The sequence below is a fragment of the Lipophrys pholis genome, assembly GCF_963383615.2.
Source record: "Lipophrys pholis genome assembly, chromosome: 4".
Classification (NCBI taxonomy): Eukaryota; Metazoa; Chordata; class Actinopteri; order Blenniiformes; family Blenniidae; genus Lipophrys; species Lipophrys pholis.
This window is the reverse complement of record NC_137637.1, coordinates 19,594,898-19,722,525: the sequence shown is the minus strand read 5'-3', so window position 1 is coordinate 19,722,525 and position 127,628 is coordinate 19,594,898. Positions and strand designations below refer to the sequence as shown.

Genomic DNA, 127,628 nt, shown 5'->3' with positions numbered 1-127,628 from the left:
CAGCAAGTGTGTCTTTGTGTGTCTGCATGTGTGCTTGTGGGTCTGTAATAGGCTTAGGATGGGGTCTCTCCAAAAACCAAATGTCACAGGGATTTAAGCGTCAAGAGTGAGTTTCCTCCCAGCTGACTAATGGAGAAGTTCACTAAAAGCACAAGATTAAACAGAAAGTTTCAACTTTCCAAAAAACATCCAGCCAGTTTCCATTTTTTCTCCCTGTGGCAACATACCCATGATGCCGAGCTGAGGTTTAAAGATAAGCTGTAGGGCATGCGGCAAAACCTGCCTGGGAGACAGACTCAGGTAAAGAGGCAGAAGGGAAAAATGAGCAAGATGAGTAACCTGAAAGTACTGGTAGATCACTACCTATCTATCTATCTATCTATCTATCTATCTATCTATCTATCTATCTATCTATCTATCTATCTATCTATCTATCTATCTATCTATCTATCTATCTATCTATCTATCTATCTATCTATCTATCTATCTATCTATCTATCTATCTATCTATCTATCTGTCTGTCTGTCTGTCTGTCTGTCCATCCTTGCTTTCTACTACAGCCACCTGTGGCTCGGCTCATTCAGTTTGTGTTCATGTTTGTTTTGCACTCTCTGGCCCACCCTGTTGGTCACAGTGTGTCAGTGGACCTCACTGATGTTTGTTGCTGGGTTTGTGTTTATGAGTTGATGCTTGTATTGTCTGGTTTGTTTACCCCTCCTGGTGGCCAGTCTCTGTATCACAACACTCCTCGACCTCCGAAGGCCTGCAGGACGTCTGCAGCATCAACTTCCAATAACTAAAGGGAGCTTGTATTGGAATAGCTATCTGATATCCAGCCGGCTCGAAGAGCTGTGGTACTGCGCAGACTCGTTGTGTATATTTTTTTAATGATTGCCTGATATGCAGCATTTTCGTTCTCATGAAAATGCTCCGGGCTGCAAATGATCAGACAGCTATCCCCTCCAATGTTTATTTCAAATGAAAAGTTTAAAAGTTTTGAATATATTTCTGAGGAACGTCATGTTTACATGGACCTTTAGTACCACTAACCTTATTGTTTTTATAAACACAAGTGGTTTAAATTAGGATTCTAATGCAGTTAGACTCAACTGGCCAATCATTTGCTCAGTTTTGCTCCAATAGTCCTTCCCACACTAACAGTGGCTGCCTTTATTGTTTTCTCCTAATTACAGCAGTCAGGACTGAAGCATTTAAGTGGCGAGCAGTTTGCCATCAGAGGTCACAGTGAAAGTTGGTGTAGCTTCATTGGACACTGTAAATATTTCTCTTCATCTGGGTACACAAAACATCCAAAGACAAGGGACATTGCAGTTAACTGAATTAGTCTGAATAGGTCCCCTCAAAACAAAGGTGTTGACTTTTGACTTTTCTCAGCTATTGTATTGAAGTGCATTATATCGTGCTGATCACACTGCTGTTGTATTCAGTAGCTACTCTACGGAGTTGGATGTTGTTGAAGACGGGTCTCAGTTTAGTGGAGAACCTTGGTTTGATTCTGGGCTACTGGTCTATCTGTGTAAAGTGAGCATGTTCTCCCTGTATATACATGGGTTTTCTCCAGGTGTTATGTCTTAATCCCACTGTCTAAAGACGCGCTTGTTTGCTTAACTGGTGCTTGCCTGTAGGTGTGAGTGTGACCTGTTCAGGGTGGTCACTGGATTCTGCATGTGGTTGGGATCAGCTGATTCCACCTACAACCCTGATTTGGATAAATCAGGAGTAGATTAATGGATTAAGTGGCCGGTTGTTTCTAGAGTAGATATTTGAACTCTATCTTTGTGTATGGACATGCATTGGTATAATGGTTAGCGCTGCTTGTGAAAATGTCACAGGTTGGAGTCCGGGCCCAGCAGCCCTTCAGTGCAGTTTGCATGTTCTCTCTGTGTAAGCATGGGTTCTCTCCTTTACTCCGGTTTTCTTCCAACATCTAAAATTATGCATTTGAGGTTTATTGGTGACTTGATATCAATTATAGATGTAAATGTGCGTGTGATTGCCTCTGTGTTTAGCTTGCTTTAATGAGATATCATTGGCTCCAGCCCCCAATAAAGTGGTATAGAAAATATACGGATGGCTGTTGATGTATATGAAAGAGAGTAAACAATTTGGCGTAGGACAGTGTAATAAGTATTTTATTGCATTTTATAATGCCATTGTCAATAATTAGTACAGATTACATGCAACTAGACCTACTGTACAGTTTTTTTATTGTCTGCATGGACAGACACAAGAAGATTCAGGTTACAAATACACAGATATATGTGTGTGTTTTTATACAGCATGAAGGAAAGGGCAGTGACTGGCATTACATGGCTACCCGGGGTGGAGGGTCAGAGGGCTGGGCTCCACTGTCTGTCGAAAGCCACCACCCAGTCCCTGTTCCCGCCTCTTCCTCAGGTCACACTTTCAAATAACAAGAAACATAACAAAAACCAAAGGATAAAGAGAGGTAAACAGGTAAACTGAACTAAAAAAACAATACAGAGAGTCACTGCTGAAAATGTACACACATTCCTAAGGTTTAACCAGAGGAGAGTTGAAGTGGTAGTTCCATCGGATTCTGGCTGTCTATTTGATAATACCGTTCGGCAATGCTCCACTTTGAGAGTCCCTTCCCCCTCACGTGACACCTCAGAACTGTCCAATCACACGTCAGGATTTTTGCTCCCTGTGTCCTTTGAGTCAGTCACCAGCCAATGGGATGCAGGCTGCTCCTACAACACCGTTGCGTAGATGTATGACAGAGATATCAGCTACCAGCAAAGGTGATCAGTGAAGTCGATGGAGAATTTTGGAAGTAGCTTGGCTTTTGTTTGGTTGCGGCATTGGTTTGGTTACAGTTTGGTTACAGTTGAGGAGATTTTGGACTCAGCAATGTTTGCTTGCAATGCCTTTGGTAGTCAGAGGATGAGCTGCATCTCTGAGAGCCATTCCACATTTTGGTATTGAGACTACGCAAGAGGGAGGAGTATCAAAAATGCAACAGTATCAGTGTTTGATCTGCCTCTGTGGGACGGGGAGATGAGGTTTGTGGCTGGTCACCACCTGCCAGGTGTTTGACTCAGTGACACCCCTCATGGCACCTGCAGATGATTGACAGCTCTGCGGTTGGGAGTTCAGCACAGGAATGACAGGGGTCAGGGGTCACAGGAAGGGGTCACAAGGAGCAGGGACACATATTGGCACCTGAAAGGACCAACAGCAATACCTTTCTAGAGCTCCACATTTTTTAAAGCAAGAGAGGGGCTACATATTCTTACATTTTTTTTTTCCTCTTTCTCGTTTTCTTTTCAGAGGTTTTGGTCCTGTCTTTGAGAAAAAAAGTCCTTCTGAGGTATCAATACATAATGAAGAAACTTTTTTACTTTGTTTTCCGTTTGTTGTTTTTTTTTTCTTTCCTTAAAAATGCATAAATGCAGTACAGAGACAAAAAAGTATCAAAATAGACCTAGCTAAGATAAATATACAAACAGGTGTTACCTAAACCACTGATCTAACTTTAATTCTTTTCATTTTTTAGAGATAATACACTTAAAAAATCAGCGTCCCAGACGTTTCAAGAACCAAAAAAAAAAAAAAAAAAAAATGGAAACAAATAAAAACAAAACTATTAAACCAAGATACCTGCAGCACTTAATATGATAAATACATATACTTCAGCATTAGCGGTACAGTATAGGAATCAGAGCTGAAAGCTTTACAATAGCTAAACAGATGCGGAAACAGAACAGAAACCCCAAAAGAGAAGCGAAAAATCAAAGGACAAAATGGGAAAGAATGCCCTGGAGAGATAAGCCAAGCATTAATATACAAGAATACATCATGTTATGCCAAGCTGGAGAAAGAACAGAAGTGTTACATGGTGACCTGTGAACAATCTACATCTTTATAAAACAGCTTTGTTTACAGGTGTACCTTAAAGCACAAGTCAGAGATCATCTATGTACTGTATGCAGCAGTTCCTCTTGGTTTGGATATTACTAGTAGTAGTGATGAGTTTCATTATGTGTGTCTGTCCTCTCAACGTCTCTGCAAGTGTTTTGGTGAAGGGGGTGCTGCTGTGTTGTGGGTCTTTGGATATCTGGATGGTCAGAGCTCTGTTTTGCACTAACCCATAGCCCTGCTTCTGCGCTCCTGTTGTACCCCTGCGTGTGTGTACGTGCGTGTTGATGTGTGTTAGTGTGCGATGTTGGCACCGGTATTCCCATCACGACCATCTGACAGCATCCCTGCAGCAAAAAAAAACCAACAACCTTTTGCTGTTGATGACCAGCTCCTCATTGGCTGAGAGCCTGATCATGAATATGCAGACGTTCAGTCGAAGCACACAGTGGAGAGGCTGTTCACGGAGCTCGGTGCTAATCAGGTGCAGGAATAGAGTTAGTTTTGAACACGGCTGCTAGAAAACTGCTCATATATCGCGAGCACTTCACAACACATTTCGAGACGTAGAGAGTGCTTTCGATGCGTTTTAAGGAGAGGTAGTCATTTTTAATTCTATGGAAAATGAAACGTCTCTTATGTTTTTGGGCTCGAGCAGATGTGTCAGGGAGTCCAGATCACCAAATAGCTTTCTTTTTTTTTTTCCTTTATTCCTGTGTTATGTGTGTTGTTTTGTGTGCGTGTGTGGGTGTGTGTGTGTGTGTGTGTGTGTGTGTGTGTGTGTGTGTGTGTGTGTGTGTGTGTGTGTGTGTGTGTGTGTGTGTGTGTGTCTGTGTGTGTGTGTCAGTCATACAGTCAGTGTAACAACAATTTTGGCATTCATTATTATCATTGAGGAAGAATGGAGAACAAAAATATTTAAGAGAGTTCAGTCTCCCATTGGCTATGTGTTGAACTGTTTTTGAAAAGGAGGTAGTGTTATTTTTGGTTTTTATCTCGTTTCAAGATGTCTGTCTGCCACTTTGTACTTTGTAAGAAATCAGTCTCTAATGTGACAGGAAACAGTCCTGTTTGAACACAAAGTCATCGGAAAGGTTCTTTCATTAAATAAGAAAAACCATCTGAAGTGCAAGAGAGAGTTTGACAAAAACTATGAAAATATGAACCCAACTTTAAATTACATGACGTCCCTTGGTTGTTTTCTTCTTCTATTGGTATTTTTTTGTTCTTTTTAGTCGTTCCCTCTTCATTGTTTTTGTAATAGATATTTGGAATAACTCCTCCCTGTCGACCGATGTGGCTTTTTGAAGCACGTTACAGTACACTTCCACTTTTTGTGACTACTACATGCAGACAAACAGGGAATTACTTTCTTTACAGAGCATTTTTTTTTTTTTTTCAAGAATCAAAAACTCCAAATGTTTAGAACATATTACAACAGCATCAGAAAAACGTACCTAGTGTTTTGAAATTAGCCATAAGCCTTCATTTCACCTCTGATTTTGTTGCCATCTCAGATCGTAGAGATGCATAAATGTCGTGTTCAAGTGCCTTGTGAGTGCTTCATTTTTTTTTTAGACCTGCTCATACTGCAGTGGGGTCAGGTTGTGTTTGGAACACAGTGGGCCCGAGTATGGGACAGACAGGGTTTCATCTCTAAATACTTTTTCCTTTTATCTTTAGTTAGTATTTCTGGAGGAACTTAGCGAGTTTTGTTAATACTGAAGTTTTTTGGCCTCATACTGTACTTGATATGAGTCGTTTGTAAATGTCCCCAAATTCTAGTTTACTTTACACACTTTGGTTTTTGGAATGATCAGCACTGTAAGTCATGGAGAATTGTAAAACAATAGTTATATGGGTACAGTAATAAGAATTCAAACTCCTGGTTTGTTGTCTTTTGGCCAGTTCTTTAAGAAAATAAGGGAACATAAAGAGCAAAATAAACTACAGGGTTTTTGGTTTTCTACATATTCTTTGGTTACCTGTAACGAAAATAAAACGGGAATAAGCAGATAATAGATTAAAATAAACGTCAAATTTGGTATGGCACTGGAGAGAAAAGTAATGCTTTGATGCTCACGGAAAACAAAGAAACAAATCTCACGTGCTGTTCCTTTAACACAAACTCACACAGTGAATTGCAGATAGCTTCTACACAGTAACGATTACAACCATAGAGCTTTGACTCGAAGCTGAGCAGAGTTGCCACATTTGGTGTCCCACAGAAAGAATTCCCCCTTATTTCTTTATCAATTTGGACACAGTTCCAGGCAGAACCTTCGTGGGATGAGGTATTCTCTGACTGCAGTAATAATATATATCTATATTTTTAAAGCATTACAGATAGTTCTCAACTAAATACACAACCGAAAACAAGTGAATGAGAGAGAATGAAAAGATAAAGTTTCAGCTGTTAAATAATCTGTCTGGATAATGGCAACTTTAAGTGCTATTTCCAAATTACTTGCCTGCTACACTTAGGACAGAAAGGGAGTGGGTCTGGAGTGGGGTGGGTGGGGGGTGGGGGGGGGTTTGGACAGTCGGGACAATACTGCGCTTTTTCTTTTCTTTTTTTCTTTTTTGCCAATACTCACTTGGAATGGTGTGAACAACCAGAGTAAATCAAACAACTTACAATACAAAACCAAAAAAAAACAAACAAAAAAACAACAGCATCCTTACAGAAGGTATGTCAAAACCGAACACGACCTCAGTAATATTGATCCTCAAAAATAAAACAATGATAATAACATCAAATAAAAAAAAGGAGAGAGAAAAGGAAATGACAAAAGCTACCACACATTTCTTTTCTTGCTATAATCCATAATCGTCAACAGTTTTCTTTTTAGTCACAATATTTTTGTAGATGCTTCCGCCATCATTTCTCCCTACTTCCCCTCTTTTCTTCTTTTTCTCAAGTGTTCCACCCTCATCACTCCGTCTGCCGACGGAGGAGAGGAGGAGGACAGCACCACATGGTCCTATTCCTGCAGTCTTCTGGGGAGGATGGGAAAGGGGTGAAGTTTGGGTAGTAAAATGTCTTCTTTTTATCACTCAGAAGCAAAAAGTCTAAAAGATGTCCCTCGCTAAGTGTCTTGCTGCTGGCTGAGGTGTGGGCGGGGAACGGGGGGGGGCCTCGCCGCCTCCACTGGGTCAGCCTCGCTCGCCATATGCACCGCAAGCAGATGTGAAGACGGGCGTCTGCTCGGGAGAGGTGTCGGGTAATCTTTGAAAGCGCTCATCGTTCCTTTCTCCTCATCTTGGACAGTTTCATTTCAATCGGAACCAAAGAACATGAAAGAGCAAGTGATTGACTCAACGAGGGGGAAGAAGGAGAGGTAAACCGCACGGCTCCAGGTGACTGCTCCGAATCTATGTACACATGATCCTGTGTGTGTCTGCGTGTCAGAAGGGCACCTGGTTCTTTTCAATGCGCACACGTCGGTGTCTTCTCACCTGACGTAGAGATAAAATGGCCGGCCAGGCAGCCCGAGTGGACAGAGGGGGCGCTGTGTGCTGGGTGGCGGGGTGAGGAGGAGAGAGTGCGTGTCCACGCCTCTGAGGAATCTCTACATAGAGGGTGATCTTTCCAGGGAGCGTGATGAGACATGGTTTGATAAGTGGATGAATGTGTGTGCGTGTGTGTGTGTGCGTGTGTGTGTGTGCGCGCGCGTTCGTGTGTGTGTATGCATTAAGTGGTGTTACACCTCTGAGCCAAGTGTTGAGAAAGCAACACGTGGAGGTAAAGCAGTGCTCCACAGTCTGGTTTTTGCCTCTGAAAGTAGCGAAGGTCATCTAACCCTGTTTGGAGTTTCTCAATAACATCCATAGTTGCTTGAATTTTCTCGAAAACAAACAAACAAACAAACAAACAAAAGAAATCTCTTTTTTTCTCTCTCTCTTTTCTCTTAAGTGTACTGTTGCTATTTTTTCCTCGTCACACTGGTGAGAGGGATCGGGGTTTGATCTCATGAAGTCCCGGCCTCTCTGCTCTGTAGTGGATCTGTCTTACTCCAGCTCCTCTGTGGGAAGATCCTCCTCCAGGTCGCGCTCATCGCTCGGCAATGGCAGGCTGTGTGTGACACCGGCCAAGAGGGATACTGGCCGACTGTCCTCCTCCAGCTCAGTGGGCTCCTCCTTCACATGCACCGGGTGGCTGCTGAGCAGAGAACTGGCAATTAGGGTGGAGCTTTTACTTGCAAAATTGTCAATAAAATACTGAAATGAAATCTGAAGATTCGTCTCAATTGAAGTATGTAGTCAAGGTTGCATATATTTTATTTAATCAAGATGAAATATGAAACTACATAATAATTCATGTGAAACTGAAATGTAATAAATGTGTAATTACTTTTTTTTTTTTTTTTTTTTTTTAGATCCAAGAGTGATAAGGTAAGTCATTTGTAGATCGTCAGGTGACAAATTATATTTAAAAAAAAAAAACCTCAGAAATAGTAGTCGATCATGTCAGACAAACGTATTTCATTATCCTGGCCTGATTAAAACTCTTTGATGAAACTTTGGATTTTCTGTTTGTAGAGCAACACAAGTAATTTATAAAAAAAAAATCATAAAGTTACAGCTTTGCAGTGTGTGTGTGTGTGTGTGTGTGTGTGTGTGTGTGTGTGTGTGTGTGTGTGTGTGTGTGTGTGTGTGTGTGTGTGTGTGTGTGTGCGTGCGTGTGTCTTACCTGTACTGTTGAGGGCTGAGGGTGGGGCTGCAGCTGCCGTTGCTGTTGACCTGCTCCACAGTGGAGCTGACATCATCGTGTCCCACATGCAGCATGTTGAGGCTGGCCGCAGATGTAGGGGTCACCAGGGATGAGCTGTTCAGCAGGGCCAGACTGCTTTCTGCCAGTGCAGCCTACACACACACACACACACACACACACACACACACACACACAAACAAGGATTTTGTGAATTTCAAATGCACACTATTACGCTGAAGTAAATAACATGGTTTGAAAACGTAAGAAATAAAGAGTGCACATTGTTAAAATGTAGAGAGTAAAAGTACAAAGTTACGTATTAATACCTGAAACAGTAACAATATATTTGTACTTCATTACTTCTGACTTCAACCCATAACCAGAGGTTTTTAGAAAGTATAATTCTTGTTAATGTGGACATATTTAATGTATGGGAAATTATTTGAAAGCTGATTGAGCCACAAGGCATGATCAATGTTTTTTCTTCATACACTGATGATTTATACCCTCGAAAGTGCCAGTGAACAGGACAAGCCACTAGGGGGCACTTATATACAGTACTTTCCCCATCATGAGCTGCACTTGTACATTTAAGTCCCTGCCTTAAGTGTCTGTGCGTGATGACAGGAGACTCTCAACACGAATGCTGAGAGAGAGCAAGCCGCAACCTGAACTTCAACACTGCAGCATCGGGGGCTCACAGGGAAGAGAACAGCAGGACGGGACACAAGAGCATCTTTTGACACTGTCCTAGATGCTCACATCCACACGTGCGCTAACACAGGTTTGACAGTGACTGAGAATCACCCCACCTCCCCTCTCACAGGTCGAGAAAAGAAAAAAAAAAGACAAAAGGAACTCTCACAGGCTCAGAGGTGGAATTTCTGGGACAGGCAATAATTTTATGCAGTAACCTTAATTGACAACCACTTGACGCAATAAATCATTTTGTGTGCATGTGTGTGTGTGTGTGTGTGTGTGTGTGGCGGTGAGATGGAGCTAGTGCGTGTGTGTCTATAGCAATGGAGGTGGCACATGTGTGAAAAAGTGAGGTGGGAGGTGAGAGTGTGTTGCGTGATGTGTGGGAGGAGGTGGAGGTGAGCGGAGGTAGCTTAAACGTCGTTTGGGAATTGGCTAATTATAAGAGGGAATTGATATTAGTGCCCTTGATTACAACTGGCTATCGTGTGCGCGTGTGTGTGTGTGTGTGTGTGTGTGTGTGTGTGTGTGTGTGTGTGTGTGTGTGTGTGTGTGTGTGTGTGTGTGTGTGTGTGGGTGTGTGTGTATGTCATACAAAACACACCAACACATACACACAAATAAATTCCAAGTAGAGCTCTTACCTGGTAGCTGGCGTTTAGGGATCCAAAGCCCAGGCCTGAAATCATGTTTTTCACCAGGGTGGGACTTCTACACACACACACACACACACACATGCGGGGAGAAAGAGAGAGAGCGAAAGAGAGATACAGAGAGTGAACAAGATTGAAAAATCACAGATTGTCCACACATGTGAAAGGATGTGAACTCACTTGAAGCATTGTGACAAATCTCATAAATATGTTTGTTTCAGATACAAACATTTACAGACTGTAAACAGATGCTAAAATACATATATGACAGTGTGTGATATCTGGCATGCATGTGTGTGTGTGTGTGTGTGTGTGTGTGTGTGTGTGTGTGTGTGTGTGTGTGCGTGTGTGTGTGTAATCATCCCCGGCTGCTCTGGTGGTTGGACAGAACATCTGTTTACCTACACTAACAAGGTTTTTTTTCCTGTCTTGCGTCTCTCACAGCTGCTCACTAATGGTGTTGACAAACAGGAAACACACACACACACACACACACACACACACACACACACACACACACACACACACACACACACACACACACACTACATAAATCATGAGTCAGCACCCCCACCGCACCCCTCTTTTTTTGTGTTTTACTTGACTCCCGAGTTGGCCCCTCGGTAATAATAGAGGGTCCATTTAAGCAATCATAGTGCCAGCACCCATAAGCTCACACTCATATCAGCTCCAACTACACACCAAGAACAACAAATGTGTACGTGAACGTGTGAATCTGTGTGTGTGTGTGTGTAAGTGCGCTCACTTACCCGGTCATCTTTGGTGGTCTCCTCTTTTGGTATTCAACTTCATCCACAGTCCACACGGCCCCCTTAACGTTCTCCACGCGTACAAAACACTTGTGCAGACTCAGGTTGTGGCGCACAGCATTCTGAGAGAGAGAAGAGTGAAAAAGAAAAGAGAGTTTATATTCCATATGATAGCACTATTTCCATTAATTTTATCGCTCACAATCTGACTTTTTGTTTCAAGCCGGCTGAAAACGCTGCAATGTATTTCAAACCCAGACATTTTTTTTTCTTCCTATGTTTAAGATCGTTTTTCTGCTTTTGAAAATTTCTTCCAGCTCATAAATGTTAAAAAGAATCGAACAGTCTCGTTACGAGAGGAAGCAATCAGCTGCAAGCCACAATCACATGCAGAAGCTGGAAGGAATAAAAGAGGAACATCTAAATCTTCTTGTAAATTCACACATTTAGCAAGCTGGCGGCTTTAGAAAATTCCTGAATCCAACGAAAAATGTGCAGCGCGGAGAGGAACACATGGACACTTTTATCCAGCTTAAATACACTCAAGACGCTTACCATAAAATGCTTTCTATCACACGTTTATCGATCCCATGACTAGAGGATAGAAGTTATTTCATTTATATAATATAACTAACTTTGCCCTTTTTTTTTTTCACCCTCCACTTCACACTTGACTGTGGCTCTCTGTGCTGTGCTAATTCAAGGCAGCCGTTCTCTAGTAGCGTTATTTTATCTCAGAATGTTTCTAATCAGTCATCATCAGCACACACACACAAAAAAACACACACATCCACAGGCACTCAGACAGCCAAGCAGGCAGGCACACCGCTATCTTCGTCTCAACCCCCCAGGGACAGGCCTCCCTTTTCATCTGCTATTTGTAGTTTGTTCATGCCCAATTTCATTACCAATTTTAATTCGTCTATAATTAAATCCTGCATATTCTCTCTGACACGCTGTTCTAAGCCGAGAGGGAGGGACAGGCCAGGCATGCATCACTCCTTGCCGTAATTACACACTCAGATACGCACACGCACACACATACAAACACACACACATAATTACACAAGCCATAATCAGCGGAGGAACCCTTTCTCCCCCGCATCCCCTCAACCCCCGAGCCGCGATGCTAAGTTTTGTAAATGAGTCTGACCCCAATCTTTGCCTGCCACCCTGACAGTGCAAACACACGCGCGCGCACGCACACACACGCCGCGCACGCCAGACGCCGGTGCTATTGCAGTGCCATTTGCATTCGTCTCCGTGATGAAAGCCTAATTCTTCCAGTTAAAACATTAGCAGTCATTTACAGTGGGTCACAGCACATGTGCCACTCATCTCCGCTCCCTCCAGCTGAAAGAGCGGGGGAGACCGCAGGAGGTAGAATTTTTGGGGAAGAAAGACTAAATTGTGTGCAGCAAACAAGAGATTATTTTTCCATTAAAAACTGAAACAACAGATTCAATTTCTTTCATTTTCACAGGTATTACTGAACACCTCGTTGTCTCTGACAATGTGTGAGCAGCTCAGCTGTTTTTCTGATGCTCCCAGGATAAGTGTTGTCTGACTGTAGTCTTGCATAGGCAGAAAAAAAATAGAAGTAAAATAGGTAGGTGATGTGAATATATATATATATATATATATATATAAAAAAGGATTCCTACGTAATAGCATAATTTTGGAAACACTTCAAAAGTCTTACATTTTAATTATTGGAGCTGTAATTTGGACCCAGAGGAGGAAAACTCTTGAATATCCAAAATTAATTTATCACTACAAGTAAGTGAGGGAGTGTACACTTGTACCTAAACTACATCAAATTTGTACTTGTGCACTTATATTTTCCACCTCTGGTAGTCAAAGTAAAGCTTCTTCTGTATTACAAATGACATTTTGAAGAATATAGATTTATTATTATTTATGAGTGTTGGCACTCAAAAGTACCAAAAAAGCAAATTATTGTGGTTGAATCTGGTTGAAAAAGCAAACTCTAGATCATTATATAGCACATTAATCCTTAACACCCATCTTCTCTTCTCCTTCAATCATCCTTTTCTTTTTCCTGCTCCCTCCTCACTCCTTCATTCTTTGCCCCTCTGCTCCTCTGATCAATGACTTCCACTCCCTGACACCAGTGCTCTCCTCATGAAATATAACGGTTTATTAAAGGACGTACATCTCTACGGCCCTATTTGACTCGCTGAGCTGCTATATAAATACATAAGGCCATGGCAAGCTATATTTAAAGGTCTGCGAGGCCAACGGCACAGGAAGCAGACACCAGACATTAATAGTTAAAATTCATAAAAGTCAGATGAGGGGGTAAAGATAGTCCTGGCTGCCCTGTCTCTCAACCCCCTCCACACCACTCCCTCCATCCTCCCATCCCTGCCTCATTGCTGAGGTCTGTTGGAGGGCCCCTTTCTCTCTCCTCTGCTCATCGCCTCACTTTTCCTCCATTCGAGATCCAAATTAGAGCAAGGTTTCTGTGAAAATGGGTCAGCACCTACAATAGGGAGATCAGGCCAGGTATGGGTGTGTGAGAGATTTATAAAGCAAGAGGATGACGTGTGATCATGAACAGTGTGCCATAGCTCTCTCTGAGCTTCTCTGTAAAGATGCAGTATGACGACTGGATGTGTTCCTGACACTGAGTGTTCCTCGTCAGCGGTGAGAGGATTGTTTAGGCCTGAAAGTGAGAGTAAAGGACCCAGAGCACAGCGATGGCAGCAGGACAGTTCCTCTAAAATCATAGAAAGTATTAAAAAACTGTTCAATCGGTTGCGTCTTTAAAATCTCAGCAAAGTCGGCTTCATCATGTGTGTTTCAGTGTTATTGTACATGTGTCATTATGTAAGAAGTAAGTTTAGGTCTTCAGTAAGACCATGTTTTCTGTTAAGTGAGGTCATTTGGCCAATGAGCAGCATTTCGAAAAGCACAGTGGAAACTGCCTCCAAACGTTGTTTCATTAGTTGTAGTCCAACAAGTCTCAGCTGGAAAACACGGCTTCATCAGTGGGTGCCCAGGAAATCACTTAGCAATAATTACTTTTAAAATAGTCAGCTATGTCTTGGAAATAATATAATCTCCCAGCAACAGACAGAACTATCATCCAGGGTTTTACTTCTTAAAGATACATCTACTTTTTTCTCTCATTAAAACAAACAAATCCTATCTAGTTTGTTTGTTTGTAAATTCTTTTAAATGATGCTTTGCACCAATAAATTTAGCTTAAGATATTTAGATAACGCAGATTTTCAAAGAGCAGTACAAGTTTGAAAGATAAACATGTGGAGTGTGTGTGAGTGGGTTTGTATGGCGAGTCGTTACCTTCCATGTGGCTGTGTTTCTCCTGAAATAGGCAAACTTTCTTGTAAACCAGTTATAGATCTCATTAAGAGTCAGCTGTCTGTCTGGGGACTCCAAAATGGCCTGAGAACGAGCAGAAAGGGGATAAAAGTTAGAAAAGACAGAGAAAGGGAGAGCTGCTGGGGGAATCGCTGGAGGGACTTACATGACGTATAAGAGAGGCGTAAGTAAAGGGAGGCCTGACATCAGCGTTCTTGTAGAACTCACAGTTCTGCGCGAGCTCTGAGAAACACAATAAGTCAGATTAATTGATGTTCAATTCATTATTGAGTTAAAGAGAAGTATGGGACAAAGATGGTTAAGAAAATCTCAACAGTAACCATCTGGAATATTACAATTTTTAATTTTGGTTTGTATTTGAGGAGCATCTCAGCCTTATGTCATTTACAGACTCTTGTGAGAACTAAACACTTTAACACACATTTAATTGTAGACGGGGGGGAACTGCAGATTGAACGAGAGAAATCTTTGATTGCAGGAAAACCACAAGATGGCAACAACTACCTGAATGTGATGAATGAATTGAGGCAGAATTCATGGCTTTTACAATAAAGGGTAAATATATATAACAGTAATCAACACCTGATTTTTATGGACCCCGGGTGGAGTCAGGGATCAAACATTAGCAACAGCTAATAGGGATGTAAATAAATAAAGGTAATTAACTTGTTAATTACAACTCAATGCGTAGACGATGATCACAACATAAATGAGACGGCAATGCTGGTATCAGGGAAGATGTATGTTACGGTGTACCTGAGGCGATGGGGGTGCAGTACTTGTCTGAGTTGCGCCGACGTATGGGCCCGACGGCATGCGAGTGGGAGTGGGAGTGTGTGTGCAGGCTGGAGGAGCTGATGACTGAGGGTCCCTGGCGCAGTGGGGTGATGGGGGTGGCAGCGGAGGTGGGGGGGTGGGGAAGACCCTCTGGGTAGGCCTCGCTGTCCCGCTTTAACAGAGAGCCACTGGAAGCCAGGTTCAACTAGAAGGAGAGACACAGGACTAATTATTAGTTAAACTGGTGTGGAAGTTTCAATGGAATCTGTAGCTAGAGTTCCTAAGACACACACACACAAAAAAAGATTAAAAAGTAGTAATGCATTGTATCTGCAAGTTCTGTCTCGTAGCAAGGAGGAAGCATCTGGAGGAACATCGGCGTCCCGCTGCTTTCAAGGAGTTGTCTACCTAGTTTAAGCAATTTATGTGTTGAGTGTGGAGAATTTTAAAACCTGCAACATCAGATGGATTTGAATGAAAACTACTGCTGTCTGCCTTTTGACTTTATCACTTCACTATCTGCTGAGCGTCGCAGCTGTTTACAAAGGAGGATCGTCAAGATAAGAGCAGGGTCAGATCTTATCAATGGATCACACAAAGTAGAAAAAAAGCCCATACAGTAAAGTCTCTACATACATCTCTTGGAATATTCATCCTTAGGGTGCGAGTTACGAGAGACTTGTCTATTAGGCTCCTCTGCTCTGTCGTAAACGTGTCGCAGGAATGATGCAAACGCAATGATGGAGAGGCCGACTTTTTTCCTGTCGAGGGAAAATTGTTCCACCCATTAAACTGACATGGTTTAACCAAACGCTATACAGGATGCTTTATTCAGGAAGCATGGCAAATGTTAAATCAAATTAATAAAAGGCCTTCAGCACTCTCAGTGAATATGAGGCCCTATCATTTGTGCAGAACCACACACACACACTTGTACACGCTGCACATACATTTATACACACAGCACAGGCTGCAATTAACCCTGAGCTTACAAAAACAAAACCACACGACAGCATGTTTGTAAAAAAGGAGGCACACACATGCGCTCTGCGGTGGCAAAGTCTTCACGGACCAATTCGGCCCAATTAGGCAGAGCCTTACACGTGCAGGCTAACATGCGTGCGTGCTCACAAACACACGTACAGACGGAACCAGAACTCCCAGTCTCTCTGGGAGAGACGTTTTAGGGCTGCTAGTGTAGGACTAATTAAAACCACTGAGTGTGTGTGTGTGTGTGTGAGTGCCTGTCTGTGTGTGTTGTTTAGATGTATGTAAAATGTGTGAATCGCCTCCTATTTACTCTGCCCCCTCTCTGCACCATTTAAACTCTGGAGGGGGGCGGGGCTGTTTAACAGGTACTTCATTAAAGCGGCAACCCTGCCCCATCACCACGGCAACAGTCGAACACTGTTAATTGAGGCCAAGCTTTGTTTCCATTCCTGATGCTCCTCCTCCGCCCCTCCTCCTCCAATCCCTGACCCTGAGGCTCGTCTCCAGTGGTGACAGAACACGCCTCTTCCTGATTTCCCATTAGATGATAATGGCAGCTGATCCCCCTGCGATCAACACATCATTCAGACACACACACAAAAGTAGACACAAACACACACACATACACACACTGGAACATGCACACATTGCCACTCGGCTGCACCCATTTATATTCTCAAATTAAGACACTCTACCTCTAATTGACAATTAATTTCAACATCTTCATATTTTAATAAGACTCCTCGTCAATCTGAATAATGAAATATTCATTAGATACCTAATAACAACCTCACCAAGCAGCGTGGACACACACACAAGCATGTAGAGACACACTGACACTACATCAAATTTAGGTCCCATTTGTTGGCACACTCGTATGACTGTGAGTGACTGTTTTGGCTCTTCTCTTTCATTGATGAGCAGACGGACCGTAAGCACAAATGGAGGGAATTCATATCGGATAGTCTGGATATGTGAAAAACAGCAACCCATTACATTGTAGAATTAGGACAGCGTAGTTTTCTTGGATATAAACCAGCATCATGGGAAGTTCCAAGAAAGTAAAAAAGGAGTAAAAGTAATAGAAAAAATAGGCCTTCCGATTTATGAATAACCCTCGTTGGTCAATAGAGGGCGTGAATACCAAGCGAGAGAGAATCAGAGGCACGTGAAGTCCCGAGAAGGACAGCGGTGGAAAAAAGTTAATGGTGTTTAGAGGGAAGAGTAAAGGTTTGGGGTCAGAAGGTGAACACAATGTGACTCTGGGCTGCAAACGTCTACTTACAGGTTGGTTAAAAGGCTTTGGCTCTGAGGGGCGCATGTGCAGGTGGGTCATCATGGCCTGGAGTCGCTCGCTCTCTTTTGCCAGCTATAAAACAGACACGCACACACACACACACACACACACACACACAAAAAAACACACATTAGAGTGGATACCACTATGAAATACATGCTATCCTATATTCCAGCCATTAGATTGATATTGTGTGGTATTGACACAGAATTACAATGGCAATTACACCTCATGCACAGAGACAAATACAAGAGGACGCCTCTCTAGCACCCGGAGCTCTCGTACTCACTTACACTAGCCTGCAGACACACTCGTCCCCATTTGACTTTGTTAACAGCTGTTTAATAGGCGATGCTCCAGCCCGTGGGAACACTGAACCCTGTATGTGTGTGTGTGTGTGTGTGTGAGTGTGTGCGAACATGAGTACACAAACATCCACGTGTAGCCTCCAGGTATAATGGAACTACATCGAGCCCGCGCACATCATTTCCATACTCACACACAGCAGCAAAGTGTGTCAGTGTGCAGCCATGAGATTTTGAGCACAGCTCCTGTCCTGCATCTGTGTGTATAAAAGGGCAGAGCAGTGGGCTGCCTGTGGAGTGCGGAGGGATGAAGTGACATGTCATGGGGAGAGAGACGGCTGTCCTGATGTGATGTGACACCAGCTGCCTCTCTGTCACTTTGCGTTCCCTGGTGGTGGCTTCAGGGGCTCAGCTAAACGCTGTTTACTACCACGGCCAAACACAAAAGCTCACCCTAATGCTGGCCACCCCCCGCCCCCGCACCATCGTGGACAAATACACAGTGATGCAGTGGGTGTGAGGACTGTGTGAGGAGACAGCCTTTGTGTTTTCCCTTGTATCACTTTGTTTGGAACTTTTTTCTTTACATACAGTACTGTTTGAGAGCAGCAATTCACTTTTTCCCCACTGTTGTTTTACTTTTGCCGAAGCATTCAGATGTTTCAAGAGCATTGCGTGCATGAACCACTTTGAGAACAAGAGACTCCTTGCAGCCTGGTCTTCCGCTCTCTAGCTTGTGTCTCTCTTTTCTTTTCTCTCCCTCCTCCCCTCTCAGCCTCACTTTCTCTTACTGGTGACCAGAGAAGCTTTATAATTGGAGCAGCGATGGCAGCTTCCCTGCTGACTGCTCCTTTTAAATTACAAGCTCCACTGCTCTCCATAAACCCTGCCCTGCCTGAGACAAGTTACTGCCATTGACAGGCAGAAACAGTCTTCATTACTTTGTTTGTGAGCAAATGAAAATTAAGTGTGTGTACTCGTAACATAAGTGTGCATTTGTGTGTGACTCACCTGTATCTCCAGCTGCTGAACCACCTGCATCTGGACTCGGCACTGAGCAGTGCTGCGGTCATCTAGGGCGTGCTCATTGTTCAAGTGCCTGGAGGAGATGGGAAATGCAAAGGGATCAGTATTCCCTCGTTTCTGGGAACTAAATTGAGATCTACAAACACAAGGTATCAAGATCAAAGCACTGTTAGTCCCAATTTAATAAAGATTCCTAAGTCAGTAGGATTAATCCTAAATCAATTCACAGGTCCTCGGTGATGAAGTAACCAAACTCAGCTCTTATGTTTAAACTGAGCTGTTTTAGTGCTAAAAAAATAAATCATAGTCTTGGAAGTTTATTTTGTCTAGAGAAGAACGCAGCAGCTGTGTTTTGTGTGTGTATACTTCATTGGGACTCAGTGAGCCATAATCCAAGACAACCACCTGGATATGAGCTCATGTGTTATCGCACAAAGCCTTATCTTAAGACTTTTTGTTAGCTCCACTCCACTTATTAACATGGCTATGTATGTGTGTGCGCAAGCCTGGCTGCGTGTGTGTATGTGGGAATGGTGGCGCTGTTTGTTTCCTCAAATGTGGGAGGACCTGGGACCTTCTGATCTTTCCCAGTGTGCCCCTCCCTCTATCTCTTCCACCAGCCCTTTCGCTCCTCTCCGTCATCACCAAGGTTATTCACAGGTTGCTGCAGTGTGTGTGTGTGTGTGTGTGTGTGTGTGTGTGTGTGTGTGTGTGTGTGTGTGTGTGTGTGTGTGTGTGTGCGCACGCCTTCTTCTACAGGCCATGGTTAGAGTGTGATATCTCATATCCTTATAAGCTCATACATAAGCCACTTCTATGATTTGTTTATTGTGAAAATGTTTGAATGTATGTTATGTGATCACAATTGTGTGTGTGTGTGTGTGTGTGTGTGTGTGTGTGTGTGTGTGTGTGTGTGTGTGTGTGTGTGTGTTTTCAACAGTCAAAAGTTGGGCAATCTCAAGCAAAGACCAGAAATGAAACAAAAACAATGATGTCATGGCATGGCTAATCTAGGCAGATAGATGGCTCAACACAAGTGCACGATAATAATAACAAAAACATGATCTCACCCATCTCCCTCTCTTTCTCGCACTCATTCTCTGTGAAGCCCCCTCTCTCTTCGTCACTTACACTTCTGTCCACTCTCCCCTTCCCACTCTTCTTCCCCCGCAACTCCCCAAATGCCTATGATTCACACTCATTTCAACTGAATCTGCCCCCAAAACCCTCCCTCCCTGCATAGTCGGGCCATAAACAGTAGCAGGTTTTTTTTTCTTCTATGTGTCCCGACAATGAGGCTCTGTTTACTCCTCTGAGTGCTGGCAGACAAGGCTTTAACCCACATTACAGCTTCACCGACCACAGCCAGAGTATTATACCAGAATACAGGGAGAAGGAGGGAGGGGAGGTGGGAAGAGAGACAAGAGAGGAGAAGAAAGACCTGAAATAGTGGAGTGCCCCCCTTCTTAGTTCTTCTTGCTCTACCCTTTTCCCTCCTGGGGCGATGACTAAGGCTTGCTGGAAGGGAGCGCACTGCTGGACTGACAACACTATCTGTCGCTGCCTTTATATATTTTTTTTCATCTTGCTCTTTTAAACGCACACACACACGCGCGCGCACACGCGCACGCGCACGCGCACACGCACACGCACACGCACACGCACACACACACACACACACACACACACACACACACACACACACACACACACACACACACACACACACACACACAATCTCTTGCTCTCCTTCCATCTGCCCTGGGGCTATGTGAAATGAGACACCAAACAACAGCTTTCCTCTCCAAACTTTCCCAGCCTGCCTGCGAGCTTTGATCTGACTGTCCGATGCCATCACAATCACTGCGCACACGTCTGTGATTGTGTCTGTGTGTTTGTGTGAATACGTATTTCATCACTCTGGCTTATTAATATCTCTACTGTTCAAATAGCTAAGAGTTCCACATCGATAATGACTGTGAGTTTATTTAGGGCTTCATTAGAGGCTTGTGAAGCCTTCGTTAGTCACCACAGCGCCACGGGGAAGTCCACTGTGCTTGTGCTTGTGTGTTTGACACAGGAAAAAGAGGCAGAAAAATGTCAAGGCCAGACACTACATCAGCATCACACTGTGACTCCAAACCGGCAAATCAAAAGTGTATGGTGGGAGGAGTGAAAGTAAATAGAAATAAGGAGAGGGAGACTGAGAGGGCTGAGAAAGAAGCTGCTCGAATACAAAATGTGTAACGAGAAAAAGTAAAATCGCCTACTAAATGAAGAAGAAAGGACTTTGTGTGAAATCCAAACAATAAACATCTTTGTGGACTACTTTGGTCTCTGTGTTTAAAAAAAAAAAAAAAAAAAAAAAAAAAGGATAAAAAATATACAGCTAATAAAAGATAAAATAGTTGAAAAAAATCACAGACCTGGAGGGATCTGTTGGAAAATTAGCCCAGCCAATCTTTCGAAAACAAAGAATTCACCCACAGGACAAGTGAATGTTTATACCGGTGTGTTTTCATGCATGTATGAGCCTCAGTGCTAATGTGATGTAACAGACTGCAAGAGATGAATTAGTCAGGAAAAGCAGAACTCCGGTGATGTACGTGAATGACATGTACATTACTCGATAAGCTTCACGTTTTGCTGCTGCTTATACTGTTGGCACAAGCAGTTGAGACCAGAAAACATGTCCGTATCAAACATTGCATATTTACAAATTATCACCCAAAACTTGCAACAGTCATGTAGTCAAAATCTGACTCTTGAGATGGTGAGCCTCTTCTTCATTGTTGTATTTACAACTATTTCACAACATTTGTAGGCGGCTGTTGACTTACTTGATGAACTGTCCCATGTCCTCACACAGTGCTTCACAGCCCGGCCACTTGCACTCTCCATGGCCGTAGAGGGGATGAGAGCCAGCATGCTCCTCATGACTGTGGAGAGAGTGACACACAACAAGACTGGGTCAAAACCTGGCACTCTGTATGAAACACCGGAGAGCTTTTAATTTTCAAACAAGGACTTTTAATTTGAAACATATACAGAAAATCATTGCATCCGGCCAACCAATAGTGTTCCCTGAGTCACTCAATCAGGAACAGGCATTTGTGCATTTATAGAGATGTCACCGCAGTTGTGGTCGAAGCAAAACGAACAGAACAGCAAGACATTTTTAAAAAGAATCAAAGTCGAAAAGCTTTATTGGAATAATGGCAAATAAATGATATGCCACACTTTAGCACAAAGACACATGAAACAACAAAAAATAAATAACTAAAACACCAAGCACAGTAGCAGCATCAATCCAGCCATCTGAATCTGGTTAGCAGTCATTAGTTTGCCTAGTTCATGATGCCAAGTGGAGAGAGAGGAGGATAGAGCAGAGTGGGGTCAGTTACAGAAGCCAGGCAAACAAGGGAATTGGTCCAGCAACCTCAAAGTCACATTTTGAAGTCTATGACCTGTATTTCTGTCAATGGTGTGTGTGTGTGTGTGTGTGTGTGTGTGTGTGTGTGTGTGTGTGTGTGTGTGTGTGTGTGTGTGTGTGTGCGCACGTCCTAGTGTCGATGTGAGTTCTAATGTTTCAGAAGTTGACACAGAGCCGGCACAGGACCAACCAGCCATGACTGATTGGCGGCGGTTGCCGTCATGTGCTGGTTGTTCTTTTGTGGTGAGCTTTTCTGTGTGTTTTTGTGTGTGTATCAGTTCATATTTATGAGTGTGCATGTATTTGTATGTGTGTTTGACGATGAAAGACTAGGCCAGGTTTGGTTTGGACTTGGGGCAAAATAACTGTATCTGTGCATGTGTGTGTGGCAGGTCCAGTAGCAGATGTGGTTCAGACCTGGACCTTCGCCGGCGACTGCTGTCTCCACATATATTTACACGACTGTGTACGTGTGTATTTCTATGTGTCTTTGTGCATGCACGCTTGTGTGTGTGTGTGTGTGTGAGCGCGCGTGTGTGTGTGGGTGTGCACGGACTGGAATGGGGATTCTCCCAAATCAACATCAGAAGGTTGTCTAACAAAAACCATTTGTCTTGCAGATGGAAACATGTCTCTCTCTCTCTTTCGCTCTCTTTTTCTCTTTGCCTCTTCCCGATCATATGTGCAGGCTGAGGTTGGGGTGTATGTTGTGTGCATGTGTGTATGCTGGCTGTGGTTAAGTCAACTCAGAAGCAGCTCAGACAGCAGACATGACAAACTGTTGGCAACCACATTCTCCTCCACATCAGCCATGCATTAGCTTAGCAGGCTAACACACTCTGCTACTACCCCCTTGGTGAACTTCTCAGCCAACCTGCACACATTGTAGTAGTTTTAGAATAACAGCACATGACATATTCAGTGAACTAATAGGACCTTTTTTTAATGAACACTTCCAGCAGTTTTTCACTCCCTTCAATATCGGGTTAGAGAACAGAGTTTGAGGTGCCCGGAGTGCAAGCACTGAATCAGAGCTACAGGACATTTAAAACCACTTCGCAATACTTTCTTTCTTGTCCACACGAGTGTGTGTGTGTGTGTGTGTGTGTGTGTGTGTGTGTGTGTGTGTGTGTGTGTGTGTGTGTGTGTGTGTGTGTGTACGTGATTATGCTACTTACTGGCTGCTGGGGGGTTGACTGCCTTTGGAGTAAAGTGGTACATGGTCATCTCCGCTGTCTGCCTTGGTGAAGGAGGATATCCACTCAAACAGTCTGGCTCTTAAAGATGGAGAGAAGCTCATGAGCCAACACAGCCATGGGGCAACACAGTCCTTGTATGATGACGTGTGGAACAAATACACCCGGCAAATGCATCCTTGCTAATGCCCACTCTGTAATACCGAATTGATCTCTGAAGTACATTCAGACGTCCACCGTGTTTTTTCCACCTCTCTTCCCCTCATTCCTCCATCCTCTCCTTCTCCTCACATCTCCTCTATACCATGCTGACATGTGGTTGACAGTCTACTGGCAGAACATACTGAACCCAACACAAGTCCTATCAAATGAGCTGAGAGACATTTACACTCTGGTGATGTGTGAAATGCTGCACGTGTTATAACTGTGTTTGTGTCTGCTTCACTGAAAAGCGAAACACTTTGAGTCAAGAAAATTACAAACACAATATAGTGAGAATGTTTGAAAGAGAGAGAACATAAGTGACACAGAGGACAGACGTAACGTCACAATATGGGAAGGAAATGTTGGCAGGTCTGGATTACTGTCTCACTGTACCTGTCTCTCTTTGGGGTGTGGCTCTGTCCATTGGGCAGGCTGTGCAGTGGAATGTGAGCACTGGGAGCTTTGGGGAAGGCTGAGGTAGAATTAGAGCTATTGGTGCTCAAGTCCAGGCCCTCGGCCTGTTTCAGGGCCTCCTCACTGCTCGGCACGCCTGATACCTCCTTCCAGAGCTGTTGGAGGTCTGACGGGCACATCGCTGCAGAGAACATCACATGATTACCTCACATTACTTACACATCAATTTCCCATTTTCTGGGCAGTTTTAACACATTTACATGACACCGAAGGAAACGTGGTCAACTATAAATCAGACGTCACCCACATGCAGACACACTTAGAAACTGGAGTCACAGATAGCTGCAACTAATTAGTCTGATCCACATAAAACACACATGCTCCTGTTACAGCCCCTGCGGTTTGGAGGGGTGGTTAAGAGAGGAAAACAAGCCAGAAGTTGATTTTCGCATGTATATGTTATCCTTTCAGATAGCCACTCTTCCTCATCACTTTTCTAAACTTTATTGTCAACTGCTACTGTCCACCAGCACCACTGCTCTCGTCACAAACACTATTTGTGTGAACAGGGTGGGTGCACACTTGGAGCTCATTTCTAGTCACAGCTTTGTTATTTCTTCTCCAATTTCACACTGAGAGAGACGCCTAAAATGCCACAGCCAACTCCAATGGATGTTAACATGTGCGTGCACACACACACACACACACACACACACACACACACACACACACACACACACACACACACACACACACACACACACACACACACACACACACACACACACACACACACACACACACACACACACACACACACACACACACACACACACATCTGCACATACGCATAGAGGGACCTCGCAGCAATCCAAATATTATGTCTGCTTTGTCTGCATTCTTTTGCGGTCCCGCCAAAACAAAAGTTCTCACTCTGGAAAAATGAGGTGGTCTGTGTATAGATTTATGTGTATGTGAGAGTATGAGCATGTATTATCCGAAAAGCCTGACCAAATCTGCAAACAAGGGGAGTGAAAGTGTAAAGTCGGTAAAGAGTCTTTCATAAAGCTGCTCATACTGTACAAATCTAGTGAATTAAAAAACAATTAATATGTAACTCCAGAGAGAAAGGGATTTCCAGTCAAAGACGGCAGTATGCCAAGAGTTTCAAGGTAGATATTAGGTTGAAAGCAAATGAAAGCTGAACGATTTTTAAACAAAAGAAATTGACAATTTTGTGCGCATTCATTAGGAAATTTTGGGGGGGGAAAAGCATTTCAGATGAGAGCCCTCGTGCCAACAGTATTAGCTTTAAACGTTTTATATTTACTGATTGTGATTTTGTGATTATTGGGGTTATATTTAACACAAGTGGACGAATGCAGACATGTTCGAATGCAACCTGAAATGATAAACTCTAGATATAAATTAAACAAACTCATCTGTATAAAAGTTATAGGAAGTCCTAAAACTGCTCATAAAAAAACTTTTGGATTAAAAATATATAGATGCACTCGGTGGGTTTCATCATAAGAGAGGTCTCCAAAATGCCTCCATCTTACTGCAGACACACAAAAAAACAGAGGCCATTAAAGGACCCCTCATGCCACCCCCACCCACCACAGCACCAAACAACAGCTCTTTGAGGCGGGGCAACAGTGCGTGCATTTGTGTGTGTAGGTGTGAGTGTTTATGCATGTGTGTTTGTGTGTTTGTGTGGCCTGGCTGGTCAGAGGAATGCTCGAGCTCACGCCTGGCTGAGCCGTCACAATGGAGCAGCTCTTTCACACTGCAGGGAAATTCCAGTCTGATACGGAGGGAAGGAAAGACACAGAGATGCCGAAGTTCAACTGTCTGAAAACTTACACTTTCCTAAGAAAAGTGTAGCCTCTGTCTTTTCATTTGAATCAAGTTGTTTTTGTTTTTCTGTTCAACCTCTTCGAAAACTTGTAAATTCGTCGGTAAACTTTTTGGAATCAAACTTTCTCAAAATGTGATTATTATGATTGAGTTTATTTCAACTGCGTATGAGTGTGTGTGTGTGTGTGTGTGTGTGTGTGTGTGTGTGTGTGTGTGTGTGTGTGTGTGTGTGTGTGTGTGTGTGTGTGTGTGTGTGTGTGTGTGTGTGTGTGTGTTTCTGTGTGAGTACATGTGACTTTGCCTAAGAGAGAGAAAAAAAAGAGGGCGAGGGATCTGGGATCAGACAGCGGGAAGGAAACCGGTCTGTTTGGTCAACTCAGTCAGCGCTTTAGCAATGTTACGGCCACTTTAGAGCCCCTAAAGCATTCCCTTTGAGATACTGTTTGTGCGTGTGCCTGTGTGTATGTGCTATGCGTTGCTCGGCAAGTGTTCAGACAGAAGTGTAAAGAGAGGCACACACATACGCATGTTAACTTGGGGCGGGCCAGTCAAAATTTATCCTCCTAAAACTCTGCTGACAAAATTAAGGGGGAGAAGTTACTGCAGGAGAAGTTACACATAGAAACAGAAACCAAATCCAGTGGGCACAGCAATAGCAAAACGATGATGTACTTGTGTCTGGTTAATCTCAAGTACACACACATGCATGAGCACATTCGCCCAGGCATATGCACACATCTCTAAGCAGGAGGCTTAGTGGCATATTTTACCTATTATCCAAATGAGTACTTTCCACAAACCCACCAATCACGTTTTCTTTTATCTTTTATAGGCTGATTAACTTAACAGGCTTCACAGACAGCACTGGATTCAGGCCTGTGTGTGTGTGTGTGTGTGTGTGTGTGTGTGTGTGTGTGTGTGTGTGTGTGTGTGTGTGTGTGTGTGTGTGTGTGTGTGTGTGTGTGTGTGTGCGTGCGCGCGCACTTGTAGGTTTGTAAGGATGCCTGTGCTGTACAGCGTGTGCACATACCTTGCTGCAGAGACTGCATGGCAGCGGTGGGCTGCAGTGGGACCAGGCCTTGTCTCTGGAGGTTGAGGATGTGCTGCTGCTGAAGCTGCTGCATCTGAATCAGCTGCTGCTGGAAGGCCAGCTGCTTACTGCCCAACTGCTGTTTGCAAGATAATACCAAGAACACGAAGACAGAGAGACGTTAGATCATGTTTTTATGCTATATGTGACGTGGCGCTACATGGATATGACTCAGGGGAAAAGTTAAAACCATTTAATTTCGTCAAGTCACAATTTGTGAAGTCAATGACATCCTTGTGGATTTCTAAACCATGACCGCCAAAGACTCACAATCAGAACACTTAGTTTGTTTGGCGGTCTGTTATCCAAACTCAAGACCACAATTTTAATCAAAAATACATGATCAGGTAAATCTGAACCATTTCAATTTGTATGAACAGACCTTCAGCTAAAAGACCTTTTGCTTTGCGCAGAAAAGTCCAATCATTTAGTGGTGTACACCAAACCACAATATTTTCACATTGGCTTTTATTTAAAACCCCTAAAGAAAATGTGTGACTTCCTACAGTAGTATATTTAAATTGAATACCCGATATAAAACAAATATTATCGCAGCTTTATTTTTTACAGCAGAAAAGAAACTCTTTTTGCAAACAAGTTTGTCAGTGTGTCTGCTTAACCTATCGCATCATTCTGTCTCAATTTATTCAAGAATAAAGCACCAGATAAATATAAGGTTGACGTAAAGGTCAACTGAGGCTAAAGACTTAAGCGAGAACTAAAGAGATATGAAATTTGGCATGTACCAAAAGAAAGAGGGCCTGATGCCAAGCTGTGAGGACTCAAAGGAGGTGCAGAAGGGGCAAAGGGACAGAGGGAGGTTAAAAGAGGAGTGAAGGAGAACATGGCGTGTTACGATAATGTTGGTGTGTATTACAGTGATAAATGTCCCCTTTCCTGCTCTCCCAGTCTGAGGCAGACCTGGTCCGTGCTGAGCTATTTGAAGTTCAACCCCCCAACTAACCCCTGGGAGAGAAGGTCTTTATCTCTCGCAGATAACTAGTGGAAGGGAAAAATAAATAAATACGACTGCTCATTTTCTGTGCGTGTGTGTGTGTGTGTGTGTGTGTGTGTGTGTGTGTGTGTGTGTGTGTGTGTGTGTGTGTGTGTGTGTGTGTGTGTGTGAGAAAGTGGCAGCCTGAAACTCTTTGAACAAAGAAGAACTCACAGGAAGGGCAAATAGGTCATTTCCTTTCAGACGTGGAGCTTGGGGAAAAGTAGTGTGTGGGTTCTGTGTGTGTGTCTTTACATGGGTTTATAAAAGGAGAAGGAAAAAAAAACACCTTTTGCCATGTAATTGGTTGTTTGATCATTCCAAGGAATTCCTGTGTTTTCCTTTCATTTACTGTCACATCTTAATTGATCAACTGATTGTTGCTCTCGCATGTTCAAATGTGTGGACGTAACATTTCGCTTGCAGAGTAAACATGCTCCGGATTCCTGCGTATTAATGTTATAGATGGGACCGTAGGAACTGGGAATAAATCTGCCAGCCAGTTACAGAAACAATCAGATTTATGTGACAATTCAAAAACTACAGTAAAATCCTCATGAGTTTTCCTGAACATGTTTGGTCATTACAAACAGAGCAACAGCGATCACAAGTCCGCTTGTGCGGTTTCCAATCATTAGATGTCTCCAGCATTTTACTTTAGTTGCTTTAGGAAGACATGCATTTGTTGTATTGTAACTCTGTGTAATTGGACGCCGTCCATCTTTTTGGCTTTGTCAAACGCAAGACGTAAAATCTGTGTCATGCTTGCATAGTTCAGTTCTTTGAAGTGAGTTGCCAAATTCTCATTAGTTGCAATAAATGGTTTATCAAGATCAGAATGTCCTGACTGAACTGTTCCCTCCTGCTCATTTTCCTTTTTTCCCCCGGCCCTCCTGCCCCTTCTTTTCTACTTGTCTGTCCATTTTATTTCTTCCACTCCCTCCTCTGTCTCCTATTCCCTCCTGAGATATGGCTATGGTTCTTTAAAACACACATTGTGTGTGTGTGGATGTGTGCCTGTGTTCTGTTTACATTAGCTGTGGCTGAGTGGCCAAAGCTAGCGCAGTAACAGGCTGTCAATGTGATTTATGAGCACATCACACACTGTCTGAGCCTGCCAGTCACAAGGACGCACACACACGCGCACACACACACAAAAAGACACTCAGAAGATGGACACACACACACTGTAGATGGACGCCCACAGATACACACACACCAGCATGCATCTCTTGTGATGGTCAGAATCACTTCATTAAGCTGACTCCTGACCAGTCTCAAATGCTCCGGCGACACACAAAACACAAATTTAACACACACGCTCACTCACTCAGTCTTTCTTTCAACGCATCACTTCCATGCAGACAAGAAAGTGAAGGGGGGATAGAAGAAGAGAGTGAAAAGGGCAAAAAGTCAAAGGGACTAGTGCACGAATACCCCAGCAAGAAAATCTGAGATTTTATTCTTCCTCCTTCTTCAACTCTTTTCTTTGTCTCCTGTTTCTTTCTTACATTTGCTCAAGGTAGGGCAATTCAAATCCGCAATCCAGCAAACTAATAGTATTGCAAAAAATCACACAGCCAAAAGAAAAATGCAAAAGCCCTGTCAGTTGCCGGGAAATGAAGGACATGACTAAAAAGCTGTTGTCGCTGTGAGTGATGCCTCACAACAGCTGAATAACTGTGACTGTTGGAAACGTCCTTAGTCATATTAGTTGCATGCAGCTCTGTGGGGAGGCATATTCCCCCAGGTGTTTGTGTTTGTGCAGTGAACCGGCACACATCAAGCATCTCTCTCTGCGTGTATGTGTGGCTGTATGACCAGTGTTTGCACTTGTCTAGTTGTTACAGGACAACAAACCTGAAAACTGGGACAGTGGCAGAGCGGAGGGAGAAAGGGAGAGCGATTCAGACACCCTCTCAACATGCGAGTCAACCACAACTGGTTTGCTTTGGTCACGGTCGAGTTGGTTGACCGCTGTCGGCGAGGAGTTTGCGGGGCGGGGGGCTCTGCCCACTGGGAGAGGGGGATGAGGAAAGAAAACTAGGATGTGTCTCCTCATGCATTGATCAGAAAAAAAAAAATCTCATGCGGTCTTCCTCCTTAAGTCTGTCTTCTGCAGGTTCCATTTTGACTATCATAATTCACACATCACATACGGTATGTAAAGAAGCACACAAGCTCTCATGACTACAGTGATGACAGTAAACCTATTTAATCAGTTCTGATCCATGTGTTGTGTCCTGATGTGGTCCTCTGCTATCATACTGTACCACAGCTGTGGTAAACTTGGCACATAATTGTGTGGTTGGAGAGAGAAAGAAAGCAGAGGAGGGCTTCGAGTGTTGGCGGGGTTAATTGCCAATTAAAGGAATGGCAAACCCCTCCCACAGAGAGATTTCCCTTCAGTCTTGGAGCTCAAGGCATGCAAATGAATAGTTTGGCTGCATAACCCGTGGCTCAGCGCAGCACTCCTCCACTCCCTCCACATGGCATGCTGCTGGAGTCACTAATCCTTTTTTTGAGACCAGATTGTGCACACTACAGTTAACTTGACACAGGAGGACAGGATCAGGGATAGAGGAAGAAAGCTACTGTACTATATGTAGCTACAGTCTATACATTACATCCTTTATGTGATTTTTTTTTTCTTCTGCTTACTCCCATGTCAACCACTTTTACTGCATTTAAGGGCACTTGTGTACTTCAGAGCCTACTTGAGCTGAGTGAGTGTGTACTCCGTTATGTTCACCTCTTTCGCAGCTTGCTTCCCGGCCTGCTGTTGCTGCTGCTGCTGCTGCTGCTGCTGCTGCTGCTGCTGCTGCTGCTGCTGTTGCTGCTGCTGCTGCTGCTGCTGAGTCAGAAGCTGAAGATGTAACTGCTCCTGCTGCTTCTTGTAGTACTCCTGTAACTAGAGACAGACACAGAACAGGGGGAGGAAGGGTGATGAGAAGGAGGAGGGGGAAGGGGGGGGGGGGGGGTGTTAAGAAATATGAGGCGACCAAGTCACAACACACTTTGTATCAGCCTCAACAATGCTAGTTTTCCCAACAGTGTGCTCACTATAGTCAGATACCTTAAGCTGAACAGGAATCTCAAGGAAAGCCGTTTCTTTGGATTCCTTTCAGTGAATTCCTTGGTTCATTGTTGTGGTGGTGTGGGCTTTATTGACAAACTGCACACAAAGTGCAAACACAGAGATGACAAAGACTGCTGAAGTATTTCAGCTGGCTGCAATAGTGTTGTATGGCGAGATGATTGCGTATGTTTACGGTGACTATAATCTGCTGTGTGTATCACTGAGCTTTAACTGGGTAAAGTATGAGTTAGGTGTGGCTCAATGCAGAGAGATACACGAGCAACAGAGCAGAAATATACCTCCATGCAAGCCCACCCTAATATCGTGAAGAAGAAGCTGAAAAGAACTGAAAAAATACACGAGTAGACCTAAAGAGCAGTGCTGGTTGCAGGCACATGCTTTTTCCAGGCACATGCTTTTTCCACACAAGAGTGTGCAAGACTGAACAGGACGATTCCAGTCCTACAGACAAAAATGCATAAGGATATATTGCTGTGGGCAGCTTCTGCTGTATTTGCTGTACACCTGCTCTATATGTATGAGTATGCATGCACCTACAACTTTACAGCGAAAGCTTTTGACTCAGTAAATCTTAAGTGAGCAGTTTTTAAACTATGTGTAGATAAGAGAAAGCGCCCGAGGGCGACATGTGCTTCTTATAGGTGGCCCCTCCTTTGGCAATGTAACAGAATGATGGACTTGGGTTTGAAAGTGATACTTCAGAGAAGTTTCTTCATTTTTCTTGTAATTACCTCTTATGTAACGTCACAACTAATTCCAGAAATGAACAAAAGTACCACAAACTGGAAATTGTGGAAACTCACTCAAATAGAGTCCATGTTCATAAATTGCATTTTTTTTTTTTTTTGCAGGAATACACACACTTCCCTCTGACTGGCCACAGTTTGTCTGTTTGTTTGAGTTAGTAATTATTAATTTGCCAGAGGAACTCCATTAAGATTACAATCTAGCTGTGAGGAGAGCAAGGCAGACAGGAAAACTTACACTGACCACAGTCCGTGTGTGTGTGTGTGTGTGTGTGTGTGTGTGTGTGTGTGTGTGTGTGTGTGTGTATGTGTGTGTGTGTGTGTGTGTGTGTGTGCGCGCAAGCACGCATGGAGGGTTACTCTCTTGAGAACAGCTTGTACGTGTGTCCGTCTGCAGTTTGTCTTTGTTTCATGGTGCATCAAATGTTCAAAGAGGCTTTTCAGCAGAGAATGACTTCACAGCACAGCAGTTGCTTCAGTCTCTCATCCATCTGACCCTACACTGAACACACCACACACCACACACCAATGCCCACCCTACACACACACACACACACACACACACACACACACACACACACACACACACACACACACACACACACACACACACACACACACACACACACACACACACACACACACACACACACACACACACCACGCAATGTAATGGTCCTTTGTGCAAAGCTGTTTTACATTTTCCAGTGTTAATCTAATACTTGCCATAGTTTCATTTTTGCATAATTTTCTTCATGCATTCCTCCTATGACGTTCCTCCTTGTCCTTAATTTATTTTAAATGCAGAACTCATTCCTTCTTGCTGCTCTTTCTTTCTTTTCCATCTGTCTTTCCTCTATTTTATCGCTCCTTAGGCGGAGTTAATCTCTCTGTTCCGCGTCACTAGCCCTGATCACCTCCTAATCACACAGACAAATGCATATGCAAGCACACACACACACACACACACACACACACACACACACACACACACACACACACACACACACACACACACACACACACACACACACACACACACACACACACACACACACACACACACACACACACACACACACACACACACACACACACACACTTGGCTGGAGAGTGGTGAGTTGAGGGAATAATTAAGTGATAATTAAGGTCTTTTTAATGATTTGATTCAGTGGCTCTGTGCATTAAGAGTATGTGTAAGTGAGGCACTCACCTCTCTAGCCTATTACCATGACCTTGACTTTAGTGAACACACCAAGAAAGAAAGGCAGTTGTAGCATAAGTAAAGTAAAGGTTAGAAGAAACTTAAAGGTTAGAACAGGCATACATGTGCACACACCCACACACACACACACACGCAGGCACGCAGTGCCTGTGCAAACACAATATTGCTTTGTAGCAGCGAGCTGTTAAACTTACTCACACACTCTTACACAATGCACCACTGCCATGCGGATATGAAATTTAATGCTCCAATGAGTGATATGTTGGTTGGTTGTTCTGTGTGTGTGTGTGTGTGTGTGTGTGTGTGTGTGTGTGTGTGTGTGTGTGTGTGTGTGTGTGTGTGTGTGTGTGTGTGTGTGTGTGTGTGTGTGTGTGTGCGTGTGCGTGTGCGTGTGTGTGTGCATGTGCGCTCGCCCGTCTTTCTGTGTGCAAAAGTGCCTGATTTGCAGATATACCCTAAGTGCGTAGTCCATACTGTGGTTAATTAAGTGGGAGAGCAATGTTAAACTCGGTGGTTTTATTAGCGGTGCAGTGAGTGAGTATGCATTATCAACCCCCTTTCCCCCCCGTTTTCTTTTTTCTTGTTGTAGAAAAAAAGAGCTGGTGAAGAGGTTCTTAGCCATCTGCATGTCTGTTTCCAGAAAGCCAGCACATTTCACATTTCCATTATGATACGTGTTGTCAGATCTTCGCTCTGCAATTTATACTTGCCTAAAGCAAGTGCTCCTTATTAAATCTACTGTATGCCCTGGCCTTGCCTGAGTGTGTATGTTCATGTTTTGGAGACATTCCCTACTATGCAATTACTTCTCTATCCCCTCACTGCAAACAGTCGTCTTCACAGCCTTTACAAGGTGGTATGTGCTTTTTACCTGTGTTAGTAGGAGGTCATGGGTTGGCGTGACTGAGTGTTTGACAAATCTGTTCGGGGTGAAGAGTGTTTACCGGTTTTTGTTGACATGGCAACTCCTTTATCAGCTGCTGGGCACAACACACATACTCTTGAATCACTATGATTCACTGGCTGTTGCTAAAAAAGCACAATCGTCTGTGTGTAGGTGTGCATATGAGTCCCAGCAGGTAGGAGCATGTAGAGCAACAATGCTGAAGATGAGGCAGTCGAAATGACAATATGTGTATGAGTTGAGATGCGTTTATCATCAAAGGTCTAGGAGCATTGAATAAGATACAATCACGCCCAGCGTGTGTCAGCGCCTACTAAAACAGACACATCTAAACTTGCCATTCTGGGACAGGGTCCAAACAAAGTGCAAGTGCACATGTGTGTTAATTTGTCTGTGGGTGTGTGTGTGTGTGTGTGTGTGTGTGTGTGTGTGTGTGTGTGTGTGTGTGTGTGTGTGTGTGTGTGTGTGTGTGTGTGTGTGTGTGTTACCTGCTGTAGCATGAGAGCTTGCTGTTGCTGCAGCAGGGCTTGGAGCTGAGGAGGAGACAGGATCTGTTGCATCTGTTGAGGAGTGATCATCTGAGGACTCATCATTGCCATGGACACAGGCACCTAAAGACGGGGACACAGATCTGTTAAATGTTGCACACATTTGGGTATTAGCACACAAAAGTAGGACAACTCAGTCAGTGGGTTAAGCGTTGTGTGAAAAAGCTCAGCCAGCAAAGCAAGCTTCAAGCATGACTCTGCCTGCAACTGAATACTTAACTCACAACAAACAATCTGAATAGAGATTGTGCACTTTGCTGGTATAGACAGGTAAAGGCCCCTTCATGCTTTGCGCAATGTACGTCTGCAGACCTTCCACAGGTCGCATGTGCGCACATGATTGTATTCATACTCCACTCTTGAGTTCACCTCTGTTAAAGTTCCATAACGTAACGCAACGATCCCAAAAAAAAATCTCCACTTCTGCTGCCCGGCGTTCTCCACCTTTCCTAAAGTAGTTTAGGTTTCATTTCAGGAGTTCTGAGCCGTCTGGCTCTTTATTTGCTTTTAATTTGTGGTTGTTCAGACGGGGAGACATAGGATCTCCTCACACAAGCACCCAGTAGGCCCTGACGCATGCGCAGTCGGCAGCGCACAGGTCGCGCGGTCACAAAATTTGGGCTGAGCGCGCTCGACCGCAGTGGAGCCGCAGCGCACCCTGCGCAAAGGGGCGGATGACGATTTTGTCATCACTGCGCACGCGCGCCTTGTGGAGAGTATGAAGGGGCCTTAAGAAATGAGAGAGGTGTGTTTTGCCTTATTCTGTCAATCAACAACCCCCCCCCCCAAAAAAAACCTGACAACATCATACAAAGATGAACAGGCGAACACACTAAAATTGTTGACACTTCTCTACACAAAGCAAGTGATTTCTTTTGCAGTGATAATGGCAGATAAAAGAGTGGATATGAAATCCCCCTACAAAATATAAAATCTTATCTGGCTTTATAAACATGCGATTACGACGGCCTCCGATTCTGCTTCCACACAGTCAAGCCTGGCTAAGAAAAGGGAACAACAAAGTGTATATCTGATGAGATAAGCATCTCATCAGATAGGGCTGCAGGCAGCGACAGACAGGGAAAGTGTGGGGACTGAGAGAGTAACATGGTGAATTTCGCAGCACTGTGGACACACGTGCATTGTACACAAGGATGTGCAAAAGATCCTAATCTGAATACAAACACAGTAAAACTGAAGACAAACATAAATCAGAACAGAGCGTGCGTGCACACGTATATATGCAGACACAAAATAGGACAAACCACGATCGTAATACTGCTGACAAAATGCTTTTGTACTCATTAACAGTTGGAGCAACAATAGTTCATAGATAAACTAAGTACAGGGATAAAGAGACTGAGAAGTTCAGACAATGAGAGGAGGAGAGAGACAGGGTTTGAGATTTTTTTTCCTGTTTAAAGAATGAGTAACGACTACCTCTTCCTTCACTACCTTCTCATCAATAAACTATACAGGTTTCTGGATACAAATAGGCATTGTGTCTCAACATGTCCGTTATGTCTACTTCAGAGAGATACCACTGTGGGCTGCCTCTGAATTTGCCCATCAATCTATACTTGCTCCTCGAAATGTTCAAACTCTGTGTTTGTGTGCATCTGTGTGTGGCTGCGTGTGAAGCTCATTTAAGAGCAGTCTATCTCCTCCGCACCTGAGGGGATGGTGAGAAGGGCAGACGAGAGGTGCTGAGCTCTCACTGGTAAATCAAGTCTGTAAGGAGCTGATTTTGTAAATAAGGTTGATCATAAACACTAACACCTTCTTCAACACACATCCTCTCCCTCCTTCCTTCTACCATTTTCCGTCTTCTCCCTCTGCTCGTGTGCCTGTCAGTAACCCCTATATTCAGTCTGTGGTTTCATCAAACAGGGCTTCCCTAATTAACACGCCTTAGACCTAACATACCCACAAAATGATAGAACAAAAGGTAAGGAAAGGAAAGCACAGGTGGTTATGGGCCATAGACCATGAACAAGTTGGGATGTGGAGATAAAGGTGCAACAGTTTGTTTAAGCTGGGGGACAGGAAAAAAAAAAAAAAAGATGAAGTCAGAGCGGAGGAAGTAAAGGGAAGGGTGGTGTTGTGGCAGTTGGTAAAAGAACAGGCAAGAGGGATCGGGGGGAGGTGGAGTCGCGAGCAAGATGGGGGCGGTGATGGGTGCAGCTTGGCGTCATGCCAGCTTGCCCCCGCCGCTGGGCCTTGTCATTCTAAGCTGCCAAATGAAAAGCTGTAATTAATTGCTCTTGTGCATCCCATTCTTCCTCCCTGACAAATCATACATTCTATTTTATACACACCGCCATCGACATTTTCAAGTCACAGGCGTAATAATTACTGGAGTTATAGCACCTTTCTGTGTGTTGGCTGACGCTCTGTTGCCAGAACCAAATGTGTGTGTGTGTGTGCAAGTGTAAATATACTGTAATGTGTGTGTGTGTGTGTGTGTGTGTGTGTGCGTGTGTGTGTGTGTGTGTGTGTGTGTGTGTGTGTGTGTGTGTGTGTGTGCGTGTCAGGCTGAATGCTGAGTAGTTAAGGTTTGACGCCATTAATTGCCCCTATAATCTAATATCACAAAGCGTGGTGATTATGGGGCATGCGTTGCCACCGCCATACGACACCGCCAGCCTGAGAGCGCCGCCACAAAACAAAAGCCTCACCATTAGCGATTTGACGGGCCAGGACAAAAGCGTCTCACAATGCAGAATTATATTTTCATTCGGCTTTGTCTCTCCTGGTGAATGATTTCTCCCCTTTCATTGGACTGTGAATAGGGAGAGTCTGAAAAGCCGGGCGATTTGAAGTCAGCCATTTATTAAATGCATTTAATTTTTTTCCGCTGTCGTCGTTTTCTTTTTTTCTTTTTTTTTTCCTTCCTCATGTTGCATGTTAATTTAAAAGAGAGAGATGCGTGGTAGATTAGTGAGAGAGAGGTGAAGCAAGGGGGAAGCAAGTGGATTGGCGAGATGAGAAACGGGGAGAAGGAAGGGCTCCTTCCACATTGAGGAAGAAAAGGAGGGAGATTGCAAATAATGCTTCGGAAATAGAGACGTGTGCGTGAAGAGTCACGCAGAGAAAGAAAGGAACCAGCAAGCAGGTTTTTGGAGGGAGAACACGTAGCCTTGAGCTCCAGCAAAGGTTGCCAGCCTGGACACACGTGGGTAAATGTGTGTGAACACAGACGATGCTGCACGGTAGGTGTTCGATAAACGTGAACTTCTGGCCACTAATAAAACCCAAGATTTGAAAAAGCTATGATGTTGCCAATATCATTAACATGCAAGAATCACTCATTAGAGGACACACATACAAGCACACGCAGGCAGAGACACACTGCGGAGGGGTCAGCCGGCTGACAGAGGTCAGCCCCTGCCATGGAGAGAGGGAGCTGGGGGAGGGAGGGATGGAGGGAGGAGAGGAGAGGCAGGAGACAGCCCTGTCGTTTACAGAGAGTTGAGGAGTAATTAGAGGGGTTGTTTGAAGAGGGGGTTTAACTGATTAACAAAGAAAGAGGGGGAGCGAAGAAGCGCCCGAAAGATGGGAAGGAGAAGGAGGAGAAAGGCATGAAGTCCCAGAGGAGTGAAGAGAGAGAAATGGGGGAATGTAACTTGCATTTCAATGAAGCTCCATCCCTCTCTCCTCTCCTCCCTTGATGACTTTTCATTCTAACAAGGAGGAAAGCCTTTCACCACTTTCCATCTCAGATGAAACCTCGGCAGCGAAGAGGGATGGCTATCTGATATTAAAACCAGCACGGCGCTACTGGGAAATAGGCCCAGCTCAGCTCATCACTGTGTTTACACAGATACAAGCTGGTTAAATGACTGCATCATCTCCGGCTTAACTGTCTCATGCGATTTAATGCATGCCCGTGCACCAAAATGATTGCATTTAAAGCAAACAAAAGCACGTTTCAGAAAATTTTCTTTCACACATAAACACACTTTTTGAGGGCATGACAAGCAATTTGCAAACACACACTTTTTAAGAGCGCAACAGCTAGTGGCCAGAGTGACCATAAACACTCCCCTGAGCTTCACACGCAGGTACATTTACTTCGTTGATTATTCACCTCAAAAGCGGGCAGCCGGTGCACGTGTGTATAAATGTGTGTGTGTGTGCGTGCGTGCGTGCGTGCGTGCGTGCGTGCGTGTGTATGATGGCAGCAAGTGGTGAGAAGAAAAGAGGCTATAATCAGAATCTAAACAGGCTCTCAGTCTAAATGATGCAGGCCCTGCCTCTGGGTCTATGGGGACACACAGGAGAGAGGGATAATTGAAAAAATGACAAGGGGAGAGCAGGAGGAAGAGAGGGGCTGACACAGACCTCCTCCTCCTCCTCCTCCTCCACGTCCTCCTCCTCCTCCTCACCCCCTTGCTCTGCAGGAGCAAACCCCAGCGCTGTTTATCCTTGTCACTGAGCATTACCACCTCACCATGGAAGTGACGGCTGCCTCTCTGTCACACACACACACACACACACACACACACACACACACACACACACACACACACACACACACACACACACACACACACACACACACACACACACACACACACACACACACACACACACACACACACACACACACACACACACACACACACACACACACACACACACACACACACCTTGTGGTGTATGAAGACCAGCATCTTCCTAATATGCTCTCTTATACACATTAAAAGGTGTTTAAAAAGTTGTCTCCCGTCTCTGTAGCTTGAAAAGGACAGAAATATGTTCCCTCTTTGACGCGGCATGTGTTTAAAATCGTGTGTGTCAGCACTGCCTTGCCTGTTGACGGGTAAAGGACTTAATGGCGGGAGGTGAACTACCCCCCCACATGCTTGCTGGTTCAGGATTTGTTTATTCACTAGCTATCATCACTATCACTCCTTCCATCTTTCAGCCCCTCAGGTAAACAGCCTGTCTGTGCTCATCACACCAAGAAATGAGAGGAGAAAATTAGGTGGGGTGTATTGGGGGGGGGGGGTGCAGTGGAGTAGGGGACAAGGGAGAAAAGAGAGAAGCAGAAGAAAAACCATTTGAGTGAAAACGAGGAATAGAAGGAGTGCCTACTGTGCTGAGAGTGTTGTTTGGAACTCAGGGCCAGGCCTCCAGTGGAAATAAAAGGGCCCCATTGTGTGTGGTGAGTACCCCTCCTCCAGCTAATCTGCTGCAGGGCCAGGGGCCACATTGCTCTGGGGGAAACTGATGAGCGAAGCCAGGTGGGGTTGGGAATGATACGGGCATCTTGCAGCTTCAAACTTCAAACATTTTTGCTGAGTAATGTTTCGGTCTACGTCTGTGACCAGTGTATGTGTGTGAGCTGCTGCTGCTACAAAGAAATACCAACATGCAAGAGGAGGGTTGAGTTCTATTAAAGCCTTTGGTTATTTTTTTTCCATTTAAAAATACGTTAATACGTCAACTGTCCAGTCAAACGGAAGTTGAAATCCTGTGAGAGATTGAACATTTGCGATGTACAAACCGAAGAAGCAGTGTTATAAAAACAACCAGTCTTAGTTTTCTTGGCTCATGGAAAGCAAGCAAGAAAGGAAATGATTCACTTGTTCAGTTGGTTGCGCTTCTTAAGAATTGTCCATTTAATTATCCTTTTGTGAATCATTGCAAAAGGCTCTGGGGTCTTGGCTAATGTTCACATGAATAGCTCGCTTGCTTAAAGTGTGATTTGAACCCAGGTAGAGCACACCCGAGGTGAACTTTATGGAAGTGCACAGCGAAAGACAGCAGTCATATATAAAAGTGAGTGAGCTGGGGTCTTGTACGATTTGACTCACATATACAAACAGTATGTGTGTGGAAGTGTATAAAACAAAGCTCTCTCTGACAGGACGCAGACAAATGAAAAAAAGAAAAGAAAAGAAAAAAAAACTTCAGAGAGGACAGAGAAAGACCAGTAAGTTCAAGTGGATAATCCCCCTCCCCCACCCTTCTCCTTCTCCTCCACTGCCTCCCTCCATCTAACGCCCCACTGCTTCAGAATAAAAATGACAACACATTTCCAGAAACACACGCACAGACATACACACACTCAGGGCACTTCATTGGGAAGTGTGAGAGGCCTTTATCGACCATATTTCATTACTGATTTCACTCATGTTTCAAATCACAAAATAAGAGTTTCACACTTCAGTGGCCAGACCCAAACCTTTCCTCTCCATCCTTCTCGTCTGTCTGTCCACCCCTCCGCCCAGAGCCAAACCCAATCCACTAGCTGCCCAGCCTCCTCCCCTGCACCCTTCACAAACTGTCAGGATCCCATACTACCCTCCAAGACACACACAAACACACACCAACGTGTGCACACACAGCCACAATTCCCTCCACATCAAATCAGAGAAACTGCCAACTAAGCACTTTCATTGAGTGGACAAAAGGAGTGCTTTGGGAAAAACACTTTGAAAGGAAATAAAAGAGGACGAAAGAAGGAACTGCTTCAGTTGCGCAGGCTCTAGGGGGCTCAACACTCATCTCTCCACATACTTTTGTTGATTAGTTAAAAGACTTTGAACTCAGCCTCAATCTTCACATTTAGTGCTTTCACAAAAATCTATAGGAGTTGAAATGAAGCAGCAGTAGAGAAGAAAAAAAAAAACAACATACAGAAAAATACAGTAAAATATGGTAGCAAACTTGATTTGAAAGTAGTTGCAGTGAAATGAACCTCTGAGAGTAGAACCAGACTGCTGTGACTCAGTGTCCTCCTCCCGTCTTTCCTGCATGCCTCCGTCTTTCCCTCCGTCCCAGCGCGCTGGTGTCAGCTCTCTCCAGAGAGCAGCGAGCCAAGCTAATTAACATATCTCTAATGAGTCTTTTCATTTTTTTCCTAATTAAACGAGCTCCTCAATAATACATGAAAACAGGACACCGCGCTATTCAATTACATACGTATGGGCCACAGCCAAGCACGTGCATTAATCTGTATGTGTGCATGCCAAGTGCCAGTGAGTTAAGTGTGCCAGGCGTGCGTCTGCCAAGTGGTGCATATGTGTCTGCTCGTGCCCACCCAGTGTACGAGGGCGTGCCAAAGTGTGTCCATTGTGGAAAACGTGCGGCAGGTCAAAGAGGCATGCTACGTATCATGCTGGGTAATCCGCCAATTGCTACTCCGTCTGCCAACTGCGTGCGTGCCCACCAATTCTCTCAGTAGCACTTGTGCCACAACCAATTAAGGTAACTGTGGCCAATTATATCCAACACTCATGACAAACACACGTCTAAAGTGTAATATTATCCAAATTCCACAGACGTGAAGATGTCTTTGAAGTGTCGCCTCTTACAGTGGAAAGGAGACGGATCATCTTGGTATGCTGCCTTCATTTGTCACTAGAAAACGATATCACTGGTAACGTAAAAAAAAAAATCAAGTATATTTCGGTTGACGCGATTCTAAACATAACTTGTGCAACACAGTTCTCCAATGTCATACTGTCATTTGAAGCAATATCATTTTCAGCCGGCGTTATTAGGTATTATTTCTTGCTGTCTTTTGTTTCAAGTGCCAGTCATTATAAAACTACTGACTCCTAAATAATCACTTGTAAAAATATTTTGTACTTTTCAGCAACTGTAGCTGCAATTTTGATGCACACAATCAATTTTTTCTGCAATTGCCTGTCTAGAGACTTGAGCTATTGTCGAGTTTCTCCTCAACGTGACGCATGACAGCGTGACGCACACGCACACGCACACGCACACGCACACACACACACACACACACACACACACACACACACACACACACACACACACACACACACACACACACACACACACACACACACACACACACACAGTGGATTGATACCATCTCACACTGCCAGCCAAACACAGAGACCATCTCTGAACAACCAATCAAAGAACAGATACAATCTCAGAGTTTCTTTTTCTCTCCGCTCAGATCCTCCCCTCTATTATAAATAAAGAAAAGAAAAGAAATATGATGGGGAAGGCGGAGGGGTGTGGGAGGGTAAGAATGAGGGGGGGCATGGGGTATAGTGGGTGGGTGGAAGGAGGGGGCTTGTCAGCGCAGACCAAGGCTTTTCCAGAGAAGTCAAGACACGAAAAGAAGTCTTCCCGCTCACCCTGTCTGCCTCTGCCGTTCTCCCTCAGAGAGAAGGGAAAAATCTAATTATCGAGCTCCTAAAGATCTCATTATTGGCTGAGGCTCATTTGCATGTGAGAGAGGAGCCCAGCAGGAACCAACCTGAGAACGGCCATTTTGTGCCTGATGTGAGCCACTGTGCCAGCGTGCAGGTCGCTTATTGCCACCTTTAGAAATAACCAGATGAAATATCTAGCTTTGCGCACTCACTCATTTTTCTCTGTTACCGGTGGATGATTGCTTCTATTACAGCAACTACCTGTGGTGATTCAAAGGTGACTGTGAACCTGGAAATGACAGTAATTAAGCAATGTTGACCTGTCACCGAAGTATTGTGATGTCCAGTAAACAGACTTAAGCTCAGGTATACAAAGAACAACCAGCGTATACTTGTCCTTGTGACTGTGTAGATGCAAGCACGAACACACACAGAAATGTAAATCCAAGTGTGTGTGTGTGTGTGTGTGTGTGTGTGTGTGTGTGTGTGTGTGTGTGTGTGTGTGTGTGTGTGTGTGTGTGTGTGTGTGTGTGTGTGTGTGTGTGTGTGTGTGTGTGTTGGCAGGGTGTATGGGGCCAAGTGAGCTGACAGCTCAGACAACAGAGATGTAACATGGTTGCCCCGGAGAGTATAAAGAGGATCGCAGGGCCAGGCCGCAACAAACAAGACAAACAAGACAGAGATGGAGAGTAGAGGAGGAGCAGAGCTGTGTGTGTGTGTGTGTGTGTGTGTGTGTGTGTATATGTGTGTGTTTTTGTGTTTATCTGTATGTGTGTGTATATGTGTGTGTTTTTGTGTTTATCTGTATGTGTGTGTTCACTACAGGGAAATAGAGCATCAGTATAGGAGATGTGTGTTTGAAGCAGGTCAACTGAATGTGCATTCGACCTACGTTTGACCCCATTCATGTGAAAATGCTTGTCAACATTTACAGTCGACTCCACTGCGGATCCTTACACGGCACTGCTTAACAGGAGATGACTATTACACGTTACCGCTGAGTTTCACTTCCCCCACAACATGTTTTCTTTTACTTACCCAACATCACGGTCCTTTAAACTGATTTTGAGTTGAGTCAGTAAGTGCTAAGTCATAATGTAACAATTGAAATCCCTATCCTTTCTGTAAATTGCTGTTCTCCAGAGCAAACTAGAGTCCAGCAGGAATCGACTGCAGATGTGGACTCAAAACAGTCCACAATCTTAAATGGCTAAGGACTTCCAGCAATGAGAGAAACTGGACTGTAATCAAGAATCTGATATAAAGGGCAAATGCATGACTATCACACTATTTGACATCAGCAGCATTTTACAACCAGTCCAGTCTCAATGTGACTTTAATCTTAAAAAGATTTCCCCCAAAACAGATACGTCATATAAGCTGTATTTACTTGGTCCTCTTTCCTTTTAAAATGTAATTTCTACAGCTGCCAGTTTTTATCCAAAGTAAATAAAGTGATTTTGATTCCAATTCAGGTTTTTATTAAAGAGTAATCTGTAGGATCACACTTTTTTAAATCTCATTTCAGCTTTGACATCTTGAGTAATAAGCAGTCATTAATTCGGTGGCATTTTTCTACATCCCAGAGGTCACTTGGCAATTAAACTGTGTGGCCGGCAGTTCAAAATCTTTACTTTTGGACTTTCTGTTGGTTGATTTCTAAGTTTTATGTGATTTTGATGTTTCTTTTTGTGGTCTAACATGAAGGACTGTAAGTAACGCTATATTAAATATTCCTTTTTATTCCCCTAAAACAAAAATGCAGCCAAAGATTACGATGCATCAGAAGCCAACATTTGCACAACTGCATCGATTAACTTTTTATTCTATAGATGCTACAGCCAAGTAGGAAAATCAGGGAGTTTCAAAGAAAAAACCTGAGCGCACGTAGCTTCACTCACATTGTACCTCCCATTGTGTTTGACTGAGGACTGGACGTCTTGATGTTTTTCACATATTATTATTGCTAACGATTGTTGCGATATATAGGCAATAAAAAGCACCACTCATCATAGTTAGATGCTTTTCATTGGGAAATCTGATTGAACTTATTTAATCATATTAATTTGTCTCATTGTCTAATTTGTCATTTAATCTGCATGGTTTTCATGATTTCTCCTAAAAAAACCCTGAGATGTTCCCTTTTTCCTATGAGCTACTTAGGAATTGCAGACTTGGCACATTAAATCTTACCTTATCCTTCTGACTCACATCTGTCTTCCTCCTTCTCCTCCATCTCTTCTCGCTATTTCTCAAACTATGATGGACCAGCTGTCTGTTTATCGTGTGCTAATGAGAAGAGCAGTGAAATACTCAGACAGCTTACTCCTCTAATAGACCCGAGGCCCAACTTTATTGATACGAGATCGACCTATAAATCACACTTCTCCATGTAGCCGGCATGTTATGTAAAGAAGAGCCAAATGTGATGTCTTGTGTGATATTTATTGACACACACTGAAAGTTATAATGCATGTGTTGCATCTCTGTGTGTCTTCTTCAAGAACCTTTCGGTAGCTTTCACTACAGCCGACCCCGCTCGCGCTGCTCACTCTGGAATTCAAGTCTGAAAACGTCTCGCGAGCCAATCTCTACAAAGACCTCATTCACTCACATATTAACAATCACACACACATGCAGTCACAGACAAGAGGGGGAGAGAGAGAAAGAGAGACAGACAGACAGACAGACAGACAGACAGACAGACAGACAGAGAAAAAAGATATGGAGAGAGGGAAGCAGAGAGAAAAGCATGCAGCTATATCATACAGTACAGTTGACGTGGCAGGTTGGTGAAAACAAAGCTGCAGTAGCCAGCGGCTTAATAATATACAGATTCTGACAAAGCAACGCTGGATTTTGTCCATCTGTGTGTGTGTGTGTGTGTGTGTGTGCGTGTGTGTGTGTGTGTGTGAGTGCGTGCGCTCTGACCTGCACAGGGCTCTGTTTGACCTCGTTGCTGCCAGGGGAGTTCAGACCAGAGGCCTGCTGGAGGAGGAACTGTCTGGCTGCCTGGAGCGCCTGCGAAGAAAGAAACGGATGATCAAATGTTCCATCAAGTACATGTGGTCACTTAGTGAAATATTATGACGGTTAAAAAACAAGTCAAAACACACTTTTTGAAGAATGAGAATACACGTGCGCAGTTACACATGCAAGTGCCCATCCAATTCAGGATGTTCCCTCTTGAGTCAAATGCCATTTCATAACCCACTACCTTTGCCAAGCTTGATTTCATCAACCTGAGACATCCACCTGGCTCGCGGCCCGTTTGTGGGTGTGTTTGTGTGCGTCTGAGTTCATCCTGACTCATTCAGAACCATCACTGACTCCAAGTTTTAACCATCATTCTATTACTTTTCCTCCTTCTGGGTTTTACTCTCTTCCACAATCCTTCCCTCCTCGTCTCTTTCAAAAGAAGGTGAAAAGTGGGTTTTCCACATCCTCTGAGGCAGAAGTGTGTCAGCACATTTTTGTTTGTCCAATGAACGGTCTTTGTGAGCGTCAGAGTGATGTAAGGAATCATTTACCCTGACGTGCCCTGAAGAGCTTTGACTAACCATCGCCCACCTCTTCAGTCCTCTTCTTCTTCCCATTTCGCTCCTGCTTGCCCTCCGGTCCTGTCCATTCAGACCAGTGACACCATTGCTCACTAGCTCAGTTTCCATTCTTTCACTCCGCCTGACTGTTGAGCGCTGCTTAGTCATCCTTCCGACTGTTTAACCTCTCAAAGATCCCCGCTGCTCCTTAACCACCACCTACTTTTTCCAGCCACCTTTCCTACCATCATTACTCCTGTTAATCCTCTTTATCAAATGTTTCTTCTTTGGGGTGTGGCTTAATAAAACAAGAAGCGCTCTGTCATCAAGACAAATAATTCTCTTGGGAAAACAGGTATTTTCTTTGGAGTGGTTCAACTGTTCTGAAAACACAACTAGAAAACACCCGCCACAAAACTGTAAGCGCGCACACACACACACACACACACACACACACACACACACACACACACACACACACACACACACACACACACACACACACACACACACACACACACACACACACACACACACACACACACACACACACACACACACACACAGCACAAACTCATGACAGAGGGTTAGAGAGGGGAGACAGCAGGATGCACATTTGCTTCCTCTGACTCAAAGGGGAAAGGTTCCTTAGTAAATATTGATTTATGAAAATCTGTGTGTGTGTGTGTGTGTGTGTGTGTGTGTGTGTGTGTGTGTGTGTGTGTGTGTGTGTGTGTGTGTGTGTGTGTGTTCCAACCACAAATTAACGGCCAAATGAAAGATGTACCTTACCAATGGAAGCTCTTACTCAACCATGCAGCGCTACAAATCTGTTGTACTGCATCATTTAAAAACTACACAAAACTGTGAAACCGTTTTACAGTACCCACTTACTGCTCACTGTCAATTATCTAATGAATTTGAAGCAGGGGTGCATTAAGTTATCTTTAATTACAAAAACAGTAAGGAGAGATTAGACTGAGAGAGAGAGAGAGAGAGAGAGAGAGAGAGAAAGAGAGAGAGAGAGTTCTCTGTGCAGTCAGAGTAATGAAAACCATCTGTATAGAGCACACTTGCTACTTTTGCTGAGACCGCAATTAAAACACACACGGACGTGGCTGTGGATGTGACTACACACACACACACACACACACACACACACACACACACACACACACACACACACACACACACACACACACACACACACACACACACACACACACACACACACACACACACACACACACACACACACACACACAATAACTTGGGAACCCCCTCCCATTTACTGGTTTGACCTCAGTATTAAAGCAACACACACACACACACACACACACACACACACACACACACACACACACACACACACACACACACACACACACACACACACACACACACACACACACACACACACACACACACACACACAGAAAAAACACAACCGCCCAGTTTGTTGGCATGTGGTGTGAATTACTCCTTGAACACCCTGTCTGCCCAAGAGTGAGTGTGTGTGTTTGTCTGTGTGTGTGCATATGAGTGTATGTTGGCAGGAGTTGGGGAGGCATGTCTGGCAACAATAAGGGACAATTCCACCCAAATTACCACCCTGATTACCACTATATTAAAGAGCCATTTATGGCTTTCATAAATGCTACAACCAAGCAGAGGTGATGCCTGTCTCCTCTCCTATGCCTATACTCAAGGATATGTGTGTGTGCGTCTTTGAAAGATAAACATAGAAAGCACTACAACAGTTTAATAACTGAATTATAAAAGTGTCCTTCAAACCTGAGAGGCAAAGTAACAAAGTAATGAGGTTTTTCATATAGATATAGATAGACATAGATATAGATAAATGTAGAGAGAGGATGTAGAATTAATATATACATGTAAAATGTATCTACTTTTAATCTAGTATATTCAATGTGATGTCATATCAGTGCGGTCACAGAAACAATCTGACCTGTAGGTAATTCATAATTTACATAAATGTCTTGGGGTTGATTTTTGTTCAGGACAGGAGCGCAGTAATTTCCATTATTATAGGGACAATCAACCTTGTACTTTTAACTCTGAACAAAACAAGAGAACAAAATACACACAGACGTGGCTGTGGATGTGCCTACACTATACTGTTGACAAACAGGAAACACACACACACACACACACACACACACACACACACACACACACACACACACACACACACACACACACACACACACACACACACACACACACACACACACACACACACACACACACACACACACACACACACACACACACATACACACGCGTGCGCAGTCAAACTCTTTCATGTCTACTTTGTCAAGAAGCACTTCTCTTCTTTGACCCTTCTCTTTTATTTCTGCTCCTCATACTCAGTCCTTGCCTTTTTCTTTATATGACCTGGGTGAGCTGCAGCAGTGCAAAGTGTGCGCCCCCCACTTCCAAACACCCACCAAACTACACACCCACGCACATACACACTCACACACACCAGTTTCTCCAAACCTCCCCCTTACTGCCCCGCTCCCCCTGTGGCATTCTTGGGGGCGCACTGCACCTTTAAAGAAAATATGAGGGAGGCCTAAGAGGGAGGCCCAACAACAGAGTCTTTGTGCTGCCGCGGAGCACACACACATATACAAACATGCACGCGCGCACACACATAGACACATCAGTGGTGTCAGACAGGTTTTATTAGAGTGAGAGAGGGAGGGGAGGAGGAGGAAGGGGAAGGAGGGGTGAGGAGGTCACTGCTCAGCTTGGAGGCCTGAGAGCACGGTGTGAGTGTGCAAGTGTGTGTGTGTCAGTTTAGTGTGCAAGTTCTTCTGACTTGTCATCGCTTCCCTCTGTAAATCATCGCCTCTGACACAGCCTTTAATAACAGTGCATTTTTTAATTCAGCAGGGTCACACACACATAAGCAGGCACCCACTTTAACGTCTACATTCTGCCCTTAACGAGACACAGATCAATTACAAACTGTATCCTACTGACAGGAGAGAAGTTTGATTGAGTCAGAAATTGAACATTTATTTTTATGATATGTAGCGTGTGCTCTCACAAACACATATACATTTTACGGATAAAGTCAACTCTACCGTGGCTGTTGAGACTGGATGTTGGACATCAGGTTGATACTAAAGTATGAACAAAAGGTAAGAACCAACATGTAACCAGGCCTTCTTTGTGTGTGTGTGTGTGTGTGTGTGTGTGTGTGTGTGTGTGTGTGTGTGTGTGTGTGTGTGTGTGTGTGTGTGTGTGTGTGTGTGTGTGTGTGTGTGTGTGTGTGTGTGTGTGTGTGTGTGTGTGTGTGCTCCTGGCTCAGGTTGCTAACGCAAACAGGTCTGTGTGTGTGATGAATCTGGCCTCTAATCCGCCCAGTGTGTTTGGGTGACACAGGGAGAGAGAACGCAGGAATAAGCAAAGAAATCTAAACAGAGACATAGCGAAGGAAAGGAGAGGAGAGGGGAGACAGAGGGAGAGAGAGAGAGAGAGAGAGAGAGAGAGAGAGAGAGAGAGAGAGAGAGAGAGAGAAAGAGACAGGTGGGTACCATATGTTGGAGTAATCCGTCAGCACTGACTGAGGTCCATTGTTGACGGCCGAAACGAAACAAACCCGTCCCCCCTTCTACCCTCTCCTCCTCATCTCCCCCCCAAAGATAAACAGCCCCCGGGGCAGACAGTGGGCTGTCCTTGGGGGGGGGAGAAGGAGCGAGAGGGGGGAGTTTAGAAGGGCAAGGGGGAGGCAGGTGGTATCAGATTTCTTCGCTCTTAGACCAAGAATAAGGGTGCACAAAAAAAGGAGCCTAAGTGAGGGTGAGAGAGCAGCTCATTGTTTCATCTGTCCACGACGGAGCTAAACTAGGCTTGACTAAGCGAGCGGTTCAGATGTTTCAGCAGTGTCTGAGGCAACAGATCTCTTCAACACCAGACAACTATCCTCTGTCTGCCCTACCAGCTCAGCAGCCTAGGAAGGGAAGTTTGTAATGCACCTCTCCTTCAATACTCCAGATACACTCTTTTCCCCCCCCCCGGAGATATGGGCAGATAGATTCAGGGTGAGAGATGCAGGAAAGAGCTTGTCACACCCAGCTGCCTCTCTACAGGTCTGCATGCTTCCTGATTTCGGATCAGTGGGAAAAACTGGGTTCAGAGAGAAGCAGTGGATCTTTCAACACTTCCCTCGTACTCCTGTCTGTAGTGCTGTCATTGAAGCTGAAAGCCAAGCTCAAGCTGCCCCGATGCTGCCATCCTCCTGGGTCATTCCTGTGATCCCCAGTATCCTTGTGCACAGCTCCTCCTCTCTCTGGCACCAGAAACACACTCACACTCCAACAAAATCCCTTCCTACTTTAATTTACTCTCTGCTTTTGGCTTGTTCTTTGCTACTCTACTAGCTTTTCTGGCTCTAAATCTCCCTTATCTTTGATTCTTTCTTTTTCTCTGGATACTCGGAGGGAATCATGATCAGAGGGAAGATGAAACAAGACTGAACAGATGTAAGACAATCTACAAAGCATGTAAATTTGCTAAAAAGATGATGATACACAGTCCTAGTACCTGTTCACCTGCTTTCAGAGGATGGCTCGGTATTTACACCCACGCACACTGTACACAGAGAGATCACTGAAGAGGTGACAGTGGGATTGCTATATGACTCTGGGGCACATGTGAGTGAAGGCTTGGTTACAGCCACAGAGGAATCTCACGTATCAAATGCATCACTGTCAGTCACCACAAAAACCAGATTGCTTTCCCAGATCACTCCTACTTTATTTCTCTCTCTGGCCATATCACCCGATCTGTCTCATTCCTTCACTATGAGTCTCCATATAATGTATAACTTACAAAGTTTATCTGGCATCTCTCCAAGTGTTCTGTCTTTCTTGTGCCCTGGCCCCTCCCGTCTCGTCTTCAGAAATCTGTTACCCATACCCTTATTCACCATAGTAAATTTTCAGAGCAGATATGGGTGAGACAGAAGCCTAAAATAGATTGTCCAGGCCTATCAATGGAAGCCATGTCTCGGGAATGCAGCTGTTGGCCTTATGAAGGGAAACCTCACCTTCAACTGACAAAGACCACTAAAGAGATGACTGGAAGCTCATTAAAGGTAAAACTGCATTTGCATGTTAAAATTTAAAGGGATAGTGAAAGAGGGGTGGAGGGTATAACTTTTTGAGTACTCCTGTGTATACACACACACACACACACACACACACACACACACACACACACACACACACACACACACACACACACACACACACACACACACACACACACACACACACACACACACACACACACACACACACACACACACACACGTATATATCCCCTGGAAACAACAGGGGTTTCTAGGAGGTAAACATATATGGAAGGGGCAGCTCGGACCAAAGCCGTCTAAAGCCTGTCAATTTCACGGTGGGTTACAAATAAACCAAACTCTGCCAAGACTTCACCCCCTTTCCTCTCACCCTTGCTCACGTATGCCTCCTCTTTTTCTGGAATTAATCGGGTTTTTCCGCCCTCCTTTCACCAGCTTTCCTGTCATTTGTTTTCCCTCATAAGAAACTTGAACTTCAAGCCAGTTGTCCACTAGTATAACTGAGCCTAAGCTGTGCCGAATGCCTCAATCTGCTTAAGACTCGGCGGAGCTGGAAGTAACTGGGACACCTTCAGAACCACCAACCAGCCGCAATCCTGTTCAGCTATTTAATGTAATGTTTCCGCAATATAAAGGCACCGTTTGAGAGTTGAGGTTTTAAAACGGCTGAAGCAAGATTCTCTGGGCCCAGACTGACCATTAAAGAAAGGAAAGACCGCGTTCAAGAGCCAACGCAATAAAAACTCACAAACTCCAAAAGAACTTCAAAATATGCTGTAATGTTTGAAAACCCTGGCTGATTTTAGTTTTTTTTTTTTTTCAAGTACTATTTTTCACAAAAGGGACCTGTTCTAAACTCCAGGGACCCTGCCGTTTTCCAGATGGTTCTCTTCAGCTCAAAACTGTTTTGCGAAAACGAGAAAACCTCTCCCCTTAAACTATGTCCCTACACTCATCTAATGTTTCTATTGATTCACAGGGGTATACGCATGGTCATAAAATAGAGCTGACTGAATACCCAGGACTGCTTTATATCATGACACAATTCATCATCATATACACATCTTCAATTGAGGGGGAAAAAAATAACCTACAGCTTCCTTAAGAGATGTTTTCAGCTTTTTGTCTAAGTGAAAGGAGAGGGCATCAAAAACGACACAATTCAAGATAATGATGAGGTGAGCAGGAGTAGAAAGAAATAGGAACTCCCTTCCTGAGAGTATAAAAGCAGCTCCTTCTTAACTGTAGGCCTCATCTCAGTCCAGGCGGCTAATTGATGGCAAATAGCTCTACAGCAGTTTCCTCACACACACACACACACACACACACACACACACACACACACACACACACACACACACACACACACACACACACACACACACACACACACGTCATACATTATATACACATGTGCAGTTTCCCTGCGGTTTTCAACACAGCTCGTTTGGCAGGAGAGGAAGGTCTCACTCCAGACAGACCCAGCCCAGAGAGGAAAACACACACACACACACACACACACACACACACACACACACACACACACACACACACACACACACACACACACACACACACACACACACACACACACACACACACACACAGTACTATTTAGCTCTCCTCTGGTATAAGATAGGACAGTCAAGTATTTTAGTCATCGTCCTGGGAAGACAAGGCCACTTAGGTGTTAGGTCGTAGTTGGGCACACTCGAGAGTTTAAGCTGTTTCTTCTGCACAATAACACTAAATTGCGAGAAGGAGAAACTGAGAGAGACTGGCCAATGATGAGGATAGCACTAGCCTGGCAACCAGGCCTCACATATGGAAACCGTTTAACTCTTATTAATAATAACAAAAAAAAAAAAAGAAAGAAGCAAACTAATAACACATGCAATAAGCTGCCAAAACCCAGCTCAGGAGACAGAGAGAAAACACATACATACACAGAGACTGTCTGCCATGTACACACACACACACACACACACACACACACACACACACACACACACACACACACACACACACACACACACACACACACACACACACACACACACACACACACACACACACACACACACACACACACACTAAAATGTACACTCAGACGCCCATTGGTTAAACAGAAAAACACGCTCCTAGTCAGTGGTGTGTAAAAGCATTAGCCTGCCTGCCCACTTCGATGGAAATAAAACTCTTTCATGTGTTTGCTTCAGAGGGTTTTTACACCTGGTTGTGGCTGAGGGGCTGAGGGGATGGCGATAGACACACCCTCACACCCACCCCATACCACACACACACACGCATGCACGCACACCGGAAGTGGGCAAGGGGCAACTAAGACCTGCCCTACAAAAAGTCCAATTTCTAAATAAGCACAAAATCTTCAACTGCCCCAAATGAGAAACAGAGATGGAGTGTAGTCGATGAAGAGGAAACAGGGAAATGTGTGTGCGCGCGTGTGTGCGTGCGTGTCATAGTGAGGTTTAGTGAGAGTCACAATCAATCTTTCCTTTCCCTTTTTCAGTTTTTAGAAGAGGCCTAATATTTGTTGATGATAATTCTTTACATAAACATCAAATGTATATGAGAAATGTTGGAGTATTGGTGTAATCACAGAAAGTCCCCTTTATATCTTTATAAGTGACAGTGGGAAGTGTAAATACTTAATTACCATCAATAAAAAGACACTTGTTAAGGATCTGTACTTTAGTTAAGCATTAATTTCCTGAAAACAAATTAACCATATTTTACCATCAATGTAAGCAGCTATTACTTACTAATACTTACATAACATTTGTGACTTTACATTCAGTTTGCACATGAATCTTTGTTGCTTCGTTGCATACCTTTCTGTTACGAAGACTAATTTCAATCATATACGACACAGATATATCATGGCACTTCAGACATAACTCAAACTTGTATAAAATCCACACTGAAAGAGAAACTTGCATTTACTTTTACTTTTACTCTCAGAACATGAACTTTGAGACTGATATTCCAAAGAAGAACCTGCTTCACAAATTCATATGCCAGATTTTTAACACAATAATTATGGCATTGGTAAGAGTGTCTGTTTGTACTTTGATTACTTCAAAATACCCAAACACACACTTTGACATTTTGAAAGAAGTGCCTGGCTCAACTGTTCCTTCATAGTAAATGTTTATATGCATTTGAGATATTGCATATAAGATGTAATAAAATGTGTTTAAGTCTTTATCATAAAAAAACATTCCCGGCTTAATTCCACATTAAGTTTTAGTCTATCAACAGCACTATACTTACTTTTCACATGTTCTTACTTTTGGAGAACTTAACAAGGCAGCCAATGCATTCTGTCTGTCAGGTGAAAAAAAGGCCGCCATGCACTGTTCCAGGGCTCAAGAAGAAGGCAAACAAGAGAGAGAGAGAAGAGCTACATTCCTCTCCTCCTCCCTGTTGACTCTAATCTCTCCTTTAAAATGGCTCACACAAAGAACCAGTGCAGACTAGCTAATTAGCAACACTTTAGGCCTCTGCAGCTTTTGTGTGTGCGCTGTGTATATGTGTGTGTTCATTGTGTGCATCCCAGGCTCTCAACTGTTTCCAGGGTAACTGCTTGCCTAGCAGCCTTGCAAGCGTTGCACATTTTGTCTTCACTCTTTACTTTGCTTGGTCCAACTTTCTCTGTGTCCATCTACTTCTGTTGGTCCAGAGTGGTGGATTGAAGGGATGAGGGCTATAAGACGTCAGAGCAGCAGGATAGCAGCGTTTTGTGTGACATGTGCGTTGGTGCAATGCAGGCTTGTAAACGACTATTATTTTTGTTTTTGTGCCTTGCTCCTAATGAACCCTAAAACTGGGCATCTGAGCGCACGTCACTTAAAACCCATTATGGCCACTATGTTTTGATAGAAAAAGCAGCAGACAATGACCAACGCGAACAGGCACCAATAAACACAGACTGAGTCACACCCCGCCGTCAACGACTGAGGTCACTCGGCTTTGCTTGGTGATCTGTGACCTCTTAAAATGGCCTCATTCACCATTGAAATACCTTCTGAGGAGTGAAAGTCAACAACCAACTTTTTCACCATCAGACAGAAAAATTCTGCATGACGAGCATTCGCGTGGGCTCAAACGTGTGTGCGTGTGTGTGTGTGTGTGTGTGTGTGTGTGTGTGTGTGTGTGTGTGTGTGTGTGTGTGTGTGTGTGTGTGTGTTATTTACCCAACACCACAGCTAGGCCTACTTGGTGTAAGTGCTTTCAAACACTCCCATGGCAACCGAACCCAACCTAAACCCTCCAGGTGCCCAGGTGTGTGTGTGTGTGTGTGTGTGTGTGTGTGTGTGCGTGTGTGTGTGTGTGTGTGTGTGTGTGCGTCTCCTAGAGAGAGACAGAACAAATACACACAGACACACACATTTCTTCTTTTCTTGGTGTTTGTCTATTCTTGTCGCTGAGCCTCTCTGCTGGCTGGCCCAACCAACCGTGACTGTGTCCATGCTGGCTGATCTGGCCTGGTGGACCATGTCTGCAGGCCGTCTAGTCTTTATCCACAAGACTTGGAGCTCTGTAACATATTTCAGGGGGCTACTTCAGACAGTAAACCTCATTGATAAGGACATTTTAGAGATTTAGTAAAGTCCAGATAAAAGTTGTGGCATAAAGTCTAGCTGTAATTCCAGGGACGTGTCAAAGGACGGCTGGTCATATGTCTGCAGCTGATAATAAAGGCGTATATGGCGCTCACAAGACGGGGAAAAAAACAAAAGCAACAGAATTGAAAGGACATCAGTGGTGAGAACAAAAATGTGTTCTCAAACTCTCACTGTGTGGATTCGATAACATTCATTGTCCTGGCTGGAAAAAAAAAAGCAGTAAAAAAGTTTTATGATGCTCATAAACGCAACATCTCAGCATCTCAGAATTAAGTCTCAATGCGTGAAAAAAAACATAGAATGAGACATATGAGAAGGGGAAGGCAAGTGAAAGTTGAGGGATTTACCATGTGCCATACACTTAAGAGTACATGTGACTTTATGTGTGCAACAAATCTAAAGTCAATAAGATAGAAATGGTTAAATAAAAATCCCACTGAGCTGATCTTCATAATTAAATCAAAGACTGAGCAGCTACATCCTTTTTAAAAATAGAGCTTTAAGTACCATTTACTAGTCTTTATTGATTAATTCAAACAGATTCATATACAGGATAAGGAGAGGGGGGTAAAAAAAAGTTGAAGAGGACAGATAAAGGGACCTCTCCTTGTGCTTTTAAGACTTTTAGAGGAAGTTGGCGTTCTATAGGTTTCTTTGTATCACAGCGGTAACAGCAGTGGGTGTTCTGTGATGCTAGGCAACCCTTATTCCCCCTACTCTGTGTCGGCGTGACCTCTGGTGACCTGTGAACTATACTGACCTCACACATAAAGAGGAAGGCCTGGCCTAGACCGAGGGAAAGCTTTTAGGAGGTGACAGCACTCAGAGAGAGGCCCGGGACTGATTTACTGGCCGGCGTATATGACAGGACGGACGCATGCAGACACTCACGCACATGTGTTACGGCATACAGACAGAAAAATGCACACATGGGATATGACCTGTCACACAGATGCACAAAGCATGGCGGTAATTAAATTAAATGAATCTTAATGTCGCGGCAACTCCTGAAAATATATTGCAGCGTCTCCATTCTCTTCACCTCCTCCTCCTCTGTGGTTGCCCATTCACCTCCATCTACTCTGCACTTCTGACCTGAATGTGAACTCAGCACTGAGCTGGAGGTCAAACAAGACATAACTGTTCCAGTGACCAATGTTCACCTCCCATAATTTAGCAAAGCTCAGCCACCAAAGCAAGTGGATCACACGTGACAAACGTGAAAGAAACCTTTGCACCTCCATCTATACAGGCCATAATTAGTCTAGCAAGCTAACAGGAAGCCATACATTTTCTGAATCATCCGGCATCTCTGATAACATACACAGACGCACGCGCCAGCCTCGCACGTCTGTCCACGAAGCGCTCGCAGCGTCAAACCTAAAAGCACATTTTTTGCACATGCACATACACACAAAGCAGCTATCTTTCATCAGTGTTTGTGTATATCTGAGATCTGTATCGGTTCCCCCTGATCTCCAGTCATCACTGTGGCTCCTTAATTACACCCTTCATTAACTCACATCAGTGCTGTGCATGTGTGTAACTGCCTGTGTGTGTGTGTGTGTGTGTGTGTGTGTGTGTGTGTGTGCAGACAAGAAAGAAACAAAGATTGTGTACGTGAGTGCATGTGTGTGTGTGTGTGCGTAACAGAGCGAAATGAGGGAAGCACTGAGAAAAACTACAACATGACAAATGGGAGTGGGGATCGAAGCTCCAAACCAATTTCTAAAACTGCCTTTTTCTCAACCAATGTTCCTTATAAACCCTTGGGGAAGGTAGACCACTGCTTCACTCTGCCTCTCACTTTCTCTTTACCCGTGAGAGTGAGTTGAGGGCAAGTGAGAGAGGGGAACAGACAGATAGACGGGGGAATGAGCCCCTTCCTGGCTGGTTTAGCCAACCGATGAGTGGCACTCCCGTGAGGAAACAGCATCTTTTTCTGCCACCAATTCACTCCCTTTCCTCTCACTGCTTTCTTTCTTATCATCGCTAATTCCTACTACTGTAGTTGCCTGGATCAACAGAAGCAATTTATTGATGGAGAGAGAAGACAGAAAGGGGGGAGGAGTGGCAGAGCCTATAGTTTAGACATGCATCAAAAAAAAGAAGAAAAAAAGGAGAGACTTAAGGAAAAGGAGCGAATTGAAGACACCTGGTTCTCATCAGAGCACCCTCCACCCTAACACACACACACACACACACACACACACACACACACACACACACACACACACACACACACACACACACACACACACACACACACACACACACACACACTTTGAGGTTTGTTAAGATTTATCCTGCTTACATTTCTCCTCTGCTATGCATCATTTCATGTCCACACCCGGCACCTCAACAAAGTGCCATACACTCTCCACTGCACTCTCACTTTTCCACCTCTCCTTTCTCTGTAACTCTGTAACGCCGCTCATTGTTTTACCCCTCCCTCTCCCCCCGCTCCCTTCCCGTCTCTCGCCCTCGATGATGGGACAAAACTGGTCTTCGCCCCTCTTCACTTTCTTCCCTCTCTCTTCCCTCTTTCCTGCTCTGTTCTTTCTGGGGAGGCAGACAGGCCACATTCCACAGGGAGGCCCAGGCGCCCTTTTCTGACACGTCTCAGCATTACACCCCTCCCTCATCCCTCTATTTCTTCTTTCCAGCCCACAAATGCCCCCCTCCCAACCCCACCCCTCTTTGCCCGTCCTTCTACCTCCATTCAATCTGACTGGTTGTCCAGTCTCCCCAAAACACCCATATTTGCCACTGATCATAGTCCGTCTGTCTATCTATCTATCTATCTATCTATCTATCTATCTATCTATCTATCTATCTATCTATCTATCTATCTATCTATCTATCTATCTATCTATCTATCTATCTATCTATCTATCTATCTATCTATCTATCTCAAAGACAGAAAAAATAGGACAATTGAAAGATGGAGGGAGATTCACAAGAGACAGAGAGAGGGCAGTTTAGGGGTTTTGATGGTTGGAGATGGCTGTGATTTCTCCGAGGTTCCCGAGGGGCCCAAGGAAAAGACGGCTTTGTGTCCTGACAACACCGTGCTGTCAGGAGTACTGTGTGTCTGCGTGCACGAGTGTGCCGGTGTGTCTTTTCTGCTCCAGTGCGCACTGGCATGGTGTTTAAGCACAAACACTGGTCTGCACTGCACCTTCAGGTGAGGGACTCAAGCGTGGAGGAGAAGAAGGAGGTATAGACAAGACATTCAGGAGGAAACACACGCTAAAAATATAGCCTCTCTGACCACCCTGCGCCAACATACTATCAAGTCTTGAAGTGTGATGGAGTAAAGGATGAAAAGTAAAAGGCCTATGCTCACAGAAAATTCCAAAGGTTTTTGCTTTTCTTTTGCTGTAACATTTTTCGACTATCTTTAAAACGATAAAAGCAAAACATAAAAATTGAGTGAAACCTTCATCAAATAGTAATTGTGAAGCAGAAATTATAGCTTAAGAAATGACTCTGCATGTGCTTGGATAAAATAAAACTATCTTCAACTGTATCTGCATATTCTCATTTGTCCAGGCAGAAGGTATTTCAAAGTAAATTCAACCAGGTCGACTGGACTTGGTTTTTATATGTGAAAGACGTTTCTGCTCTCATCCGAGTGGTTTCATCAGTTCATGTTGCTCCTTTGACTCGGCTGGAATGAAGCAGATGAGGCCACTTGGATAAGAGGTGAAACATCTCCCAACACCTAAGTCCAGCTGGCATGATGCAATTTTCTTTAAGATATCCTCAACTGTATTTGACACATGTTAAAACTTTTTTCAGGACTTAGATTAAAAAACTAGTCACATTTGTAATATAATAAAAACAAAAAACCTGGAACCAAGAACAAGGGCTGTGGTGATAATAAAATGAACAGGTGATTTTGCGAGGGCTTGGCAATAGTTAGAAACTACACAGGATTCTTATAGTTGAAGCTAAATTGAACCATATATTAAAACCTATATGTATCTATGATGGAAACACAGCACACAAAAACAAATTACCAAAATATAAAGACACTATGCATTTTTAAACAAAGAAAAGTCGACAGTAAAGGCACGAATAGCTAAGAAGCAAAAGAGCACAATGGTTGAAAAAGGCATCAACAACACACAATACACACTTAGGGACAACTGCAATCCCCAATCTGTGCATAAAGCTCTGAATAAAAATGTTGATATAAAACATTAGTGTGAATGCAACATTTCTATTCTTTTTTTTGTCCGATGAGTTGAAATCTGGAGGAAAGGTTGTGCTTGTCTTTCACAGTCCACATTGGACAGAAGGAAAAAAGAAGTACAGTGAGAGAGGAAGAGAAAAAGATGGAAAGAGAGAGGGAGCTGTGTTTGTGGTTGGTAACCCGCTCAAGAGAGGAAATACCAGATTGCGCACACACTTGCACACACACATACCTATATACACACACACACAGGTGCAAAAACATAGAGAGCGTAGACACGTCCGAGAGAATAAAGGCCTGCTTTGTATGAGGTGCAGGTTTAGTGTTTAAGTGTGTGCATTTGTGCGTGGCAGTGTGTGTGTGTCCTCGGCTGAAGGTTGCTGAGGAAGCAGGGTGAGGATGCAGTCAGGGGAAGGAGGGAGGGCAAGACAGGAGTGAAGGGCTTCGAGTGTTCTTCATCCACCTAAGGCTTCATCATGATAATTAGAGGGAATAATTTTAGCAGCAGGGAGGAAACCCTGATTTTTTTTTTTCTCCCTCTGGGTTTCCTAGAAGCTCAGCTGGTGATGGAGAGGCCAGAACTCACACTGACCCTCTGTGATGGGCAGACGAAGGGCATCCCAAATATTCTCTATATGCTTGAACTATCTATCTATCTATCTATCTATCTATCTATCTATCTATCTATCTATCTATCTATCTATCTATCTATCTATCTATCTATCTATCAATCTATCTATCTATCTATCTATCTATCTATCTTTCTATCTATTCATGGCTACAGAACATAAAATCATAATTTGATGACGCCTCAACATTTTCGGGGGTTATGAACAAATGGCAAATATGACCTTTGCAGGAAAAAAGTGCTCCGAGTGTGCATTTGTGTGAAGGCCCAGGTTCTTTGGAAGGCAATCAGTGGAGAGTTATGTGGATTTTCGGGGAGAATGAGGAATAAAATGTAGAATTTCATCCAAGAAGTTCCGGGAAGAGTTTGGAAATTCCATTTGACACAGTGGCCTAGGAGTGAGTGTGTGTGTGTGTGTGTGTGTGTGTGTGTGTGTGTGTGTGTGTGTGTGTGTGTGTGTGTGTGTGTGTGTGTGTGTGTGTGTGTGTGTGTGTGTGTGTGTGTGTGTGTGTGTGTGTGTGTGTGGGTGGACTGACGCACAAGAGATAAACGGCGCGACTGCACTGCAAGCTGACGTGTCAAACAAACACAACTTCATGGTTCAGAGAAACAATAAAACAGTAGAACTTCACTCCCACAACTGCGACACACACACTTCTTCAGCATCTGTGTTGTATGGTAAGCGTGTGCACACCATTTCAAGAATGTGAAACTGGTTCCTTTCACCTGGACAAAGCGTACGTACTGTATGGCAGGTAGTTCTGTCTATTTTTATTTTTCAGCCAGAAACATGTAATAATACACCAGTGGGAACCTCATGGTTATGAATTATTATGGTGAGCTGAGTCTCAGTGGAATTAGCTGGCACATTATGAACGGCGGATAATTAAAGCATTGACGAGCCAACCTGTCAGAGCATTTCACTGCTCGCACATGCAGGGCTGACAATTACCAGAGTCTGGCCAACTAACTGTTGTCACATCTGTACATTATGTAATGGCACGGTGTGTACATGCTGTTCCCGACAATGTACGGTACACATGCTCATGAGTTGCACAAGTGGGAGTCGTTGCAGAACAAGTCCCTGGAGCACATATGTACAGGTAGAAATGTAAACACAATGTCAAATGCATGCATGACAAGCGAGCAGAAGTACACAAAGGCCCAGAAAACGCGCACATGTGTGCTGCAGGCACACACCTGTTGCTGTTGCAGGTGCAGTAAGTCAACTGGGCTGATCTCTCCATTGGCGTCTCCATTGGACCCACCCTCTCTACCTCCTCCTCCATCTGATTGGCTGCTGAGGCTGCTGACTCCGTTCTGATTGGACGGTGTCGTTCGAATGGTCTCAGAAGCTGATTCCACCATCATCACTGGCACCTGAGAACAGAGGGGGCGAAAGCACAGATTGAATAAAAGTGCCCTGGGTAGTTGGAGCAGAAAGCCTGCTCCCACGTGACTGTAGTTGAAAAAAAGTGGCATACGAAAGTAAACAGGTGGAGAGATAAAGAATGGCATTGTGTGCATGTGTGTGTTCTTGTACAGTGTACTTTGTAACAAAAAAAAAAAAAATGAAAAGAATAAAGGAGGTTTGGTTATAAGCCACCCACACAAACAGGCCTAAGAGGCCACAAAGCAACGCACCTAAAGCCGTCTCTTTTTGTCTCCATGTAAATGTGCGTCGAGCAGAGCACACATGGATTAGGATCAGTTGTGCAGCAAATATAAACTGACAAGGCTGTTAATACTGAGCTATATAGTTAAATAACACACACATTTTTCCAATAATCAGAGGTGGCATGTGCGCGCTGTGTGTGAGCCATGAGCAAGTTGGTCTTTGAGAAGAAATCTGTTTGATGCACCTTCAGAGGGCCTCTCTAATTAGAGCGTGTTCCTTCCACAAAACCCGACAAAACGAGCCGTTCCTGGATGTGTTGTTGTTTTTGCGAAACAACGCCTCACAAACACACGGGCGCATTTGCCATCGTTAGGAGCTCAAGCGTGGGAGAGAGGAGACACGGAGATACACACACAGACGTGCACAGAACACACACAAGGTAGCTGATACAAAACAAAACAAACCTTCATACAAGCACGCAGGCTGTGAACCTCCTAATGACAAGCTCAATCTCGTCTTTCTGCCTCATCCAGTTTTAGAAATTAACACACACAGGCGCGTAGTTTTAAAGGGGAAAGTTCTACTGATTTTATTTCAGCAACCCAGAGTGGGTACACAAAAAAACGCCATCGAGGCATTCTACCCGCCGTCTGTCTGCGACTGTGTGTGTGTGTGTACCTTTCAGAAGCATACAACCCATGCCTTCTGGGGAAACAATAAAAGCCATTTCATGAGAGAATCTAACTTTTCTTTTCCTCTGAGACGAGAGCAGGTGAACGTGTGTGTGTATGTGTTTTTCAGAGACACTCACAGCAGGTGATAGTGTGAGAGATTGCTGGTGGCTTTGTTAATGGTATCATGCCAGATTCTTGCAGAGGGACAAGCACCTGAGCATCTGTACGTGTGTGTTTGTTTGGGAGAGTGTGTGCAGGTAGATCGGCTGGTAGGTGTGCTTGTTAAAGGGTCAACTCGTCCAAATCACACAATCTTTTTTTTTTTCTTTTTTTTTCCCGGCAAAGTGGCGCCCAGCCGTGTGAATCATACCATTTAGGTTTTTGTCATACCTGTCACTACAATTTTTAGGATGGTATGTCGACTCGATGCAGATGAAAAGAAGACTGGTTGTGTTGTCTGATGTACTCAATCATCAGACTGAATTAAATATTTGACCACAATTTTGTGGTCATGTAACTGATCACGGCTGATCTATGAGACATACAAATCATGGCCACAATTGCCTCTCTGTGAAATGCAGAATAATTGCAGGGATGCCGTAAAATACAGCTTCACTTGACTATTTTTAAAGAAATACAAACAAAAACCAGAACAGCAGACAGTGATTGGTACGGCGACTGAGGATGCAAAACGGTTTGACTGCCCTGCCTATCGTCCCTTGACCACATGATGCTGTACATCTAAGTCAAGGGAAAACTGTTAGCCAGAACTTTGTTTTGAGTTTCTGTTCTTTTAAACTCACTGTTTTTAAATCAGTGGCTTGAAGCAAAAAATATTTTCACCAGACAGATTTTCAGCCAGAAATATGACTCAATCATTGAAGCATCCTCCCCACAATGCATTTGTTACCATTGTTTTCCCCCAAATTTCCACATGAATCCTACACCACGATACTTTTAGACAAACATGAATTTGGTTATGAACAGATACTTCTGCAGATTATTTCAAGTAAACACAAATATAATTCTATTCAATATCAATATTCTAGGATATTTGTTTTGTGGAAAGTTTTTTCTTTTGCCCTTTTTTTTTACAAAAGTGTGCCACTCTGTAGTTCAAGGTTAAGAGAATCAAACCGACTCTTGTGAGGACAGTTTTTATTGGTTTCATTTTATACTTTCGGAAGGCTCCACCGAGTGTCTGTAGACGGATTTCAGCCATTCAAGATTTCACTATGCAGCAGCACTGTTTGAAAACCACAAATCACACTTCAGTGTTTTTCCTCCCCATTGACTCTCCCCTTGTCTCCCTCCTGGCACCCATCCTCCTGTGAAGTTAAGAGTGAGAAGCAGAGCGTTATTGTGACATTTAAAGCTACTCACTTAATCTCCAACCTCACTCCTCTTCTCAACGCTCTCTCTTTCTCGCTCTCCCTTCTCCCACCTCCCCATCTCCTCCCGCTTTCGTCCAGAGCCCTGCGAGGTCAAACTACTCCCTGAGGTAATATTATGAAGCTAGGCATAGTGCTGAGTGATCAACAGATCTCGCCGCACAGTCCACTGACTTTGCACTGCAGTAGAAACTCCTCACATCATCACACATTTCACTAAGCATGAATCACTGGCCTGCTATCTAGCCCACACTATGCTGCACAGTGCTGTAATGTACTGTACACCCATCTGCTTCTTACTCTTTCTCATTGACCTTATTAGCAATAAGGGGGAGAGAGATAAAGACGGCGAGAGAGGTAGTGCTCGCAGGTGGACAAGGACCTAATGGGAAAGTGGGAAGTGTGTAAAGCTATGAGTGTATGCCCTCGCTTTCACACACACAGGCAATGTGGTGGTATGCTCGTCTAAAGGGTGTGTACTCTGTCATATCCTGTAATGGGTGTATATAAGCTGGTGTAATGGAGGTCGGGAAAAAGGCAGGGGCATAAATCAACCCTGAAGTCTCTGATTAGGGTTATGATATACACACACACATTGCCTTAAGTTTAAGTGTTTCTGGCAGCAAAGAGGAGCTGCCCGTGCAGAGGCCTGCCTCAACCCGCTCCTCACTCTTTTCTTGTGTCTTTTTCTCGCTCTCTCAATCTCTCTACAAGCTCAGACCCTCTCGAGCTGAACCCCTGACCTGAGAGTGTGTGGGGAGAGACATTCCCACTACCCCGAGGGGACCGAGCAAGGGAGGGAGGAGCGCAGATCAGAGAGATAAAGAATGTGTTTGGAAGAAGGGGGAAATAAAAGGCCTCCTTTGCCTTTTAATTGGGATGCAGAAGAGACGAAGAGAAATGGGACTCAACATGTTTCTGATGACTCCGGTGTGTGTGTGTGTGTGTGTGTGTGTATGTGTGTTTGTCTAAGAGGCTGACAACTACCTTTGTACTGTAATGAATTAGCTCACTGGAAATGCTGGGTGCTTGTGTTTGTGTGTGTTTCAGGTGTGATTGATGAGCAGAGAGGAACTGGGATGAGTCCTGTTCCGACAAGTAGCTGGTTCAGATGTTCCCGAAAATTTTGCGCTAATAATAATACAGAGCTCAACCCCCCCCCACCCCGTTTCTTCCCACTGCACTGACTGTGAGGAGTTCAAAAGAGCCAAGCTGAAAATGCCCAGTGAGCTCGCTCACCACGGCCGGCTCTCAGAGGCTTTGTCCGAGGGATTGGCTCTGTCAGATTCCTCCTGGTCACTGCTCATCAGAAACTTCGAGCCAAGCCAGTTACACTTTCTGTGAGTGTATGTGTGATTGTGTGTGAGAAGGAGAGGGTTGTGTACAGCATGTATTTATGTGTGCATCTGTGTTTACAGCAGCTTAGTGAGATAATAAGTCTTTATCATGTTATGTCTCATGTGGGAATATTTCCAGCAGTCCCAGAACGCCTGTTCTGTTTCCTCCGCCTTGCATCAGCTCACAGGAACGCTGCTTATTAGGCAAAGAACTGAGGGAATAAGGGTGGGAGGGAGACTGAGTGGAGGAGGGAGGGGGTGAGGGAAAAAATTGTCTGTACCAGTATCTACACTCCATCATCTATCTACTTTCATCTGACTCTTGAATTATCTCTCCTGCTCTCAGCGTGCTGTCTTTCCCCCTCTGGTTATACTTGGTAACTAGTGGCAGGTTCAACCCTGGAAAACATTAAAGTTTTCACCCTGAAATAGAACCCACATAGGTTATTTCTATGATCTTTGATAGTTCAATCAATATTTGTGAGCAAGAGAAACAGTCTTCCGGAGACAGAACATTTGAGGAAGAGGAGCTGTAACCTGTTTTGTAATCAGGAAACAGAATTCGGAGGAGCCTCTGTTGACAACAAGTGACTCTGTGGGGATTCATAAAATATTTGGTTAACTATTACACCCCGAGGGGCTTTATTTCATTATAAATGACAGTCCCAAAAGGAGTCATTGTGGTTGCTGTCAGTGTGTCCACCAAATGTGGTATTTACTGTCAGTGGAGCAACCCCAGGATTTGTCTCCTAAATGCATCACAAAGAGTCTTAGCTGTTTTGCATCTAAGCTTAGACAAGTACATGAATGCTGACATATCATGACTTAATAAACACTTACACACCCATGTTCTTACACTCTCTCACTGCAAGCTGGCAAAGGATCCATGGCTAAATAAACTGTGAGACTGGCCCTGGGGGAGTCTGACTTAAGCCCAAACCATCAGGTCTACCAGATCTGCACATGTATGCTTCCATAAATACTGTCTTTGTTTCATGTAAGACACACAACCAAATCACAGCACAAAATATAATATAATAAAAACACATCTTGTACAGTAATGAGCTGTGTGGCATTGAGTATACAAAAGAAAATGAACTATCAGGAATTGAGGGTCACATTACTCATTTTCCAGTTTTAAAAAACAGCAGTGACTATTGGCTTTTTTTACTGGAAGTTACTGGCAAGCTGTTTATGTATAATCACGTTATAGTGGAAACGTTTCCACCCCATACCTGAAGCTATCTTACATTTTCTGTGAATAACAAAACCTAGCTTTTTAACTTTCTATGCAAACAGATCATTAACTATCAAACTAATGAGGTTATCTTTGTGTGCACCAAGATATGATGAGAAGCGTTAAGAACAGTGTCACTCTAAATGCAATTAAAGAAATTACTGCCAAACAGGTCTGTGCACTTTGTGAAGCATATTCACAGTACTGTAATTCAGCTGTTACTCTCTTTTTTTTTTTTTTTAAATGGGTGTCTTTATGAAGCTTGAGAAAGCTTGAAGTTGTCAACAAATTACTATAAAGAAACCTTATTTTAAGACATTTGACAGTTTGGATTTTTTTCTGAAGAAGAAAATGCGTTGAAAACAACAGAAAAACTGTCAGAACAAACATTGTAGTGGCAAAATGGCTCCACTGAATCCATGTTTCGGATATCTTTAGTACTCTTCTACTCTCCTGCCTTTAGTGGAAATACAGAGGGAGGAAGTGAGAAAGCGGGATAGGAGGGATATCTGCGTGGCATTTTCTTCTGAGCCGACGTGTATTAGTTTCAATAAAAGAGAATGAGGTCAGGGGAAAGCTGAAAAAATAAAACATTCTCACATAAGTCCACACGCACAGAACACACTCCACAATTGTTTCCCTGTCCAAGTTTGGTAGTTTCCTCAGCAGCTGGTGGTTCCTAAGTCAGATGTGCAGCGGGACGCCCGGCCGGCGCAGCCAGGTAGACCTCCTCAGAGCTGAAGCTAACAGCTAACAGCACCGCTCCAGGCTACTCTGGCGGCCAGCCAGCGCTAACAGGTTGGCTACCAGCAGAGGGCTAATACTAGATGTCTGCGGCTGCCCTGGCCCTGCTCCAGTGCTAACAGGTGAACTCCATTATCCCACAGACAGATAGCCAGTCAGATGTGGGCCAATATCTACTACTGGCTGGCTGACTGGCTTCAAAGAGTATCATCAGCCCAGAGAGAGAAGTTAGCAGCACCGGCCTACAGTCTGACCCCCAGTGTGCTTTGCAGCTGGCTAATGAAGAAGCCAGTGCTTTTGTAGGGGAGTGCAGAGAAGAAGAGAGGGGCTCAGTGTGCAGATGATAAGAAAATCCTCCGCTATGTAAACAAGGAGAGTTCTTCAATTCTTCTGCAGGACTGTCTGCCATATGGTGTTTAGTTTCCGTGTTTAATAGCATGCCTCTGTGCATGAAAGTGTTTTTCTGTTTTAAACTGCTGTACAGTACCTATATATTCACCCCTCTCAACTCTTTGGTGCATATGACTGTGCGCATGCATGTGTGAATTTGTTGCCCGCCTGCAGTTCTCTGAAGACAAAGTCCCTGTTTACAGAGCCCATAAAGATTAGCCTCCCTCGGTCAGGTGGGTTCTGGAGCCATAGGTAAACACACAGCACATTCCGCACCGATGAGATCGCTCAGTATGTGTGTATGACCCGGGCAAACATACACTCCTGCCTTCACCTCGACCCTTCTTTTAGAGCGCAGTAAGTGATTTACCAGCCTGCAGACTTCTGTCTGTTCTAAATACTGGAGACAGACACAAAGATACACACAAATGCACACACACACACAAATATTTGTAGAAGGAGCGGACTTCATGCACACCTCATTTATCTGAGCCTAAAATCATGGCTTGTACATTCCTAAAGAGGTAAGGCTGATGCACACGCACGAGCGTGTGTGTGTGTGTGTGTGTGTGTGTGTGTGTGTGTGTGTGTGTGTGTGTGTGTGTGGGTGTGTGCGTGCTCCCGTTTGTCAGTTGGAAATCATCCCGTGATCATGAAGGTGAAAAATCCCAGCTTTCACCTTCATCTCGCCCCTCTGTCCTGAGAGGTAACTGAGGTCAGGTTGTGATGCTCCACAACGGATATTACTCAGATTGTATTTAACATGGTGGAACAGAGGTGAAGGGGGAGGTGGAGGAATGCAGGGCAAGAAGGAGAGGAGCTTTTGAAAAAGGCAATGTGCCTTTATTTGGATCTGAAACCAGCGAGAGCGCCGCGGAGCAATTAGCAGCTCTGTCCTATGAGAGCTCTTTATTAGAATGACCTTCACCGTGAAGGGGGTTGGATGGCTGAGGGGGGCAGAGAAGGAAGAGAGAGGAGAGGAAGAGACATTTTGAGGGATAAAGATGAAAAGGTGCCAGTGGGGAAAAGGACACATGACATGAAGGTGAAATGGATGAGTAAACTCAGACTTAAAGACGAGGAGATTAAATTTTTGTTTCTGAGCGACATATGTGACGAGCCAGAAGTGTGTGAGGAATGTGACCTGTCTGGCCCTCAGAGCTTGGATTCATAAATGCACACACACTTACGCTATTTTTAGTTTTGGTCTCTGAGTCTTTTCCAATCTGATAAAACAAACAAGTTCATGTGTCTCTTCAGGTACATGAGAAAATTCAAGTTTTCTTCAATTAAAAAACTCATTCCTATACGGGCATTCTCCAATTTAACGAAATACATTCCAATTTCCTCATTTTAAGTACACGGAGCCATTCTATTGCATGAAAAGACAAATCATGACAGAAACAGAAAGAGGAGCATTTTATAAAGACCTAAATGTGTTCAAGATGCCTTCAGGTGGAACACAGTTTCATTTAGAATCGAAATTTGCATTTCAAGGAAGATAATGTGAGCAGATTTAATATTACCTGAAAATAGGCAATAGCAAGTTACAATAATAAAGGGTTACAATGGATTAGACAAAACAGTGGTGTTAAAAATAATAAATAAATAAATATCAAAGTGGACATGATATAGTTTTATACATAGGCTTTCAAGTCGGGCACTTTGCATTTCCTAGTTAATTAATAGATTGGATCAGAGCGAGTTTAATCAAATATAATTGAATAAGTCCACAGTAAAAACAGGCCAGACTTTAAAGGAGACATGCAGAGAAAATGATAGCATGTCCAGTTCTCAAATTAATTGAATTTTAGTACTTTTGAACTTGGTCCAAGCTGTTATAGAGGTAATTAACTCACATCCTTTCCAAAAGTGCTAAAACAAGATGATATCCCTAGGGATTCAATATGGATGAACACACACACACACACACACACACACACACACACACACACACACACACACACACACACACACACACACACACACACACACACACACACACACACACACACACACACACAAACCTAACATTCATGTTTTTTTTCTCATAAAGAAGCAAAATAAAAATCAATACTGTTGCATACCAGTGAAAGTCTATAATGTATTCCATGTTATTGTTAGTTTTCTGTTCTTTTGCTCTATTCTTCTTACTTTTGTCTTATGGGCCACAACTAAAATATTAATAATTTCTCAGGCAGTTCTCATTGTATTAAAAAATGTCTCCTTTATAATTTATCAGAGAAAGAAAAATCTTTGTTAAAGTGACAAGCATGCTAATTAATAGAAGTAGAAGGAACATTGAGAGAAGTCATACTAATTTGGAACATGCTAATATTAATAGAATAATTTATGGCACAGTATAAATAAATTAATAGAGTAATTCATTTGAAAAAGGGATGCCTTCAATTCAATTTAGGAGAAAAGAGCAAAAAAAAAAATGGTCTGCCTCTTGGACAAGGACATTAATAACAGTGCTCTTTCACTAGAACAAAAAAGGAAGAGACAAACTAAACATGCACTGTTCACTTTTAAAACACATCAATATTTCAGTCAGTTAATGAAAATTGGATGAGCAACACTTGTATTTCTTGCCTTGTTATTTTCATTTGCTGTTTAAGGACTTTTGTGCAGAATCTGAGAAAGGCAGCTACATACATTTTTTTTTTTTATTTCTTCCCTAAAATGAACCCTTCTCATTGGCTTTATGTAAACTAACAGCTGTGTGCCAGGCAGTGGGCATGAGAGGCAGAGAGAAGAAGGGAGAGTGTAACAAAGACCGGGAGTGAGAGAGAGTGAGAGAGAGAGAGAGAGAGAGAGAGAGAGAGAGAGAGAGAGAGAGAGAGAGAGAGAGAGAGAGAGAGAGAGAGAGGGAGAAGTGGACTGGGTCATTACCATCCTTATTACTGCTCATTAAAATACACCCATCACAAAGACATTGTGCAGTGTGTATATGTGCGTGTGTGCGCGTCTACACGCACACACGCATGTGGCCAAGTGCACACGCACGCGCATGTTTCTGGTGTTCCTGATGTGCACATGTGTGTCCATATGCAAAAGTGACAAAAAAAGAACAATATAATTGGAGAAATGTACGCAGTAATAATAGGTATTCACAAAATGATAATTCATATTAAACAGGGTGCACAAAGTCAGCCTCATTTGCATGTTTTAGATTATATGCATTTCAAAAGTAATTTCCGCAGGGCATATGAATGACATTAATTCCCGGGCGGGTTCTGCTATAGACCTCAAACTATCAAACACTCAAACATTTAACAGATGAAAAAAAAAAGAGAGCTGGTGCCTTGGCAAGGGGAGATTTCAAGGTTAAAGTATTTGAATGTGAATTTTTAAACTTCTGTCTTGGTTTGTTTAAAGTTGCTCTACAGCGAGACTAAGAATTCCAATAATTTGAAGATTCAGTGAACCACAGATGTTTTTTTTCTTACTCAGCTCTATGTCTGCACATAAATGTGTGTGTGTGTGTGTGTGTGTGTTTTTCCTGTACCAGTCCGAGAGAGACACCTTTCCTCCTATAATCCACCACCATTTCCTCAGCAATAAGCCTGAATTGGTCTGACTCACTCTGTGTGAGTCATGTGCTTGTGTCACTCCAGAAGCAGACTAGCACAATCCAACAGAGAGAAAGAAAAGACAGAGTTGAGAGAGCCCACATGAACTGACCCCAACTGATGGAGGAGGAAGAAAAAAGTGAGAGAAAAAGGATGTGAAAGGGGATGTGGAGAAAGAGGGAGGGGAATGGGACAATATGAAGAGAGGGGAGCAGGAGAGGGAGACAGAGGGTTCCCTCTCCTCATCTGCTCATGCCGAGAGGAAGACCCCGGGGCAGGAAACAGGCTGGATGAATGTGTGATTCCAGTGGAAAACTCTCGATGCCACGGACAACATTCCTCTCTTATTAGGGAATCTGGTCTGCAGCCACATTATAGCGCCTGTCTCATTACTGCGTATGTGCACGTCTATCAGACACACACACACACGCACACACGCGCACACACGCACACACACACACACACACACACACAATCAAGATGTTCCCCACCTGTTATTCTCACAAAGTTTGGGCCATAGCAAAGTCACAGCAACAGAGGAGGAGAAAAAGAGTGAAAAGAAAGTACATTGGGATGAAAGCCGAAGGGCTCGGCATGCCTGTGTCTTGTTTGTGGTTTGTCTTCATCTGTAAACAGAGCTGCTGCTGTGAGCATGTTAGCATGTCATTATCTCATTAAGAATTGATGGCTTCTGCACGGAGGATTCAAACTGTTTTGTTTGTAAGCGTTTGGCGACTGATGTTGTACAAACACAACAACCACAAAACACACATATCCTACAGTGCAGACACACATGGATGCAAGGCGAGGGTAGCATACACTTATGCACATAAACATACTTGTTCAATAGAAACCCAACTGTGTCTTAGTAGGAAATCATAGACTTAAGATGAGCACAAGTGGCGTTCTCTGTTTCATCATTTTTGGTCACTATCAGTTTGTATTTAGGCACTGTCAATGATTTTAAGCCTTTTGTACAAACAGACTTCACAGACTGAAAGCAGGAAGCATATCTAGAGGCAATAAAAGTAGGCAAATTGGGTCGTGGTAAACATATTTATTTCCTTCTTTCCCCTCTTTTTTTCTGTCCAACCAGCCACAGCAGATCTGTTCCTTCTAAGATTTACAAATGGAGAAAGTACTGAGGATTAGATTCTATAAGACACTAATCGTTTCACACACATGAACGTATGGATGTGCAGACACATACACAGACTGATTCAACATGCCATAAGGCAGCCCTGGGGTGTATGTATTGAACAAGATCCGTCTGTCTTAACCAAATGACCAACAGGGTGCGGAGCTCTCTGCTGGTCTACTCTGTCTTATCAATACTCCACCGCTTGGACTATTCAGCCGCAAAGAGCTTTCCTACGGCTGCGGGTCAACAGCCGATCGATGTTATGAGCAATGCGGACAAACCGCTGCTAAAGGGACTGGCTCCTGCCTCGAACGCTCACTACAGCGCCAGCTCCCCCAGGTTCAGATCGTTCCACTAATGGAGGTCTCCACTGGGGCCCTCGAGGGCCCCTAACCACCAAACAGGCCCCCGAGGATTTGCCTCCTCTTTTACTTGCTTTCTGTCATCTCCTAGTCTCACAATTGCTTCAGCAGCCACATGGCTGTATCGACCTCCACCTCTTTAATCAGGACTGCTGACCTGTCTTCACGTGGGCAGGACACGCCGGCTCTTACAGAGTTTGCATTTTGGCTACGTACAACTCAAGTCTACCTTCGACTGCTTCAGGTAGCAAAACTGGGGAGAGAAAAAACTCTCTCTCCTCGTGGGATCTCTCACCACAGGCCTCCTGACAAGCCAGTCTCCTGCATTTGTCTTCTGTAATCACGCTGGAAACAGCAAAAGATGAAAAAAGAGCGATGGAAAGAACCTGCATATTTGTCATTTCCGATTGTTTACCTTTTTCACGGCAAATTGATTTTTACATCTCCTGTTACTGGAAGCTCTCCGGACTCGACTGCCAGGCCTGTCTGGCTCTGGCCTCGGCTGCCAAGTCCGTCTCTGAGCTTTATGACCTGGCTCTGGGGAAGACTTTTAAGGCTTTCAACTCACAAGTCATTTCAGTGATACAATGCTGCTTTTGTCCTAACCACCTTTGTTGTTTTCTTTTTCTCTCTGCTGCCTCTCACTCTCTTTCCTTCGTCACTTCAAATCTTTCATTCCAGAATTCTTTTTTCGTTGGCTGAGTCACAAAGACTGAGGCCTAATTCTTGTCCATTCCTGTTTGTCTGCAGAAAAGGTACACTTGTTGCATCATGACGGGTTGACTATCAAACAGTAGAAAGAAGCGCAGTGGGAGCACACTTTAAAAAGCCCTCTGGTTAACATTTAAAGCTTGCTGTGGGGCGAGCCCGGTCAAAGAAGCTAGAGTTTCACTGTGGTGGCTGGGCGGTGCGCTGTGGTTCGGATCTTCCTAGATTCTGGTAGGACTGAGGTTTGCCTGCAGGGACCTCCAGTGAGCCCGGCAGCAGGCCCGAGCTAAACTGAGGCCGGAGCCAGGAATAGTCCTCAGAGCAGAGGACGGGACTAATGGTGTGTTTGTAAGGGCAAACCCAAACAAACAACCTGCAGTTTGGATTGAAGGACAGAGTGAGGCTCGGGCCAGATGTTGTAGAACAGGAGAAATACACACAAACACATGCAAACACACAGCACAAATGTGTACATAAAGGCAACGGCTGAAATAGACTTGTGGCAAAAGGAGCTCCTCATGTACCTCCAGACTAAAGCCCTGGCATTAGTCTCAGCACCACGCACGTGTGCAGAGTCCTATCCAAGACTGCGTGTGTGTGTGCGTGTGTGTGTGTGTGTGTGTGTGTGTGTGTGTGTGTGTGTGTGTGTGTGTGTGTGCGTGCGAGCGCGAGCGCATCCGTGGCTGTATGACTTCTCTCCATAGTCAACACTAATGAGAGAAAACGGCCAAAAAACCTCTTCTGTAATTACTCCCCGAGGAGCGAGGTTTCAACATGACCATGGTGCATAAACAAATACGCACACACACAGACACACGCAGAAATATACAGTATGGTGAAACATCTGAAACAGCATGTGGCTGACATTTAAATGTGTTCACCTGTTGTGCGTGAAAGCGATTGAGAGACTAATACCACTAATAATATCATATCATTATAGAAGCTGAGGACATCTGCTAATTAGGACCCTGCCAAAAAGGTAATTGTGTATGTGTGTGGTTGTGATTCAGTGTGTGTTTGTGTGCGTGTGGTGTATCGCATTAGTAAATAAACATTAACACCATTCACCTCGCAATTAGGCCCTTCTCATCTTCGCCTACACACAATGGTTGAACGCCATGCAATCTCGCACAATGACAAATCGGAATGGAGCTTTGCCGTTAAAACGTTAGTCTGGCTTCATTTGTGCGTGTAAGATACAAAGTGACTGAGGGAAACAAAACGGGATGTACAGTACATGAGGTCAGTGTTTTTCTTAAATTGCAGCTTTTGTCACACTGCATCAGTTCTGACTTTTCTGTATTTTATGGAGTCTTTAATTCATCCAGTGATAGCCCGCAGCAGCTTTTAACAACTACAATAGTCTATTCATCACACACACACACACACACACACACACACACACACACACACACACACACACACACACACACACACACACACACACACACACACACACACACACACACACACACACACACACACATCAGAAAACCTGCTTACACTCAAAAAAACGGAGATATACACCAAAATCATGGTGATCATTTTGTCTGTCTGAGAGTGAATAGTTGAAAGGGGAGTCTTTGAGGCGCACACGCACACACACTGCCTGCCCAGTGTTTGTGGTGGCGGAGCGCAGCTGGTAACATCTGGATGTATTTTAGAAGTGTTTACATTTCCAAAATGCTGAAAAACTACACAGAATAGAAGAAAGAAGAGAGACGGAATTCTGAAAAACACTGCAGGTGCCAGAAGAGTATTAAAAAAGGAGCAAGTCCTGAAAGAAGATTGTTTAAAATCTATCACACACACACACACACACACACACACACACACACACACACACACACACACACACACACACACGCTCATAACCGTTGCCCAACTGTAGTTATTGCCATAATCCTGGTCCAACAATAACTGACATCTGGTGCACTAATTGGCAGGCTGCAGCTTCTCTATCGAAGTTTAGTCCCATCAAGCTTCCCTTACAGTAGATTACCAAATGAAAGCCAAGACCTCTGCATGGTTTCTTTATGCACTGGGTCTCTTACTGCTTACCAGCTGACAACCAGTCTTACGCGTTCACTGCCACACACCACAAGGCAATTTCCTCAATCGAATGCATGCACATACACACACCAAAACAGCTGCAATTCCATTTTACTTCCCCTAAATGACGAAAACACAAAAACAGTTGGACTTCATTCAGCCTAATCAAACCTGACATCGAGAACAGCTCTGTGAGATGACGTCAACAATCAAGAACCACACACACACACACACACACACACACACACACACACACACACACACACACACACACACACACACACACACACAGAAAGAGAGAGTGAGTCGATAGGATGTAATTTCAGTGATTGGGTGTAATTTACCAGGGTAAGTTGAAACCAGACAGGGCAACTGGAGTGATCTCCGCAAGATCAAAAACAAACGGTACATATTGGGGCAGGACACAACACACACGCACACAAGCACACACACACACACACCCCTTGAGGTGCACTAATCTCAGAGACTTGTGTTTTTTTGGACAGAAAAAAGGCCTGAGGTGTGTGAGATGTTTTCAAGAATTTTCAACGTGCAAGATTTTACAAGAAATAAGAAAGTGAGTGTGTCCCAGGGAAAGTGTCCTTGGGATCATACTAATCTGCTCAGGTATGCTGCTTTCCCATGAACCACCCTAACCTCAACACACGCACACACACATACACGAGGGAGATTATTAAAGCGACCTCGTGGCACATGGAGGTTTGTGATGGATTTAACATCAAGAATGATTGTTAACTTTTAGGACTAAAAAGACTTGGAGTGACTCCTGAGAAAAAAAAAAAGAAAAAAAAACCCTGAGCTCTTAGCCAGACACATGGATCACATGACAACTGGGCTGCAGAAGCAGGGACCCCTGGGAAAACGGCACGGTGCCATCTCTCAGATCACACAGACTTGGCAGCCAAGCAGTAATGACGGCGTGGAGATATATCATATTTAGGTATGAATATACCATTCACGTGCAGAAGGTTGAAGTGGATTTTACTGTGAATGCGCATCACAGTCAAGTGGTTAAAAAAAAGATAATCACCGTGAAATAAATTAAACCTATTAAGAGGAACGTATGCTCAAGGTGACAGAAGAAATTAATTTGGCTCAACTATTGAGACCCATACCTCCACCCCGCTATAGGATTTCCACCAAACTAATTATCACGCTCCACTTTCAGAAATAATAAGGAAAGTACTTAATAGGTTAGGATTCACCCCGGCATTCATATGTCCATTTAACATCTCTGCTTTTATGCCCACACACTCCTGCCGTAATGCAATTTCACATCCATGATTTAAAATAAGGGAAAGAATTATATTTCAAGTGGTGTCAGGATTAGAATATACAAGCAGTGATATTAAAATACTGTAAGTTCTTCCGTGTGTGTGCGCCGAGCCTTTCTGAGTGGCTGAAGCGGAGGTAAAGATGTTAAATAATGTTTTTGTCACAGTTTAGCACGATGGAGGAATTACAATGAAACCACAGATCTCTGATTAGTCCTCTCTCACTGTATATTAATTTTTGCTCCTCTCTGCTTAAAAGCTGGCTGGGAGTTAAATTTTTAAACAGTGCACAGATATGAAAGAGACCCCCAAGTGTGTGCTACACCAGCAAGAGGAGTCTGTTTATCTAGGCAGCCACTCGCTCCAATTATAACAACATCCAAATGCAACTATTGTTTCATTTCAAACAGTCTTTAAAATTAAAATCACTCTTTTGTGTTTATATCTTCCTACTTATGCACCAGTAAATTAGCATTTAGCAGTCCCCAGGCAACAGAAAAAGAGCAAAGTCAAAACGCAGGTTAGGCCAGTTTTGCTCATTATCAGTGCTACAAAAGTTGAGCAACAACTAAAATAAATAAATAAAATGAGCGAGGTTTTATCGGAAATATGTTAGAGTAGTTGTGAGCATCTTAACCTGGTTGTCACCTGTGCAAAATGTATTTTTTCTGTCCTTTGTCACTGTATGTGATATGTCACCGGGCTATGTCTCTGTCATTTTGTGCCGCGTGAAATCTAACATCTAGTCAGCGAGCGATTTGGAGTCAATATCCTGTTGAAGTCTGAGAGGATTACTCCTCAAAATGTCACTTCTTTAGTCGCCACAACACATACATGGACAGAAGATGCCTCCAGGTGTATCAACTGAACCTCTGACAGAAACATAATAAAATAAAATAAACTGCTGAGAGACTGAGAGGGAGAGTCTATTAAGTGCTGCGGTTTTCTATTAAACTCTCGTGGAGGCGGGGAAGAAAAGGGGAAGAGGAGTTCACATTATCTAAGAGAATTCCAATTAACACTCTCCCCCTCAGTAATTAGCTACTAAAATAGCTGGTGAACAAACCCAAAATCCCAACCCTGACGCCACTGCACCGCCTAATTAATTCTCAAATCAGCAGTATCTGATTCAGAAAATAACCTGATAGAGATAAAGGTGACAGACAGTCAGAACAAACCATCAGGTATTGTGTTCAAGAGCAGACTTTAAAAAGAGCCTGCCGGTTGAGAGCTTAAATTGTTTGTTCTTCACCATCGTCACTATGTTCTTTGCATCACTTCTTGTTTTCAGATTGTTAAAGTGCGTAATATTTTTCTAAAGACAAATTGCAGTGAGACTGTCCCTCGGTGAGGGGGAAGAAAAAGGTTAAAACTGAAATAAAATAAAAGATATTAAATGGAAAAAAAAAAAAAAAAGCTGCTGGTTGAGCAGTCGGGATTGAGGGAAGAAAAGCAGCGCGGGTCATAGCCAGAAAGAAGCAGATATCTTTTAGTCGTCTGCCACTCAGTCATTTGCTCCTTCACCGGTCACTTCTTCCACTGTTTAATGCAAACAGATGAGCCCTTTTTTCACTCTTTTTCCAAATCCTTTTCCTTATTTTCAAACAATGACTTCTTGGCCTCTGCAGTAGCACCTTTTGAAACACCATGTATCTCCCAGTGTTACACACTTTTAACATACATAAGCACACATGCACACACAAAAAAGCTTTGCCTTGTCCCCCTTTACTGCAGGTGGCGGATGGAAATAAATCACGCCCATGCATCTACATGAAATGTATTAAGATATCATCTATCTGCTGCTATTGTCAACTATTAGTGACCAAGCCAGAGATAAACTCCTGCAGCCAATAACCCATGTAGTCAGGAGGGCTGAAACACCACGCTTTAATAACGCAGGTCTAATGCATCTGCGATTCAACATGCATATTGTGGCCTGTTCCAATAAGACACACATAGTCAGACACCGCAGGAGGACAAAACACAACCTGTAGCGGTAACTAATAATAGGCAGGGATAGCCATCTTTAAGATTTTACACTGATTCGTGTGCGCACATGAAAAACCTCCGTTTTTCAGAAAAGTGTCACGTACCCACACACACATGCTTGTGCACTCATGCACGCACACACACACGCTGGCACACAAAGTGGCACATTATAAAAACACGCTGTCACATGCTGATCTCTATCTGGACAAGTCAAACTGTGATAAAGTCACTCTACAACTACAGCAATCGATGGAAGTAATTTATTTACCTCACCAGGCAATTTCTGCTCTGTCTTTAGAGAGAAGGCGAGAGAGAGAGAGAGAGAGAGAGAGAGAGAGAGAGAGAGAGAGAGAGAGAGAGAGAGAGAGAGAAGAGATGGAGGGAGATTTGGCAAGCATGTGTGAGTGGTGTGTAAATTAATCTAGCAGCAGTGAGATCCAGAGCCATGTATAAGTCCATAAAACAAGAGGAGGTTAAAGCAGCTCACATCATACACACACACATCAGGCAAAGGTCCAACACCAAAACCACTTCTTCCAGAGAGAGAAGAGACGTGAGACGTCATCTCTGTTCCATTAATGTGATGTGCTATCCCTGGATGCCACTAAAACCAGGGAAAAAAAGAACAGTTAAAGAGTTCTTTCTCTTCCTTTTTCTTTCTTTCTTGCTTTCTCTCCATTCATGAGCAACACACACTGGAGAGAGGCCTGTCCATGGTCCTTGACTTTAACTCAGTGAAATAAAAGGCACTTAACTAAACCTCAATGATCGATACAAACACGACTGCTGGCTGGTTTTCACACACACAAACACACACACACACACACACACACACACACACACACACACACACACACACACACACACACACACACACACACACACACACATGCAAACACACACTTATCCCACCTCCTCAGATGCTCATGCATATGCATGTCCATTGTGATTTATGCATCCTGGCGGGGGTGTGAGCCTATCTAAGAGCAAGGCCAACACACAGGTCACCTCATTTGTAAATCAGTTGCCTATTTATGGATGTGTAAGTGTGAGTGTTTGTGTGTATATGTGCATATCTGTGAATGTTTATGCCTATAAATCTATGAGTATGTGCATATGGGCAGAGGTCAGCATTGGAAACAGGCTCATAATCACTGCAGCGCCTTCATTCATTACATTTATTGAATTCTCTCCAACTTCTGCTCCTGGCCTGCATAAATCCTACAAGTTTCACACCATGGGATACCATCCGTTCGTGCTAAATCCGTGTGTGTGTGTGTGTGTGTGTGTGTGTGTGTCTGTGTGTGCGTGTATGCGTATGTACGTACGTACGTGCGTGTCATGTCCACTAACTGCTGACTGCTCCGGCTATCTGGAGCTCTGACCCTGCTCCGTGCAGCAGGAAGTCACCCTGTGTTGTGACCTCTCTTATTCTTCCCAGTTTGGGGAAAAGTCCTCTGAAAAACACCTTCCATCAGCGTAGCAGTGCGTTAATAGTCTCTTCTCTCCAATGCACTGCATCATGTGTAAAAACTAAAACAGGCTTGACACCAGGAGAGGTGTTTGGGTTAAATGTCCTTTCATTCAAGTCGTTACCTGAGAACATGGTCTTTGCACATAAACTTAAAAAAGTGTCTGCTTTCCTTTGTGGAAAATCAGTGGTGTTGCTCCACCCACCTCCCACCTCCTCCTCCGAACAACAGATTTGGGCTAATAGGGCAGCTGCTCGTTCCCCCTCCTCCCCTTAACCCCACCATGCTGCTCTCCTTGAAACAATTCCATCCAGTCCCCCTTCCAGAAAAAAGCCCAGGAGGAAGCCTGTTGTTTTAAACTTGTTTTTGACACAGAAATGAATGGAAAAGTTCAAACTGTTGGAACTCTCATCCAAGAAAAGGGCAGATTTTATTGTTCACTATTTTCTTTTGGTATTGGTCAGACTATGCTTCCCAGATCATTTAGGGAATAGTAATGAAAAGAAAAAAAAAACACCCATATGACTGTCTGTTTATCCATCTATCAGACTGTCTCACCCTTCCTTTTCTGTTTTGCTACGTTGTCAACACAGGGAACTGTATCCCAGAAATAAACACCGCATTAGACAAGCCAGCAACCATGGTTTGTAACGTCATCACCCGCACACACTTCAGTCTATCCTGCCCACAATGTAAAAAAAATATCATTTCAAAAGGCTACAGACAGTAAGCAGGGTTGCATATACAAAAGAGGGGGAAAAAATGTTGCAAGCGATTGCAACACATAAAAAAATAAATAATGCCAGGGGATACACAATTGAGATAAAAAAAGAAAAAAAGAAAAAAGAAAAAGAAAACTCAAACACGCACAATCAATCCCTTGTTGCGTGTGTAAGCAAGCTTATAGACATGTTTCAATGGATTGGAAACTACTGCACCGATCACAGCAGACAGACGGCCCTGACCTCTCCGTGCGCACTGAGTCTGAATATGTTTGTTTGTGTGTTTATGTGATGTGGTGGAGGAGGAGGAGGGAGGGGGTGTGAACACGTGTGTAACTGGAGCCAAACTGTAAGCCATATGCCACTCTGACAGTGGTGCCAGCCAGCGAACACCACAAAGCCCGCCCCCTCCTTACCAGTCAGGCTCAGAAAAAAAAAAAAGGAAGCACACATACACACTCTCTCATAAACACACTTGATGTACACACAGGCTTCCCTGTTTAAAAAAAAAAAAAAGCCCCTCCACTTCATTAGGAAAGTAAACACAAGTGCTGTCTGAAGTGGCTAATTAGAGGCTAATTACTCCCTGCTCGTTACTAATGCAAATTAGATTATGCTGCTTAACTTCCTCGTGTCCACAACGCTGCTGTTAATTGAGGCCTTTTGAAATTAAATTACTCGCTAATTAGCATATCAAAACCATTAATTCTGAGCAAGGAGGGGGAAAAAAACAACAACAAATGCCAAGTTTTGCTAATGAGTTTTGCTAATTGAATATGTACGCTCAATACCGGGGTTTGTGCCAGGAATACCTATTCAGCTGATCAACATGCTCGTGCCTCCGCGCGCGCGCGTGTGTGTGTGTGTGTGTGTGTGTGTGTGTGTGTGTGTGTGTGTGTGTGTGTGTGTGTGTGTGTGTGTGTGTGTGTGTGTGTGTGTGTGTGTGTGTGTGTGTGTGTGTGTGTGTGTGAGAGCAGCCAGACAGAAACATCATGCATCATAAGAGCAGCATATAATTAAAGGAACCATTCCATCTCTCCAAACGCTTTGTCAATATTTCCCTCTGAATGCACGACTCCACTGATGTTCAGCGTGCGGGGAGCGAGGGATACAGCGGAGACAGAGAGAGGAGTGTGAAAGAGGATGGATATTCATCTTATGAGAAGTAAAAGAGCCACTGAATGTGGAGAGCGTGTGTGCGTGTGTGCGTGTGTGTGTGTGTGTGTGTGTGTGCACGCTGCGGTCGCATGTGAGCAGTGTTTGTCCGGGCTGCGAGCCTTTCTTTGAAGTAAAGAACTCTGCCTCTCTGATGCTCTCCTAAAGCTCCAGACCCCCTGCCAGCGCCTTCTCTGTGCCCCCTCTTCACCTCTGTTTCAATACCTGTCCAATTAAGAGCACCCCACACACACACACACACACACACACACACACACACACACACACACACACACACACACACACACACACACACACACACACACACACACACACACACACACACACACACACACACACACACACACACACACACACACCTGCATGCACATTCACACGCGCATATGCATTTTATAGCCACCGGCAGGTGAGCAGCCCAATCTTTCCTTGATTCAAAAATCAATCAGCTTTGCTCTCATAAGACTGAATAGATGATTTAAAATCTTGAGCGTATTCACAGTTTGGACTACCTGCTTTTGAATAAGTGAGGATATGCAGAGAGACGCCAGCAGCTATTAGCTACTTTAATCTGTTGACGAAGTAAAAGAAACGCACATCTGAAGATCCATCTCAGATTTGCATGTAAAACCAGCAGAAATAATGTCATTCTGAACAACCCCCCTTTCCCTTTCCTAAATATCTATCCAATCGGGGCACTTGAAAAGCCCCATTCAGGTTGGCCCTTATAAAAGTTTCATCTTATTACACTTTCAAACTCTCATTTCATTATCCCTATAATGGCAGATGAAGAAATGAATGGTAAAATTGAGAGGTAGCCATACAAAAAAATTAAATAACCATGATAATTAGATGTAAAGATATTATAATTCCTTTAACAGGATGCATAGAAACTGCTGCTCGACAATATTTGCCCTAATTGCTAGAATTATCATATTAACCAGTTACCATTTGGGTAAGTTGATTAAAAAATTGATTATTCGTCTATTTCTTTTAGGAGTTTCTTAATCAAAATCTAACATCCTTGAAAAATTAATTTGAAGCCGTTTCTTATCAGTTAATTAAATCAGGTTGGAAGTCATTTTTTTCTGTGCGGCATGATTAGAACGGTTCTGTTCTCTTCTGTTCAGACACCATGACGTTCGAGGGGGAACTTTTCACTGTCTCATCAAACATTCACAACCACAAGAATAGGACTTCTTTGAAGGGCCTGCCGCCTTTTTTTCCCCTTCCAAACCTCTGCCTTTCTGATAAATTGTGCTATACCCAATAGATCTTTCTTTCTCGTTAACACATTCTCATTAACGGACAGAGAAAGTGAAAGGAGAGGGGAGGGGAAGAGAAAAGGAGAGGGTCGGGGTGGGGGGGGGGGTGGGTGGGGATGTGGGTGCTGAAGAACGGGAGGAAAAGAGGTGGGAATAACAGCGCGGGGGGAAAAAAAACCGGAATCAATTCAGATAGATTCAGAAAGAGAAATGAATACACTGACAATATTTCAGACACAATTATGAGAATTGAATAACATGAAGACAACACGGGCACACACATAACGTTTCCTGTGTGACAGCCTCGGGGTGGCCTGAACCGAGACTAAACAACTAATCCAGAAGCTAAAACACGACCGCCTGTTTCTGCCGGGGATCTACTACATCTCTCAGTGGCTTAGTTCAGAGGGAAGAAACTGTTAACACCAATAATAAAACTAAAATCAGCAAAACAACTGCAAGGTGGAAGAGGGTTAAAATTGATTTCACTTTATTCTGTATCGATGGAAATTTGCAGCTTTAAATATGAAGCATCAGAGGTTGACTTCACCTCGGAAAACTAGTTTTCTATTTCCGGAAGAAGACTAATTATGAAGCTCTGCCCCTGGGAGAGAAAAGCCCCTCTTGAAGGAGAGAGAGGAGGAGAAGGAGAGAGGCAGCGAGAGAGAGAGAGAGAGAGAGAGAGAGAGAGAGAGAGAGAGAGAGAGAGAGAGAGAGAGAGAGAGAGAGAGAGAGAGAGAGAGAGAGTCCATTCAGCACTGGCATCAGTAGAATATAACTTTGTCTCTCTCTACTTCAGCAGGCAGCGGAGCAGAACCGAACAGATACAGTGCGCTCCACTCATCTGTCCATCCCAGACTCCTCGGGGAGGATTGGAGATGGGAAGGTAGGAGGGATGGGTGGGTTGGGGAGGGGAAGGGGGGGGTCAAAAGGAGAATTAAAAGGAGAATCAGCGAGGATACAGAGAAGTGTAGAGTCTGTCTGATTGGATAATGAAGTGAATGATTATTAGAGCCTGGCTTGTAAAGTTACACAGAAATCTCACTTCATCAGCCAATCAAGGAGCTCCCTCATCAGCCTATCAAACTCCCACACGGGGGGGTGCTGAGGTGAAGAAGAAGCATTTTTTTTTTTCTACTTGCTCATCCATCTGCCTCTCACCATTTTTTCCCTCCTTTTTTCCTACAACACGGGACTGTCTTTGGTACAGCTGCCCTCATCTTTCTCGATGGCAGACAGAGAATTCTCAAAGCCACAATTACCGCACAGAACTATCAATTTCCCCTTCAATTAACCCAGTGGGAGGAGAGGGGACAGGGGAGAAGAAGGTAGAGAGCGGAGATCGGGATGAGAAATTCAAATTTGGGATGAAGAGGTCCGCCTCAGTTGGTTTCCTCCTCCCGCTATGCCCCCCCCACTCCTCCCGGGTGCAGTCATGTGTTTGGGCTGGGAAGGGAGAGAATTACACCTTCTCAGGATGAACTTGACCCAGCACTGGAGGTCAAACAAGTTGCTATACAGCACAGGCCCCCCTATCCTCATTACCAGCAAATAGGCCCAGCTAGGGTTGCACTAATGCCGACTGTATGTTAATAAGCAGTCGGTCACAACCACAGCGCGGATCAGGCGAAAGCTAAGGGTAAGATAGACGGAGAGCTCGAGCAGCAAGAGGGAGAATGGAGGAAAAGAGCAGGGGGAGCAGAAAGAACAGAGGGGAGGAGGGGAGGGAAAGGAGGGGGCGCGATCCAGGAGTTGTGTTTCTTAGCTCAGCGTCTGAGGGCCTGTTCCCCGTAACACTGGACAACTGTGATGGCATGCCTGCTCTCTGTGCTCTCCTCACCTCCTCTTCTTTTGCCCCCCCCCCCCCCCCCCCCCCCCCCCCCCACAACCCCCCCATCCCAGAGCAAACCCCCGGGGGAGGCTGCTCAGAAGGAACCCAGCCGTCAGCGAAGTTTCGCAGGGAAACTTTTTACAAAGCCCCCAGAAGCCGTGCGCCTGCCTGACACCACAAAGCATGCCGGGGTTTCATTGCCACTCACCCTCCCTCCTGTCCTCGTTTTTGTACTTTAGTCCTTCGTTCCTCCCTCGGTCCCCTCCCTCGTTTATGCTAACTGCTTTCCGAGGCTAATGCACTGCTCCTTACTGACCTTTAGACAATAGAAACCTGCAGAAGCAGAAGTTGCCGATTAGGGCTACAGGTTGCATACAGCAGCTCTGACCTTCAATTGGCACACGGTGGCATCTGCTAATCTAACAACTCAGTGACCACATCGCAAGCTGATAATAGAAGCTGTTGGTTTAAAAGAAAACTTCTCTCTGTTTTCGCCATTAGCTGCTAGTTGATCGACAGAACTTCAAAGAAAACTGCGATAGTTGAAATAATGAGGACAAAATATGAACTAGAAATTGAGTTTCCTTTTGTTTTCCTTTGTTGTTTTTGTCAGAGAATCGTGGTTTAACTCAGTCTGTTTATTCACTGTGAGGGACAATCTTTTTGTCCAGGGACAAGTAGGTGCGCTGACAAAACACTGCAATCACATGTTGCCACAGTCTCAACACAGTCTGAATATATTTCTGAAACACAATTCAACACTTTTTCTCCACTCTGAATAGAATTCTACGAGCAAGAAAATGCTCCGGTATTTAAGTTCACGAATCAGATTTAGCAGGAATTATGATTCCTACTTCGCTTGCATAAAAAACACCCAAACACTTGTGTGCAAAACAAGCAATTTGTTTTTGACAAACACATTAAATGGAAATATATTATATTGGAGTAATGATTTCAAATTGTTTGCGAACACAATTTTGACACACACTCACTCACAGCTGCCTTTTGGCTAATACGGAATAAATTATTCCGATTGAAACGGGGCCTGAACAGAGGTAGCAAATGTTGGAGGTAAACTGTGATGACATGCTGGATGTAATGAAGAGGCTGAGGGAACACAGAGCTTTGATAATTAGACACCAGGCACGGCGACGAGAGGAGCAGAGGACCAAAAGGGGGAGAGCATTGGAAGATGGAGGTTAAAGAAAAAGAAGAAAAAAGAAAAGAGAGGAAAAGTAGATGAACGGGAGAAAGCGCACCACAATAAGAGGTAAAGAGGGGAAAAGGGAGACAGCAAGTGTTGAGTCCTTCACACTGAGTGACTATTGGAGCTCCAACAGGGAAAAGAACGCTTTCCGACCGACCAACCACGGACCAGAAATGAAGGCAGCCCTGGCAACTGCAGGCGCACATGCTGCGTGTATGTGTGCAGCCTCATGAGTGACTTTATCCCAACACATTTGTGTGACAACTGATTCAGAGAACAGTGGTGAGAAAAAAAAAGCAGGGAATCCGAGCAGAGGGAACCGACTATTTATTGCAATCTAAAAGGCCTGATTACATATCCTTTTTTAGTTCACATACGTCTCATTAAAAGTGAACCAAAACTGTCGGTTAAACGTGGGGGGAAATGTCTGTGTTGAAACATTATGTTGTGCCTTTGTAGATATAGTGGAACAGTGAGAATGTAATGGCCGTACATTTGAATGATGTTTTTCCTCTTTTAATCCTGGATAAATTAATTTTAATTAATTTTTAAAGGGAAAATAAAGCCTTTTTAGAAAAAAAAAAAAAAAAAAAGAGTATTTGAAGGTGAAAATAAAACAAAACTATAGTAGGTAATAGTTAAAAAAATTTTTTTATGTTTTTGAAGCAAAAAAAAATCTGATAATGGTATAGTAAAAGTATCACACCTTCATTATCGGGGAAATTACCTTGGTTGAAAAGAGTGAAAAGAACTTTATTTAAAAAAATCAAAGACTTTACTTTTTTCTTCTAACAAACAACACATTTCCTTCTTTTCATCGTTGTTTTTCTTGTTTTTCATCGCCCCCCCCCCCCCCCTTCCTCTGAGCAGTTAACGCTGCTTCACAGGCCAGCGGCCCACAACGCAAACACACCCACCTACACACTCTGACTTCTTTCTCCTCAGGAACATGAGAGCTGGCTCTAATTCACAGGCTGGTAAAGCTGTGGTGGACAGCAGTCTTGATCTGGCAGGATTAGGCTACTTTTATTTCCCCGAGAGCCACGGGATGAAGCAGAGGGAGTTGGTGCGTGTGTGGGGTGGGGGCTCAAATCCTTCTACAAATGTCAGACAACGACCAGTGACCAGGGGCGGTGGAGATACCCGCTCGCACTCACACACACACCAACCGAACTCATGCACTCATAAACACCCATGAAAAATCCCAGCGTGCCACCCAGAAAACAGACTCATCACTCTCCGTCTCATCAGTCTGAGGAAGAGGAGATGTGGGGGGCAAGTAGGGAGCAAAGAAGGAGGAGGGAGTGAGGGAAGGACGGAGGGAGGGAGTAAAGCGTGGAGGGAGTGTGTGAGTGTGTGTGTGTGTGTGTGTGTGTGTGTGTGTGGGGGGGGGGGGATTACACAATTATTCAGATAACAGCTGGGAATAATCTAGTGGCAGATGTCTCTCGGTCAACAATGCCCACCACACACAGGAGTGTGTGTGTATGTGCATACACACTAACAGAGTTTCAATGACCGGCAAGCATCCACCGAGTGAAACAACGGCTGAGTCCTCAGCTCCGCAGTCATCTCAGTTTGTCTGCATGCAATAACTTTTTAAACCAGGAGGTCTTTCTATGTGAATGAAACTATCGATAAAAATAACAACAGGGAGTCTGCCTTCTCCTTAACAACAAAAATGTCTCCCGAAAAAAAGTTGGGAAAGTGACCATGTGTATTTGCTTTTGTTTTCCCTCAACAGCCGCCGGGAAAACAAAAAAAAAACGTAAAGAGTTCTGTACAAAGAGGTGAGAGCTGTGCAGTCGTCCACCGATGCGAGCAGACAAACATCTAGATCACATCAGCATCCTTTCCAGAAAGAAGCTCTACAAGTATCCCCTCCTGTCTCCCAGCTCTCAGAGCGCACTATAAAAGCCAGAGATTGGAAACCACACTGGGCAAAGCCTGTATGCTTTTTCACATTCAGAGCAGAGGAGGAGGGAGAAAATCAAGAAGAAAAGTTGAGAGAGACACTGAGCATGTCATCTATTTATCACATCGACTCTGACAGAATAGCTCTGATTATTCCTTCCAGAAGTTTGCAGAAAAGTAAACTCCCCAGCTCACAAGAATAAATCTTTACATGAGGTTGTGGAGCAGGGGAGGAAGGAAGGGGCGGCCCAGGCGAGCGCTGAGAGGGAGCTCTGTCAATCCGTCAACTCAGGCAGGCTATTGTGATTTGGTTTAACACTGGTTAACAGCTCGTCCTGTCAGGGGATGGATCATCCCACGGCGCCTCACATGCTAATAACTTAAGTAGGCATCCCATGTCCCCCGGAACTAATACCACAAATACTAATACCATAAAAGAGCAGTGCACACCAACGCTCCAGCCTCACTTTCGCCTGCATTAGCCAACATCTCGATACTTTACGGATTAGAAAACATAATGAGATGCATTTAAATGGTTATTACCTCCATCGTCCAGGATGGCAAGCGAACAAGGACGGGGGGGGGGGGAAGCACCGTACAGCTAATTTCATATCATCACATTTTAAACTGAAGTCACTGTGGTTGAAGTCATTAAAGAATCTGCATGCAAATCAAAACCTAGAAAAATATGGTAAACTATATCAGATTAATTTTGATCTGACTGGTTATGTGGTTAAAGGGAATTAAATTAAAGTAAGAGAAGCAAGGAAATGTAAATGTGAGGCCTTATTTTTTTTTTTTTTTTGGGGAGGGTATCTGAGTTTACAGACCTTGACGTGAATCCCTGAGCGCTCCTGCTCTGGTGTGAATCTCCGCATTTCATCTGAGCGTTCACTCGTACGCTCGGCAGATTTTTTTCTCCACCACAACACAACGGACAAACGAGCACTCAAGAGCTGTGTAATGCCTCCTTATAGTAAGATGGTTTTTTGGAATGTGCAAAGTGTGTGTGTGTGTGTGTGTGTGTATATCCATAACATTCAAAGTCTTGCGCTTCCCAGCTGTCACCTTCCCTTCACAGCCATCCTTTGAATACACATTAAAGCAGCGCTGGAGAAAGTTTAGACACATTGTTGTTCGGAGTGAAGCTTTCCACTGCTCCGCTCCCTCGGTTACCCACTCGATTGACGGCTGCCCTGTCAGTTTGTCGCAGCGCTTTAGAAAACACCAACGGCTCTCTGATGAAGTGCTTACAAAAGGTCATAGGGTGGAGGCGATGGAGAGGAGGGGAGCCGACTACTGAGAGAGGGAGGCAGGGGAGAAGGGAAGGGAGACTGGATGGAGTGAAGGAAAATCCATACCACAAATACAGCTGTCACTGGCAATGCAGAGTTAGCAGGGGACACAACAAGCGACGAGCGCTTTTTCATGAAGATGCTCGACTTGAGCACAACAGGCGTTCTCTCACTTTCCACACAAAATGCTGCTCAAGAAATTTTTTTCCCTTTTTTTTTTTTCTTCTTCCTTATGCTGACCATCTCAAGGGCTCTTTCTGATCCGTGCCACTGACCTCATGATCCTCTGCAACTCTTTCTCGCTGCCTCTGAAATCGAACCTGATCGCTACGACTGCCGCACTTCTCACTCTGCTCTCGGTGCCTCCAGACTCCGCAGCCGCTGCACCTCCCTTCAGCTCCTGCTCTCCGCTCCAGCATTGGCCTCAGGTGCCAAACGCACTCCGGAGAGGCTGATCTAATGCTTCCTCAGCTATAATAACCCGTGCCCATAGCCCTCACTCCGGAGTTCCCCGCACTTTAAGCAGCCTTTCACTCATATTTTCTATCTCTCCCTGCCGTCCCGTCCCCCACCCTGCCACCCGCCCAGTACATAGGAAACAGTCTCTTCCGCTCTAAGCTGTTGGGTCACTCCTTCTCACATTCATCAGCTGTTAATGGGCCGGTGCTCTGTCGAGCTGTAGACACATCTCCTCTGAACCAGCCCTCATCCCGGCCACCACACAGACAAATAGGAAAAACTTGGAGGGAAATGCCTCGCCTTCTATTATTGCCCACGGAAAACAAAATGTTTGTCTTATCAATTAGACGGAGAGACTGATGTCACTGTGTAAGTAATGACAGCTCTTCCAAAAACCCCCCCAAAAAATGCAAAAGAAATAAGCAGCCACATACATTATTATGTCTTTCTTTCGCTCACAGGTGGTCAATCTTCTCAAAGTCTGCCAAAGGCATATTCCCGCTATTCCTCCCTCTGCTTGCCCCGCAGCCTCACCATACGACACCTCCGCCTCACCAACCGTGACAAAATACATCTCATCTTTGAAAAATGTGTGGGATTCATTACACACACACACACAGACAGACAGACAGTCACACACTTTTCATGCAAGCATTCAGCCCCCAACTTCTGCTAAATAACAGGTTCAATTAGAACCACATGTATAATCAGGCCTCAGTTTAAAGCAATGTGGCGGCAGTTTCACTGAGCTGTCAATCTCTTCAAAACACAACCAGAGCCGTCGATATACAGTAACAGCATATTTCAGCAAATACATTTCATTAACATTTTGTGTGAGACGTAATAAGCAGCAATTGCTATCAGATTAGTGATGATATATTTCAATTTACGCTTTTTTGTATGTAAGGAAAAAAATAAAGGACCTATAGAATTTAATGAAATTATACCACCCAGTAAAAGAGACTTTGTTTAATTCAAACAAATAATTACACAGTTGACAGTATCGGAAGAAAATCTACCGCTTCCACACACACGTTCAGCTAAGATGTGTGCAGCGCTGCAAAAATCAGTTTTTAAAAAAAAAGCATGCTTTCTCTTACTGAACTGACTTTTTTTTATTTTTTAGCTTTTTCTCAAATCCCATCTAAAAGGTATTGGAAATTTAACCATTTCAGGTTTTAAGCAGGTAATGCACTAAGTGCTGCAATAGAAATGAATATACGAGTATCTATCACCGGGTCAAACCCTACATGTATAGCAGTGTCATATACGGGTGCTCTTCAACATCACTTTGGAGCCAAAAGCCCACTCAGACTTGTGGGTTTGGGATAGCAGGAGGGTTTTAATGAAGTGAGCGCAAGAGATGTGGAAACGGACAGGAAAGCCATCAATGCTACCGACGCACAGGACATTTAAAACTTCAAATACTGTCCATTTTCACTCAAGCAGGACAGGTGAATTGAGAAAAAAGCCCTCTCAGATACACACACTCAGATATTACATACATTCACACGTGCTCGTGCTGCTGGTAAGGACTCTCTGAGTGAGTTTATGGACTAACACAATCATGTTTCTGGCTTTTAATCCCCCTGAAGGGGTTTTAAAGCACATGAGATTCATCGCCATTATTGTCCGTCTCTAGACGGTCTCATGCGTGGCTCCAGTCACACCGTGGCTCGCCAGCATTCACAGGACCCTGGTTGAAAATCATCGTTTAAGTACTATGTCAGGAAGCATAACAGAAACAATTGTCTAGTCGGAGGAGAGAGTCTGAAACTGATTTAAATCAGCAGTTCCGCAAACAATGAAACAAAACAGGACATGGTAAAGACACAGCTGGTGAGGGGTGGAAAAAGAAAAGAGGAAAAGTGTTGAAGCAAGTCCGATGAAAAAAGGTGGCAGAGCCGAGGCAAACACAGACACGGACACACAATAGCCGACAGAGAGCAGAGAGAGTCAATCAGTCTCTGACACCTCTGGCTTCCTGCACATGTACGCTCATTTTCCCCCCTAAATAACTACTTCTGCCTCTCAAATACTCTTTTGTTTCATTGTGTCTTATTACATTTTCATGAAAAGCCTGTCACAGATGTGATAACCTGTCACCGAGCAAAGCACCACGGAGAAATGATTTCTGTAAATGACTTTACAGAGATTTTAACGATTTTATACGTTGATAAATGCTGCCATGTTTTAACAAAGCCAGTGACGTTTTAATCTTGAGTTCCAATTGCAAGCTTCTTCCTAAAAATCTTTTTTCTCCACAAAGCAAATTCAAATTTACATACAATTAATTTGTAAAGTACTTGTTCGTCATAAATTATTCTTAAACTGGGACATTTTAGCTGCTACATCATCACTTTCCTCCAAACAAATATTATTTTCAAAAGAACTAATTAATTTATATCTAACCTATTTTAGATAATAGATTTATCCTATTTATTGACAAATAAGGCAGCTATTACCATTCAGCATCATTGGAGGTAACTATTTATAACTTGAAAATAAACCTGACAGACACTTAAAATATAATCAGCTTCTCTCTCTTTTTTTTTTTTTTAATTGCTAAAACGAACAAATCAACAGAAATGTAGTTGGTGGTGATTTGAACAAACTCCATGATGAGGCAGTGAGAAGGCCACCACACTTTTAAAACTTTATTGTTCCCTTTCAGTGAAGGTAACAACTTGTATACGACCTGAAGGTGAGACTAACTTTTTTTTTTTTTTTTTCCCCTCCTCCGTCTTAATTTATACTCGGGCAAATACTTTATAATAAGGGCTAGGAGCAACCACAAAATACCTGCTTTCCTGTCTGACACCAGAAGTGTGACAAGGTCATAAAACGTGATTAAGAGCTTTTTCATTCCCGCTGGATCTTCTATTAAAGTGCAATTAAAAGTGTGTCATCACGTCGCGGAAATGCCACCACAGAGGACAGGAGGGAGACACAACAGCAGAGAGGGAGAGAGAGGGGGGGGTGGGGGGTCGGGGGGGGAGAGGGGACACAGTAAATAAAATTAATTATGCCAAATGCCCCGGCGCCCATCAATCACAGGGCAATAATGCCCGTGTCAGGGTGCGCGCGGCCTGTATGCTTTTCTCTCAGTGACAGACAACTAACAGCAATTAATTGTCATTTCATTTCTACCTGTTTTTTGGGGAGTGGGGTGGGGGGTGGTGGTGGGGGTGGAGGGTCTACAGCTTTCAATCATACGGGGACTGAGACCATCTGACATGCGGCAATGTTCTGGCTGATATCTGATATTTGATTATGGGAATTTAATTCCAGTGTGGAAAAAGAGAAACGGACAGCAGCCTTTCACTTTTTTTTTTTTTTTTTTTTGGGGAACAAGGAACAAAAGTTGTCTTTACGCAGAAATGCACAAAGAAGTGTACAACTGGTTATCTCATTACTATATACTTAAAATATCTATAAATATAGGATATGTTTATAGTTTGGGTAATTTTTTTTCCTGAAGGAGCGGATATATTTTTCCCTGTGGTGAAGGCCTACTTTCATCCGGTTTATGACTAAAAATTGGGGGAAAACATAAGTCAGACAGAGGTTTTCCCTGCAGCCTCCTCTATTTCTAATTTTATAATATCGGCTTCAACCAGGCATAACTGTAAGATTACGTTTTGTGTGTGTTTTTGTTAAACGTGTATTTGTCACACGATTGGTCTATTTTACGCATTATTTAAGAATAAAAGGACAATTACGCATGGACGTTATGGCGCACTTGGGACATTTGATCCGTTGAAAATTCACGTCAAAAAAAAAAACTGCAGCTTAAGTTTTACTCTTCCGGTGTGACTTTCCCTTCTGCGTTCAGGTGTTAAAAAACATCCGTGTGTATGACCCCCTCTTTTTAAAAAAAAAAAAAAAAGAAAAAGAAAAAGTAATCCAGTAAAATATGCAGCAGGCACATCAATCCTCAGTGAGATCACACAGAGCGGCTCCGATTTCTAAAGTCAAAACCGTTTGAAAAGAAAGTATTGTCCGCAGACCTTTTGACATGTCAACAAGAAAGCGTTTTTTTTTTTTTTTTTAATATATCCTCCTTAAGACAAGAGATCTATCATCCTCAGTCAGGGTGGGAGACGCTCTCATAATTTCAAACGTTACAGTTTAATTGTAGAAAACTAAATTTCCACGGTGACATATGAAACTATTCGGCGGCTGTGCGTTAAAACAGGTACTAAGGCTGTGAAGCGACGCGCTGCGCGGAGGTTTGTGTGATTTTATCGCCACATAACACACGTCGCTGAGTCTGTTCTCCGTTTCCTTGAACAAGTGTGAGGCATGGTGAAAGTTTTGTCCCGTTCGAATTCACTCCCGACGTCTTAGTCCTATAACAAGACGGGGGGGAAACTTTTTGTCGTCTCCTGAACGAAGACCGAAGCATTTTTCTGGGGACTGAAGCCCTCAATGCAACCGACGGAGCTTTAATTCATAATACAGCTTCAAATAAATCGCAATATTACCTTTAAAAGCAATCATTTAAAAACAATTGGCTATAGTTACGTTTGAACACGTGTGTGGGTGGTGGAGGGGGGGGGGGGGGGGGTCCTAACAAAAACGACAATTTCTTGCTGTTGGACGACTTGAAAAAGGTGAAAACAACAGATTTGAATCGGGTTTTGAAAAGCGTGAAAAAAGTTTGAACGCATGGTCAAAGTTCGAATGAACCGCGAACGGAGGGAAGTCCGCTGGAGCAAAATGTGAAACGGAATAATACTTTTAATGCCCAATTATAATATCAGGCTTGACTGGAACGAGTTTCACCAACAATGTGCTATGAAGTTTAGTTTTTAGGAGTAAATGTGTGTGTGTGAGAGAGAGGTAAGTTCGATGGAAGCACGTAGACGGGGAAATAGTGAGAGAGATGAAAAGGGGAAAGCAAAGTGTAGATAATGCATCAACCTGTTCTCTTGGTCTCTGAAGAAGTCAACTTTCACGCCAGTGGTTGGACCATGTGGACAGTCCGCTTCTGCTCCTCAAACCCCCGGCGCGTCCACTCTCTCACGGCGACAAAGGGGACACAAACCGACGGGACGATAAAAAAAAAAAAAAAAAAAAAAAAAAAAAAAAGAAAGAAAGAAAGAAAGAAACAGAGGAGAGAGAGACAGAGAGATCTAGGATCTAAGACCGCAGGACCATTACTTTAAGCGACAAAGCGTGCTCGTTAGTCCTTTCCTTTCCCCCTTTTGTGTGCGTCCTCTCTCCTCGGAGTGGCCCCTCTGGAGTGAAGTCAGAACAATACAGCCGCTAAAACTCTGGCACCGTGCGCAAGTTGCCACGGAGAAGCCAGCGCAGCCTCTCGTTTTTGTTTTAGTTGCTTCTGCTTCCCCCGCTATCTCTTCGAGCGGCTCATTCAGCGCGCAGAATCTCTCCGCCGGTCTTCACTTTTTGGCATCCCGTCTGTTGCTTTGCTCGTTCGCTGGAAATCAGGGTTGGATCACTCGGGCTGTGAATGTGTGTACGAGTGTGTGTGTGTGTGTGTGTGTGTGTGTGTGTGCGTCTGTTCGTGTGTGTGTGTGTGTGAGAGAGAGTTGCAGGGGGACAGTTTGCTGCGCTACCGTAATGCATCTAAAGCAGGTGCGCGTTATCGCTGCTGCCCTCCGCGTAAAGCCCTGGCGCACAATGAAACAGCAGCCAGTGAGGGGCATCTCTCTGTGTCGCTCTCCCACTCCCCGTGTGTGTGTGTGTGTGTGTGTGTGTGTGTGTGTGTGTGTGTGTGTGTGTGTGTGTGTGTGTGTGTGCGTGCGTGCGCGGGGAAGCCACTGATCTTTTGACCTCTCCTTTGCATCCTGGCTCAGTTGCGCTATTGTGGAGACTGAGAGGAACAGATGTTATAGCCTGCACAAAGTTTGAGCTCAGAAACCGCCAGAAACAAAGCAGATCAGTCAAACAGAAGTCCTCTACTATTCACAAACCTCCATTTTCCTCACTTCTGTAATTTATTGATGGCTGCAAACTCACGTGTACACACTTATATGCCAATAATGGGTTTTAAAAAAAAACCATGACATTCAAGACTAGCATGGCAACATTCTATGAAAGTCTTGTTTTTTTTCCTCTTTAAAGACATTTTAGTTGCTAGTATTTATTCAACTGTTACTTAGGGTAGATTTCTCATGTATTCTGAAAAATAAAAAAAAGCAAGTGTGTTCACTCTTGTTACACTATACCTTCCAAATAGACAGTTATATTGTGATTAGATAAATTTTACAGCCTGCCTACATCACTGTGTCCTTTTATGTATTTTGGAAGCTTGACAACTCCTTTTGCAGAGTTATTACCACTCCCCCCCTTTGCCACCACATTCATTTACTAATTGACAGCATAATCAGTGTTGAGATTACTGTCTCTGATGAAATTTGGAAATTACATCATACCTGTCGCTGCAAAAAAAAAAAAAAAAAAAAATGGAGGAAAAAAGAATTAGAGAAAAAAAGTGCCATAACTCAAAGGAAGATCCTGGTATAATTTTGCTTTGACCATTAAATGAGATTCTGCCCTCCTGCCTTTCCTCTATCTAAGCTTTTACCTTTGGAAAATGATGGCAGTCCATCACAGCGCCACCCAACAATGGGCCACGACTGCAGTAAATCACAACACATTCATTAGTACGATCAATACCACTAAAAAAATATGCGTGTCTGCGTGTGTTTGGGTGTGTGTTTGCATGGGTAAGCCCATATGAGCGCCCATATATTCTTTTACGTATTCGCCTCTCCTCTGAGCCCAGCAAGTGTTTTTTTTTTGGTTTTTTTGCCAGGAACACTTTGTCATACGTCTCCACTAAATCTCTCAGGAATTGACGAGTGCTAATGTGAGCAACTGGATGGTGATGAGTGATGCTTTTCTAAGTGGCTGTTATACGGGGAAGGTGCACTTTCAAGTTTGATCTGCAAAAATTCGACAGTGTCATTAAAAGAAACTTTGGAGCTGAACTGCAGCAAGTGTGTGTACGCTTTTTTTTAACCGTCTGAATAACATGGAACCTGCGATGTGTAACTGAGAAAAAAAAATGAAACATGACAGAGAATAAAAAGGACTCATTGATGTGCTTTCTGACCAAAGATATCAATCACCCCGGCCTGCGTCAGGCTCTACTCGTTGTATGACTGCTTTGGCCCTCAATGTGCATGAACTCATGTTTGTGTGGCAGTTGGGAGTTAGAAAAATTAAATACATCTACAATGCCGTTGTGATTTTATATTGCACTATATGTCATTTATAGGTAAATAAATAAAATATCTATAGAGTCCCCTCAAATTGCTTCTGATTCATCAAAACAGAGTGAAGCCAAACAGCGCCGGACACTCCCACTCATGAAAACACAACAGCAGAAGCCTTTCAAATGAGGTTTCCCAGATCTGCTCTACATGATAGAAAGCATGTTCTTATGATTTGCTTCGATGCGTGCAAGTTTAGTTTTGACAAGCCCCAAAGTCTTGAACCCTCCCGGATCTGGAGAAGGTCCGAGACCCCAGGTTGTAAACCACTGTTATACATGACTGAACACTACAAGCAAACAATACACTTTAATCAATGACTTGAGGACATTCTTTACATATTTAGTTTTTTCTTTTGAAAAGCATGACATAATGGCACAATATAATCCCTTTTTTTTTCCTAATTGATTTCACAGTATTTCACCACAATTTTATCTCTGCCTTTAAGGCACCTATTTCAGTTTGGCGAAAGTGGAAATAAATAAAGAAGTATTCAGTCACCTGATGAGAGTTTAAACGGAGAGCCGTAGATTCTGGGGGAGATTTTGTTCTGTTTTGCTCAAATAAAGCTGAGCCGGTCCAGACTGAAGCTGGCCAAGTCTGACAAAACAGACCTGGCCTGGACATCTAAATTCAGCACCTTCATTCTTGTTCTCGGTTAAAGGAGGAAAATGCTGTTTGGCCCTGTAACCCATCTCCCATCCCATTTAGGAGCCCTTCTCTCCCTGTTAATCAGGGGGAATAATTATCAAAGTGGACAGGTAATTAAATTAAAACATAAGTGGCTACATGAGCTGGGTTGGCTGTACTACAAGGTTTTCCCTGGCTTAATTAAAGAGAAATATGGGAGTGCTCACCCACAGTGTCACAGAGCTGGGAAAAATGAGAAACAAAAGCCCCTGCCACCAACTTGAATAATTCAGTCTGATGCATTCTGAGCGGGATTTTTGGATTGATCCAAAGAGGTGGTGAGTCTGGCGTGTTCTTCTCTGCACAATCCTGGACGAATGAGTCCCACTGCCTATTTTGTTTGTTTGCATAGGAAAGTAAAAGCATATGCGCAGTGGTGAGCGTGAGTTGAAGGAGTGCAGGATGTGTGCTAGACGCATTAAAACCCCCCAAAAATAGAAAGAAAGAAAAAGAAAAAAAAAAAACTGTGAGCTTTAACAGCCATCTGGGAATAATGTCATAAAATAAAAGTACAATAAAATCAAATCTTATTGCTGTTGATGTTTACAAACAACTCCCAAAAATTCCCAACGATGGCTTACAAGTCAAAGCCAAAGAGAGCGCGCGCGCACACACACACACACACACACACACACACACACACACACACACACACACACACACACACACACACACACACACACACACACACACACACACACACACTCAAATAAACAGATCCAGTGTGCAGAGAGCATTATCTAAATATTCAGAAATACGCTCACATGTGCCCACACCCACTTCAGTACACATGTGAGGATGCATGTTTACAAATATAGACAAATTGGGAAGATCTCACACACACACACACACACACACACACACACACACACACACACACACACACACACACACACACACACACACACACACACACACACACACACACACCACTGCCGTCTCTGCGGTTATGCGAAGACAACAGCAGACGTGTAGTTCAAACACATCACTGCTAACCGGGGGTCTGAAATGTTGAAACAAACAAGGGGATGCACCTTGTAAAGCTTCTCCGCATGTTGCAGCGCCAGTCTACCTGTGAACACAGTGGCATCCGCACGCCTCTGAACATGCAGATCGCTGGGAGGATCACAGTCAATCACCACCTGCTTTCTATTAGACACTCATAACGTTGTTTACTGTCACAGCTGCTCTGCATCACAAAACCACACACACACACACACACACACACACACACACACGTTCTCAAGTGAACAAAGAGGGAAAGACATGCTAAGAAAACGTGTTTATCACTACTCTCTCCTTGTCTTGGCCTTTCGTTGGAAGGGGAGTAATTAGGGAGTCCCGGCCAAGGCAGTGGTGTACGTGTTAACAAGCTGTTTTAACACACACTTGCACACTCCTTCCCATATGCAGGGACAACCAGAGAGGGAGAGGGAGAGGGAGAGAGAGAGAGAGAGAGAGAGAGAGAGAGAGAGAGTCTGATTCTTTGCCTCAAGGACTTGCTTCTTTTTAAAGCACTTGTGACCCAGCTGAGTCCAAGAATGAGTCTCCAGCCAGCCGGTAGGTAACTCTGACAAGTTTAGGCTTACACCCACAACAGTGACAGCATCTTTCTCTCTGAAATTAAATTGTCAATAGGTTTTTTTTTTTTCTAAAAAGAGAGGGACTATCTTTGATTTAAAAAAGAAGCTGTGTCTTCATGGATGAAGAATTAATTGCTCAAGGAGCTGTTGAATCAAAGATGGGGAGGGATTCTGCTTGTTCTGCCTATCAACTTTTTGTTTTAACTATATCACCAACTTCACTCTTCCCATTTTAAGAAGTGATGAAAGTAAAGTGTAAAAGTATTTAGGGCCATCATTTATTATGTTCTCCCTGCACATGTTATTTTTTCAGGCACTTTGAAGAATTGCTTGTTAGTTTAATTGGGTTTCACATGTTGGCTGTAGGTGTGATTATCGGTGGGTGATTGTCCCTCTTTATTAGCTGGCCACCACACAGTGGTGTAGTGGTTTGCACTTTCACCTCATAGGAAGAAGGTTCCCAGATAGAGTCCAGATACGGCTTGAAATTGCATGTTCCTCCTGTGCAAGCGTGGGTTTTTGATCCTTGCATTTTGGTTTCCTCCCACATCCCAAAAACGTGTGTGTGTGTGCGTGCGTGTGTGTGTGTGTGCATGTGTGTGTGTGTGTGTAGTCATCTGGGATGGGCTCCAGCCCCCCGTGGCCCTGAACTGAATAAAGAAGTACAGAGGATGGATGGATTCATCGGTTCATTTCCAATAGATTTAGAGCTTCATTAACATAAGACCACCACTGTCTGCTTTTATCTGGTCATGAGCTGAAAAGCATTGGAAATACATGTCTGCTGCCTGACATGGACCCTTTGCTGTGGAATTTGCATGTTCTCCCTGTGATTGTTGGGTAATTGGCCAATATATATTGGCTTTATGTATGAACGTCTGTGGTTATTAACCTGGTAAATGACGGCCTGTCTGAGGTGTAGCTTACCTTTGGCCCTGTGTTGTCTGTAATCTCAGGTTGGGTAGAGCAGGTATAGAAGATTTGTTGTTAGATGGATAGAGGTTTCACCACATTTCACAAATATGTGTGCATAAGTACCCACATGCACATTGTCCTACAGTATATTAAACAACAGTAGAACGTGTATTGGTTAGGCTGCAGGTACCTCAGTCAACAATTCAGACCAGTATAACACAGACACTGGACTAACATTGTACAGTATATGTCGGTCGAAGCCTAAAGAAAACCCGAGGATGTTCAGGCTAGTTCCATTTTTGATCACTGTAAAATACATAGATGTTGTGGTAAAATGTTGAACGTAAATCCAAAATCTAAGTACTACAGATTTTACACGTTGCAATAAATCTGACAAATTGCTCGTGGTCAAGTATTTTCTGTCTTAACCAGCTATAACATCAAAATGAGACTTCAACACAACTGCATCAGTAATAATAAGTCAGTTTACTTGTGTGGTTACATTTGCTTCAATGCATTTTTATGTTAAACTTTAAACTGTGACACCACATTTCTCATTGATTATAACTTAGAATGGGCAATTTTAAACTTAGAAAGTGATTGAAAGTATTATAAATTAAAAGTCAACCTGAACATGTTCAATTTCAGACTCAGCTCAGAGCGATTATTAATAAATAGTGACAGAATATGAGCACAACATTTAATTCCAGTAAAAGTTGAGGCAGAACATTGACACGGTGGCCCTGACGCTTCATGCAGGCTGCTGAGCTGCCCGTGCCGGGTCTTTATGTGCGTCTTTTTAACTGTAACTTAATCAGACCATTTAGGAAATATCCCCGAAATCTTATCCCTTCATCTGCTCACAAGCTGGATGCACAAACCCACTGTCAGAAGGACACACACACACACACACACACACACACACACACACACACACACATTTTGCGGAGCCTTCTATTCCCTCCCTCGGTGCGATCTTGTATCAAAGCAAACAAATGACATGCTGTCTTCTCCTCTCTCTCCCCCCACTGTCTTTTTTGATGTGTGGTTGTGTAAAATGACACGCCGTATCTCTCCAGCTGACATTATCACTCGCCAGCGCGCTCACATCTTCCGGCCGCACGCCTTTCCCACAGGACTCCCTACAGCAGGGGTCTTTGTCTCTGAAAGCATCACACACACACACACACACACACACACACACACACACACACACACACACACACACACACACACACACACACACACACACACACACACACACAGTGGGAAAAGCCTCTGATTTTACCTCTGCATTGTGTGCTGTCAGTGACTGGTTTAAGAAATGAGAGCGAGGTGCTATGGAGAGATGGAGAAGGATAGCATAGAATTGGCTTTTCCCGGCAACCTTTTTGGTGTGTGTTTTTTCTTTCTTTCTGAAAACCTGATGTGTGGCATTTCCCGCTAACATTTTTAATGCAGTAGAAAGAGATGTAACTTACTCAGAGAGCTCTGTCACATTAGTATGTCCATCAGTGTTAAGCTGACGTATATAACAACCCCGATACAATAACTGACCCAGCTCAGGATGAGATAGGTTGATAGATGGAAGGAAAAAGGTTTCTTTTACCAGAAAAAAGGAGGGAATTATTTTCTTTGAATAAGAGCATGAAAAGAAAAAAAAGGGAAATAGTTCTTGTGGCGAGAGCTGCGGGTTTTTATATGCAGAGGAGTATTTCTTTAATCAGTATATAAACATAAATGACAGAAATATCAACCCACAAAAAAATTAAGTCGAAAAAGAAATACATGTACACTACCGTCAATCAAGTAGCCACAGTCACATTAATCTCCACTCAAGCTGGAACACTCCTTGTCCTTTAACATGTATCTTAATGGCGTGACATCTGATACAGAAGAAAATACATAAATAATGAAAGTTCTATAATGTTGTTGACATTGAAAATACATAATTTATTTTTCATTTATTTCAGGCAAGTCACCTTTTCCACATACACCCCCCCCCCCCACACACACACACACACACACACAATCAGTCAAAGAATGCATTTTTTTGCCTGTTGCCGTGTGTCATCAAATGCTCTTTTCAGGATATGACAACTTCACTCATTTGAGCCAAATCAAAAAAAAACATTTAATGTCTCGTAGTTTTCACAGCCTTGAAGGTTTTACACGACTGAATACAATATGTTTCTTCTTTTTTTTATCTAAGTTTTGATCTAGAATTCACTAAAGCTCTGGTTATTGACATTTACAGGATGTGTTTGTGTATATGAGCTGCAGTTGTGAAAAGGCTTAATGATTTCTTTTGATGTGAGCAGACTATTCATCCCATCTTAGTTAAGTCTTCTCACTGACTTCATGTCAGCAGCTTCACTGGCAGCTGTTTTATTTATACGTATATACGTATATATAGATAGATAGATAGATAGATAGATAGATAGATAGATAGATAGATAGATAGATAGATAGATAGATAGATAGATAGATAGATTTTTTCCCCCCCCCGGTATCAGAATTCCTTTTTTCCTTCCTAGATTTTCCGGACGGAAACATGCACAAATTGATGCTCGTCCCTTTGAGTTCATGCCATACTGTAGAGCTGATGATTTATAAGCTTTGCAACATATTTAACAAAAAAAGCAAACAAACCTGAGCACATTTATAGTGAACAATACATGAAAAGGTAAATTCCATATTCACATTTTACTTTACAATTGTTTTTTTTAAAATGTGTAAGAATATTAAATCATCCGACTTTTATAAATTCTACAGCATGCAAAATAATGCACATTGTCAAGCCTTTCATCATTAGGGGTGTGTGTGTGTGTGTGTGTGTGTGTGTGTGTGTGTGTGTGTGTGCGTGTGTGTGTGTGTGTGTGTGTGTGTGTGTGTGTGTGTGTGTGTGTGTGTGTGTGTGTGTGTGTGTGTGTGTGTGTGTGTGTGTGTGTGTGTGTGCTACAAAGAGAGAGAAAGACATTGAAGGCCATCAGAGGTCGTCAAATTGACAGCGCTTTTTGTCCTGTCAAATGCTCACGTGAGGAAGTCTTGAGGGAATTTCAATAATCATCCTGAAGGACTTTTCTTCTTGGGCCACATTCTACTAAATGTATCTCTCTCCTTCTAATTCCCCTTCACAATACGTCTGGCTCAGGCTACTCATCATGTCATTGGTCCCTTTTCTATTCCCCTGTGTTTGATTCTGACAAATACATGGATTATCGGCCAGGGGGATTTTTAAATATATGGCTAATGTGAGCTTTCATGCCTGTGCTTTAATCTGCTGAGTATTTAAAACCAATCTTAAGGACGGGAGAAAACGCAGAGGTCAGGCTTTTTCTGCGCCCGGCCCCGGAGAAAAGAGAGGCAGACAGATTGAAAGAGGGAGACGAAGTCAGAGAGAAAATGGAAGTGAGGACGGGGAAATAAGAGAAAGACCATCATTTCTGTGCTATTTGAATTCTAACCGGGATTAACGGTGAAATCGCAGGTATCAAAGCTCATCTGCCAGAAGAAAAAAAAGACTAGACCCCTAAGGGAAGAAAAGTTGGTCTCCTCGCTGCAGTGGTGTGTGCGTGTGATAGAAAAAGAGTGAAAGATTCTGAGGTGATGGTGATTCTCTGCTTCTTCACTTATCAGGTGCCTGGCCATCCCGTGGAATGTGACGTCTTTCTCCGTCTGTTTAACGGGACTGTGACTCATACTGGTGAAGGATGAAAGTTTCATCATGTGTCCAGTTGCTTGACTGTCGGCGTGTCGTCTCCTCCTTTACAATTCAGACACTTTCAACTTATTACTGTCTTTCGTCCGCCTGGGCTTTCATCTCTCGACTTGTTTCTACGTCTCTCGTGTCCACAAGTGCTTGTCTCCCATCCGCTCCTTCTCTCGTGTCGTCTTGTGTGTGATTGAAAGGTGAACGAGACTTTTGGCAGCCGACGGGGCCCAGTGTGCATCTGCATTGGTGGACCAGCCTGAGAGGGTGATTTGTGGCTTTAAACGGCATCCAGCAACTTATAGACCTGTTTTTTTATGGCTGTAATATGAGGTACTTAACATATCACTGCAATAAAGTGCAATAGATGCAAGGTCAAGGAACTTAAACACACAGACCATCGGGCATGTATGCATTACTCTGACGGCTGCGTTGGAGACAGACGCATGCAAAAGCCGAGTTAAGTTTTTATTGTACAGACTCGTGTGTCTCACCCAGGATAGTTAAGTAGGCCATGCTGATATCATCTGATACACTTGTTTGCTCGCCAACCATACAATCATAGTCCTTCCCGGCTGAGGAAGCATTCAAACTGCTATTTGAACATCAATGCAGCATGCAAATAACATTCACCACCCCTTTTCACATCAGATAAGATAAACGACAATGCTGCCTCGTCTGGCAGCACAGCGATGTGTTTTGCATCCTAAGGCTATGCTGCTGTGGCAAAAACATCGGCAATGAGCCCTCTCAGCAACTTCCCTTGGAAAAAGAAAGAAGCATGAGAAGTTACTGAGTGTCTGTGCACGGCCTTAGTGTGTTTGTATATAAGTGGGCTCGTGTGTATTTGTGCAAAAGAGGCTCAATGGTATGGAAGAGAGAGAGAGAGAGAGAGAGAGAGATGTAGACTGGATTAGAGAGGGACTGGAGGGGCGAGGTGGCCCTTTAATTTGGAAAGTTTGATGTGAATGAGGCACATCTGGCTCTTCAGCATGATGGATTTTGCTACACATGCAATATGGGAAAGTGATCCATTCTTCTTTTTCACTTCTCCACCCCCCCCCCCCCCCCCCCCCCCCCCCAATCCCTTACCTCAACCTCCCAAAACGGCAACATGCGACTATTTTTTTCCCTCCGCTTGTCACTCGGGCCACTTCCTGCTTCCTGGTTCCCTGATTCCCTCTGCAATTAATTCCAGGGACTGAGCAGCAGCAAACCTCTCGGCCAGACGCTCCTCTGTTTTATTAGACAAAATTGAGCAGTGAGCAGCAAAGCATATTTTCACTCCTACTTTTAACTTAAAAAACTAAATAAAACAACAACTTACAACTAATAATTCACACTATTTATGTTTTTCTGGAAAGACTATTAGCCTTTAGTTGGACCAGTGATCTAATTGTGTAATAAGTTATTGTTTTAATTTCTTTAAAAAGCTTCAAGACAAAATGTGGGAAACCACATAACTCTGTATTGTACTGAGAATTTTTTTAAATAAAAATAACAGCAACCGTTTTGTCTCTGACAAATCTGCGTTTGTGCATGGATACTCCAGTTACCTCCAACCTTCCTGAACATGCATTTGAGGCAAATAAGGGAATTAAAAACACCCGTAGGAATGAATGTGACGTCTTGTGATGGACTGGAGACGTGTCTGGGTTCACTATAATAAGCTTAATAGAAAATAGATGGATGTGCTGTTCATAACACAATTATTCAATTATGATGCAAACTTCAGATTGAATGAAATCCAGGCTTTCAGTCATATTGTACGATTATCAGGTTATCACTGGTTGATGATACAGGATGTGATGTGATGTAGGTCGGCCTCTAATCTGAACCGACAGAATTAGTTTGGAAAAGTCAAAACACTGATTTAACATCGTAGCTCACCTGATGGTGGTCTTTCGTTTGTGTGTGTGTGTGTGCGTGCGTGCGTGTGTGCGTGCGTGTGTGTGTGTGTAACTGAAACTATTATCATGGACCATTGTTTGTAACATGTTTGGGGGAAGTCTTCTTGTTCAAAAGTACTAGAAATAAAATATTTAAAGAAAGAAAGAAATAACTAAATGTGGACCAGGATGCTTGAGAAATGAATATTTATATCACATGATGGTGTGGGTGAAGAATGTTGTGAGTGACTGTCCCCCTTTAGGATTCATGAAGTCTAATCATGACCTGTAGAAAAACAATACTGTGACAGCAATATTATGGGGTAGAGATTCTGTGGATCTGTTGTGTTGTTCGGTCGCGTGTCGTTGAGGTTTGGACCAAACTTGAACTTGACCTGTAATGGTAGGACCTCCTCCTACTGCCTCTGCCGGCTCGACTTCTTAACTCAGTCCATCCTGCAAATCTTATCCCGAGTTAAAGGATAAACATGAGCCTGCATATAAATGTGTCTCGTCAAGCCAATAATCTCCAGACATTGTTTTACGATAAGGTTCTGGCAGTAAACATTGGATATGTTCTTAGCACTGGACGGGGGCCAGTAAGTCTCCCACCATGTCTGCAGCTATATAGATCTACACACAGAGAACTGTGATGCCACAATGGGTTGTGACATCTATTATCAAAACCAACATTAAGTTTTCTGTAGTTTGTCCTGCTGATTTTTCTCTCACAAGTGAACAGATATCCAACCTGTTTTGTGGCCGTGTGAAAGCTCCAATTCAGATATTTTTCATCATTGGCGTGTGAACCACTTGAAAATGGATCCAAACGCTCTGACCTGTGTCGCCTTTTAACTTTGCATCTTTTGTGCATTTGTGTGTTTATGGCATGTTGTCTTTTTTTTTTTAACTACACATATGATAGTTTTATGGTTTTAACATGATTTCTACACAGGATGGGATTTGCGCAGTTTTTGGTTGAGGTGTGTGGGTTTTCCGTTGTTTGGGGTGGAAACAGTGAGTCACATCTGGCAGCCCTGGTGATAACTGCATCAACAGCGTGCTCTGTGCATGCGCACTGCGGCCTGAAAACGTCAGGTCTGATGGAAGTCGCATTTAAAATGTAATGTGAACGATTACGCCAAAAAATCTGATGCCAGCAAAAAAATCTGAATTGAGCATTAAGACCTGCAGTGTGAACGTATTGTAATGTAATAGTTTGGTTAATTTCACTTTGACAGTAAATATCACCAACTTGAGTCACCACATAAGCAGAGTACTAATTTTTCTCTGAACTGCAGACTGAGTGTAGGTTTTACCACAGCGACAGCTTGGAGCTACAGCAACTCCAAGCTGTAACATTAAAATGCTACATTCAGAGCATCAAACTGAGTTGGAAATGAACATCTTGTCCCGCTGATGTCACTTTGTGCCTGTTCAACCTGTTTGTATGAATCAATGAAAATTGCACAGGCCCTGCTTATGCTGCTGCACACCGTCAGCACTGGAGAGTCACTCCTTTCCTGGCCTGTGTGCCAGTGATTACTATGCATTGCAATTTATTTCATAATTGCTGTTGTTATCAGCTGCCCAAAGCAAACTCACATACATGTTATGAGAGAGAAATGTAAACATGATTACACTTTGTTTGAAAGTACACCTAATTTGTGTTTGCCCAGTCTTCTGAGCAGATTTCTGTCATATCAGAGGCGAGCCTCCCCCTCCTCTTCAGAAACAAGTTAATGATCTGTCTTTTTAACACAGTAACACTGAAAACATGTGCATCACACCTTAAAAAAACACCCTAATGTTGCTCCTTTTCTTGAGATTCAGGACATTACCTATGCATTTATCCAACCTCTTGTGATTGTTCAAGCTAATGGGTAGAAGCCAACATACCTGGAAAAAACTACTAACCACTAAAACAACTACTGGGCAACCGCAAAACTAATGCTATATGTCCACAAAAGTACACCTCCTGACAAAAGAGTGTGTAATATTTAACATAATGTTAAACTAGTCTGTCGCTCAAGGTTAAAATATAACCTTGATCAAACACACATTTACTAGACATCCTTAAATACAACGGATCAACTTGGTCTTTATAGTCGTTACTGATGCTTCGTAAAATCAACGATAAGTGAAATTAAAAGAATATGTGATGATATTGGAAATGGGGGCCGCACGATGGTGAACAATGCCAATTTGCCCACAGCACATGGAACTCACATACCCATCACATTAACTACAAATAGGAAATACCTCACCACACACACACACACACACACACACACACACACACACACACACACACACACACACACACACACACACACACACACACACACACACACACACACACACACACACACACACACACACACACACACACACACAAATTTGCACCTCTGGACAATATACAGTCACTAATTAACCGAACATGCATGACTATGGAATGTGGGAAGAAGTCATAGGAGCATAAATATACTCTTGTGACCGCATCCCCCCCCACCACACACACACACACACACACACACACACACACACACACACACACACACACACACACACACACACACACACACACACACACACACACACACACACACACACACACACACACACACAGGAAACACAGAGGTAAAGCCAGCTTATCTTGTTGTTATAGACCAGTTCAAAGTACTACAACACTGCAAAAAACTACCCCTGTCTTAGCACATAATCTAACATGTTTCTGCTGATGTGTATGGCTTAACATGCAGAGCTTTTTCAACAGAATTAAAAAGAATATTGAGGCTTGTACTTACAAACTGAGCCATATGTGTGTGTTCCGGTCTGTCTTGCTATGCAATTGACTGATCAGCCCTCAGGTGATAAAATACACCTACAGTGTGTGAACTTTTAAAAAAAAAAAAAAAAAAATCTTAAGATTTCTCTTCAAAAATAGTGTATTATGACCTGTCAAAAACAGCGTATTGTCACATTTGTAACACAATACACAATGGAAATGGAAAGGCACTCAACCTTCACAAAATGTCTGCATATAAAAGTTCCAATCAATAAATGTGCCTTGACCTGTTTGCCCTCAAACAGTTTTTCAGTCTTGGCCAAAGTGATGGACAACACAAAGATACACACACACACACACACACACACACACACACACACACACACACACACACACACACACACACACACACACACACACACACACACACACACACACACACACACACACACACACACACACACACACACACACACACACTGACCCCACAACCCTGAACTACATGGTTTGAGTGTGTTGGATTCATTATCAGTCCGGGTTTTAGGAGCCTCCAAACCATAAGAAAGGCAACATTGTGTTTGTAGTGCAGAAAGTGTTCTTGTGAGGTAAATGTTTCTGAAGAAGCATTGTCCGTGCACCATGATTCATTCAAACACATCTCTTCACGAGTGCAGTCAGGCTGGTGGACGTACTGAAGCTGTGATCAAGCAGTCGCTTACAAATATGCGCACGCTTTGTTCACGACTGTCTGCGGTACCGGAGCAAGTGCCGTAAAATGTTGGAGGATGTTGTTTTTCTAAAGCCTGAAGTGTAGAGAGGGCTTAAATTATGAATTTGTTATGTACGACTGAAACAAGTAACCAGTCACCAAGGATCCACTTAAGACTGCACATAATGAAGGATTGCTGTGCTTTTTGTCTCTGAACACAAGGTTTGGATTATATTCACTCATTGACCTCTGGAGCCTGAAAAGCTTAAAATAGCATCGACCAAGAAGGCCTAAAGGGAGAAGGAGGAAGGGTGCCTGAGTATGTTCATACTAATGTTTAGCTCATCAGTTTAGTCTGTTAATGGTATTTAATCTGCATCTACAGTGTTAAATATGCAGTTGTAAATCAAACGCAAGTCATTGCTGTTTCTCGTAACCGCACGGTTTTTGGCCGATCATCCGCACGACAAATCGTTTTAGGAGCCTGAAAATGTTTCGGTTTTTTTCAAAGCGGGAACCAGAGTGGAGACATTTTAAAACGCAGCTTCGACTTTGAGGTGTGGATGGGCAAGACGCACGCTTCCTGAAAACGATGACGTCGACAACAACAACAGTGGCGGACTACATGCTCCAGACCGTGCTGCAGACGTGAGTGATGCTATTTGGATTAATGAGGCAATGTGTTGGCTTTCTTGAAGGTCTACGAAGGATGAACAAGAGTATTCTCTGTGTCTTCTTCTGTGGGATTTGCATGCTCCGTGTCTTCTCTGTTTTCTGGTGTATTTCTGTGGCAGTGCCACCCAAAGGCCTGTCATATGTACTACATCGTTTTTCGCTGCGTTCATAGTGACTTGTGAACGGAATTTTCTTTAAGAATGCCGGGGGTGAAAAAAGTTGTTTTGGCTCAAGTGGACAGGGCCTCAGATAAATATTAACGTAATTAAAATCAAACATTTGTGTATACAGGTGATATAAAGATTTTCTCTGTTGAAAGAATCAGATTAGTTGCTGCTAAAATACGGGTGAATATCAATTCAAATGGTTGGTGTAATCAACTTATAATTAAGTTGTGAATTAGTGAAACACCCAAAATATTATTACAGTATTGTAGGAATTGTAGCTGCTATATTTATGCACTTAAAAAACAAACCAAAAAAAGTTTTTAGAAAACTTTAAATTGTGTAGGGCAACATCCATCCAGCGGCTGTGGGTCTGGAAAACATTTCTTCAAGCTTTAAAACAATGTCTTTAATTTCAAATGTCGTCTTGGTGAATTGCTGAAGCTGAATGAATAAGTTCTAATTAATTTTTGAATCATAAAACATGAAATGCATGAAAAATAAAATGGATTTTATGAGGCCTTAAAACTGGCCAGTAATCCTTTATGGCTGTGAAAACAAACTTTAGCAGGAATGAATGATGAGTTACAGCAAAAACATTTGTTTTGGCTTCAGAAAAATCTTCAATCAATAATGAAATATTTTTAAATGTCTGATTAAAAGAACAATATCTACAATCAACCCTAAATCTTTCAGAAAGAAAGACTGATTATTTACTTTTATGAGACTCGGCATTAAGACAAATCAACAGCATCTTTTCATTCATCAAAAAAAACAGTACATACCTCAAAAAGAAGGAACACTGGAGTTCACACATCTTATTAACTCAGGCGAGTTAATATTTCATATTTATCTGCTGGCAACAATCAGAATAATATTTTTGATTCATGATCTATAAACTTTCTGTTCAATTTAGGCTTCTTGTATCTGTTCTATACAATAATATACAAACTACTATGTAAACAAGGATTGAACAGTACTTGCTTACTGAAAAAAAAATTGAAAATCATTGATAGAATATCAAAACTTAAGACAGAGTGGCTGACGGCTGTAACTGATATTGAGTGCAAATGGGAAGGAGGAGTTGGTTCACATCCTGGACAGGTCACATGTTCATCACAGGGCAGACCACGTACACGTACACGTACACGTACACTCACACTCCCACTCACACTCACACTCACACTCACACTCACACACACTCACACACCATCTAGTCGGCTTTTAAACACAAAGCATGTGTTTGGATTGTTTGCGTAAGTCAAAGTGTGACAGAAATCCTGAAAAATTAAAATCCACATGAAAATTGGATATTTGTGCCGTGAGTTGACAGACCTATTGTATTTATTTTCTCCACATGTCCTAATGATGACAAGCATAATAACTGCTGATGTCTTTTGTGCGTAAATCCAAACTGAATGATTTTTATTTTTTTCCATCACTTCATAAATAGCTTTTCATCATGGCTACCAAAGCCACTTACATATCTCCTGATCTCGGCCCAGAGAGCTTGCCACAGGGGTAAATTGTGTGACACGTTCATAAGCTTCTCTGTCAATCTAAAGAGGCCTGGCCTTGGAAGTTAGTGTCCATTTGGCAGTGTGTGTGTTCACATTGATGGATTTGTAAACATGAGGCCCATCATGTCCGTGCACTCCTACACACACACACACACACACACACACACACACACACACACACACACACACACACACACACACACACACACACACACACACACACACACACACACACACACACACACACACACACACACACAACAATTTCTCTCTTTCACACTCACTCCCACACCAGTGTCCAGATGATTATGGGGCGATAAAGTGCCCTCTGACACCATCAGCACAAAGGTAATCCTGTCACTCCAGAGAAGAATCACCAGGCCTTTTTTCTGCTTTCATACTCAAACATAATTCTCCCCATTTGGCATTTTGACATCATATCTTCAGTACCCTCCTCGGGCACCCTTGCACAGTTTTCTTTCGCTCTACCTGGCCAAAACACAGCCACAATAACTTTATTTTATTTTTCTCTCTCGCTCCAGTGGACAACATTCACCCCTTACCTCTCCATTCTCTTTTTAATGTGTTTTTTGTCCTCCTCTGCCTTTCTTCTTTCTTTTCCCCCTGACTTCCAAGGTCAGACAGGACAAACAATGCCACTGGTGTGTGTCTGAATGTGTCTCACTACCCACCATCACTGCTGCTGTTGCCTTGGCAACGCACTAACCATTAATTTTCAATTAAAGCAGACAAAGAGATGACAGCTCAGGGTCCATGGAAGATGTCAAGAAGCAGTATTAATATACGACAAGTGAGCATAATTGTGTGTCCATTTTTCTCTGCTCTCATCTATGCTATCAGTGAAATGTGAAAGCAGCAGATAATTTGGGGGTGTGCGAGACGCTGGCCACTGTTTTCTTTTAACCAAGACGCTTCTGACGTATCTTTCTCTGAAATATGGCATTCATCATTACCTTTATGAATATTTTGTCAGGGATGTTATTATTTTCATTATCACTCTATCAAAAAGATGCTATTTCACTTGTGATGCACACACACACACACACACACACACACACACACACACACACACACACACACACACACACACACACACACACACACACACACACACACACACACACACACACACACACACACTGTTAGCTGGATCTAGTGCAAGGACACAGTGCTGACTGTATTCCGTAGGTTGTTATTTGATTTCCATTAACCAACAATTACAGTGAGACCTCCAACTCATGCAAATGTGTGAGCTGCTCTCCAACCCTTTGTCTGATCCAGCAGAACCTCTGGACACAAACACACACAAATGCAACACATGCAAGGTCACTGCAAACCACAGACTTCACACACAGACCTTGGAAAGTATAAAAACATGCAGAACAATAACGAGAAAATATTTTATCAGTGATAAGGTGAGCGAGGCACAGCTCTGGGTAGTGGAGCAGGTGAAGAAAAGACCTCAGTGTGCATGTACACGTCCCACAACTGCACAGTTAACCTGGTTCTTGCAAAAACCACTAACTCTATGTTTGTGAGACAAATCTCACAATATCTGAACAGACCACTTTGCTGACGCTGGTCCATGGGACGTGTGTGTGCCTGCTTGTTGTTAGAAGGGCAACGCGGGCTACAGGCAAAAGTGTGTCTGCCACTGCAGAGTTGATCCAAGCAGCAGAGGTGTTTTTTAACATGAGGACGAACTCTATTCAAAGCCTGTGGGAACTCTGAGTGTGTGTGTAAATAAGTCTATGGGGTTTTTGGGGATCAAATTTACTAAGATTTTTGCTGGTTGTGCACCTTCTAAACAAAACTGAATGTTTACAACAGTTCACAAATGAAAAGAAAGTTGAGTTTGTCTCATGTTTTTGATCATTAGGTCCAAATAATGTCCAGATCACGGCACCAATTGTTGAAACAATATGTGCCATGGTTTGAATTTTATATTATGGCTTTTAACTTTAAAAAGCAAAAGCAAGTTGCCGGATGGGTTCAACTGAAACAGTGACCGCATCACTCATTAATCAGTCTGTCAGTTCCACTTCTGCTATCGGAATATCCATGACTGGGACTGTTAGCTGCTCTGAAATTAAAAATACAACTACTCAGGCTTCTTCTTTCATTCCTATTACATTGCAATTCATTACACAGGCATTGAATTCAGAAAATTGTAAAGTATGTATAAAATTTGTGGTGTGACAGAAGATGAATTATAAATTCCTCCCAACTCAAAAGCATCACCAGAAAAACATTACAAGCTGGCTATGACAGTTCAAATTAGACAAGAATAACACACACTGATCTTAACATTACTAAATAGGCGAACATTCGATTAAGTATATCTTGTGCACTGATGTTATCTATTTCCTATGTGATATTGCTAACAATGCGATTGCGTGTGGACTCATGCATAACTGTGTAAAATGCAGATATAATGTTTCTGTCCTCACACCAAATGGTGCTGTGTCCTCAAAATCCTGCATGCGTGGAAAGTGGCGGGGTGGCGGGGTGGCGTGGCGGTGTGCTTCAAGTGGGGCCGCGAGCATCGGTGCGGTGAGGAGAGCTGTGACCGGTGGGGAGAGCGAAGGAGCAAACCCGTTAAAAGGCAATGTTGTTACTGTTATCAGAAGAGGTCCATCTATGAGACAATCATGTTTTCTCTCTTTAATCGTTCTTTTCCTCACTTTCTAGTCTGGCTCCACTTTTTTTTCTACTCTCCTGTGACGCTCCACTTTCACTCTCAGCTGCACTTTTCTTTCATCCCCAACTGTCTTTCTGTCCCTCCCTCCCTTCTTCTCTGTTGAGTGTGCCCCTTAAATCACATAGTCCCTAAACTGCCCCATAAAAGATGGCAGGTTCTCCCCTGCCCCCCCCCTCTCCCCCCCTTCCTCCCCTCTGTCTCCACACATTACTGCTTTAATTAAGGTAATTACTTTCAGAGTAGTACTAATCGGATCCTCTTCTCTCCAGTGTTACACACATGCACACGGACACACGCAAGCAGGCACACCATATTTCCATACACAATTCATTCATACAATTCATTCATTAGACTTGCATGCAAATCTCCAACTCAACAATAACAGTGTAAACTTGAAAACCTCAAACCAATTTTTAAACTGTACAGCAGGAAAGAAAAATATGGCAAATCGATACACTTTCTACGACTGCTTTATCAAACTTAGGTTTTCAGCTGGAGTTCGATGACAATAGACTAAACCTGGTACACCTTGAACAAACTGCCAGTCTATCATAAGTCCAACAAGAAAACCCAGACAATCAAAAATGCACCCACTCACTCAGACGGAATTTAGAAATTCATATTCCCCACTACCCAAAAGACTTAACATTGAAATCTTTAGATGGTGGGAGAAAGCTGGGAAACATGTATAGAATAATCCCACTCAATCTCATTAAAAAGTAGAAATTACTTATTAACTTTATACATATTTTTACACAATATTTTTGAAGCCATCATGAAGATCGGGCTTGTTGTGGGTCAAAATCCGTCTTGCATCGTGGAGTTGAATCAAAAACTAAATCTTTTTCTGAATGGAAAACAGGTAATAACATAGTTGGACTTTACAGAAACAGTAAAACCTAAATTAGATTTAAAACCACTCATTTCTAAGTATTAGCATTCAACCATTACTGATGTAACTTGAACACTCGTAGATTCTGCAGTCTTAGTATAATCTACTGTCAGCTGCTTTCTCTCAGAATCTAGCTCTGATCACTAGAGATAAAAGTAAAAAGTAAAAAATACTGAGATAATGTGAAGTAGAAACACCTTCTCATCTCAGACAAAAACACGATGTCCGTTTACATGCAAATGGCAGAAACACTGAAAACAATGTAGTTAGCATACCAGGTCATGAGTCGGGGCTGTTGTTTGTTTTTGTAATCAAACTACAGACACACATACAGGCAGAGATCAATAAGCTATATAAAAAAATAAAGTAACACTGGCAAAAACACGGACATTTAAAGAGACAGATGATGAAGTTGTGACCCTCAAGTATAAAACTACCAAGTCCCAGGAGAATATGGACAGGGAGGCCACCATGTCTATTATTGTCCATCAAGAACTATTTACTGCGGCCGTGGTGCGCATGAGCAGTCGCAGTGTTTCTAGACAAGTTGTGTTTTTCTCATTTACACAGAGTTGGAGAGTTTTCATAAGGTTGCGTTTTCCTCCGTTAACCAAAGACTGAGTCAGAGCATTTTTGAGAGTTCCATCTTGGGAGCCTTTTTCAGAAACATTTGTTTTCAGTGGCTCTGAGCACTGTTGTCGTGTTCATACACCTCCAAAGCACAACAAAAGATTTCCATTTTCACTTGGAAACGTGGTGTAAACGGGGCCTTCATCATGCTGAATGAGAAGACGGCTTGCTGTGACAGTCAAGCAGTTGAAGGATATTTTGAGAGTCGTGGTGTCATTTGCTTTGGTTGGCAGCTGGTGTTTTGACAGTGTCATCTGAAGAAGGAAAAAAAAAAAAGAAGCTGGAGCTGTTTGGAGTTCAGGAATGTTATCTTGGTTGATGTGTCATTTATGTGTCAACATGTAAAATTTCAACGTTTCACAGACATTGTTCATGATCTATCTCTTTCAATTTGAGCAGTGTGTTTAAGTGAAGTATCAATAGCCCACCGTTGATGAGAAAATGTCCAACAATCTGAATTGATTTGCCTGCACCATCCTCTGCTAGCTCACAGTACGGATGGGGTGAAAGGGTGGGGTTGAAAAAGTGGGTTCTCCCTCCTAATTCATGATTTGCACTGCAAGAATCATTGTTTTACTCATGGAAAGAGGAATTTGACTGGCTCTTAAGTTTAATTCAGCCAGATCAGTGCATGTACGGCTGGCCTGTCATAAGAGACTCGGGAGTCCTCTCCACCACCATCCCCCTTTCTGCTTCCCCCAAAGGCACCTTCACTGATAATGAGAGCGGGACTGCAGGTATGGCTCGGACTCAGGGGGGTTTCAATTAACGCCCTGCAGATTAATAAAGAGTAATAAGGCGTACTGCATTGATGTGTGCGTATGTGCATGTGTTTTTTTTATGCGTTCATGTGTATGTGCGTGTCCGTGTGCGGTGAAAAGACCCCTGTCGCTCAGCGTGATGGAGGGAACAGAAAGGGAAGAGGACTGTGAAAAAGCTGCGGCAGACTGTGGAGAAGACGAGCACTGGAGCTCAACTCTGATTGAGTTCCTGCTCGAGGATTTTTAAATGGTCATCCGCTTCCTGTCACCACAGTAAGATTAACAGCAGGATTTTTTTTTTAAAGATTTCTTTCTTTTTCATTTGTCATTTCAACTGTACTAGAAAAATAGCAGTACAGGTCGGAAAGAAGAGAAAAAGACCAGAGGATGGCATGCAGTAAGATCTTGACCGATCAGAATCGTTATTGCAGTGTAGTGGGAATTGCACTCCATTTGAAAAATCTGCACCTCCCTCTATATTTTCATAAAGACTTTGGGAAACCTTTTTACATTTCATTACTTTAAGTCACATATCCCCATTCAGATACACCTTCACACCAATGGTGATGGATGTCATAAAAGGTGCTCGACCACCAGTGGAAGCAACGTGGGTTCAGTATCCAGCTCAGGGGTCTGCAACCTTTCCCACAAAATCAGCCATTTTTGTCAAATCAAATTCTTCCGGAGCCACAAAACATGTTTAATCATGAAAGATCACACAGCTTAAAAAGTTATTTATGTAGTTTTGCTGAATGTACATTCTTGACACTTTATGAACACAATTTGGAATTCATTTGCATATTTTAGTTTTTGCAGCCACTTGTAGCAGTTTGAACCTTTTTAGCCGACTTCAACTGATTCAGCTAATTTGGTTGTTTTAGCCATTTTGACTCTTGACCTTTTTTTTCTCTCGTCATGTTCGCTAGTTTATCCATTTTAACCATTTGACCTTGACAGTTTCAAACATTTTGGCTCTTTTTTTTTTTTTTCCCCCCCAATTTGGCTTTTCTTTTTTTGGGGGGGTCTCAGTTTAAGCGAGGCCGGTCTTTTTGGAAGCAACCCAGGTATGGAAATAAGATTTTAAAAAGATAATAATGGGATGAAAATGTGTCTACATATAATTTTCAGAAAGCTTCAAAGAGCCAATACAGAGGAACTAAAGAGCCACATGTGGCTCTTGAGCTGCAGGTTGCAAATCCCTGGTCTTGCTCAAGCACACTTCAACACACACACAGGGTGAGATGGGGATTCTAATCACCAACCTTGGATTGGGAAGATGGCTTGCTGGAGCAGACTGTGAAGACTAGAAAGACAAACTATCTAGAACAGGGGTCTGTAAGCCACCCTCTGAAATGGCTCCCTGACGTTTCCAGGGAATTCTAGGTGTAAAGATTTGTAACCTATGTTTCAAAAGGACTCTTATGCCTAAAATGACTAAAAGTGCTAAAAATGGTTGAAAGTGCTCAAACAGAACTACTAAATTGGGAAAATGGTTAAAACAACTGTGACAACTACAATGGCTGAAAGGCAAAATGTGCTAAATATGGCATACAAATGTAAAACAGGTTAAAATAAAAAAAGGTATTTTAATAAAATAAGCAAAATGATTAAATTGCTACATTTGGCTCAAGGGTCTTGCTCAGGGACCCACAGTGGTGACACGTCAGCTGTGGGATTGCATACTTTCGAACTCCCGCTCCCAAGTTCGCTTCTCTAATCCAACAAAAAAAAAAAGGATTAAAACGGCTAAAAACAGCTATAAAAGCTGAAACGTCTTAAATGTAACCTAAAATACAGTTTTTGTATATACAGCAAAACTAAATGTACAACTTGTTATATCCTCATTTTAAAAGTTGAGCAAGTTTTGCAGCTCAAGTCAGATTTTATGGAAAGAATGAAGAAAAGGCTTTATATCATGAAACAGGTTACAGACCCCTGGATAGAATGAGAGCAATCTGAAATGAAGTACCGGGATCTTTGGAGGAACCTGAATATCTTAGCTAAAGAAACAGCAGCTCCAAAAGAATTGCATAATTTGGGAGAAGTGACCCAGTTTAAAAAGGCCAGAGTGAGTGCTAGGTTACTCTGGTTTGTTTGTCTGGGGACACTCCCTGTTGCACGGGACACACACACACACACACACACACACACACACACACACACACACACACACACACACACACACACACACACACACACACACACACACACACACACACACACACACACACACACACACACACACACACACACCCTGGTGGTTGTCACTAAACATTATTTGTTTCACCAAAGTGGTTCAAATGAGCAACACCTCTGATTACTTTGTTTTCTCCCCCCCCCGCCCCGTCAACCTTAACACTGCTCCTACACTTTTTGGAATTACAGATGCAATTTGAAGCAGACGCAAAACGATCATTGTACATAACATTTGACAGTTCTTTGAAAGCATTACTGATTCTTGAACATAACTTTGTCTGCCAGCTGGTCTTTGAAGTTTGTTCTCAGCAAATAAGTATGTTCAAAAAAATGTTTCCACGACAACTCAGCGTCTAAATGCTAGTACAATGTCTTTTCGGCATTTTCCAAACCCCAGATTGTGTTTTTTGTGTTTGCATTAGAAAAGCTTGTGCAGCTTTCTTTCATTCATTTTTAATCTGTACTGACTGAGCACTGTCAGACTTTTGTCTCAACCACGCACTCGCTATCTCAAGCATGCCAGATAAACATTTACATTATCGAGGGTTGGATGTGAGGTATGTTGTTTTTAGTAGATGAAAAGGCATTTGTTGTATTTACTGTATGTGCCCGGGCGTGAGCATTTTTATGTGAATGTTTCTCTATGTGTACAGTGCAGAGACACTATACACACTGTACATGCCTGGAGATCTGCAAGACAGATAACACCTGACATATGCGATGCGTGCGTGAGAAAGACCTGTCTGCTTATGACTTTGGCGTGTTCTAACATTGATTTATGGTGTAGTGTGTTTTTTTTCTCTGCTGTATGGCGCTGTGAGTGAGTGTATAGGGGTGAAAAGGACGCTTTCAGGTTCCCTGCGGCTTGCACATGTATGTGAAAACAAAGTCCCGAGCCCCTGGGACAACCAGCTGCAAGAATGATTGAGTGACACATGGGTCCGCCCTGATGCATTTCAAACTGGCATATGAAGGAATAAGGTATGCATCAAAGGCCATTTGAATGTCACAAACATCATATAGCATTTGAACATGAAAAGCTTCAGGGAAGATTGAAATAATGATGATTGATGAAGTACTGAGCTTTTTTTAATCAATAAGCAGGCCGATGGAAAGCCAACTAATCAGTCAATCCACTGAGTTCACAAAAAGAAAGAAGGAAAAAAAATCCTTGCCCTATGGAACAACACATGATTAAGATTCTAAATGCAGAATCTTTGGGGAGATTTCCACACAAAGCCAGTGTGCTCAAGTAGACAAATATTAAGAAATCTCTGATTTCTTGAAGTGAAAACATCATCATTCAGAATCCAGCAATACATACTTAATGGGATTATGGAATTGACAAAGGTCAATTATTAAAAAACAAAATGTTGGCTGTGAAGGAAAAACAAAGCGATCGTTTTTATTCACTTTTTCTGAACCTCCTTCTCCTCGGCTTCTCTATCTAGATTTTATTGAGAGGTCTGCCACTTTGAACATACATATAACACTAAGAACACTGATAATTTAGGTGCATGACATTGATTAATTGTCCAATATATCTTGGGCCCAGAGATGGGATATATTAGGCACCGAGTGTCCAGTACATACATGAAGGTGAAAATTGAGAGTTTTGCGAGAGCCATTTTATGAGCCCATAACTAAACAATAAAGTCAGAGCATCCCACGGGTCATGTCAGGAGTTTGTGTCATGTGGTGGTCTGTACCAAGCAAGAGTGGCAAGAGGAAGGAGAAGCAATGAAATGGTCAAATGATCATTGGAAGGAAGTTCACACTAACTCTGGAAGTTTAATCCTACAGAAGAGCTGCCATGGTGCAGAAAAACTATTAGATAAAGTAGAGAATCACAACTTGCATTGAATGTGTGGACTGGTCAGGGAACAGAGGCGGAAGTCGACCACTACTGAAGGAGAGTTCACTGCACAAGAGGCGTGTGGCTGCGTCTCGGTTTCAGAGGGTGAATTATCTGTGTAAACCAGTGGCGGGCCATCAGGGCCTGCAAGACCTTCTCTGCAGGCCTAAGAAAAATATCTGAATCACAAACTGATTTTGATTATATTTTGTCCATGAATACTTCTTAAATAATTCTAAACGGTCTGTCCGCTTCCTCTCATAGCTTCTCCCCCAGCTGCGCTGCTTCCAACCGTGTGTTTCCATATTAAAGCTTTTAACCAATCACAATTCAGCCATCACCTGTTGCCAGGGTAAATAAATCTGCCTGAGGCCTTCACATTCAATAATACAGTAAAATAAGTGTCGGTCACGCTGATGCGTCAACCAATCAGATTTTAAGTTGGCGGCTCAGGGACTTCTAGCAGCGTTTTCATGCTCTCTCATTGGATCGTCGAGAGTTTACTACTCTGGTTATTTGGTTGCAGATTTATTGTCAAAACCATTTTCAAGACAGACTTTTCCAAGAGGTCATTGAACGCACCGCAGCACTCCAAGGGCACAGAGGTCCGGTGCAATTTACTTGCGCTCATTACAACTTCCATGGCAGGATTCAGGATTATATTATTTGCCATTATATTATTTTCAAAACCACGAAAAGCTGACGTTTGTCACCTTCCTCGATCCCCAGAAGCTTCGGTAATAGCAGTCGCTTTTTTATGTAGCTGCAGCAGAAGAAAAGTTGTGAATTCCAGATATTTTTTCATCAGTAAAGGTGTCTGTTCTGGCTATACAAGTATCTATCTGTGAAACAATGGCTCTTTATATTGTATTTCTGCATGAGAACATGGTTTTTGTAGCCAAGAAAAATGTTATTGCGGGGTGGATTGACTCAGACAAGCACTAGTGAAGGCCTACGTAGGTTTGAAAAGCACAGGCCGACACTGGTGTTAACTGTGTGTGTGAAGGGAATGTGATGGCTCATGTAAAGTGTGTTGTGACGTGTCAGGCAGTAAAGTGCACAATATAAAGTTAAAGTTAACCTACCATTAACACTAACATTTGAACCAAACCAAGCATATGGAGAAAAGTGACCTGAAACAGCTTCCTTTGCATTACAGTGAGGTGTGTGTGCATTGTGCATGCAACAGATCAAAAGCAATATACCAATCATGTGATCCCTTACCTTGGCTTCGATGACGTCTAAATCAGCACATTGAAAGAGACTGAAGACCACTTTCTAAAGATTGACTTAAATAAAGACAATCATGAATAGAGAAAAAGTGACAAGAGGATGTGACAACAAGGACGCCAAAGCGTGATAGGCCAGAGTGTGGAGGAGGGAGAATCAATCTGTCTTCAAGGGCCTGTTGATTAGACATTCAGCAGCCTTCTCCATCTTCGTTAGGCTTTAATTAATTCATAATACTGAAACAAATTACCTTTGCATGGATGAAAATTACACCTAAATGTGGCGTGGCAGTTTGGCATTTGGTGATTAAATTATATCTGGAGATAGCAAGAGTTTGATAGAGCAGCGTTGTCTTGATGGAGTCCTTTAACATTATTAAGTCTGAAATAACAATACTCTCTTTTCTTACGTGGAACCATTTGTAACAGAGACGAGGAGGTAAAAGAGGAGAGGAGAGGAGAGGTCTCTGTACACAGGACATTTCTTCCAAACAACACAACGAATGTATTGTGTCTTTCCACCAATCTGTGTTACATTATAATGGGCAGGCTTTAGATAATAGGCCAAACCTTTTATGTTACTTTTTTTAAATACTTAATGCTGTTTGGCCTTTATTGCTTCTGTCTGCAACTTGGTGAGACTGAAAAGATTGTGGCATATACAGATTTTCCCTAATCCACTTTTCACACAGGACTGACTTATCACACAGAAAGGGTAGATAGTACCCCATCATCTTAAAAATGCGTCTTTATCAAGCCCCTTCATTGGCTTTGTTCACCTGTCTGCCAGTATGGGGAACTCTTCACAGACAATGAAGTATAATAATAAAAAATACATGCAATAAGAATACTTTCTTATGACAATACAATAAAAAAAAAAAAGCCTTGGAGTGGGACAGAAAGCAGAAGAGCTCAGCTTTGGAAAATGATAACAGAGTTAGAGAATAGAATGGCCATGAGTGTTTTCATCTCTTTTTATAGGTTATAGATTACGGTAAGCAGATAGCCACACACCTTTATCTTTGTCTGAGTTACTATGTGGCTACTTGACTTAGGTGCTTAGAGAAAGAACTGCAACAGCTCCTGTATAGTCTCACCCTGCTTTGGTCCACGTCTGGATGCTAGGACAATGACAGTTAAAATACAGATGTGACAGAATCAAATGTGATACCTGTGCAGGACGAATGCATAGAAACAACACAGTGGTATCAATGTAAAGGTCTGCATATACATTATTCTGTGTATATGACATTGCATCCAAAATCGTGAATACTGCTTTAGACTGACATACTGAGAGGCAAGACTGATCTCTAAAAGAAACACACCGAACAATATGTCCTTGAGATCAGTCACCCAAATCTACATTAATTTACTTTGGGGTTTTTGTCATTTGTGCTGGCGACAGACTCCCAAAGGTTTTACTGGAAAAGTGAGAAATGCTTAGATCAATGAGGGCAGAATAGTAAACTAACAGGTATCTATAAACAGAGCAGAAGACTTACAGTATCAAACATAAAGTAGCACGGCAGCAGAAATAAACTTTGCTTTTTCATTTTTTAACTTAAGTATGTGATTACGAATCTTATAGAGGCACATAATTCTATTGCACTGTGATGTGGGCAAACCCCAACTTAGTAGATCTTCTCAATAAATACAGTCAGGACAAATAATAGGCTGGTGACTCTGTTTAATTACAGTGTAAAGCCAATGTTGTTAATCCATTGGTGAATATTTCTAATTACTGTGCTACTTTTGTCTTAAAGGACACTAACAGGCCTTTAAGATTAAGATTTAGGATTAGTGTTCTTTTTGTACCATTCAAATATAATTCTAATGATAATGTAATAATTGTAAAATTGTATTAGTTGTTGAAGAAGAAAAATTTAACAAATTAATGTACTGTGCCTGTGTTTAACAGTCACACATTGATGTGGCAATATTGAGACAGCAATTATGGAAGGATGAAAGTAGATTGCATTTGAAGGGGAATAAAACACCTGCAAGATTGGAGACAACTGTACATTTCACATTTACGAATTACATTCATCACCATATTTGAAACTATGTACTGTAAATATAACTACAATAACCCTAACCCTAATCCAAATTCTTAATGAAGCAAACAGGCAAACTGAAACCACAACATCCCCATTAAACTAACTGAGTTTGTGTTTGTACCGAGCCAATTCTTGTTCAAGTATCACACATTTAAAAATCCAGAACTCAACAGTGATTTGTGGCACATGAACAACTTATCATGTCTGTAACACTATAATGAAAAATACATTTGATCAGTTGTATCATGCCGACCACTTTGTCAAGTAAATTCATTTTAATAGACTTTGTGTGATATATTTACATTTTGGTTATGACAGACATTAAAAAGTTTTCTTTGATCTCTCAGTCCTGTTTTAGTTGTGATGTCTTTAACTTAGCATCTTGACATCAGTCTAATTTTCAAGGCCGCGATGGCTGCAAATCACACCACGGCACACAAACCTGAGAAAAAGCTGTTCAATCCCAAACAGTGTGTGTGTGTGTGTGTGTGTGTGTGTGTGTGTGTGTGTGTGTGTGTGTGTGTGTGTGTGTGTGTGTGTGTGTGTGTGTGTGTGTGTGTGTGTGTGTGTGTGTGTGTGTGTTTGTTCACAATGTCTTGTTTGCTCTCTCACTAAAGGCACGGTACAGACAAACCTCCTCCGCAGGCAAGAGGAGCCTCCGTGTCAATTATCCTGCCCTGAACCTGCGATCTCTTCTCTTTTTTCCCTCTCTCCTCTCTGTCTCCCATCATCCTCAGCTCCGCTAATAGGCCCGCTCTCAGGATGATGAGAGGACATGCTCTCCTCTGATGGCAGCGCAGCACAGCTCACAATGCTCTGTGTCAGGGCAAGATTAAGACGGGGCATAGAGGAAAGCATTCCCATCAGACGTGTGTGTGTGTGTGTGTGTGTGTGTGTGTGTGTGTGTGTGTGTGTGTGTGTGTGTGTGTGTGTGTGTGTGTGTGTGTGTGTGTGTGTGTGTGTGTGTACTGACAGGTATTAGAGTATCAGGTATTGTTGCCTCCTCAAAAGGAACGTGCCAAACACAGAGGTGAGATACTAATAAACACAGACATGAATGCAAGCCTTATTACTACAAAGTGAGCATGCACACACAGGATGAACAGAGGAAACGAGGGAGTGCAGGAAACATTGAAAAGAAGAGAGAGAGAGAGAGAGAGAGAGAGAGAGAGAGAGAGAGAGAGAGAGAGAGAGAGAGAGAGAGAGAGAGAGAGAGAGAGATGTATAAACTGTCAACACTGTCACGGAAAATGGCCCCTCAAATTAAGCCGAGCGTGTGGTTCTACAAGGGACTCTGGGAAATTGCCTTTTATCGCTTCCCAAACAATGGGCCGTCTGACAGGGCTGCATATGATAACACACACACACATGCATGCACACACATCTGACAGCGCTATGCCCAATAACTCAGCCAGTCACTATTTACATTATTCCTCCACCAAGCCTCCCTTTCATGCACCCTCCCTCTGTCTTCTTCAGCGACTTTTACTGTCCTCGGCAGCCGCACGCTTTCATGTGGTTAATATCATGCAAAATAACAGCTTCTTATTTTCCTGCTGCACCCCACCCACCCCTCCGCATCCCATCTTTAATGGGGGCTAAGCGCTGTAAGCTGGCTGAGCGCGAGGGCCTCTTATACACACACCACTGTGGTTATCTCTCTTCTCTGTTTATCATTGTTATTATTATTAATGCTCCGCTGTAACCGCGGAGCTGAAGACGTGAGCGGAGAGAAGGGAAGGAGAGAGGGATGAAGGGAGGAAGAAGAAGAGACGGCGCAGTGGAGGGTGAAAGCGCCCCTCTGATGTGATGCTTGTTAAATAAACTGCTATTTACCACCATGACAGAGATTATTTACAAACACACCATTACACCGGCCCACCTCCCCTCCCCTCTTAGCATCCCTGTCTGCAGCTCCCTCATCCCTCTCTCTTCCTCTCTTCCCCGAGTCATCTATTTGATGCTCCGTGAGGGCCGCGCTGGTCGTAGGATTACGACGGGTGACAGTGTAATGAAACGCTCTTCTGCTACACTGTGTAAGGATGATAGAGGCCTGCAAGATGTTGCTATGAAAAGGGATTTGTTATGCACTGAAGTTAGGGATAATAAGGGAAGTACTCTTCAGAGCCAAAAAGCCACTGTAAACTGTAATCTCATACGAGCAGTGTTCCCATAAAGCATTTCCCCCTGATTTCTCAATTAGACTCTTGTGCTTATTGGAGCAAGATCAGCCTCTAAAAGAATGCTTATATTTTTGTTAATGACGTATATAAGCAGGCTTCTCTTTTATAATGATATAATAGAACTAGTGGTTGAGTGGTCACCCACAACAACAGGTTGCGGATTCAAACTCTCAGTGGTCTTGATTTGTACAGATTGTGTCCTTGAGCAAATGTCTGCAAAATGAATTAGTGGAATTCGTGGCATAAATGAGCCATTGAATAATGTTGGAGGGTTAACTGGTTAAATAGACATCTTAACTCAAAAGAAGCACGGAGTTAATATCAGGTAGATAATGAATATGAATTAAAGTTAAATGCGAGTTTAGGTCTCAGCTTCTGGACTGGAATTCTTTTTGAAGCCTCAACAGAAGCAAAGTACTGCAGGAAACTGCTGCGATGGTGATTAAAAGGTATACTCGGTATGCCAAAAGGACTTTAAAAATGTAATACTTGGAGTGGCAGACAGGTCTGCTACCAAAATGTATTGAACTCTTTCTTTTTTAAAACTGAATGGCAGGTCTTTCACCAGGGAGACAACTGTTTTCTCCGGCACAAAATTCACGTTTTTTAATGTGTTTAACTCACAGGGGGTACTACAGTGCTGTGCTGACTAACACTTGCCTCATAGTTTGCATGCTCTTCCTGTCTGTACCTGAGGTTTTCTCTGGGTACTCCGGGTTTCTTCCCACCACCCAAAAACATGAGGTGATTGGTGAGAACAGTTGAATGTAGGTGCGTTTGTGTGTCCATCTGTATGGACGGACGGACGGACGGGCGGATGGATGTTCATTTTTTATAGATATGACCTTAGGTT

The 127,628-nt window shown here is 43.2% G+C and overlaps 1 protein-coding gene across 3 annotated transcripts; it reads right to left on the bottom strand.

Moving 5' to 3' along the window:
• Positions 1-6,489: 6,489 nt before the first annotated feature.
• foxp4 (forkhead box P4) lies at positions 6,490-95,423 on the bottom strand. 3 transcript variants are annotated; one of them, XM_080461001.1, is made up of 18 exons: positions 95,288-95,423; positions 61,711-61,890; positions 45,297-45,386; positions 34,159-34,281; positions 30,448-30,606; positions 26,642-26,780; positions 23,731-23,932; positions 23,116-23,214; positions 21,345-21,443; positions 18,490-18,577; positions 17,162-17,245; positions 14,866-15,091; positions 14,255-14,331; positions 14,071-14,172; positions 10,741-10,862; positions 9,962-10,028; positions 8,598-8,770; positions 6,490-8,063 (listed from the first exon to the last, which is right to left on the bottom strand). In XM_080461001.1, the coding sequence occupies exons 2-18, from the start codon at positions 61,879-61,881 to the stop codon at positions 7,916-7,918; spliced, it is 2,169 nt and encodes a 722-aa protein (XP_080317127.1). In that variant the 5' UTR covers positions 61,882-61,890; positions 95,288-95,423; the 3' UTR covers positions 6,490-7,915. The 3 variants fall into 3 exon arrangements, with proteins under 3 accessions (XP_080317127.1, XP_080317126.1, XP_080317125.1); XM_080461000.1 differs by having other exon boundaries at positions 6,490-8,066; positions 95,288-95,403; XM_080460999.1 differs by lacking the exon at positions 95,288-95,423 and adding an exon at positions 90,178-90,244 and having other exon boundaries at positions 6,490-8,066.
• Between the last annotated feature and the right edge of the window lie 32,205 nt (positions 95,424-127,628).

Bases quoted from the DNA above. Each gene is read 5' to 3' on its own strand.
- foxp4 (XM_080461000.1), bottom strand. From the start codon at position 61,881: ATGATGGTGGAATCAGCTTCTGAGACCATTCGAACGACACCGTCCAAT. The intron at 26,781-30,447 runs GTGAACATAACG...TCTTGCAAACAG, and splicing joins GGAAGCAAGCTGCGAAAGAG to CAGTTGGGCAGTAAGCAGCT. The intron at 21,444-23,115 runs GTAAGTAGCATA...CTCTCTCCACAG, and splicing joins AGTCAACCCCCCAGCAGCCA to TCATGAGGAGCATGCTGGCT.